The sequence below is a fragment of the Tubulanus polymorphus genome, chromosome 3 (genome assembly GCF_964204645.1).
Source record: "Tubulanus polymorphus chromosome 3, tnTubPoly1.2, whole genome shotgun sequence".
NCBI lineage: Eukaryota > Metazoa > Nemertea > Palaeonemertea > Tubulaniformes > Tubulanidae > Tubulanus > Tubulanus polymorphus.
In genome coordinates, this window is record NC_134027.1 from 3,494,632 (window position 1) to 3,633,800 (window position 139,169).

The 139,169-nt window shown below is 37.2% G+C and overlaps 18 protein-coding genes and 1 long non-coding RNA gene across 41 annotated transcripts in view; 9 read left to right on the forward strand and 10 right to left on the reverse strand.

Moving 5' to 3' along the window:
* Positions 1–3,220: 3,220 nt before the first annotated feature.
* On the reverse strand, positions 3,221–18,350 carry LOC141901179 (proton myo-inositol cotransporter-like). The gene is made up of 9 exons (XM_074788286.1): positions 17,906–18,350; positions 15,209–15,368; positions 9,630–9,841; positions 7,645–7,759; positions 5,891–6,054; positions 5,472–5,583; positions 4,279–4,520; positions 4,047–4,199; positions 3,221–3,868 (listed from the first exon to the last, which is right to left on the reverse strand). The coding sequence occupies exons 1-9, from the start codon at positions 18,348–18,350 to the stop codon at positions 3,636–3,638; spliced, it is 1,836 nt and encodes a 611-aa protein (XP_074644387.1). The 3' UTR covers positions 3,221–3,635.
* Positions 18,351–19,224: 874 nt separating this feature from the next.
* On the forward strand, positions 19,225–22,178 carry LOC141901646 (uncharacterized). The gene is made up of 12 exons (XM_074789025.1): positions 19,225–19,310; positions 19,493–19,628; positions 19,735–19,956; positions 20,152–20,222; positions 20,299–20,443; positions 20,529–20,594; positions 20,679–20,821; positions 20,909–21,005; positions 21,078–21,211; positions 21,299–21,417; positions 21,513–21,611; positions 21,688–22,178. Exons 2-12 carry the CDS (start codon positions 19,493–19,495, stop codon positions 21,770–21,772), a joined length of 1,317 nt encoding a protein of 438 aa, XP_074645126.1. The 5' UTR covers positions 19,225–19,310; the 3' UTR covers positions 21,773–22,178.
* Positions 22,179–22,345: 167 nt separating this feature from the next.
* On the reverse strand, positions 22,346–24,056 carry LOC141901677 (cilia- and flagella-associated protein 276-like). 3 transcript variants are annotated; one of them, XM_074789092.1, is made up of 5 exons: positions 23,905–24,056; positions 23,499–23,731; positions 23,303–23,421; positions 23,118–23,207; positions 22,346–22,583 (listed from the first exon to the last, which is right to left on the reverse strand). In XM_074789092.1, exons 1-4 carry the CDS (start codon positions 23,983–23,985, stop codon positions 23,137–23,139), a joined length of 504 nt encoding a protein of 167 aa, XP_074645193.1. In that variant the 5' UTR covers positions 23,986–24,056; the 3' UTR covers positions 22,346–22,583; positions 23,118–23,136. The 3 variants fall into 3 exon arrangements, with proteins under 3 accessions (XP_074645193.1, XP_074645194.1, XP_074645192.1); XM_074789093.1 differs by lacking the exon at positions 23,118–23,207; XM_074789091.1 differs by having other exon boundaries at positions 22,346–23,207.
* A 163-nt stretch (positions 24,057–24,219) lies between these two features.
* LOC141901622 (uncharacterized) lies at positions 24,220–27,265 on the forward strand. The gene is made up of 4 exons (XM_074788978.1): positions 24,220–24,230; positions 24,492–26,263; positions 26,342–26,666; positions 26,746–27,265. Exons 2-4 carry the CDS (start codon positions 24,519–24,521, stop codon positions 27,202–27,204), a joined length of 2,529 nt encoding a protein of 842 aa, XP_074645079.1. The 5' UTR covers positions 24,220–24,230; positions 24,492–24,518; the 3' UTR covers positions 27,205–27,265.
* A 235-nt stretch (positions 27,266–27,500) lies between these two features.
* LOC141901689 (uncharacterized) lies at positions 27,501–28,240 on the reverse strand. The gene is made up of 2 exons (XR_012618851.1): positions 28,158–28,240; positions 27,501–27,951 (listed from the first exon to the last, which is right to left on the reverse strand). It is a non-coding gene; the product is annotated as an uncharacterized LOC141901689 (long non-coding RNA).
* Positions 28,241–28,360: 120 nt separating this feature from the next.
* On the forward strand, positions 28,361–33,848 carry LOC141901629 (targeting protein for Xklp2 homolog). 2 transcript variants are annotated; one of them, XM_074788988.1, is made up of 13 exons: positions 28,361–28,581; positions 28,960–29,031; positions 29,124–29,193; positions 29,719–29,943; positions 30,145–30,436; positions 30,928–31,084; positions 31,169–31,313; positions 31,403–31,604; positions 31,691–31,792; positions 31,888–32,067; positions 32,139–32,285; positions 32,382–32,496; positions 33,134–33,848. In XM_074788988.1, the coding sequence occupies exons 1-13, from the start codon at positions 28,476–28,478 to the stop codon at positions 33,442–33,444; spliced, it is 2,124 nt and encodes a 707-aa protein (XP_074645089.1). In that variant the 5' UTR covers positions 28,361–28,475; the 3' UTR covers positions 33,445–33,848. The 2 variants fall into 2 exon arrangements, with proteins under 2 accessions (XP_074645089.1, XP_074645090.1); XM_074788989.1 differs by having other exon boundaries at positions 33,155–33,848.
* A 468-nt stretch (positions 33,849–34,316) lies between these two features.
* Positions 34,317–48,105, reverse strand: LOC141901615 (ubiquitin carboxyl-terminal hydrolase CYLD-like). Of its 3 annotated transcripts, XM_074788965.1 has the most exons (15): positions 47,270–48,105; positions 41,936–42,358; positions 41,555–41,705; positions 39,467–39,604; positions 38,532–38,945; positions 37,871–38,424; positions 37,634–37,787; positions 37,287–37,551; positions 36,991–37,082; positions 36,842–36,908; positions 36,643–36,763; positions 36,444–36,552; positions 36,253–36,359; positions 35,930–36,176; positions 34,317–35,816 (listed from the first exon to the last, which is right to left on the reverse strand). In XM_074788965.1, the coding sequence occupies exons 1-15, from the start codon at positions 47,741–47,743 to the stop codon at positions 35,626–35,628; spliced, it is 3,507 nt and encodes a 1,168-aa protein (XP_074645066.1). In that variant the 5' UTR covers positions 47,744–48,105; the 3' UTR covers positions 34,317–35,625. The 3 variants fall into 3 exon arrangements, with proteins under 3 accessions (XP_074645066.1, XP_074645067.1, XP_074645065.1); XM_074788966.1 differs by lacking the exons at positions 41,555–41,705; positions 41,936–42,358; positions 47,270–48,105 and adding an exon at positions 40,263–41,307; XM_074788964.1 differs by lacking the exons at positions 41,555–41,705; positions 41,936–42,358; positions 47,270–48,105 and adding an exon at positions 40,221–41,307.
* LOC141901663 (anamorsin homolog) lies at positions 41,464–51,921 on the forward strand. 11 transcript variants are annotated; one of them, XM_074789063.1, is made up of 12 exons: positions 42,341–43,722; positions 43,798–43,875; positions 43,964–44,072; positions 44,224–44,350; positions 45,088–45,168; positions 46,551–46,669; positions 49,911–50,100; positions 50,190–50,413; positions 50,594–50,747; positions 50,830–50,964; positions 51,036–51,163; positions 51,241–51,921. In XM_074789063.1, exons 7-12 carry the CDS (start codon positions 49,938–49,940, stop codon positions 51,352–51,354), a joined length of 918 nt encoding a protein of 305 aa, XP_074645164.1. In that variant the 5' UTR covers positions 42,341–43,722; positions 43,798–43,875; positions 43,964–44,072; positions 44,224–44,350; positions 45,088–45,168; positions 46,551–46,669; positions 49,911–49,937; the 3' UTR covers positions 51,355–51,921. The 11 variants fall into 11 exon arrangements, with proteins under 11 accessions (XP_074645168.1, XP_074645167.1, XP_074645166.1 ...); XM_074789062.1 differs by having other exon boundaries at positions 42,341–43,717; XM_074789061.1 differs by having other exon boundaries at positions 43,798–44,072.
* Positions 48,416–49,522, reverse strand: LOC141901684 (NADH dehydrogenase [ubiquinone] iron-sulfur protein 6, mitochondrial-like). The gene is made up of 4 exons (XM_074789100.1): positions 49,339–49,522; positions 49,054–49,110; positions 48,792–48,914; positions 48,416–48,697 (listed from the first exon to the last, which is right to left on the reverse strand). Exons 1-4 carry the CDS (start codon positions 49,471–49,473, stop codon positions 48,626–48,628), a joined length of 387 nt encoding a protein of 128 aa, XP_074645201.1. The 5' UTR covers positions 49,474–49,522; the 3' UTR covers positions 48,416–48,625.
* Positions 51,922–52,130: 209 nt separating the features above from the next.
* Positions 52,131–56,871, reverse strand: LOC141901614 (uncharacterized). Of its 2 annotated transcripts, XM_074788963.1 has the most exons (4): positions 56,815–56,871; positions 56,044–56,616; positions 55,633–55,699; positions 52,131–55,326 (listed from the first exon to the last, which is right to left on the reverse strand). In XM_074788963.1, the coding sequence occupies exons 2-4, from the start codon at positions 56,606–56,608 to the stop codon at positions 52,335–52,337; spliced, it is 3,624 nt and encodes a 1,207-aa protein (XP_074645064.1). In that variant the 5' UTR covers positions 56,609–56,616; positions 56,815–56,871; the 3' UTR covers positions 52,131–52,334. The 2 variants fall into 2 exon arrangements, with proteins under 2 accessions (XP_074645064.1, XP_074645063.1); XM_074788962.1 differs by lacking the exon at positions 56,815–56,871 and having other exon boundaries at positions 56,044–56,804.
* A 409-nt stretch (positions 56,872–57,280) lies between these two features.
* Positions 57,281–86,896, forward strand: LOC141902728 (uncharacterized). 3 transcript variants are annotated; one of them, XR_012618930.1, is made up of 3 exons: positions 57,281–57,342; positions 81,517–86,749; positions 86,780–86,892. XR_012618930.1 is itself a non-coding variant. In XM_074790578.1 (2 exons), the coding sequence occupies exons 1-2, from the start codon at positions 57,303–57,305 to the stop codon at positions 85,377–85,379; spliced, it is 3,903 nt and encodes a 1,300-aa protein (XP_074646679.1). In that variant the 5' UTR covers positions 57,281–57,302; the 3' UTR covers positions 85,380–86,896. The 3 variants fall into 3 exon arrangements, 2 of the variants coding, with proteins under 2 accessions (XP_074646679.1, XP_074646681.1); XM_074790578.1 differs by having other exon boundaries at positions 81,517–86,896; XM_074790580.1 differs by lacking the exon at positions 57,281–57,342 and adding an exon at positions 79,643–79,688 and having other exon boundaries at positions 81,517–86,896.
* Positions 86,897–100,144: 13,248 nt separating this feature from the next.
* Positions 100,145–104,649, reverse strand: LOC141901796 (U3 small nucleolar RNA-associated protein 4 homolog). Its single transcript, XM_074789272.1, has 18 exons — positions 104,571–104,649; positions 104,073–104,280; positions 103,881–104,000; positions 103,693–103,761; positions 103,516–103,600; positions 103,266–103,434; positions 103,083–103,158; positions 102,940–102,987; positions 102,672–102,849; positions 102,514–102,593; positions 102,336–102,432; positions 102,095–102,255; positions 101,520–101,718; positions 101,335–101,441; positions 100,910–101,005; positions 100,648–100,830; positions 100,483–100,572; positions 100,145–100,297 (listed from the first exon to the last, which is right to left on the reverse strand). The coding sequence occupies exons 2-18, from the start codon at positions 104,229–104,231 to the stop codon at positions 100,181–100,183; spliced, it is 2,034 nt and encodes a 677-aa protein (XP_074645373.1). The 5' UTR covers positions 104,232–104,280; positions 104,571–104,649; the 3' UTR covers positions 100,145–100,180.
* A 156-nt stretch (positions 104,650–104,805) lies between these two features.
* LOC141901480 (chromosome transmission fidelity protein 8 homolog) lies at positions 104,806–105,863 on the forward strand. Its single transcript, XM_074788743.1, has 3 exons — positions 104,806–104,982; positions 105,097–105,220; positions 105,299–105,863. The coding sequence occupies exons 1-3, from the start codon at positions 104,963–104,965 to the stop codon at positions 105,530–105,532; spliced, it is 378 nt and encodes a 125-aa protein (XP_074644844.1). The 5' UTR covers positions 104,806–104,962; the 3' UTR covers positions 105,533–105,863.
* A 758-nt stretch (positions 105,864–106,621) lies between these two features.
* LOC141901478 (putative phosphatidylglycerol/phosphatidylinositol transfer protein 2) lies at positions 106,622–110,806 on the forward strand. The gene is made up of 4 exons (XM_074788741.1): positions 106,622–107,281; positions 107,959–108,054; positions 108,528–108,712; positions 108,804–110,806. Exons 1-4 carry the CDS (start codon positions 107,014–107,016, stop codon positions 108,882–108,884), a joined length of 630 nt encoding a protein of 209 aa, XP_074644842.1. The 5' UTR covers positions 106,622–107,013; the 3' UTR covers positions 108,885–110,806.
* A 1,815-nt stretch (positions 110,807–112,621) lies between these two features.
* On the reverse strand, positions 112,622–113,567 carry LOC141901479 (uncharacterized). Its single transcript, XM_074788742.1, has 2 exons — positions 113,231–113,567; positions 112,622–113,137 (listed from the first exon to the last, which is right to left on the reverse strand). The coding sequence occupies exons 1-2, from the start codon at positions 113,498–113,500 to the stop codon at positions 112,931–112,933; spliced, it is 477 nt and encodes a 158-aa protein (XP_074644843.1). The 5' UTR covers positions 113,501–113,567; the 3' UTR covers positions 112,622–112,930.
* Positions 113,568–114,516: 949 nt separating this feature from the next.
* Positions 114,517–115,691, forward strand: LOC141902039 (WAP four-disulfide core domain protein 8-like). Its single transcript, XM_074789677.1, has 3 exons — positions 114,517–114,739; positions 114,833–114,871; positions 114,980–115,691. Exons 1-3 carry the CDS (start codon positions 114,725–114,727, stop codon positions 115,619–115,621), a joined length of 696 nt encoding a protein of 231 aa, XP_074645778.1. The 5' UTR covers positions 114,517–114,724; the 3' UTR covers positions 115,622–115,691.
* A 1,293-nt stretch (positions 115,692–116,984) lies between these two features.
* LOC141902697 (uncharacterized) lies at positions 116,985–128,839 on the reverse strand. Of its 4 annotated transcripts, none has more exons than XM_074790534.1 (22): positions 128,575–128,839; positions 125,198–126,159; positions 124,989–125,099; positions 124,731–124,826; positions 124,585–124,652; positions 124,322–124,481; positions 124,020–124,181; positions 123,739–123,866; positions 120,594–120,681; positions 120,322–120,505; positions 120,201–120,212; positions 119,667–119,730; positions 119,483–119,558; positions 119,319–119,414; positions 119,095–119,238; positions 118,858–119,001; positions 118,609–118,730; positions 118,439–118,538; positions 117,742–118,351; positions 117,548–117,652; positions 117,294–117,400; positions 116,985–117,180 (listed from the first exon to the last, which is right to left on the reverse strand). In XM_074790534.1, the coding sequence occupies exons 2-22, from the start codon at positions 126,122–126,124 to the stop codon at positions 117,103–117,105; spliced, it is 3,582 nt and encodes a 1,193-aa protein (XP_074646635.1). In that variant the 5' UTR covers positions 126,125–126,159; positions 128,575–128,839; the 3' UTR covers positions 116,985–117,102. The 4 variants fall into 4 exon arrangements, with proteins under 4 accessions (XP_074646635.1, XP_074646634.1, XP_074646636.1 ...); XM_074790533.1 differs by lacking the exon at positions 128,575–128,839 and adding an exon at positions 127,928–128,059; XM_074790535.1 differs by lacking the exon at positions 128,575–128,839 and adding an exon at positions 126,574–126,975.
* Positions 128,840–129,861: 1,022 nt separating this feature from the next.
* On the reverse strand, positions 129,862–135,026 carry LOC141902803 (protein DD3-3-like). 2 transcript variants are annotated; one of them, XM_074790698.1, is made up of 15 exons: positions 134,976–135,026; positions 134,035–134,121; positions 133,616–133,669; positions 133,427–133,513; positions 133,212–133,307; positions 132,996–133,134; positions 132,806–132,919; positions 132,564–132,722; positions 132,263–132,468; positions 131,910–132,152; positions 131,655–131,825; positions 131,346–131,575; positions 131,043–131,259; positions 130,824–130,938; positions 129,862–130,715 (listed from the first exon to the last, which is right to left on the reverse strand). In XM_074790698.1, exons 2-15 carry the CDS (start codon positions 134,097–134,099, stop codon positions 130,323–130,325), a joined length of 2,289 nt encoding a protein of 762 aa, XP_074646799.1. In that variant the 5' UTR covers positions 134,100–134,121; positions 134,976–135,026; the 3' UTR covers positions 129,862–130,322. The 2 variants fall into 2 exon arrangements, with proteins under 2 accessions (XP_074646799.1, XP_074646800.1); XM_074790699.1 differs by lacking the exon at positions 134,976–135,026 and adding an exon at positions 133,743–133,847 and having other exon boundaries at positions 129,863–130,715; positions 134,035–134,256.
* LOC141902804 (protein DD3-3-like) overlaps positions 134,280–139,169 on the forward strand; it is a 5,230-nt gene continuing 340 nt past the window's right edge. Inside the window, exons 1-13 of the mRNA XM_074790700.1 lie at positions 134,280–134,450; positions 135,598–135,757; positions 135,851–135,928; positions 136,021–136,165; positions 136,249–136,428; positions 136,512–136,698; positions 136,839–137,005; positions 137,090–137,237; positions 137,320–137,424; positions 137,523–137,585; positions 137,671–137,972; positions 138,152–138,223; positions 138,310–139,169. The exon at positions 138,310–139,169 is cut by the window's right edge and continues 340 nt beyond it. Coding sequence (XP_074646801.1) covers positions 134,446–134,450; positions 135,598–135,757; positions 135,851–135,928; positions 136,021–136,165; positions 136,249–136,428; positions 136,512–136,698; positions 136,839–137,005; positions 137,090–137,237; positions 137,320–137,424; positions 137,523–137,585; positions 137,671–137,972; positions 138,152–138,223; positions 138,310–138,677 — 1,980 coding nt within the window. The 5' untranslated portion in view covers positions 134,280–134,445 and the 3' untranslated portion in view covers positions 138,678–139,169. The remainder of the gene's footprint in view (positions 134,451–135,597; positions 135,758–135,850; positions 135,929–136,020; positions 136,166–136,248; positions 136,429–136,511; positions 136,699–136,838; positions 137,006–137,089; positions 137,238–137,319; positions 137,425–137,522; positions 137,586–137,670; positions 137,973–138,151; positions 138,224–138,309) is intronic.

The following is a 139,169-nucleotide window of genomic DNA, read 5'->3' on the forward strand; positions in this document are numbered from 1 at the left end:
ACGGAAAGGGGACAAAATACAGTTTGAGAAGCGCTAAAAGAAAATAGATAATTACCGAATGTTATGTTAGACGCAGTTCCGAATTCCATTGTTTATTGTTAGTTACTTTATCGGTGGTTTTTTTTAAGGATCTGCTGAAGAGTTATCCATGAAACAATTGTATGGTTGTTTTTACTCAATTATATCCTGTACCACATAGATAATTCATATTTTAGATATTTCTAAGCGAAGCAGTAGATAATTTGATTTATTTAGTATCTCTTGTCAACTGTAGGTCTGAGGTCCGCTCTGCGTTTTTCCAATGACAGACAACATGCATTCATCAATTAGTATTCCACCATTCATTCATTATCCAGGAAACAGTTAATTTACGAGTTTCGTTTGTGCTCTGAATACTGATACTAAGCTTATTCTCCGTCAATATTATCTAAAATGCGCTTTCACAGTGATATTCGTTTTTCTCTGTTCTGAATTATATGTTTTGTATTGATCGTTAGAAAGATTCTCTTGTAATTTTCCTTTCTGTCTCAGTAGTGGGAGTCATGTTGGTTTTTTGCTTCAGCGAGGTTCCTTCACAGATTACGGTGATATGGGTGAACGTTTTTCGTGCCACGGAGTAATGCACAGTTCACCGAGATGGTTGTTTCAGTGAAGAATTTATAGGATGAAAAGTTTTGCCAAAACGAAAATATTTGAAGAGGGTTTTCTCTTTAATTCAGAGGATATCACGAGTCGATTTGTCCAGTAAAGTTCGATGAGGTTCAATCAAGGTTTCATTACTCGCAATCATTCGGAAAGATGATCAACATCCTTACAAAATACAAAATGAAAAAGACTACCAGCTTTATTCACGAACGACGAAATAGGAAATAACAAAAATGAGAACCACTGCGTATGGATTGTTTCATTGCACACATTTATTTGTCAACTTAAGAGACAGAGTTTTGATTGTATATGAGCTGACAAGAACATTATACATGTATTATTTATCATATATTAGACTTTATAAGGATAATCACCAGTCAAAATAAAATTCGACAGGGAAAATAGGAACAACTCGCAACATTCTAAAAAGAGCAACAATACGATATTAACATAAATACTGCTAGATCAAATGTACGTATAACAATCTGAATTTTCTTCGAAAACTCTTCATTTGGAATGAACAATGGTTGAGTGGATACGATGATTTACTTTAACAGATTTTTACATAATTTACTATTTTCTCGAGATCCAACTATTATAATACACAAACTACCAGAACCGAGTAGAATCAGAGAAAGAGAGAGAAAGAAAGAGATAGAGTTCTTCCTCTTTATACCCAGTGAACATAATAATATCAGCAGCAGAAACAGAGATAATTTTACACAGAATGTAAATTATTTGGGAATCGAATCTCGCAGCATCTACAAAGATCAAAATACACAATAGTCTAAAGGAATAAAACGAGTTCCCTTACAATCATCTACATATCATACACGAATTCTTTAGAAACATGATATATTCAATTAAACCTGCACCAGAGTTGTTACACCCAAACCTCGTGGCAAATAATGCATATTGATCCTAACGGCACATTTTCATAGGAGCAACGCAATTGTTTCCCAGGCATGAATAAACAAATCGAAGAAAAATTCTTCGTACAAAGTCGGTGGGTCTGAATACGTATCTGGTGTTCGGAAATCTCTCGGGGAATATATGTGTTGGGCACAAGACAACATTCTATGTCTTAATGGAATTATAGATATCGGGCATTGAGTAATCTATTTATAAACCTAATCGGCAGCGAACGCACTCATGGTCATCACATGCCTTCTATTGTGGATTTCTCTATAGCCTAAGCGTGTTTCGAGAATCTTAACAAATCATGTCTTATTTTTGGCCTATAAAGACTGATAATTTCATGAACACGTAAATCTAGTCTATTTTCTATTCTAATCAATATGAAAATATTGTATATATTTTGGAAGAATATTTGAGATAAAAGGCAGCACAAAGAAAGATATTATCATGTTCATATCATATATATATATAAATTTCTTTCCTAGCCTATTGACCTTATTCACCGACATTACGCGTACTGTTCACGCGTGTCATGATTGCCGTCAAAAAACAGGGACTTCAAGTCAAAAGTAACAAGACAACTAACTTGAAAGGTTATTGACGTTTTGGTTGCTTAATATTGTCGACAATAATAATATGATATAAATTATATAACATTCAGCATCAATAAATTTATTTTGGATTTAAACATATCGATGATTGAATTGACCGGCAACCAGTCTAGTCCCGATATATCAATAACGGAGTGCACAGTATCGTCTCATAAATTATTATTAAGATTTATCAAAAATAAGATAAGAGTTACCGGTGTGAAATATATCTAATTACAAAATAAACGCCAAAACTCCCAATTGTAGCATGTTTTAAAACGCCAATATTGATGACGTAGTACACATTGACTCACACGCATGTATAAAAGAATAATTGTTGTAACCGTTTTTACGGCGTCAAAAAAGACTTTTTTACTTCAGTTAGCAGCTTGCGCTTGACGGACATCATGACGCATTGTGACGTCACGCGAATAAGGTCTATAAGAGTCTACCACATTATTACCACTTTAAATACATTTTATAAAAAAATATTCCCACCAAGTTTTCATAAGACTTGGAATATACACTTATTATTAAGTTAGTACAGTTGATATGTATATACGGTTTATATGCCTATCACTAAACTACAAGGCCAGCTAAAATGAGTGGATTATTATAGATGATTGTTTATTCACACGTTAACTCTACCCCTAAAAAGCTATATATAATCTAAATCACTGTTGATTGCCAGTAATTCCGTCTCCGATTGAGTCGAACATTCAAAGTAGAGGTACGGTAAACTTCAAACTGGGTTTACCTCCATGACACATCAAGGTGTTTCTCAAAAATAGTGACAATTCTTTTCGTAAGCAGACCAATCATTAGTTACCAGCAGGATCATGACTAGATGATATATTCTATGGTTAATGAGATATGATAGCGTCCTCTCTCTATAGTTATCTGCTCATTCAGTCAAATGTTTTGCTTTCACACTGAAAACATCTTATTCAACCATGAAAGGTCTAAATAAATCTATACATATCACCATTCGTGTTTGCCATAATCGCAAAAATAAATTTTATTTCTTTTTTCAGATCATGTTTTCCTTAATATCACAAATTTCACAATGATAATGATAATCATTGGAGTTTTGAATTTGAAATAAAATAATTTTCATTCCTCATCACATATAATTGTGGCACACAAGTTCTCAAGGCAAATCTTGTAACTATCACAGATCTATCCGTTAGCCAGGCGATGGAATATTACCGGCATTTTTTCTTAAACCCATATATAAGAGATGGTTCTGAACAAATCACACCACCCGATTATACTGAAGGTCATTGATTGATTTTGTTTAAACAAAAGTCTCTTCCTCATCAATACACGTTAGGCCTACTTCGCCCATGGACACCGAGTCTATTATGTCAATGATAGTTGAAAGAAGGTTGACGAATGATGTAGTTGTTTCACATATTTCCGGAATTGTCTGTAATTGTGCTAAATTTGTTTGAATATTCATACGCTTATATATGAATATATCTATTCGGGAGAGTCGAGTTCTGAATCTCTTCCATCGCGGTTTAAGCCGCGGATATGTACGTATTGAATACTTTTTTCTGCATAAGACGTAAGCTTTGAAGAACCTTTTCCGAACCACGGTCGAGCGAAGAGGCCTTCGACCTCTTCCAGGGTCTTTCCTTTTGTTTCGGGCAACAGGAAGAAGAGAACTGAAAAGCCAACCATGGCCAGACAGGCATACAACCAGAATGTACCTGAAAAATAAACGATGATTTTTATACATCTGCTATCGCTATGTAAGGTAGGATATAGTCTCTTCTCTGTGATGAAATGTAGTTCATTTTCAAATTGAATCAGTTATCACTAAATCTACCACTTTAGTTAATGATACAAGTTTCTCAGGCAAGATGCCACTTATAGAGGGATTTTTACCATGTCGAGTTAAGGCTTCTGTGGATGTGAGGAATGTCATTGAGACTATCAGATTAAACAACCAGTTAGTGAATGTAGATACAGCATTACCAGTACTCCTAGCCCATAGTGGATAGATCTCTGAGTTGATAGTCCATGGCATAGGACCCATACCTGAAATATACATGTCATTATTGTTATGCGATTCCTTCACGAAAAAAGGCCCTACCTTTTCAACAAATTCTATAATTACCTGGGGCAAAGAAGACTAGATAAAGTACCAGGCCAACCATAGCCATCCATGAGTATGCGGTAGGACAATACTCGTATGCCCATGTGAGATCCCCAGGTAAATATGTGCTGTTACAACGTCCACTAGTAGCTTTCAGGGGATCGTCATAAGTTGTGGGCAGACATGAAGCATTCACAGGACCGCGATTCTCATCCATGTAACAATACCCACAATATAGGTCCCTCATACAGTCATCACAGGTACTGAAATTCAAAATTCATTATGGTACTAGCAATATGCAGATAAATTGTGAGCTCCTGATTACAATTAAAGACAAGAACGTAACAGCTCAACCATCTGTGGCCTCAACTTGACGACCGATATGACGATTTCGACAGCCAACTAATAGAATTTATTCAACCACTTCAACTGCAATGGCTTGATCAACATCCATACGTTCATGTATATACATTAGTAGCAGTCATCTAATTCAGTAGTGATGCGCACAAGCTTTCGTAATTGTCACAACTGAATGTGATAAACCATTAGACTAACTTGTGTGCGAAGAAACTGGCAGTGATGGATAAGGACCGTGTAACCTACATTCTAATGCAAATCTTAATCGATCACCAGGAAATTTCAATCTCAGAGCACACGAATCATTTATCACGGTGTAAAATTGAAAAATACTCATATTGTATCCGCAGTATCGTGTAATAATGATTCCACAAAATGTGGATTAGAACACCTCGGAATAAATAAGGGTATCACAGCTTTTTGTTTATCCGAAATTTCATGAAGCCCGGTGTTCGATCAGACACTAGCTAGCTGACGAAAGTTCATCTATATTCTAATTATGCGTAGACGCATTGTTTGCTTTTCTCATGAGAAATTCTTTTCCCTCAGATCACAGTTAACTACAAAAACTAATCAAGCCTTCCAGATTAAAGAAAAAGTACCGATGATGAAGCAGTTACCATAGATAGAATACGTAGCTCGACAAAATATCGCTAATCAAGCTTGAAAGAGATGTGATCTGAATTCATGAAAATGACGGTTCCCTCGGAGAATAAACATTGCCTTTATTACCCTTTTTTCTATATATTTCTATTAGGATGACTGAGACTGAATGGGAAAACCATTACGACTAATACAAGCTTAAGTAGAATGTACCTTCTTAAGCACTAAGCAGACCTTTTTAGAATTTAACATACCTGTACGCACCGCACTGGCTTCCCTCTATATTTTCCCACGAGTTGATTCTAGGTGAATTAAAGGCGGCTAGTTGGAATCCTACGGCTAACCATATCAAACTTATAATGGCTCCTGAGAAAGACAAATTCGATTAGAGATGATCACATAGGTATAGGTTGAACAAACCCCGTTGAAAGCCGGTATTTCGTTCCGATTGAAGGCGATGTAGAGAAAATCTTGAAAAGATCCGACAACATCGATGCAAACTAAGAAAAATACGAGGCAATGTATTTGGCTACCATTAGACATATATCACCCACAATGACCATATGCATAACAATAGCCCACTGATTCCGTGTGGTATCAGATAAATCGTCATCGGTCAGATATACGTCGATGGCACCCATAACGTATCCCATCTAAAGTGAAGATTACTAACCCATTAAACTGCCTAATGTCAGAAGTCTACGGCCAATCTTTTCAACCAAGTAAAGCCCAACAAATGTAAACATGAAATTGACAGCGGCAGTCACTGCTGATAACCAAATTGCTGTCATTTCACTTTTAACACCAGACATCTTGATAATTGTAGCGCTATAATACCTACAAATATATATACAACAAATGGATACATTACAATTGGGATGGATGGAATAAAGACACAATTCAGAGTTGAGATATAGAACCCGGAATTAATGATAACAACGCGTAAAATATTACCCATTAAAACACAAATTAGAACTGTCACGTATAATATGATTCATATAGTTTCCATGAATATGGAGGCGCCATTTGATGGGCATATTTTCATTAACATTGCCGAAAGACTTGTCGAAGTTCGAATTGTATTTTAAAAGCTAAATTTTGCATATGATGCAAAATTTCATTCTTATAAAATTCTTATTAAATAGAAATGCTACGACGAAAATATACAGTGCATATGCATCAAGAAATGATGAAGTAATTCGCCGGAATAGTTGACTATGCAGTACGGGGCTGATTGAAGGCACACGACGAGAGCAGTGTAAATATACCAGTAGTCATTCAACCGTTGAGAAGATGAGAGTGTCATTTACCCTCAGTCTGGAAAAAGAGGTTCCCACTTTTACACAGTAGTAACTATTGCATACGCATATCAGCCGTTATCAATCGTTAGAATTGGAGAAAGGTTACCTCAGCAAAGATGAAATTGACATAAACTATAGGATCGCGTGAAACCATTTCTGAATTCTAGATATTTCCAATTTTTTACTGTATTGGTATATTCTTGATTATCAGACAAACCACACCCAGTCTGATTTAGTAAAAATCGTTTTGTGGCAAGACATTGTCAACATATAATTGGATTCTCTGATGAATCTGGACAAAAAGCTTATTGACTGCAAATATGAACCATCACTTTCCTACACCAAGCTGAGGCCCTTAAGCTAAAATACCGCAACCAAATTATAATAATTGAAAGTACTACTATATGTTTATTGATCTTGCCTTCAGAGTCTAGTAGATGTGGCTCAGTAACTTCACCATCATCAGTTTTCATATTGAAATAAAAAGTACAAAACCAGCCATGATTATTTAAGCAGTACGGTACATTTCCAGGAAATGATACTATTTAATTTGATGATAGTAAATTGTCGCATGAATTTCAGGTGGCTTTAGGCTAAAAGTGTCAAGTTTCTCTTTGCCAAGCGATGACGCTGTCTACATGTACATTGACAGTCCTACGGCAAATGTCTGAATACTCGTTTCAATTTCCTTAAACAGAAAATCAAATTGTAAAATGGAAACCAAGCGGATCACGAATTACAGATAAGGCTGCTTCATTTCAGGGGAAAATAGTTTACAGGCCCGCAGTTACAACACGTATTCGTGTTCCTTGCAGAAAGGATCGAGGCTAAAATAAATGTCAGAAGATGAAACAATTGACAAATTCAAATTTTTCATTCCCGAAGAAAAATCAATAATGGGTAGGTGCTCCAATGATGAGCATTTCAATTGCAGATTCAATAATGAAAATATCCAAGTTCAATATAACAGCGTGTACATGGTACCACTTTAACAGCCTAGAGCATTCATTCCAACTAACATTCACTCGCTCATCAATCTTAAATTTGACACCTTGAAATTGATTTTCTCAAATACATTTCATAATAAACATTTAATATTAGATAATAGGTTGTGTGAAATACTCACATGACAGTGTTGATACCGGCTAATTGTTGAAACATTTGTAAACTACATCCTATCACTAGAGATCGACGTATTGATGGGGTCAATATCATCTGTACTATAATAGGTGACTTCATACCTTAAAATAACAGTGAATCATTTATAGCGAAGCTGAAATGAGAAGCAGTTTTGAATGATATGGTTTTATTTCCCAAATCAACTGTCTTCGTCCTGTACAACAGTTTGGTCACAGTTCTTTGAAATCTTCTCATGACGCATTGTTGCAAATTAGAAAAGTAAACTCACAAAATGGCGGCTAGCAATGGTGTATTCTAGAACCTATGTTGGTTTCAGTGACGTAAGAGTGTTATAGAAAATAACTGTCATTAGATCAAATGCCTTTTTCAAAACAGAATCAGATGGTTTTGTGTAAATGTTGATTAATAACATCGACACCCCATATATCAGTAACATCTGTATAAAAGCCTATTCATTGTCACCAGAAGCAAGAAATGGGTGACATTTCTGTTTGTCAAGAAGCAAAGCGATCGAAGCCCGATGCCTGGCTAGTTAGATCAGCTGTTACCAGTCATATCTCCTGAGTAATTGCTTGCCACTGTCTTTAATAATTTCCTGTCCGCGCCAGTAAAATCAGCCAAAGCAGACGCATGGTAGAAATATGGTACAAAATCGAAATTTTCCCGTTGAATAATTTATGTTATTGATGGCTTATTCTGAAGTAATGCACGAGACGTACTGCGCTAATATGTAAATAAAGTCTTTAGTGATATTAATGTTAGCAATATTCGTACTTGCGATACTAAATCAATAGTCGAATTTTGTCGCTGCGAAAATGATTATGAATGAGCATGGAACATTTCTTCTTATGGCTAAATCATACCAAACACCACGAAAATCATACATGGTTAACATCAGACCGGGCTGTACCGGAAGATTTCACATCTCACAAAACATTGTTTCCTGTAGCATTTAACATAGTTATAGGTGTCAATTGAATTCACCCTTTGTTGTATTATTGGATTAGTGTATCAGTTCTCAGTAACACAGAGCCTAATTGACAACGCTATTTTTTAGATGAACTTCGGATGCACGGACATAACTGCATCAACAATTGAATCGGCTTTGAATTGAAACGAGTGAGGCCTCAGGATCGTTGGATCAGGCGACGGAATTATTTTGGGTCATATCATGTCGTGTTAAATGATGTTGCGAAATATGTCAAACTCAATAGATCGCAACAGTAACCAAAAGATAAACTGATAAAAATGTGATATCAACTGGCTGCAATCACTGTGCATGGTACACTTGACCAATTTCATTTAGAACCATTACCGATTTATTGCTATGCAAAGCGACTAAAAGCAGTCGGATGCCAGGATTAATCGGTCAGCGGGGAGACATTTCATCAATGCATTAATTGATTAACATGCAATGACATTAAACCTACGTAAGTACACTATCATCCACATGCATGAAAATGTGCTAAAGTAAAGCTTAATTAGGTAAATGTTAAAGGTTTTTGAAAATTCGTATGGTTTGACAGTAATCGCTATGAAATACAGTACGGGGTACATCTCCCAAATATCGCCCTGCAGCTTTTGAGCAACTTTTGTGATTATTTGTTTATTTGGCAACGATCATGCCTGTATTTCACTAGTGATATCATTCTGGCTGCTGTAAGAGAAGCGTGTATCACAGTAATGATTTATGAGCTAATCCCAAGAGCTCTTTCTTGTGAGCTTTTTAAGTACATGCATAGCCAGATTATTGTTAGAAACGTCGAGATTGGAACTGCATTGGTCTAGGGACCCGGCACGCGACACAATCACGTTTAAACAGACGAACAATACAAATAATTTTTGTCTTGGATCAGGGGGAATCGGTCAGTGAATTTCAAGTCCATAACACTATTATAAAATATATCTCTTCAAAACTGGAGTGGACCTCAAATGGTACCAACGATTTAACCGGCTATTTATCATACATACTTCGTTCTCGCCTTTCTCTTTCTGCCTCCAGACAATTGTTTTTAATACTCTCAAATTCTTCCTCGATGTCTTCTTCTCCGCGAATTTCGTGCAGTACTCGACGCGCCTTATCTTCTTTATCCTGAATTATCAACCATCGTGGACTCTCGGGCAAAAACAGGAACCCAATGAACTGAGCTGCAGATGGTAACGCCGCTAGACCCAACATGTACCTATATGAAATAAACATCACATTTTACTTGACAATTTCGCAATGACGATAATTACCCTCAAAAAGTGAAAGAGGTTCTAGAAAAGTGAAAGAAAACAAATTTCCTTGAGTTATTTTATTTAACTAAGTATCCCTGAAAATTATATATAAAAGTCTTTTTTCGTTTGTATTTTGGGATTTTATCTTATATGATTATCGTTACAACACGGTGTAGGTGTTTCATCAAGATCATGTTCACTCCCGCAGACGTTACCGACGTCTGATGATGATATAGGATAACTGTGCGAGGTTGGAATATGAATCCGCGTGGTTTAAAACGACAAACGGCAGAAGGAATCACAATATTTCATTATCATCAGTAACAAATATTGCTTCAAGGAAACAAACAGCGGATAATTCACAAATTGCGAGTCTCAATTTGTCCTGGTGCTAATTAACACCCAGGGGATTGTGAATTACTTCTGAATTACTTCATTACTGATGTTACTATCCAATCTAGATGCATCTCAACTATGCAACAAACATGGAATAATGCTGCAATCGGTTTGTCGATCAAAGGAACTTTTACGGCTAAGATAGATTTCCAGTAGTCGTGGTATGCTGGAAAGCCAAACGCAAACATCTAAACAATGTTTCTCGTTTCTCTTCACACGTCACAGACAGGGAAACGCTCGCAAACATGTTTCCGTCTCCTGTTTCCGCATTTCCCTGCATCGTGTTCAATTCGTATTAATTTAAAATTTTGAGTTATATGCTTCAAGTTTCCACGCATAATTCAATGCTGGTCATATTTTAACTATAGGCTGCCATGGTGACCATGCAGAGTCCTCAGTTATTATTTCTATGATCAAAGTAATATCGACCACATGGAACAAAAATGCTGTGGAAACTGTACAATTCCTGCCATTCATCCATCTCACTACTGAGAGAATCAATCTAGTAGGAAGCAGCTAGTTGGTCAATACCAGTGCTGGACAATGCCTGGTAAAGCTAAAAAATTCTCGTAGATCTGGATTCAAGTTCACTTCATTTATCAATAACGCCAACAATATTGCTTCCATCTCGGCTTATATTTGCGTCAAGTAGCTCAGTGACTACTGCTTTAATTTCATTCCCAGAACTTGAGCCATTGACAGGAAATCTATAAATCCGTCATATCCTAGTCTGACCTCAATCAATTTCATTCTATTATGAGATTAACCGCGAATAAAATCAGTTCAGCTCTTCAGTTTTTTTTGGCAGAACCATCCAGGGGACGGAATCTATGGGCCCGGCATTGTATATTAGAACGATCAAGTTGCACGTATAAGTTACACATTTCTGATCAGTGATTCTTATCATTTGTTTTCTGAAGAAAAATGCCACTTCTATATGGCTCATTGACTCTGAGGGAAAGGTGACTTAATGATGCAGCTACAATGATTAGATTTTCTAATCTGATAAATGGCCGTCTAGACTGGAATCGCTGCAGACGATTCACGCAGTAGAAGGCGACTGGACCAGTTGAGATGAATTCCCTCCATGTTCCCAATATATACATGTATTCATTGATTTTCTGAAATGAAAGCGGTTGAAGTAATATCTGCATCTCAAGTAGCGATAATAACGTTACAAAAATGGTAACATCGTATCCTCGTAGAATCAACTTCAATACAACTAATCATTTCTGGCCCTTAAATACTTAATGCTTATATTGTTGTCCTTTTGTCGAAACATCTATAAATATTTCATATGCTTTCACGCCGGAGCAATCCTTTCATTCATAATTATTAGTCTCATTGGTGAATTGAATAATTCAAGGTGTTTCAGAAATGTACTGAAAAGTTCAATAGGTGGATTTGAAATTTGAATAATGAAAGAGACACGTTCTCTTTCAATGTCTTCCAATGTCTTCCTCGGTCGTTTATCGGATATAAAGCAAGAGGAAATCGATAGCCCCCAGTGTCAAATATTTTTTCTGCATAGAACCAGCCTCGGAGTAGACCAAAGACGTAAGTACCGTACGCCTACAAACCTAATACTCAAATAAACCATAGGCTCAACAGAACGGATCTTTTTATAGTGGCCAGCCAACATGCAAATCATTACTGAAATGACATGTCCGTCCAGTGTTGTAAATGCCATCCAGGTTACAACAGCAGAACAACACTAATCCATTATTCTAGCTTTATGGCAATATTGTTTTTCATCCCACATAACCGCTTGAGGTATTCCACTTAGCGAGAGAATGCCCCTAAATCAGATTTTTTCAGGAAAAAGGAAAGCTGAGCTGAATTGGAGATCGATCGCGCAATATTCATCAAAAACGATGAAGACACCGATCTCATCTCCGAAAAATCTGAGTTAATCTAAGTTAAAGATAACTCTTTACTAAAGATAACTGAGTCTGTATGCCTTATATGCATGTCTAATTATTCCAATTCAAATATCTCATTAATCAAAATGAAAACATGATTACCCTTAATCAAGTTTCAGTTTATCAGAAATTAAGAATTACACTTGAATCATAAAAAAACGTTAACTCCGCGCTCGCAATGAAAGATGCTTTTAATAGAATGCGAGGGATACGTGTAATGAACTCATTTTATTGATTTGAATTCGAACCTCGGAAAACATGGAATTTTCGATTCCCATTAGAAATCAGCTAAAACTTTAAGAATTACGAGTGTTACTCTTCTTCCCTTCAGCGATAACGTGAACCACTTCAACGATCCATACGTCACCGCACACAGATTAAACCTGGTAATTTCACACGATCTAGTACAGAAAATAATTGCGTCAGGAGACGATAATTTTCTTATTTGAAATGGCCGCCGCGCTGCGACATCATTGTTTATGACGAACAGTTTTACGAGGCGTTATTGCTTCAGTTGTAAATGAGATATTCGAGATGGAAGTCATCAAAATGTGATACACACACACAGGTCAAACTCCTGACAATACAGGCTGTCTTTTAATGTCAGTAATCTCAGAATTGCAAACAGTGTATACACTAGAATGTTCGACTTTTGATTTTGGTGAGAAACTAAGAATTCTGAATATAAGATCAGAACAAATTCCGATAACACTTAATGCAGGTTAAGACACGGCTAATAATCATAAGCAACAGTATCGGATCGACAAGGCTTTAGATGATGAATTAAGGCGGAATACGAATCATCGACAAGACAAGAGATGCGTGGGAGGAAGACGAGAAGCAATTACTGCAAACAATGAAATTCACATATCTGAGCGTCTCACAAATTGATCTCAACTTCAGCGACCGATAAAACATTCAAACTCTCTGAGATTCGGAATCACGTCTTTGATCCCAAATCATTCAGCGACACAAAGTTTGCCGAGAAGGAGTGGTTCCTGTCTAGATTTTCTGTGAGCTCAACTACTGTATGTTTGCTTGGTTTACTAATCAAGAGAACAATTACAATCGAAATTTCATAAATTGATAATTGTTAAAGTAAATACCGCACCTCTATTCGCACATGTGCAAGTACCATTGACATTTCTGTAATTGATTAAACTAGTTCTGTGTAAAACCATGCAGTCCGACCAGAAACCACCGGAGTTTTCATTACAATTCAAAACATTTCTTCAATTAATGACAAAGAAATGATGAAATCCACATATACCGGCTATATCTTTAGGCATCGGTAGAATTAATAAGCATGTCAATTCGTCAATTCGTCAATTGCCCGATGACCCGTCTGGAATATGGTGAGAAATACTTGTAATGAAATTTACTCTAATTGAGGGGAACATGCGTCAGAAATGATCTCGGTATAAAATCAATCAACAGGACTGGCGGTAATCATGGGTACAGTTGATTCATGCCTCCATGATTAACCAACATGTGTGTGTATATACAGTCACCTAACAGTTATCTTTCTAATTCATACGACAAAATTCTGTGTCATTCTACAGAATGTGCGCACGACTGCAACTCTGATGCTTCTGGGGGAAGTTAGTCGCATGAAAATACTTCCTGCGATTCTCAATATGATTCAGCCACTTGTGTAAGCTTACGATAGAGTGGTTCTACATCTATCTTCTGGCTAAAAGGATGTGATCATTCTACTAGAGAGCAACGGTAAAGATAGTCCGTGGGATGGCATTGCGAATATTTATCTTAGGTTCTCCATTGGGAAACTATATAGTCAAATAAATCAATACCAGAATAACCCATTGATTGGGTATTTGTTTACAGAATACCTGTAATAATTTCTAGTCAGAGCACGCAATGCCAAGCAATATATAAAACACTGAAGAAACATAAAGCATGATGTCGATTTCTTGTTGCTTGGCAATAATGCCCCGGGTGTCCCGACCAGGCGCCGATGATGATATTTTTCCCAAAATGAAAAATTACCCCAAGAATTTGTGTAGATATTGTGCTCTATGAATTAAGTGAGTCAATGAACTTGATACAAAGGCCTATATCACGCGAGTGCCGTACAATGATTTGCGACGAAACACATAAACCTCAAATTATTTTTCATGTAAGGAAATAATTGCATCAGTATTTCATAATTACTGCAAAATCAATACAGAGCAGGTCGCATTTTAGATGCCGGTACCACTCCTTTTAGTATTTTATCATTGGTTCTGCATGGTTTCATTTGCATTCGTAAATCGATGTTCTAGTACTACATAGTCAATGCTCCGTATCAAATGCTAATAAACCCAGTCAGCTTTCATTGGTTGCATTTTCCTGTCAACTAAATAACGACGATAATGTGAAATAGTTTGAAGCTGCAGTGAGGAAACGCTCTGTCCGTGCTGTGACGATTAAAAACTCCACACCCTGAACATGACTAGTCGAAACGTTGAATAAACTATACTAGCTCAAGGAAACACTTCGAACTTTCTAAGTGTGGGATTTCTATTTGCTATTCGCGAGACCTACGAAACACTTAACAGCAACAAATAATTTTTTAACAATCCAAGATTTGGTGATTGTGCCAACGTTGGTGATTGGCACTTTAAACGAACGCGTAATTCTAAAATAACAAAATGTCCATTAATATGTCAAATAGATACTTGTTCACTATAGATTTCCTGATTTAACAACTGACGATCTCATAGCTCAGGAGATCTTTTTCTTCAAGCCCCTAAAGGGCCCCGAAAAGTATAATACGGAAGCACAATAACGACATGATCATCGATTACGGTAACAAAGGCTGGGAGGTTTTCGGGAGGAGACTCTGCTAACTGGTACCTACAGATTCGTGATTTATGTAAAAAACATCACAAAGTAGTCAACATTTTTATCATAATGTAAAGGCACAACTGAATTCAACTGAATTTGGCACAGTGTTCTCCCAAACAGAAAACTGATCAGGTAATATGAGATGAGAATATACGGTTTTCATACCTCCATCCAGTTTCTTTGTTGAAACTGAAAATACCATCAATGACATTGGCAACAAACTGACCACAAGCAATCATAGCTACATTACAGGACACCAGCCGACCTCTGATCTGCGGGGGTGCTGATTCTGCTATATAAATTGGCACAGTCATCGATGACAAACCTATAAAAAAACAAACAAATACACATGTCACTATTACAATTTTACACCAACTCTCAATAGTCTCTACCACTAGCTGAGAATATTAACCCGAGTCGCGTCTGGCAAACAACATCTCCATCCAACACAACGCTGCATCTAAATTAAATGTCAGTCTGCATTAATAATATTGATTTGGGAAGATCAGGGCGATTTCAGAAATTTCCAGCTATTATAGGATGAGATCGAAAAGACTGGCGTAATTTGCCGAAGATTTATGACCCGAATGCGATGAAAAGTCGAGATAATTGAGATGAACATTATATTCGAGGAGTATTACTGTCTGGACAATTAATAAAGCACCACGAGGCGGATGCCACGGAAAATGGCAAGGATTAATACGTATAACATCACACAAGTCAGATTTAACGACTCTTGGAATGTGTTGGAATCTATGAAACCTCTAAACCTTCAAGAGCCAAATCAGAACGAGACCTCAAGGGACCATACAGCCTACATCCAATTCCATGGAACATGTTCAGAAATACCGATGAAAAATTGTAGATTCAGCGCATGCCCGGTAGTCTAGATTCTCGTGAAGGTGTCTTGGGTAACATGATGTATGATCTTTCTATCTGAATGACACCAATAGCATGCTTACCGGCATCCTAGCAAACTAGATATGATGATAAATGAACTAACATGGAATCAAGTGAAATGCACCGCCCGTGGTTAATAAATGTAAAACACTTCGAGAAGACTAGAGAACTGAAAGCTGAAAAAACATCCGATCGATTGGAATATCATCAGTCTTTGTTTAGACGGGTATCAAGATGATATTAGTAGCACAGATTTTATATTTCAGGTTCTTGAAGTATCTGGCTATATATGATGGATAGGGAACGTGGATAGGGATAAGTCTGTGGACAGACTGGCAGTCAAAATACATGCCGAAGGTAAATGATATGTATATATACATACATAGAACAAAGTAATTTGATTAATTAGTCCCCTCGGATATTTTATTATATCAGTAAACGCAGAGCATGCATGATAACCTTCTCGAAGAAAACAGTTGAATAAGCTCTTTACTGCAGGGTATATATGATAGGAAAACTAATCCGCTCAATTCAATTTGACATTTTGAATAGAGACATTAGATATTGTCACTGACTTGAAGATCGTTTGCTGAGATTTGTGGTAATACGTCGCGAGAAAAAATTGGCTCGCATCGGATACGATCGTTACGGATTTAATGTTCACGAATGCATGAGAATTTCTCCACATGGATGGATCCGGATTGCCCGATCTCCCCTCAAACACGCGCAAAACCGATATAAGTACCATCGTAACAAATAGCACTGCAGTAGATATCGAATGCGAAATATTCAGCCACAATTACTGCACTGTATGACCACCAGTGTAAATGTCTCATACGACCATCTCTCTACAGATTGGACAATATTTCATTATGGTACTTTGCTATATTTGTAAAATTGTTATTTTGTAAAAGAATAAAAAAGTGGGCTAATCGTGAAATCAAATGATATATGGTCGCTTATTCATTTTCATCGGGCTGGTGATATTTCTCCAAGTTTTGAGACAGAGAGGGAAAGCGGACAAAATAATCAGATAGATCACATTTCCACCTGCTCTGCGGTATTCACCTTTCACAACATGGACGTCAGCCTCCAAGAATCATTGATGAAACCACCTACTCAAAAAGCTACGTGAAAATAATTAGTTTTTTTTTTGCAGAATTACTAATATGCAAAGCCTAGGCCTAATCGGTACAAGTTCGTCGGCGAGAGCTCAACTGAAAGAGGATATTTCTGTGAATGAAGTGGACGCGTAATCCAGACTAATCTAATGGCCGGTTTACGCTTTGGTTTCATGGATTTACAGTCGAACTCATATCGATTGGGAATCTGATTAAATGCGCATTGATTTATTCACACAGAATGACGATTTGTCTAGCTAGAAGAGCGCAAACGTCTGGATTGTCTAAGACATCTGCCACAGCAATTTGGGAATGATCCCACTAGAGAAGTTGACTGACTGGAATCCAATAAGAATATCGCTGTCACTCGAACCTCGTTCAATTGTCATTTTATACCTCGAGAAAGCAACTAGCTATTTCCATGCAAATTGGCTAGATATATCTTGGATAATAAGCAGGCAAGCAGAATCTATGTTTACTGATCAACTTGACAAAAAATGACACATAGACCTAGACTCAAGATAGGCCTGAAAGCAATAACACCCGCACCGAGAAAGTATTATTTCAATTTATCAATGCATTTCGATCATGATGAAATGAAATAAAACATACGTGGAAGACATAAAAGGCTAAAAAGAATTAGAATTCATTGATTACCGGTAAAAAATCCTACAAAAATGTAAGAAAGTGGAAAACACGCTCAACACGGCCTAATGATGATTAAAAATGTTTACAATGATGAGGGTTAACAGACTCAAAATTAACTAAATATGTGATAATTCGAATTTCTGAATATATGGGTTAACAAAATAAAAGACCCATTTCTATATCAATAACATACCAATAGCTGCTCCAATAATAATCCGACCAGCTAGAAGCAAATATCTATCCTTAGAAATTGACAAGCAAATCGCGCCGGCTGTGAATATTATGCTTGCCATCAAAATAACAGGTTTCCGGCCAATGCGATCGTTTAATAATCCTCCTAAAATAGCGAATACAGCGGCGGCTCCGATTGTCATACTGACTATCATTTCTTGCCAAACCGAATTTAAAACAAATTCATCCCTCAACAAGATAATAGCTCCTGATATAACGCCAGTATCGTAGCCGAAAAGAAATCCCCCGAGTCCAGAGAGGACTGTTAAAACGTAAACAAATGTTGGAGTTTTCGGATAGCGTTTTATTTGATCCATCTTGAATTGATAATCCTCGTCGTATTGTTGAGTGTGTTCATTATTAGCAGTCACAGGTGTGACAGGTTTTGTTTCGGAATTGGGCTGCATGGTTTCGGATATGATAATGTTCTTATGATGTATAGTGAAAAGTGTGTGATAGAAGCCTCGAAGCTTGTGGCCGAATGAACACGCACACGTGCTCGCCGGCGAATCGCGCCAAAATATTGTGATACTCCTGAGCCAATCAGAGACGATTAAATATCTACGTCATCAAGATTCATGATGAACCATATTAAATTCAATGCATTTTAACTTCATTCACCATCATCGTCATAAAATTAACAATATTCAGTTAGGGCCTACAACAGATAACTTTAAAGATAGGAAATAAAGTGTATAGTTAATGTACAGCAAAAAAGATAGAATAGAAATGACAAGATAGAACCTTATTAAACATAGATGGCGCCACCAGACGCATTATGTATTGAATTGAATGAGTATCTCGGCAAAAAATATATAAAAAGTGTCTTAATTCCATATTCATGGATCATTTATAGTATGTATATATGTAGTCGTCTCTCCTCTTACTAAATTACAATTTCCGAATGAATGCAGACAGTTATTTATATATGAATTGATTTAAAAAGGGAAAGGAAGAAAGACTGATGATGAAAATTTGTTATCAATTCAATCAAACCAAATCCCATTTAACCTGTAACCCACTTGACTTCGTTTCAGATGCCGAATCGCAAAGAAATACTGAGTTTTGTGCTCGGAGCGTCAATTGATTCATGATGAACCATATTAAATTCAATGCATTTTAACTTCATTCACCATCATCGTCATAAAATTAACAATATTCAGTTAGGGCCTACAACAGATAACTTTAAAGATAGGAAATAAAGTGTATAGTTAATGTACAGCAAAAAAGATAGAATAGAAATGACAAGATAGAACCTTATTAAACATAGATGGCGCCACCAGACGCATTATGTATTGAATTGAATGAGTATCTCGGCAAAAAATATATAAAAAGTGTCTTAATTCCATATTCATGGATCATTTATAGTATGTATATATGTAGTCGTCTCTCCTCTTACTAAATTACAATTTCCGAATGAATGCAGACAGTTATTTATATATGAATTGATTTAAAAAGGGAAAGGAAGAAAGACTGATGATGAAAATTTGTTATCAATTCAATCAAACCAAATCCCATTTAACCTGTAACCCACTTGACTTCGTTTCAGATGCCGAATCGCAAAGAAATACTGAGTTTTGTGCTCGGAGCGTCAATTGGGGCTGCTACTACATTCCTTGTTTACAAAGCTTTAAAGATCAGGAGCAAACAAAATAAAACTGATCATAAGCAGCATAATTCACCAGGTAAATTAGACATCATTTAGTGGATGATGTGGCTGCAGTGTAGTCAAGCCAGCAGTGATTGCTCAGTTATATGTAATGTAATAGATTTAACAAAAATTCATTTCAGAAAACACAGCATCACCTCGAATTCAAGTAGCAATACCTGATTTAGCATTGCGTCGCTCGCAATCTCGTGAAGATCCTCCACGACGTTTCCATAGATTAGTGTCATCCGGTAACAGTGGATATATTGATACCTCCAGTATTATAGTCGACGATGGCAAGAATATCGACACTCAGAGTATGATGAATTTGTTGTTTTGTATCGCAGAAAATCAAGCTAAGAGAAGTAAGCATCAGTGAATGAGTCCTCCACTAAATCTAACCACGGTGTAGGGGACCGTAATAACGTCTGGTATTCAGACTAAAGCCATACTCCTGAGTGGGGTGATGCGCAAGATCATCTGATATTCAGACTAAAGTCTTCCTCAAGATTGCCTCATTAGTATCTGTGTAGTAATTTGCTAATTGATAAATTTTTCAGTGGGACTAATGCATCGTGGAATTACTTGCAATATTTGCCATCAAACACCTCTCTGTGGAATCAGATACAAGGTAAATGTATGGATAATGAATATCCATGTTACACCTGAAGAATGTTTGAATATTTCTGTCGGATGTTTGTTTTCAGTGTGCTAACTGCTCAGATTATGACGTATGCGATAAATGTGAACCTAAAGATGAGCACAACAGTACACATGTATTCTTAAAGATTAATACTCCTCTTCCACCACTCGCTAGTCCACGTATTGGTTTGTCTAAAACTTTATATCCAGGTACGGTAATAGGCCTCTCGAGTAACAAATTCTTAAGCTGTATATGTGCCATGTTTAATTAGATGTCTATTTGATTCGTTTATAGGTAAAATAGACAACCATATTTCCTTATCTATTGATGATACGCTTCGATTGATAAAGGAAACTAATTGTAAGTTTCAGTTTTAACCTTTAAAAGGAATTTGTAGATAAGTCATTTCTGCAAATATTAACGCATGTCTCTGATCTTTTACAGATGATCAGTTTGAATTAGAGGCTTTACATCAGGAATATCGGTCCTTAACACAAAATTCCCGCGGTATTTCTCGCGAAGTATTCAATTACTGTTTAGGACCTCTTGCATTAGAAAGTAATCTTCTGTTAGAACAGTTATTTAAGGTATAGTGATAATAATTTCTCGGATTAATTTAAACATTTCTTTAATAGGGTGGGAGAAATAATGTTTTATTTCATGTATCGTTTCAGTTTTATGACAGAAACAATGACAGATTTATCGATTTTGAGGAAATGGTAAAAGGACTGTCAATCTTATGTAAAGGAACGATACAAGACAAACTATCTTGTAAGTTTAGGAGTGAGCCTAGTAATCTTAAACCTGTGGCCTATTCTTACATAAAACTTTTTCTATTTTTAGATGCATTTGCAGCCTATGATATTGAAAACAAAAAGTCCATAAGTCGTGACAACATGCAACGTATGTTTAGGGCTTACTATGATATCACTATTGAATTAGTACGTGATGTAGTGACAGCCTGTGAGGAAGAAATGGTACATGATTTACTAAGAAAATCATATCAACCAAATATCAATTTAACTTGCATAATATCAGCTTATGTTTGACATGTATTTTTTAAGATGGCAAACTTCGATGACAGTTCTGGTCGACCAGTCTCTTCCATATTTAGCGCTCCTATACCTCAAGATAATTTCAACCCTGCCATAAAAGTGACTGTTCCAGATAATCCCGGAGGGAGGTAAGAAAATATCAAAATCCTATCTGCGTTCAGCCACGGACTGAATTTTGAATTAGGGTTTTCCAAAACTAAAGTTGTTACGTATTATGTTGAAGGGAGAACACTTTGCCTGTTTTGGAAGCCATGTCACAAGATGCTATCAAAGAAATGGTGGACCATACATTCAGTATTGCTCAGTTGAAAGACCATGATAGGTACCATATATAAACATTGTCTCAATGGCTGTAGACTTAAAAACAATAACTGATTGTCGGGTTTTATATATTTCAGAATGTCTTATGAGAAATTCGTTGAAGTGACTACAATTGATAACTCTCTGGTTGTATGGTTTGATGCTCTAGGTTCAGTATTCTAATTGAGGAGGAAATGTTTTATATATGGTGCTACTGCGTTTTAAACAATGATGAGGTATTTTTACACCGCTGGGCTGAAATAACTGTCTGAAAATAAGTCATATTATACAATCAAACTTGTCTACCAGTAGTAGATTACTTACTACAAAAATTGTGTGCTAATATAGATTGTCTTCTAAAAAACCGTTGTTTATTTTCTGTGAAAATTGTAGTAAATAGAATGATGATTTATTCGTAATCTTTGAACTGTTGAGTAAATTGCTTCATGGAAGTGACTTGCAATAGAGGTTCTCTAAGTATTGGAATATGAGAAAATGATGACAAGACGATCGATGTAAAGTGTACACATTAATGAATTTTACATTCATTTATTGACATAAATTAAGATAAAACAATACATGCCGATACATTAAATATACTGTATATAACATTCAATTTACCCCTGATGTGTATCATTATTTATTAACAACATTTACAGTAGTTTAAAACATACAAAATCATATACTGTCATATTTATGTTTATATTTTCAATACATCTTTGGTGGACAGCAGTAACGTATTGGAAGATATATTTCATCACAATTAAGTAGGGCAAGCGTACTGATTCAGTGTACATGAAATGTATAAATTAAGTAATTTTAAAAGTATAATATATAACGTATATATTTTCATAAAATCGAGTTATATTTATCAGTTCACTTTATCGTTACATTCTGCGGAAATATTGCTCATTCACATTCTTTTATGGGCTGAAGAATCCTCCGTCTAGTTTGCGCGAATATCCACCATTTGTTGCAGCACTGTGGTGGCTCGCTGTGAAAAGTTAGCATAAATAAATATATAAGCATAGAAAGATGAGCTATTGTAGGTGTGGGTAAAAAAACGACAGTCAATGCCAATGTTATAATGCCATCCTTTAAAATGCCACTGCTAAAACGTTTTTCAGAGAAATTTGCCAAATCTACGGTAACTAATTCAACGGAAATACCATTCTTCATGACTGACAAAACTCCAGGTTTCATATTAGTCCCAACAGTGGCATTATAAAGAATTATTTACTGTACATGCATCCCCTCATCTTCGTATTAAACTCAGTGATTTTTTATGGCCCCATGCATGGAGACTATTATGTTTCTAGGCTATGTTCGAACTTCTGTCCTGTTCGAGTATTATTAAGGAATTTAGTATGGTCAAATGTTCGAAATTAATCTAGAATCAAAGATTTCTTCTGGTTATGTACACTAGAAGTAGAAGATCGTTGAAAGCATGATAGGAAAATCAATTTAAAAAGGCAGTAGAAGGTATAGGGCATAGAGGGGGATAGCAAGGGAATATCAGTATAATTACAAGTGAAAATGCTGCCATGCTAAGCAGTGAATAAACCACCATCTGGCTTTCGCGAGTATCCTTTGTTCGTAATTTGTGAATGGTGGCCCTCTAGAAAAGAATGCCAACACTTCTTAATGAAATATGTAAGATGAAGATGATTGAATTACTAAAACTCTAACGATGGGTGAAAAAAGTGAACTTACGAATAGCATTGTGAATGTTATCGATGCTCTCTTTCTTCGGTGATATATAAACTCTTTCAGGACTCTCGGCCTGTGAAGGAGCTTCTACTTGTACGCCTATTCTGTTCTTGAGAATTCGTCTTGAAAAGAAATACGGCATAGATTTGAGTAAATACTTGCCACATAAATGAACAGTGTGATAATGTTTCTCGCTTACCCGTGTTGTAATCCTAGCGTCTCCGGTTGAAGTAGCGTTTCATTTGATGCTTTTAGAAATTCACGATGATGATCATACTGAGCTTTCAATACAAAGTCTAGACTGTCATTTGGAGCCTGAGGGTCGTAATAACAGACTTCTCTTCTCGCGCTGGAAAGAGTACAGCGACTATTCAGTCTATACCATGGATCCTGCTTCTGAGCTATATGCACCGGCGTTGAATAAGCCTCATGCTGAAAGAACATTTTCAAATGACAATCAGTAGATAAATACAATAACCCCAATAACATTCACGTCAAGTTTCTTTCATGTAGTAGGCCTTTTCAATTGTTTCTATAAGGTTAAATGTAGTGTTGAAAATTTCCAATTGCCAAGGCAAATGTTCAATCGAATGTTCGAGACTGACCTTCTGAGATATCATTCCTGTAAAGTCACTATCATTTTGAAGCTGAGGAAAAGGATATGGATCTCTCGTCGACACGTCCATGTTTCTGAATTGTTTCGAACGAAAATGATGACAATCAAATCCCTCCGAGATTGAAGTGTTGTTGTGTCAAACAAACACTTCCGGGTTTAGTAACATTGTTTAGGATATCCATGGAAACGATGCACCCTTGGTGTTCGAACTTCAGACCTGGTGATATTCACGGAGCCATCCTTTGTATGGCAGTTCAAGTTCAGGGTAGTAGTGACTAGATCGTAATCTGTGGAACCATTTAAATATTCAATAAAGTAAATTATGTTTCAAATAGATTTTGTAAATAATAAGTGACTACTTTATGAATTTCGGCAGTTATGTTGCTCTAATATGTGAATCATTATTTCATTTTTGTCGTAAGTGAACCGAATGACCTGTAGTTCTTTAACGTAGTTGTTTAAGACATATTTAAACCAGTAATGATTTTTAACAAAGATCAATTTCAATTCAAAGATATTCCGACTATTATATTATATTTATTCAGAAAGATTGTGATAATTGAGTTTTTTTTACAGAGTTCTATCGGCGTTAATGACAACAAAATGAATGTTGATGAAGATCTCAACTTGGATGATTTCACAGATGTCGTCACGTTATTCAAGTGCAAATTCTGTCAATATACCGATAGCTCGAAGAGAGGTATAGCAACGCATATAAAGAGCACTCATCTAGCTGATAGAACTGCGGTTCAAACCGGAAAATCAGAGGTGGCTGTTACCGGTATACAGGTAGATGTCGACCAGTCAACTGAAAATAGTAGGGAACATTCATCTAGTATCAATGGTGAAAAGGTTTCTTCTGACCTCGTAATTCAAACCGCCGCTCAAGATGTACAGCCAGATGTGAATAATGATCCTGCCAGTGCTGTTTGTGTTGTAAATAGTGATCCCGATCTTATTGAGTTGAATAATTCCACCAGTGCGGTTAATACTTCATGGGATACAGTCGAACAGGCAGCAGTAGCGGCTTTAGAAGGATATCTGAATGCTACTCATTCAAACACTACAGATAATGGTCTGATCTCTCCCGATGATAAAGGCTCGAGCGTCAACTCGAATGTTAGCGATCTCGAGCGACGGCGAATTCAAAATACGAGTGAATCAATTTCTTCAGAGCATGCAGTCGTTACCGAAGAACTGACTTTTCAGAATTTAGAAGTAAGTCATCCTCAACATATCGTAATAAGTGATAGTCTCGCCGATCCGACGAATAATCAGGTTACGAATACTGATAGTAGTTTAGACGGTAGTGCTGCTGCTACGAAAGAACTTTATTTGTGTGGTCAGTGTAATGATGTATTCTCGTCTATAGACGAATGTAAACAGCACATGATTGACGATCATGAGCTCGTATTAAGCGATGATGTTTGTCTAACTCCGAAAGTAAACGCCACTGGTAAAATGATGGTTGACGCTTCCATTCAGACGCAAACGAAAAAAGCGGGGCGTAAACGCAAAACGGCGGTGGTCGAATGTGCTGAAACGGAAGAGACTCAGTTCCTCGATAGCGATAACGAGTTTAATGACGACAAGATGGCCAACGACGAGCCACCGGAGGGCAGCGTCGCTCGTAAGAAACGTAAAATCAAAACTCCGCACGCGCTGAAAGCAGATTATCAATTCAGTCGAAGCATGTTACGAATCGCGAGACGAACGAATACCGAACGATTTCGAAAAAATCGCGAAGTTTTATCAAAATATACAATTGCGTGTAACATCGGCAAATGCAGCGCTAAATTTTTCCTCGACGAAAGCCTGAAAACGCACAGAGCTTGTCACATCGAGGCGTCCAATGATTTTCGGTGCCATGTTTGCGATGACGAGACGTTTAAAACGTGGAAAACCTGTCAAATTCATCTGTATCGAAAACACAACATCGACACCGATCTGTTTACGTGTACCGAGTGCGAATATAAGTGTAATACATTGTCGAAACTACTAACGCATATAGAAATACATGGAGAGGCTCGAAATTATCAGTGCCACGTTTGCGGTTATCAGTTTAAACAATTAGCCGGATTACGAGTGCATCATTCCAAAGAGCATTCGCTGAATGATGTCGATGTCGCTGACATTCCGGTAGTCTCCACCGATGCAAAATCACCCGCGGCGAAACAGTGCTCTATTTGTCAACGAACTTTCGTCAACCGTCAATGTTTGAGTAAACACATGCAAGAGGTGCATAAAACGAACAAACTGTTTTCGTGTGAATTATGTGATTACACGTGTAGCCGCAAACCGATGCTTAGACTCCACATGCGTACACATACCGGTGAAAAACCACACAAGTTAGTATCTAAAATTTAAGAATGTAATCTTCTTTCTTTATTGAAGGTAGTAATGAATTGTATTGTTTTGTCTTATAGGTGTGATCAGTGTACATTCGCATCGGCCGATCATAACTCATTACGTCGACATAAAATGCGTCACTCGGGAAAGCGTCCTTATGTTTGTCCGCACTGTCCGTATAGCTGCATACAGAGCGTATCGTTCAAAGGTCACATGTTAAGCAAACATCCCGGGCGCGAGGGTTTGTACGCTTGTCACCTGTGCAGTTTTCAGTCCGTGAAGAAAGAATCTCTCGATAATCATTTGAACGATCACAGCAACGGAATCGTTAAACAAGTTTCTCGGAAGACAACTCAGAAACGACAAGAAGAGAAACAGCAATCTATAATACATTTTCAGCAGGTTAGTTTTCATCTGTCGAGCGAAATGTTCTCAAGATTCACGTGTCTTATATTGTAAAACTGATTGTTTCTATTTCCAGGGTCAGAACCCACCTTCGATCCCGGGATTATCAGATGCAGATGCAGCTCAATTGATTTATTCTGCTTTAAATGTCATACAGGAAAAGGCAGCTCAAGGTGATGACACTGCGCAAAGTTTTACGTTACAAATTCCCTGTTCTGGAGGCGGCAACAGTCAGGAACAAACTGTTTATTTTGCTGTACATCCTACAGATGGGACAGATATAGCGACTGAGGACAATAATACTCGGATAATAAATGAGAACAATGCTGTAGAAACGGCTTCAAACAAGAATAACGATTCGAGTGCCACAGCACTTCAACAATCTGAAAATATTTATGTGCAAAATGTTGAATCGTTATCTGAAGTGATAGCGGAAAGTGGTAAAAATGGAACTGTTCTAATAAAGGTAGAAGGGACGGGAAATAATCGGCAGCAGTTTCATATGATTGAATTACAAGAAGGGTCATCTGCCTAGTCATCCATCATTCATTCCTGAAATTATTGTATAGGATCACAGTTGTTTGTGAAAAAATAAATGCATTGATTGAATTAAAAGCTTGTTCCAATTTTTTCATCGTTTGCAATAAAGTTGTTGACCATCAAATATTAGATTGTTTTTCCTCATTACTATACATAAAGGATCAAAGGTACTTCATTCCTCATCAGCATCCTTTTCTTCCTCCTGAAGTTCTCAATCACCGCAGAACCTAGTTCCTTTGAATTTCAGGCTTCATCAGAATGAAAATCAACAATTTGAGAGGAAGAATTACATAAAAACAACTGATATTTCTATTTTTCGAAAGACTAACTAAATCCGTGCAAAAATTGATGACTAAGACAATCAATCTTCACGATAAAGTTTACTCTTATCGATTTTTTCCATTTGTTTGTGCCTTCGTTTATCTCTGCATTCCACGTACAATCGACCTTTCCTTCGCACAAAGTAACACGAGTCGCATCTTTTTCGTAGAATTGTTTTTACTTTATACGACGCCACTTGGGATAAGTTTGAGTTCAATGGCTGTAAGAAACGTGCTGGTTGTGGAGTTTCTGTGTTTCGTGGAGCCACAGCAACCTGGCGAAGAAAGCTGGAACACGATGGAGTAAAAAGTCTTCGAATATTTGTGGTCCATGTACCACTGACATTTCTCTGAGCAAGCTGAATAAACCCACGCAATAGCATCTCCTCCTCAGTTTGGATTTTCTGCAATGTCAATGAAACCTAAAAGAAAAAAATACAGTTTTCAATGTATCGTTGACTAAGTCTGTTCAATATACTCAAATTTGAATTTGTTACGACAATTTTGGGCCGACGTTAGTAGGCTGTTTAAATTAGTATAATTCACTGAATCGTTCAAAAATTTCATCAAAGTTGAGTTTATCATTATTTTCTTTCATATAAAAGTCATTTCGATAAAGCTTAAATACCTAGAAATGAGAATTATCGATGATATCAAATGTTTTTAATTCCTTTTCCCATATATTCGTTTTCAGCTAGTGCCACCTGGCGGTGCTTATTTTACTTCCGGGTTTTAGACCAATCAGAGGTGACGATACAATCAAAACCTGAAAGGAATGATTTGATTGGTTAAACTCTAGGCGGTCTAACTCGAATGAAGAAATCTGATAAACTTGAAACGGAGGAAGTCTTCATCTAAATTGTGGGTATTCAGCCCGAAAATAAGACGAATATCTGTATTTTATTGAACTGAAGGAGAGTAGAGTAGGCATAGTTATTAATTCAAGATGACTGCAGCTACCGTCAACACAGATTGGGAATTCCACGCTCCGCAATTTTTCGATTTTGCCAACCCGGAAGAATACGAAAATGACGAGGCCGATGCTTGGTTTGGTACGTTGATATACATTTTCAATCATAGGTCCTTACTCTTCCATGGAAGACACACTGGTGGTACTAACCTTGGTTTGGTATTTCTAGTTTTTAAGTTACCTTTGCCAGTTGTTTAATAATTGTTACCCATTTCTGCTGTAAAAAATCATTATTAGGCCCTACATTCTGCACACTTTTTATACACTGCGCAGTTCAACCAAGCATATTTCTTCATTCATTACGTTAAGAAATATATAGGTCTGAATTATCTGTAATCTATAGTAATAATAATACGTCGCAGTATCAGATATCGGCATTAATACGACGGGTAGGGGGTCTGCATTATACGATTTCATCCTGCATTTTTTTCAAAATAATGTTCTGTGTTTCTTCTTTCAGATGTACAAGAAACTACTGGTAACATTGATGATGAGTCTGGCTTTTGCGATGAAAGTCATCGAGAAGGACAAGGTAAACTGATAAAAACTGAACCTATGCAGAGGGAAGTGGACTATGATTTACGGGGCGCAAGACCAATTATCTAGGGCCTATTTTATTTCTAGAAAATCAATCGAAGAGGGGAGAAAAACGTCAAAGAACAACTGAATCAGTGTCGTCTATTCCTGAAGAGAGGTATTTCACAGTTTTTGACAATTAACCATTTGACTTACATATTTTTTTTGTTGCACACCAAGATAATTTGCTACAAGCAACATTAATGACATTAAATGTGATGCACGGACATAAACATCTTCACCCGTCAAGGGATTCGAACCCACTCTGCTAAAGCCGTTCCACGAACCCCTTGACCTCACGAGTCGTTACTATACGACCAGAATCAGGTCAGGCCAATCACAGCGCTTGTTACAAACGACATTAGGCATCTATGGAATTTCCTGGTAAATAGACCAATCAGCGAACACGTAGCGAATGCGGAAGTATTGTCGTGTGTTGATATATGACGTCATGCGCAAAAGCGCCAGTAATGAAATCGCGCGTCGTGAGGCCAGGGGGCTGGTGGAAGCGAGTTCGGGAGCGATACCGGACCCCTGGCAAGCAAGGATGGGACGTAGAAATAAGATAGAAATAAGACCTAGGCCAAAGAGTTATTGTTTAAACATATTTGTCATTTATATCCCATGCCTTTTGTCATTAAAGCCCCAGTGCTAAACGGAGGCGAGGCACTCCGCATACACGCAGCACCTCTGTGAAGAAGGCCGTCAGGCGGGCGGTTCCATCGACAGGAAAACGTGCTACTCCAGTGGTACGAAGACCTCTGCGACCGAACAATCTGCCGACTGGTAAACCACCGATGACAATTAATAAATCAGCTGCTTCTCGCGTTAAAGTTCCAACCATTCCGGTTACACCAGCGTTTATGAGGTAGGGTCTAATATTATTGTTATTGTTCTAAAGGATCTGTGAGAGGCTCATAAGAGTCTGTGGTTATCCTCTGAGTAGATGAGTTCATATAAACATTGACTAATTTGATACTCTTCGTTTAGACAAATTGATGAAGCAAATTATTGATTTTGATGAATTGAGTCTTACAATTATGTGTCCCGTTTGATATGTTTTCAACAGGCGGAAACAAATGAAGACGACAACTGCAAAAACTACGGAACAGATTGAAATGGAGAAGATCGAAGAAAGTCGTCGTCAGGCTGAACAACAAAGAATTCTTGCGAAAAAATCATACGAACAATTGAACTCGGCTAAAGGTCATATGCCTGCGTATTCGGCTAAACCGTTAACAAAACCTGATGAGTTTAACTTTCACACCGACACGCGTGTAAAAAGCCACGCGATGGAAACACGAAATGACATCAAGTCACAAGACTTCACGAGTATGCTTCGAAAACCAGACGTAGCAACAGTAAGTATTTGACTACTGTTAATCGTTATGTTATTGATACAGGAACTAAAGTGAACTGTGTTTATAGGTCTCATGTCATTATCATTATAAACGTGTTTATTTTTGTTATGAATTTCAACTATTGAATAGATACAATAAACAGTTAAATCTTTTAGAAATAGAAAAAAACTTGTACCAAGTATTTGTGCATTAATTATTTATTAATGCAATTAATATAATTCAGAGCGAGAGAACTTTTATAAACTCTTTAAATTGATAGTCACCAAACGAGCTGGATACCAATAGACGTCTGCCAGGCCTCCATCCATCTGATATTGAAGATGATGATGAGTTAGTCGAAACCGGCATCACGATGATTTCCAGATCTCTCCACGACTGAGATATCTCTGTTAAACCACTTACGGATAATACAAAATCTGTTAAATTATGGTTCCACTGTATAAAAGATTTATATTGCATTATTTGAACTTCAAAACAATCTCCATTTTTAGACATATCAAACGAAGGGTCCTACGGTGCCTAAGCCATTCTCTCTGCATGACAACAGACCTGCAGAACAGGGATACAAATTTGTGTCCGATGCTCAAAAATTGATAGCGTTTCAAAAGAATACTCCAGATAGATTCCATACGCGAGCTAGAAATAAAGGTAATTATTATTTCACTTTCTAATATATGCGTCGAGCCATTTTCTTATATTCCTTGAGATGCATTTTCTCTCCTGTGTTAACAGCGGCGACACCTCGTAGACACAGTCCTCGTTTGAATAAACTCACCGTAGCACGAACACCGAATTTAGAGACAAGATGTCGAAAAAGAAATATTCACATTGTTAGTCAAGCCGAAATGGAAGAAAAGGAAGTCGATGATATTAAACGGTAAATACCGCTCGCTATAGTGATATGATAGTACGTTATTCCATTTGTGATAAAATTTTGAATTACTTGATTTGCTTCGAATGAATTAGGTTTAAATTCCGTGCGAAACCTGTCAATAAGAAGGTATTAGATCAACCAGAAACATTGCCGGAAGTGACGGTGAAAGAGCCGACTGTACCACAACCTTTTAATCTTCACGCCGAACGTAGTCATGAACAAAAGTCTGTTGATGAGGAAAAATACGAATTTCATGCTCAGCCCGTTCCAAAAAATATCCTAGGAGGAGTCGTAGTAAGTAATGGATTTAGTTCTGCTAATTCCTTCAATCAAAATGTAATGGATTTACTGGTATAGGCTCTGTTTGAATATGTTTTTAGGGTGTCAAACCGGCTAAAGAAATCCAATGTACAGTTCCTGAATCGCCAGCATTCGCTCTGAAAAACAGGGTGCGATCCATAATGGATAAAACTAAAGTTCAGGTCGGTAAATTGCTTATAGCGTCCATCAAAATTGCTGTTAAATCCATGAGTTTATCTGTACCAAAACATGATTAATTTGTCTACTTTCACTATAGGAGGAGCCTGACCAGATAACAGTTAAAGCTAACCCTGTTCCCCACTACGGTTTAGCATTCCAACCAAAATTGAATCATCGAAAAACTGTTCCGCAACCGTTTAGTTTTGAAGTTCGAGATAAAGATAAAATCCACGCGAAAGAAGAGAAAATAAAGCATGTTCTTGAAGAGGAGAAAAAGGTAAATGTTTGATGAATTCATATTGAAATCAAAAGTTACGGTAGATAATTGACTATTGATTTGATTTCAAGATGCATGTATTCCACGCAAACCCTCTGCCTAGTTCATCACCAGATGATTTACCTGAGAAGAAAGTTAAGCCTAACACAAATCCGAAACCTTTCAATCTAGAAAGCGAAGTACGCGGCGCTTATAAAACTGGGGAGTGGACAAGAAAGGTTTGTATACAAAAGATTCATGAATCAGCTAAATTTCAAATGATGTAAATTATTCATCATTCCTATATACCGGGTATGTCTTAATTTTTTATATAGATGGAAGATGAAATAAAACATCAGCGTCATCAAGCATCCAGTTTTAAAGCTAGACCCAACCGTGTCACTTGTATGAAACCTTTCGAACCAAAGAAAAGTGAGAGATCAGCTTTGGGTGAGTAGTTAATTCGAGGTCTGACGATCAATTGGTGGTCATGCGATATACCATTCTTCCTGTTAGTTAACCCATTTGGCTGTAGGTTTTTGATGCCTAAATAAACGTTTAAGCTAATGGCACAATCCAAAATCACTAACTGATCTAATTGATTTTAACATTGAAGTCTTATAATGTGTTTGTGTTACACGCGGTCTTCAACTTCAGTTAATCTGTCCCCTTTAAATTTCTATGTCTGTTTTGTATTTTCACTGTATTGTTCTGTCGAGCAAACATGGTCCCATTGTCCAAATTTCCATGTAAAACCTTATGTGTTATCATCCCCATCTCCTGTCGGGGACATACATTTGTAGTGAAAATAAATGCTGTTTAGATAGAACAGTATAAGAATTAAAATCATACTGGCTATTATATGGGATCTGCACGTAATGCGTAGTTCAATTCACAATACAGTTCATAGAACTACGGATTATCTATTATCCACCTACACCATTTTAATGTACCAAAAAGCTTGGTCCCGACTGATACGGATTAACCGAGGTTGACTATATTCTTAACTGCCACTTAGTGTTTAAGGTGAATGTGTTTCATATTTATATTTATGGATTTAACGTTAACAACTTTCCGTCATTCTCAGGGAAGGATGAATCTATTTCAGAGGTGTGCGAGATTGAATTGAACACGGATCGTCGCGCGGCAGAACGCAGAGATTTCGAACGTCGCAAACGAGAGAAAAAGCAGGAACTCGACGCCGTACTGGACGAGGTGCGTAAACGCAAGGACACCGAAGAACAAGAAGAAATCGCGAGACTTCGCGCCGAAGCTGTTCATAAGTCGAAACCGATTCGACATTATAAACCAGTCGTTATTCATGGTAGTGAGAAGACATTAACTACACCTATGTCGCCTAGATTCTCCGAACGTTTAGCTTTCAATAAGAAACAGTGATGCGCAGTGTAGCTATTAATTTTCACAGTAGCGGGGTAGATAATTCATTGTTATGGAAATAATTTAGGTCTTTGCGTGAAAAACTGTGTGTGATATATCGAAGACATTGTGTAGAATGTATTTGAATCTATTTCTAACTTACGTATTACTGTTGATTTCGTTTTAAGGGGTATATTCCATTTCGAATCTCTATTTATCTCTAATCAGCTCCTGAAGGGCGCGTAGGATATCGCTTGAATTTACTGTGACTAGTTTTATCGGGGACTTCTGTCATGAAAAATTTACCAGACATTGAGCATAACAAGTCTTACATTATTTCTCTTGGGATTAAGATTTTTCATGGTTAAAAACCACGTTGCCAATATTGCTTCCTAATTGTATCTTGTGAGCAGTTCTTTTATTATTTGTTGCAATTGTATGATATATCGTATGTTTTATCATTAATAAATTGAGTATGTGTAAATATGTAAATTGTCGTTTTAATTTTGATTTACTGAATCTCGGATCTGTTGAAGTTAGTAAGCATTTTATAAGGAGTCAATTAGCGAGTTGAGTGCGAACAGTGAGGAACAGTCGCATGTTTGCAGCAGAAGACGAAGTACTACTTTCTTTTGCTGCCACCATATTTGCTTTCGAAATACACAGGTGTAATTGAAAAATTCATCCAGCATTCGAGATTTTCCAGATAATAGGGCAAGCATGGCATCTTCAGTATTCTCTCTCGTCGTATAAGGCTAATGATATATCAGATTATGAAGACTAATATAAATGAATCTTTTTCAACTATTTTGCTGGGATCTGATGCATTTTATTTGGAAAAATTTAACAGTCCACTGTGTTTATACAATACATATTAACGGAAAAACAGGATCTCGTGGCATAATTGAATTTATTGATTGATATCTACATATCTGTTAAAATCAAACAAAATGAACGAGAATACGAAAGTCAAATGAAATTTTACTAAATGCCATGTTTAAGTCTGTATTTACAATGAGGCTATGACAACGGCATAATTGAAAACCTTACCAGAACATTGCTATATACTTACTGCATCATCTTAGCAATTCATACTAAATTTGAACAATATGTCTTCAATGAAAAACCTTCATTTCGAGGAAAAATGTCAATGTAAATGTCTATGCTAGTTCAATTTTCAAACTAACACAAAGAATGAGTTCTTGCCAACTAAAATGATTTAACGATCTTTCATAATCATATTTTGTTAATTTAACAATTTCATGACCAAGCATTAAGAGCTTTTGTTTGCCTACATTATGAAACCGATTGATACTAATTGCAGTCTATTATCTATAAATGTCTATAGCGATGAATAACTACTTTTCAATTATATATCATTCATAGTAAAATGATTTGCATCACATCATTAGCAGTTTGTACAGAAAAAGTGATTTCGAGTACTCGTAGTTTTAACAAATAGAAATTTGTAAAACTCAACAATTTTGGGACAACAATATACAAAAAAATTATTACGAATCACGGTTAGAATTTTTGAAACATCCCTCACTTTCAAATTCTCATTTATGTACATGTACTAAGATTTGCGCTCAACTAAGTATCATTATATAGCATACGGTAGAATACCTAGGTAGGTGAAGCTGTGACTACAAAAATGATGACTGATTCTTTTTTTTAACAACAGAATCCATCCTTATCAAATGTCTAGCATGAAAATTGCCTAATGTTGCTAATTGAACAAACATATATCCATGTTAAATTGACTAAGCACATACGGTACATTTTGTACACATATATTTAACACAGATTTTCTGTGGACTTAATGATGTGATTCGGATACGTAGCTACAATAGTCACACACAAATAAATAGTAAATAGATCGTATCACAAATTTTAGTACTAGAAGATAAAACGGTCTTCAAATTAAACTCATCAATATTCAAGGAAAGATTAGTCAGTAATATAAGTAAAATACATATCATTGGGATCGAATAAAATATGATTTCTTCACTGAACTATTTCGGGTTAACTTTCCCCTTATATCCATGGTAAGGATTATCAGTACTTCTGAATTTAGTCTATCAATCCAAGAGCACAAGCTCACTTTCCTATTGACCCTTCAGCAAGCTGAAGATCAGCCACATCTTAGGTCACGAAAAATCAATTCCGGGTAAACCCATTTCGAAGTAGTTCCATCTACTTTCATTTATACATCATGACTTCTGTACTCTGATACATACACAAGTATGCATCACACAAAACCCGACGTGCATACGAAGGCAGCTGGCGATCTTCTTTCAGAGACAATATTCGCTCATGGTTATCATCAGCCAACCATTCCGGAAGCTCTTGACAAGGTTGAACTTCGGGAATATTATAGCCATGTTCTTGCCCTATAAGAACAAATGAGACACTTTATATGCATGTTACAATCTTTATTTGTATCGTCATATGCTCAGTTATTTCTAGCCAGTCTTAGTTAATTTTTTCTTAACGCGGTATTTACCCATGCGATCAGCCATGCTGTCAAAGAAAACCCACGGTGCTTTTCTTCCTGGTCCACATTTAACAAACGCTACGTAGTGACTAGTCTCAATACAAACAACGGCAAAGAGCTCCATCATTTCATGGTCAATCTGTACATTACCATCCCCTAACAGTTCCTTCTGCTGGTTGAGAAAATCTTTGTAAGTTTCCGGTACTATTATTGGCCGAGAAATGTGTTTAGTACGTTCTGCATGCCGGCTGTGGGTCTGGAAAAAATAGCACAAGTCTAATAATTGAAATCTGAAAGAGAGTTCAATTATCCTGGTACATGAAAATTCTTACCAGATTGAAACATTTTCCACAAAAAGATGTCTTCCCTGAAAAGTGATTGTAACACTGCTTGCATTCACATTCAGCCAGACATCCACAGACTGCACACTCTCTAGGAGCTAGAATGAATGATAGATGACTTTATTACTTAGAATGCCTATTCCATATGTCATAATACTAGAAACCAGTATCATGAAACTCACCATTCATCAGTATATCGGTGATATCCAAATACAAACTGGGGACAATACGCTGATACATTTTGTAATCCTTGCCAAATCTAGGCATCTGCAGTATCAAACAAGATGGTATCTGAAATATGAAAGTCATAATTTCTTAACTAAGCAAATTCGATGAATCACCTTTCATTGTAGAGCATTGCATAAAAACCTCTCATCATACCTCAGCTAATTTGATATCAGATTGCAGAAAAGACAAATTCAGAAGTTGCTGTGTTGTAGGCAGGACAATTTTCTCATCTTTTTCAATGAATAACTGGTAGAAATACGATTCCTGTCCAGAGCTGGAAATAATCACTAAAATCAGATACACACAAAGAAGAATGGCACATGTATCACCTTATTAAGTTATTCATCAGTACCTCAGTTTTATCAAAGGATCTGCTTTCAATGTCTGTTGCAATAGTGAATTGAGAAATTCTTCTGGATCTGCATGAGAGACACATACATACAAAACATGTTTCCTTAATTCATTAATTGAACGATATATTAAATTTGTCTGACTGCTCACCTTTTTCCTCACCCATCATGCCATTGACTGAACTGAGTTTGTCAAGAAATGTCCTCAGTTTTAACAATTTGTCGGCTCTTACATAGAAAAACCTATAATACGTAATGTAACGGTGTAAAGAGAGAGACTAAGCTGGTGAGGTCACCTGTTGATCAGAAAATGAACTATTAGTACACTCCCATTAGTAATGGGGAATGAATAATGGTGTGGATTTCATCTGTTCCACTCAGTGAAGACATCAATTTTCCGTATCAAGCGAAATATTGGCAACTGAATCTATCGGTGTAAAAACTCACTTTCTTAAAGGATTCACAATCGACTCTCGGAGAACCTTTTGTATTTCTTCATACTCGTCTAAATCAGTAGCCTTCTTTGGTCGATGAAGAATTGTATCAAATACTTGCGTAAATGCAAACATACTAAACAATGTTGCATCCAAGTAACACGAGTTATGGTGACCCTGTAGACCTTTATTCTTCCCACAAATATTTGGCAGGTTTTTTTCAACTGTTGGTGGTGAAACATTACCCGGTATGTCTGGACTTTCTTCACTACCAAAGGCTGTAATAAATTTTATATTCTCAATTTTACACATAGCAGTAAATGACACCTGAGACAGCAAACAGAAGGCGTAATTCCTTACTTGGTTCTCCAGTTCCATTCAGGTTTTTTGTTTCCTGGAAGCGTGGGTCCTTGCGCACTTTATTTAGATAAACAAAAAATCCTTTCTTCGAAGGACAGCTAAAAATACGTCGGCCATTGAATGTTCCATCTAAACATGCAGCGCATTCTTCTTCCTATCAAAGACATTCAATTCAGTTCACTAATCCTAATACATATATAAGTCATGTAAATAGCGACATTATCAAACACAACTCACCATTTCTAGTCCAGCCACTAGTTTATTACGATCCTTCGCCTCTGGTAAACAACCGATCCATCGAATAACCCCGTAACGCGGAGGATTCTCTAAAACCTCGACCACTGATCCAATCTCTAAGTCCGCAGTATTCGAATTCAGTGATGTATTTTTTGGGGCCGATGAATCTGAATTTTTACGCGATCGCTCTGATCTACCGTTATAAACGCTGTTACCATTATTTGTGACGTAGCTGCCCGCTACAGAATGTTCAGAACGGTTTCTATTAGTCGACGTATTATTACCATTCGACTTTTTATCTGTACTTTCACTGCTACAACTACTACTGCTACTACAAGAAGGTTCTACAATTTGCGGTACGTCTTTTAACAGCTTCGGTTTGTAATGTTCTGAATTTGGGGGATAAACCGGACTTGTATTCTCGGGACTGGAAGAATCTGTGAGATCACTCAAATTGCTAATTCCACTAATATTACTAATGTTACTTGGACTTTGCGATATTCCTGAAAGTCTACACATTCCATTTTCATGTTCCAACGTGTCGCTGCAGGTGTCTGAAAAATATACACATAAACATAAGTAAATGTAAATATAATTTTTCACTGTAATGATGAGCCCAATACAAACAAGACGCGAGAAATATCTTTTTACTGGTACTTACCATGGTTCATATCTATGTATGAAGGTCTAACTGGTTCAATATCAGCTGTCACAGTGTGAACATTTTTGGAATTGGAATTTTTCAGAACTGACGGTCGAGTGGCATTGGGCGATAATGGAGAACGTAGCATCGGTTCATTTGTCTCTGGTAATCCGTCATTACTAAACGAAATCGCCTTTTTCTTTTCAGTTTTGATATGTCCACTTCGTGTAGGTGGCAAACCTTTACTGTTACTGCTGCTGCTGCTGGAAGACTGAGCAGAACTAGTTTTACTATGAGAATCAAGTGAACTAGCGCGTGTTTGTTGCAATGACCTTTTCTGATCTCGCAGCACATCAGTTTCCTCTTTGCCCGTCTGTTTGCTAGCCATTTTAACAGCTAACGTAGGACTCATAGCATTAGTGTCATTATGATCTGAAAATGGATACCATTTAGAAGTAGTCTTGTAAAAATTAATAACTAAATTGCATAGACTTCATTTTTAGAAAAAAACACCCAAAATCGGAAGAACAGGTAGCATATATGTTTCTAAAGTTTCTGATTTATATAAATCGGGGGTGGGTCTAAAAAATTGGAAAGCAGGTCCAAAAGAAGTGGGAGAGCATTCCTTGGATGAAGCAGCCATGCCGATAGATCCCCTTGGTGCTAGTAAAGAAATATACACCTGAAAAGATGCAATTTCTTAAACGATAAGTGTCATATTTACAGGTTATCATGATCTTTGTCTTGACAAAAAGGGCAACTTAATGGGAAGGTAGAGAACCAGACCTCCGAACGTACTCAGAAGTATTATGCCTGAAACATCAGAACGATATGCTAGCTGAACCAATGTGCTTCTTCTGTCCAATTGTGGATATTTAATTCTGCTACCAGCTTAAGATTGGTATTGGTCTAATTACAATCTCAGCCTTTGACTATCAAATACGTATATTTACAGGTTTTTTCAGATTTTTGCCGTCTGTCATTCGGCTTGTGTACAGAAGAATAAGTATTAAATCCACTGGTGCCCGAATCAGAACTAGAGCTTTTGTCATCACGTTTCAGTTTTGGACGCGTTCGAGGTCTCTCAAAATCTGAATGAAAAAAATATCATAAATATCTTCTGTTAAGAATAAATACATGTATTAGAAACACCTCAGTAAAATGGAAGACTTTTTCCACTAAGTTTTCTTTTTAATGCTCAGAGGCTTGTGTGAAGCTCATATTACACGTACAATGAATGATTATCAACAGGTTTAACTCAGTAAATTGTCACCAGGTATAACTATAATTTTTCCATACCACAGAAAGAAATACTGTAGTCCATGAAGGAAATAAACAATGCGAACCTACTAGTGATCTGAATAAGGCTCTGTGGGTTGAGGGACATACATAGGAAGTTGTAGAGTAAGACTACTCAACTTTCTATATATGTTCCTCAACCCACAGAGCCCTATTCAGATCATTGGTAGGTTCACAGTGTTTATTTCCCTCATGCAGGAGGGAAGTCAGAGCACTCTACCACCACTAACATTGGAACGCGTTGATGAGAACAGTGACATGACTTCAAACCCATATGCCGTGACACTTCAATGAAAGTGAAAGTATATTTTTTAAATTTTATGAGCATTTTGAAAATCTATAGCACAAAACTATGTATAATGTACGTCACTCGGGGTGGACTTTGAGCGCTATATTTGACATTCAAACCTGATAAAGGCTCGTCAGTCAACTGTTGATCCTTCATATTACCAGTTTCTTCCTCTCCAATAACAACATAATCATCAATGCTTTGTGGTCCTATAGCGTAGGTACTGGTGCTTGTATCGAAAGTCTTGTCTTCAAAATGTGTCGAGGTAAAAGAATCAGGAGACCTATAGCTTCTAGATAGATAATTCGTGATCTTTCTATTATTCATATCTTCATCTTGGTGTCTGCTTCTATGTTTCATATCTTCATCTTGGTGTTTGTTTCCATGTTTCATATCTTCATCTTGGTGTTTGTTTCTATATTTCATATCTTCATCTTGGTGTTTGTTTCTATGTTTCATATCTTCATCTTGGTGTTTGTTTCTATGTTTCATATCTTCATCTTGGTGTTTGTTTCTATGTTTCATATCTTCATCTTGGTGTTTGTTTCTATGTTTCATATCTTCATCTTGGTGTTTGTTTCTATGTTTCATATCTTCATCTTGGTGTTTGTTTCTATGTTTCATATCTTCATCTTGGTGTTTGTTTCTATGTTTCATATCTTCATCTTGGTGTTTGTTTCTATATTTCATATCTTCATCTCGGTGTCCATCAGCTTTTCCATCCAAATGATCCTGACTTCCATTGTATTCTGAATGTCCATCCATCTTGTTTTTACTGCCTGATGAATTGCTGGATCTTTTAGTCAAATGAATGCTAGGCGAAATGTCTTCAGATCTTCTACTCTGATGTTTGTCACCGAAGTGATCATGTTGAAATCTAAGATCCGATTTGTCACTGTCACAATTCGAGTCATACTGATTTCCTATTCCATTTTGTTTCAAATCCATGGTTAGAAATTTCACAACTTTTTCAAAGGAGTTACTCATAAACATAAACACAAATCCGATATAGATAATGAATTTCAGGTATAAATAGAGAATATTCCAAACAGTAAGTACGAGAAATGAATTCCAGTTCCAAAAGATTTTGATAATCCCAGCTACAATATTACAAAGTAATATGTAGACACGCCAGAAAGGACTTATAAAGAAGTAGTCCACAATTAACATAGCCAGCACTGAGTGTTTCACCACTGACGACTGAATAACTGTCATGTGAATATTCGCCGTATTCCTAGTGTACAGGCAAATAATGCAAGTGAAAATCAATACGGGGTAAAACCCAAGGTTATTTATGTTCAAAGGCTGCATTATCTAAGTATTCACAATGAATATTATTAAACGCAGTCATTCAGGATTATTATGTGGGTTGAACAAGACCCATTTCATGAACTGATACTTTTCATCAACCACGGTAAGCTAATAACACATAGAATCAAGATATATACGTTACCGATGAGAGGCATTTTCACATGAGTGGGTGGATTTAAAAATTCCTCTTCTTTCATTAATCCCATGATTGGTACGAGCGATGCATGATCAGACTTAGTTTTAAACAGTTGTTGATCTTTGTATTTTCCGGTTCCCGACCCGACCGGGTTGTCCTAAAATATCGAAATGATAAATACCCAAGTCTTATTCATTTCCATAAATTACATGATATACATTTATTCAGATATAACAGATATATGGAACAGATAGAACAGATATATATTAAAAAAATATTTAAAAAACATTCATTTGGAAAAACCTTCTATTTCCCTGATTCTCAACTCGGTGAAATAATTTCAGTCCTAACAGATTGGGTTTACTGTATGAAAACTTGTATACTTACAAATTCGACACCGACTGTGACTTCATCGGGTACATCAGGCAGGTATCCGATCCAGCGGACTGTACCGTATTCCGGGCCTCTATCGCTCAGCCAAACAACGCGTTCATTTTCAACTAACTGATGCTGTCCAGTTGACCGCATTGCCATCGCCATAATTGGTGATGTAGCCGATGGTGGAGTTGCTATTGATGTAGTTGAACTGATACTAGAATACTGAGGAGTAGAAGGTGATGGTGTATACACAGGAGGAGGTACCGATGGCACAGCTGTATGATGATGATGATGGTGACTGTGCTGGTTTTGTCCGGGTCCACGGAAACGCCGGATTTTTGAGATATTCACGAATATTCCACTGTCCGGTTCACACATGAAATAACGTTGACTCGACAATGTTCCATCAGTCGTTCCTCTACCTTTATTTTCCTGAAATGAGAAATTCAAAATTACTGTGTAACTCAAGGGTTTTTTTCATAGATAGGGGATGACCCATTCCGCGGTATCGCTGCCTTAGCTTTGAAAGATAGAAAACCACTCGCAATTATTCAATCTATTAAATGTTGTTTATTCAATGTCTTACTGGAAATGATATTATTGCAGAGAGAATGAATACACGCTGAGTATCTGCGTTATGCTACTGATAATAATTCAGGCAGGAATTGATTAATCAATGAAACACTACTGGATCATCGAAATAACAAGAATAGATTGAAACATCCAATAGTCCGTTCCCTGACAAAAATGTTATCACTCCAGTTGGGGGCTGGGCATTAATTGATAAGTTTTGTTTGCAGAAATATTGGCAGCCACAATAATCCAACCTCCATCTTAATTGATAAATGTATCGACTGTTGACTTTCTTGCCTGGCATTTTCCTATCGTTTTTGCCCGTTCGCCACATTTTAGTAGCCATAGTGAACGTTATAAGTATTACACTCCTTTAACTGATCAGGTGATAAAACCCAGATCAGAGCATTTGCCAGTTGTATTAGGCGAGGCAATTAATTACCAGAAAACAAATGTGTTAGAAACAGCAGTAAGAATTTTACGAAATACTCAATCACTGTAATTACGAAGATTATTGAAGGGAATGAACATACCGCTACGCGAATACCATTGCACCAAACTATCACCCTGCTGGATTCTAATCTAAACTGTAGAATGGCATCAACAAAAATGTCATGTCAGACTTTGATGAAATCGTGTTTCTATCCCAGATTCATGTTTACATTTATGCTCCTAAGAAAGGTTAACCATTTCCAATACAGCAAAATCATCAAAAGAAGGCTGATAATACAGTACCAGCTGTCAGTATGGATGAGAGTTGAAATTTAACCTTGATGGGAATAAATGCCTATAAACTCTTCTTCAGTTAAGTTTCCTGGATACAATAAAAAAAGAATATATCACCATTATCCGAATATCCGAATAAGACGTGGATTTCGTTCCATTGCGACGCTAAGACTTTATAACGTTACCATAAAGAATCTACCAAAGATGACAAGAAAAGTTTTTTCAAAGAAAATAATTGTTTTGATGAGTGTATGCGAGTACTCTACAGAATAAATGAATCTATTCAACTCTACGAGATATGACGAGGTAGAAATTTGGATAAGAAGAGCTGAATGAAGCTAGAATCGACATTCCACAGATAAAGCTGCAGCTGTGCCAGAATAATTCCAACAAACAGTTCGTTCTCATCAGTGTGAGAAATATGGAAAAATACAACAAAGATTAAATGTTACAAAGACTCTGACATGACTGTCACAACCCAGTCACAACCCAGTACGGTACAGCATTTTCTCCTACAACAACAAAGGTGTTATAATGAATAACCTATTCAATCAAAGATCATATTTTGGAAGGTACTTGGAAGGTCTGATGAAGAATTTTGGGATGGAGAAATCTCAATCAGAGTGTACAAATACCAAAAATACCACAAGGTATGGCATAAGGGGGTTTGAATTTGTGCTGCAACTCGGTAGAATACTGTCATCTGATATTAATCAGCTGCCGGAAAAACATCTTCAGTGCGTATTCTTCCGCCTGGATTTCGTAACAGAATGAAAACAAGCTAAAGCAAACAACAAGCACGCTGCGCAACAGAACATCCTACATTATACTCTCCGCTCCTACTTAGGTAGGTACTTCAACCTTTCCTTTACTCATGAATTCATATCCTTTGACCTCAGCGCGAGGATGTAATAAATAAAACATTATGACCTCTCTACCTCGCTTTTCACTCTACCTTGAAGGTAAATACAGTCTGTTTATATGGACATATATTAAAGGTTGCCCGTGCTGATGTTGGAATGATACTTCCAGCTGGTGGAAATGCTGAGAAATCATACCGCAATGGATTCCACCGACGCAAACTTTTTGACGTCAGATGCAAGGTGCATTTCAGAATTCTATTGGGTGAGAATGATTCAACCTTAGTGAATTCTGCCAGATGTTCATTTTAATACTGTGTGGCCTACCGTAAAGCACATAGCTAGCCTTTATAGGAAGATGGCAATACGTCTAATAAAGTATCTATGACATTATGTATGTTACTGAGCCTTCACCTCAAATATTATTCCAGAAAATATATATTTATATATATATACAACAGATATAGATTTTAAAAACTTATTAGTTTATAGCTCATCCTACATTTTCCATAAAATCCTTCCTGATATAAACTCTGATCATGTACGGAATCCCACAGCTCTGCTGTGAATAGGGACTACTCAGTGGGTTGATGAGATATCATGTAGCCGAGACATTTCAAATAAAAGGTCGACGAAAGATTTCTAAATAGACTTTAAGACATTTAAGCGAATGTGACAGTTAATTTGGTGAGAGTATCCGGTATGCCTGGTCAGCTCAACGGTGGCTTATCACCGCATTAGTTCTGTCAACAAACCCTCGTCAGGACTTTCTCTTAATGGAATTTGCGATGGTTGAGACAGCATTCATACAGCATTTGATTTTGCACTTCAAAGAGAAGGCAAAACTAGCAATTAATCATTAATCATCATTGGCATATTCCTTTGAGCACTCCAGTCAATGTGCTACCTTAACTAATATCAATATTTCTAGCTAACTGCGGTTTGTCATTCTTGTAAAAAATTGAAAATATTGATGCCACTATTGATGCTATTGTGTTATAGAGGATCCCGATGATGAAATCGAACAAAACCTTCATAAACCACAAACATTATCAGCAAACTGAGTCAGAGAAAACCACAAAGGTATGGTAAGGATCAGACCCAGACATCATTAGTAATATATGATATATTTTTAACCTGGGCCAGATTTGGCCCGTGCCCAATTAGGCCGCGACCGTCCGTTCACAGTGGTGCCAAATGGGGCCGTGTGTGTTTGATAGACTAAATTATGCCCGACAAAACCGTCGGACCAGGCCTGTGCCACATTTATTGGTAGAATTATTCTGTGTGTATGCAACTTGGTTCTGGAAGTGACTTTTCCGCGCTTCTAATTACATCTATTTGATAGCATTTATGAGTTGAGTGATTTATAGGTGAACGCATTCTCTTATTACGCATGGGTCAAATTTGACTCGGGCCTGGTGCAGGCCAGTTTGACCCGGGCCAAATAGTTTCCGTGTGATCGTGATAGCATACATTCATTAGCACGTAAGCAAGATAATTAACACGCCAATCAGGTCTCGTAAGTAATTATCGAAGAACCATAGGGATTGAAGAAATAATTAAAAACAAATTATCTTATCAAACTGTCTTGGTTTGATATGAAAGCTAGGGACCTTTTAATCTAAGAGAAATCATCTTTGACTTACGCTTAATCAATAACGAGTTCAGAAATGTTCAGCAAGTACTAGTCATTACATTTCCTAACTGGAAGCATTATATAATGAACATCATCTGTAGGAATATTCCTAATTATAAACTGTACAAAGATTCAATTAGTAAAGTAAGAAGCGCATCTGATACCCAGATGATTCCTACCAATCTAAAGCTGTAATTCTACCATCCTTTACTGAGCCTGGCCATAATCCACAGCCACTCATATATTGAATATATGACAACTGGAAATTTGCCATAGTTCGATGTTTTTAGCAGAAACAGAATCAAGTCATTGCCTGAACCGCTGTAGTTAACGCCTACACACAGACAGGCCTACATCTTTACATATCAATGACACGATAATTTTTAAACCGGTTGTCGTATCATGGAAACCATGCCATAATTCGAAATTGGTGATCGGCATTAAACAAACAATATGGCTGTTTGATGAAAACAGATGATTTTGAGATGTACGTAATTTGTATGCAGAGGAGATAGATTACGCTTTAATGACTGCAAATCAAATCTCATTGCATCCGTAATGATAAATAGCCACATGAATATTTGAACACAACCAGCAGAGGAGACTCTTAAAATAGAGGCTTATGGCAAAAATCATGATATATGTCTAAATCAGAAAACTTTGATTCTTATGATAAAAGTTGTTTTAGGTGGAGTGCTCGGTGCTAAAAGCAATTATTTTCAGCTGCTTGGGGAAAAACTAATGATAGACTTAAACTCAAAATAAATTGGGGAATAGTGAAAATTTATCGTTAAATTCATTATAAATCAGTTTAATAATTTCTTAGGTGTAATCCACACTAGCGAATGTTGCTTCCATGCTGGTTTTACAATGAAGCGATGAACAAGAATTCTGTACAACAAAACGCCAGCAGTAAACTATGTTATCCTTGGCACACACAGATCTGTAAGTTATATACAGCCTATACCTAAGTAACGAATGTTCAGCACCGAAGCTTATACCTTCCTCGTATTTATATATACCTGACGTACTGCTGTATAGGAACGGTACATAAAGGTATTTGAGAAATTGTGTTACTGAATAAAATGTATGATGCACATAGCATATTTGCATGTACAACATATGTAACTAAAAATACAATCAAACTCTGAATTAAATCATGCACTTAGCCAAGGTTATACCCAGCAATATCAAATTATGTATTGGCTTTTGAATATCTTATTTTCATCGGTAAGATCTTCCGAAATAGCATAATCAGGGGTAACCCCGAGAACTTAAACTCATCACAATCTACTTCTGAATTTGATGTCAGACTTTCAATATTTTTTGATATGGTACCACACTAGCCATAAAACTATTAGCAAAGCAAAAACTGTTCCCGTTATCATAAACCATCGCTTAAACTGTTGATGAAATGATAGATGGTACAGGATTCAAAAACAATTCAAGCATCATGCAGCATGGAAATCATAAGCTATAGGCTACAGCCATATAATTAAGAAATAATGTTTTTGAAACAGAAAGGTTCTACACCTTAAAACTCACCAATAGTTCAACACCAAACCATAAACCCCTTATTCCTGTCAAACATCCTTTGTATCGAATGATGCCCGAAGCGCGATCTGGTAGGTTTGGGTAATGTAATATTGAAACAAAATCCGAAACCAGTAAATTCAGTCCTTCGTCGAGCCATTGCTGGTCATCAAACACTTTCACTCTATCTGCACATGTACTGATAGATGCCAATAATAAATACTGTTCAAATGTTATCTTCGACACATCGTTTGGTGGACAACTTAATATAAGATTATCAAAATCTAATGACGCGAAGTATGAAAATCCGATCTTCTCGTGTTTCTTGGTTTGTTTATCCTCGTAATCTTTCCATAACGTTCCCGGTAGTACGGTTATTTCATCGCCGGCTTTTTGTCGTGATAAAAATCCAGTTTTTTCCTTCTTGTTCGCGATGTGTTCTTTTTTAAGAATATAACGAGGTCTCTGTTGTGTGTCTGATGCCATTTTGAGGGTAAACTATGAACAGCCATAAGATTAATATCCTGATTAAAGTAAAGCGGTGTACTAATAGTGAGTGTGGGAGTGAGTTCGGCTATCAGACTGAGTGCTTTATCAGAGTTCTACATCTGAATGAAGTGCAAGACGTGTGTCGTAGACAATCCTCTGCCTGGTTCGTGTGTAGCTCCTTACTTTTTTATAGTTAATTAACACCGGTCTAATTACTCCTGACACTAATCAATTATTTGTAAGCAGTAAGTGAAAATAATATATCTAAACACGATAGTACACACCTTTACACCACTGCATCAACGTGAGCACTCATCCGTAGACAACATCAACATCATCAGCTGCTGCCGGGGTATCCCGATCGGGGATTCCCTTCAGCCTTGGTATCATTTATCACCTACAGAGGCAGCACCTGACGGTGTCTATGAATACAGTTTAATAATCTATTTCGATGTTTAAAAACCTGTATTTTGTAATTTTTGTGTTGTCCCTCTTACCTGCTTACTTACGCAGAGGGTTGCTCGTGGAGTAATCATTTGAAATGATTACTCCAAGGTTCAAATGATTACTCTAAGGTTTAATGTAGATAAAAGAAAACCAATCACACCAACCATTTGGTAATGATTACCTGCAGCTTTCCCACACTAAGAACATTTCACAATTTTTCCAACAAAACTATTTATTACATATCATGTATATATAATAAGTTCATAAATCATATTACAATAATTTCAAATCTAGTTTCATACAATATCTTTGACCGTTTATATCCAAATATCTAATCAAGATTTTGATGTAATCTGAATCTTTGAAGAATTTGTTAAACTACATTTCAAGCGAGCACAACTACGTATGTACAAGATCACAGAGCGATGAAAACTAATGTCCATGGCTTCCATCTAGATAGAACCTCAAACCACAGTATCCACAAGTATGATTACCAGGTTGATCCTGAAAACAGTAATATACCATATGAAGCAATACTCAACGCTTATTATATAATTTCAGTGGATTTCAATAATCATTCAGTGGTCTTATAACATACCAGGTTGATAAAAACTTTAGGATGACCAAGTGGGCCGCCACCACCATCGCAATGCACTACTCTCTCTGTGCATGCCTTTGGAGGAACCTCAGCAATTAAATCTATAGCAAAATTCTTATTGACCTAATGATTATGAAAAAAAAGAAGAAAAATGAACAATATATCTAAAATAAAAATTTAACAAACAAAAGTATTGCAGCAGTTTGTTGTCGGTCTAAGATGTTCAATCAGCTCAACTTAAAAAGGCATCCTTTTAACTTACCACTTTGCTCTTTCCATCATTGAATCTTGCTAGTCTCCAATCATTCTGCTCAAATTTCTAAAACAGATTACTTATTGTCTTTATACATTGCATAAACAAATTGTCACTAAATCAAGAAAGGCCCCGAGAATTTTCACTTTTCCTCCACTCCAGACAGACGTAAAAGTCCAACAACCAGAGCAGGACAAAACTGTCGGTCAAGAGAGACAGGAAGAAAACTCCACCACCAGATCCCATTCCCCAAAACTATTTGATAGATTAATCTCATTTCATGTATTTTATTACCTGTCCAGTGTGTATTTGGAAATCTTCCCCTGACTGTGACTGTGTAGAGTATAGTAATTTGGACCCTCTGTTGATCATAGGCCCGAATCTAGAAAAATATCGAGATTTTGTAACGATGTTGCCTAAGGTCGCCATTTTAGGAATCGCTAATTGTAGGAGCCGGACAACTGGAGTCTCCGAATAGCGGAGGGCTCCGACTATTCCCACATCCACTACTGCCAACTTCCGCTCCCTTCCAAGGTCACGTGGACATCGAGAATCGTTTTCTCGAATTTCTAAGCTTTTTTCGGCTTAAAATCATTATTGAAAATAGATAGGTAAATTAAATTTATCAAATAAATACAACCATCCTAGACGTGGTCGTTACGGTAGTGAAACCACTCAGAGAGAATGACTCTATAGATATATATATATATATATATATATATATATATATATATATATATATATATATATATATATATATATATATATATATATGTTGGTTAGAATAAATACATTTTACTACACTAAGTATCGACATAAACCGTTCTAAATTATGTTCGCGATCCGCTGATTGTTTTGTTTTCCAGAATATTTGATTTCTTGAATCATCTAAGATGGTAGCGTCAGTTGATATAAAGAGTGGGCAGACTGTCTTGCTGTTGTGGGGTGGAAAGGAATCTCCGCCAGAATCGATTAATTCAGTTGTGTCTGAGCTAAACAAGAAGGTTGCCGCAACTGGTAAAGTACAAGTCGAGCATGTCGAACGGTTACACCTTTGTAAGTTTAAAGCACAGACTAGTTTTCATATAAATGAACTGTTGAATGAAGGAGTCATTGATTTATAAAATAATGTTTGAATATTTTAGCCGCTCATAAAGACTCATCATTTGACGTCGCCCTGTCCGGCTTTTTACACCCTGCATCTGTGATACATGATTCGGATGTTCTTGTTGAAGTTGCACGTATTCTCAAACCTAGCGGATGTTTTTATTTGAGGGAACCTACCACTGATACGGATGGTGACAAATTGAGATCTGCTGAAAAGTTAGCTTCTTCGTTAAAGCTAGCCGGCTTTGTCAATGTATCCAATGTAAGTGAACAGGCATTCAATCATATATATATATTAACAGTAAGAAGTGTCTTGTAGATATGCATTTATGACATCCAATTTTATAGTTGTATTGGTTTAGAAATATTTGGGTATGCTTAAGGTAAAGAATCTATTAATAATTTAGTTAAGTCTTAAGAATCTATTTATAATTTACTTAAGGCCAGCCGCTTATCACTTACACCAGCAGAACTGAAGGATATTCAACAGGCTTTAGCATTAACATTAGATGTATGTTTAACTCAAATAAGTGGTCAAAAGCCCGCGTATGAGGTTGGAGCGCAGACTCGGTTGAAATTGTCGTTTGGTGCCAAAAGTAAGTTCATCATCATTGAGAGATACACATTGGTTTACTTAACTACATCATTCAACTTACTAATTGATACATGTTTTTGTAGAACCTAAAGATGTTGTAAAGACTGCCGCAGTTTGGTCACTTTCCGCTAATGATGTCCTTGATGATGATATTATTGATTCTGATGCACTATTGGACGAGGAAGATCTTAAGAAGCCTGACCCAAAATCTCTAAAAGGTTCGGAATAATTTCCAAAGACCTAACCGTGACTTTTTGTACCATATATTGTATTATCGTCTTAATCACAGCTGAATGCGGTCCAAATTCTGGTCGTAAGAAAGCATGCAAGAACTGTAACTGTGGTTTGGCTGATGAATTAGATGCAGGAGGAACGCCTACACAAAAAACACCTCAACAAGCATCTGCTTGCGGAAGTGTAAGTTCATGTTCCAATATGTGATGATCTGACTGATATTTCATTTTGATAACACAAATCTTTAAATTTTGTTTCAGTGCTATCTCGGTGATGCATTCCGTTGCGCGAGTTGTCCTTATCTTGGGATGCCGGCTTTTAAACCTGGAGATAAGGTTACACTCAGTGAAAGGCAACTGAAAGCTGACACATGAACAAAACCATATTGGTTCATTTACGATGTAATTTGAATAGCCTTAATAACTGTGATCCATAGAACTGATGATTTTAATGTATGAATTACGCTTTGATGTGTCGAATAAAATTATTATACACAGACTCCTACTTTAACTGTACACGGTACTTGTCACTTGTTAAACTGCTCAAATCGATGAATTTTACTATAATTCATTCGGAAAAACCATAGAAATTTCATGTTTCTCAACACGAATATTCTGTTCATCTCAGTGAAATATTTGCAGTCCCAATAAAGCAGTCTACTGTTATAAACGGCATTTCTTATGCCAAGAAAAATGACAATATTCGCGTATTACCTGGTTATGCTGGTACTCATTACTGTATGAACGTACATCTAGTCATATTTGATCCTTGAATTTTCAAATTCAGAAATTGAACTGTTTAATTATTGAATACAAAGTACTTTTTTGTACTAGTATGGAAAAGTTTCCGTAAAATTATAATAATAAATGATCCTTCATTTATCATGACTGACCAATTTGTGTTTAGTAGAGATTTTGTAAATCCTTTGCACGTGGATAATAAATTTAGTACATGTGTCAAATTAATTACTTGTCATTACTCGGTTTTTTTCATAAAAGATGCTAGATTTGATCAAGTTTTCCTCTCACTGATGATCCCAATATCAAAGCATTAAAAGCGGCCATTTCTTTCAATCCTCTGAGCAGATCTGTTCTGGAGTCCCTTCAAGGTTAGCCATAGAGATAAAACGAGAAGTATTCAAATAGGTGGGAATTGAAAACATTTAATACAATAAATTTTAGATGAACTGTTATAGCTGATTATAATTCTAATAAATTGAAAAGCACAATACGATATAAACTTAGTTAGATACGGAATAATAAAAGGTGATATAAGCCTACTGATATGGACATTAAATTAAATTAAATAGCTCGAGGAGCTTTTTAGGTGAAATCCAAGATAGAAGTAATTAGGTTTACTCATTAATACCATACTGTCCAGCAGAAAGCTGAGTCAAAAGTTCGATAGCCATGCTTTCTTGACGTGACATGTCACCGAGTTGTAACGATTCAGTTATCTGCTGCAGCGTGTCACCACGCCCTGACAGACCTGAATTCTGAATATTTGATACTTGGCCTATTTGCTGCTGCGAGTTTGTAAATTGTTTTAGATGGGCTTGACCGTTCGCTGAGACGTAGATCTCTAAAACATCAGCAGGAGCAATTGGCGGTGATGAAGACACCGTTATATCATTAACCGGTACTGGAATACATGCTTCGCTATTTACATTATCTTGAAATTCCAAATTTGATTTTTGTGCTTCCAAAACTGGTGTTGGGATGGCACTTGAAAATTGAATAGGGTATCCATGTATAGATTGCATGGAGATACTTGGCTGATTCAGTATATCGCCGCTTGAAGTTAGTATACTCGATTGATCCCGAAAGCTAACTATTCCAGTCTTATCATCACTAGTTGATTGTTCAGTTGTTAGAATGTACTGACTCGTACTGTGATCGACATCAGTATATTCAACAGTCATTTGTTCGTAAACAGTTTCTGGAATAGGAGTTGTACATGTGGTCGCATCTACTTTCATTTTTCGTGTCTTCGGATCGATTGAAAGTATAACTAATTCTGATGGACTTTCTTCAGGAAACATCTGATTAATGTGTGTCTCTACAACATGATCTATACGTCCGGTGTCCTGTACGCTTTCATTAAAGTTATTCCGATTGCATTTCTTTTTTGAACTTTTCACATCCGATTCACCGCTGGCTTTTCGCTTTTCTTTTATGGGAATAATACGAGCTCCTTCGGGTGGGCTTTTCAAGTCGGAATCACGTTCATACAAACCGGCAAACACCGACATGGCGTTCAAATCCTTATTCTTCACATCATTACTGTGTTCGCTCAGCAAATGCTTTTTGAGTTCTTTAGCATCATTAGTACCGTAGCTACAATCCTTTATCTGACACGGATATATTTTCATTCCGGCATGTTTACGGGTGTTCAATATGTGTTTTCGCAGATTTTCATGCGTGTTGCAGGCGAATGTGCAGTAAGGACATTTAAACGGTTTACTGCCGATGTGTATACGCATGTGACGCTGTAGATGTGTACTATTTTGTGCTTTGTACGGACAAAACTGGCAACTATACTTCCTTTCACCTGTATGAGTACGCATATGTCGAGTCAACTGATTTTGACTTTTACCCGCGTAGCAGCATTGATCGCACAAAAATGGACGCTCATTGGTATGAACGCGTTGATGAATAGTCAAATCGCTGACGGCTCGAAAACGCAGTTCACAACCTTCGTAAGGGCATTCGAGCTCCTTCATACTGTGTATTTTCATATGATGATTCAGTTGCCAGACATGGATGAATTTAGCGTCGCATTTTGTGCACTGTTTCGTACGCGGTACTTTCTTATGTACGAGATCCTGATGACATTTCAGAGTCCACGCTTTAGAGAATGTCTTTCCGCAGTCTTCGCAGATCAGGTGCGTCAAACCGAGATGTATTTCAAGATGGCGTCGTAATGACGCGGCCGAGGAAAACGTTTTCGCGCAGAACAGACAACTGAATGGCTTGCGTTTTTCATGGCTACGTAGATGTGGAATTATGTTAACCTTTGCCATCGTTTTTCCACACTCGGGACACGTACATTTTGTAGCCGATCCTTTCGGTAGATTAGCTATGAATTCCTCGTATTTACTTCCAGTATCAATAGTCGCCGTTTCGTAAATTTGACTTTCATGCGATAAATTATGCATCATATATTGTTGTTTACTGCCAAGTTTTTTCCCACACGTTTCGCAAACGTACAATTTTCCATTCCTCTGAATGCATTCTAGTAAGTGTTTATGTCCTCTAGAGTTGGAGTGGGCGTCGATTTCCTTTTTCCCGAACAAGAGGATGTCGCAAACATCGCACTTTTCGCTAATATCCACATGACTAGTCAGTAAATGCGGACGAAGGTTTGAATATTTAGGAGTAATAAAATTACAATACGGACATTTATGCTTGGTAAGTGTGTTAGGTCTCGTGCTCGTATCTGCTTCTACTTGTTCTTCATTATCTTCAGCCTCGACCGGTTCGTTCTCGTCACCTCGATAAAGCTTACGCAAAGACAACACGGCCGCTGTTTTTGAAATATGCTTCTTCGTTTTCTCGTGAATTTTCAACGTGAATTTATCGCAGTACGATTTCTTGCAGTAAATACATTTATACGGACGTTCTTTCGTGTGGCGACGCCTCATGTGAATCGCCAGCGACGATCGCGAACTGAACTTTTTTCCGCCGCACGGAATACAAACGTTCTGACGTTGCGCGTTCAACAGCATCATCCGAACGTGCGAGTGTTTCGAAAGCAGGTGTCGTTTTAATTGCGTCACCGAATGAAGTTTCAAACGACACATCGAACACGCGACATCCTTACGTCGCTCGCGAATTATGACGCATCGTTTCTTCGAAGTGACCGCGTTGATGTGCGCGTCGGTTTGAACGTGCGCCAACATTTCGTCGTTATTTTTCGTCTGGAATTGACAAACCGTGCACATCTGCGGTCCGATCAGTTTCGACGCGTTATCCACGTGTTGTTTACTTTGTAAATGCGTCGTGAATTCGATCGAATGATTCGAAAACGATGTACAAATCATACAACGAAACGGCTTCGTCACTTGAATGAGATAATCATACGTTTGAAATAGCTTTTCGTTTTCCTGCTTTTTCATGACGGCTCGATTCGTATGATATTGACTGACTAAATGAGCGCCCATTGACCTCTCGCTGCACATCGTACGATTACAAACGCTACAGAAAAATTGACGCGCTTTCTTTTTAACGGTCTCTGATTGTCGTTTCGTCGCACTTTCTTCTGCGTCATAAGTTTGTGCAACTTCTTCTAACACAACCTCATCATCTCCCTCATCATCATCATCAACATTATCATCTTCATCAGTTCTGAAATCATAACCGTACAATAAATAAGAATTGATAACAGAGGTTAGATCCACGACTACCTTGGATTTAATGTAACGTAATAGTCATTTCGAACCTAGAATTTCATTCCAAATCGGACAATCTATTAAAGTCATGCAAACAAACATATTTTTGGTCACCTGAAGTTCATTGGTGGAAGGTTCCACAGTCCGAATTTAAAAATTGGATGTTACTAATTCAGTAATTTTAGAGGAAACTTTCAATCAATTATGAAAAGTTGGTGAATACAATGAACAAGAGTTCTTTCTAATATAAATTAAAACTCACTCCGCTGGTATTTTTCCACTCGATGCTCTCAGGCTCATTCCTGGCTTCCATTTTCCACCAGTATGTGCTACAGAGAAAGACAAAATGTTCATAGCAAGAGATGTTAAGTGTATAAATCACAGGGTGGTGGCCACTTCTGTTTAACTTGATTTTTTGCTGACATGTTGTTTTCCCTGACTTGATCTGCTAAGAATCCAATCAAATTACACAGTCAAATACGTAAGACATAGATGGCAACTGCTTTTACACAGGATCTAGCAATCTCTTCATATTTCCCTGATTTTTAGCTTTTTTACCAAATTTTTTATAGAAAAGAAAATAATATCCCGACTTTTCCCACATTTCCAGGTGGTGAAGTGGCCACCCAGAATCATCGGTTCAAAATCAAGACAAGACATATTGAAAACTCACCTCTAGGAGGATGAGAACCAGGTTTCCATTTGCCACCGGTATAAGTATGAGGTGGATAATTGCTATTACCGACATCATCATCATCAAAATCATCTTCACCTTCGGACGAAAACTCGAATTCTGATAAATTCTCCAATTCCGAATCGCTATCAAACGCTAAATTCGTTAGCAAATTCGTAATCGGCAAATTAGTATCCGACGTAATACTAGACAAGCACACGGCCAAACTCTTAGAAAAGTCCGTTTCTTTTTTAGTCGATGTCTTTGTCGTATCTTCTTTAATGGATGACTTATGCTGCAAATCTAGTGACATCAAGAAGTCGGTGAAAGTTCCCTCTTCCTCGGCGGGAAGACAAGCATCTGATGATCCTTCATCGAGGTTATCGCACAGAACTACCGGTATATCCGATTGGACATCGACCGGTTTTTTATCGTCGTTCTTTTTACGATCATTTTTCGCCGCGGAATCCTTGACGCAGCCGACCTTCTTGTGCGATATGTAATTATCTAAACCAATGATGGTTGCGTGACATGTCAAACACATATGGGTGTCCTGATCCTCCATTTCGATTTCTGAAAATTTAATGAACATGGAAAATGTATGAATGATGGAAGTGAACCCACCCAGTTCCAACCAACCAGTTCAGTTCAGTTGTATTTTTTTGGTCTTCCAATTTTTTCTCCCTTATGTCTTTCAGCCTAAAAAGGTCAATAAACCTCAAAGACGAAAGACTGGACGATGACGGTGCTGGTTATATCATCATTGCATACCTTATAAACGGGAATAAAACGTTTCGCTGAATTTCCTTTCGTTTATTCTGAAAAAAGTTTCTCTGACATTGACATTGTATAAAGTTGTTATTCACGAGCTGTAATTATTTTCTAAGAATTTAACTTCGATACAATAAATATTTATTGAATTGGATTAAACTGTTATAGATAGCATACAGTAGTGATGGCAAATTATTTGATTTCATAATCTTTTAGTTATTAAATCAATGAGAATAAATCGGTCTGAAATTGATCCTTTTATCATCGAGGAAACATTAACGGAAACCTCCGGAAATTGCCGAGTAGCATGTCGCGAAAATGTCCCGAAGATCAGTTCGCGTCGCGAGCACCTGCGAGCACCTGCTACTACTAGCGTCTAGCATCCGCACGCTCGATTCGCGGGCGCTTGTTTCAAGCGGGATATTTTACCGGCGCGCTCAAATACTACGCACTCTGACGTTATCTACTGGTCGAATATATTGAAAGTAATGCCCAGACTGAAGCAGATTCGACCAAAACGTATGAATTGTAAGTAAAATATTAGTTTTAATAAAATATGACTTTGCGCGTCGTAATGTTTACATGTTCTCACCGCACGAGAGGAAAGCACATGTACCTCTGTTTACATTCGGGTTGACGTTTCCAGCTAATTTTTGTCTTTTCTGTCCGTGTTCACCGGTTACTTCAATTTTCCTCGGGTTTACTTATGTTTTTGCTATGTCAAATAATGGTTTTACGGCATAGATGTCAAACAGTTGTCAATCTTTAGTTTGTAGGCTATATGTATGTTCCCTGTCATCAATCATTTGGTTTCCCTGTTGATTCACACTATATAGTAACTTTGTATTCATGTTGTATTAGGATAATACATTTCATCCGGGCTATGCTGCAGTACTAGGCTCGGAGAGAGAGTAAGGTTTATGAGCATTTGTCACTGAAAAATGACATCTGTTCTATAGATGATCCCGCAATAAGTATGGAAATTCCCACTAATATTAAAAAATACAGACGATTAGCTATCCAGGGGCTTGATTTGCACATTTTATTTATTGTTAATGATGGTGCCTACTAATGGCCATCTTTGAATAGCCTACTCATTTGTCAGTGGATCTGACAAAGAAAGCCGCCTTCTAATTCTTACAAAGCATGCATTGGTAATTTTGATACTTGATTGATTGCCAGTGTTATCAGTCATTGCTTCATAAATAAGGCCATTTATTTTCGGACCTGTCACTTTCTAGTCATATGAATCATTTTAAATGGGACCAGAACTCCTGTCGAGAAGCAAGTGTGGAATTTGGGTATTTTTCTCATGCTCTCATTTCACAAAGCAAGTTCCCTTGAGCCCATAAATCAGTCCCCACTTTGATCAATAGAAGAAGGCTGTATTTCGTAATGAATGATGAGGCTATATATTATTTAATGCATAAACTCCTGGTGTTTGGACGTTAAAATGCAATAAACCAACTGAGTTGTCTGCATTTATAATCAGATGTTCATAAAAACCAGACTGGTTCAACGCTTTGATGAATGATAAAATGTAGGGTGAGAGATTCTGTAAAGGGGGTCAGTACCAGTAAAAAGAATTTCACCCATTATTCCCTTTTCTTCTAGATACATCTATCTTTCTAAATCTTGCTGTTGAGACCTTTTTTCTTCTCAAATCAACAGAGTATTCTATTAAACTGTGAAAAGCTGTAGATGATTGAATTCACATTTTCTGTCACACCGTTGTAAAATATATTCAGTTGATTTATTGCAACGTTTTGTCAGTTCATTGAAAACCTCCGCAGTGGGAATAATTTTGAAATCTAACCTTTTGAAAGGGATATATTGATGGGAAACACAGATGTTTCTCAGCGTACCCGCTTGTCCATCCATCAACCGAATAGAACAGTTATAGGTTGTTGTCACTGCTGAAATTAATTGCATTTTCAGGCTGAGCTCATCACATCAACTATGACAGCTGTTTTAATATGACAAGTATCGAAAAAAGCTTTTTTACCTATTCGCTATCTGTAAAGCATTTTTATAAGACCAATATATAAGGCTGACAGCATTCATTCTCTTATATTCATCAGTCGAAACCCTATTTCGTGATTGATGAAAAATCTCGTTTGTATAGCCGCGGAACATATGGATGGAAACTATGAAAAAAATATTCGTACTTTGATGTGTAGTTGAGGACAATCAGTAGACGACTACTTTGCTAGCCTTTGATCCGTATGCGACACAAAGCAAGCACTTGTCAATCAACTAAACATCACAGAGCAGGGATTGACAGTTTCGGGAAAAATCAATTTTGCGATAAATGTTTCCGTGCTTGACATAGCGTGTTTTTCAGCATCGATTGCTCTTTCGGCGTGTTATAAGCATCGGCAGCGAGTAGATGCTGCCGCGGTCGTTGCTGCCACAGGATATAATTTCGAATACGTAATTAGACCCGTTACGTTTCATGCGTATTTTGCCCGATTTCGGTTGATTATCACAATCAGAGTAAACCTCTGTGTTCCCCCTTCAGTATTCGCGCATTTCTATTTATCACGTGCCGGTCGCCACTCTTCATCCGGGTTTAAGGGATGATGAGTCGAGTGTTTTGTCTGATTGTGATTTTCGTTGTATTAAGCGATGTTTATTGAAATCAACAGGAAGATATTTGATATCCTCGTTTTATTTTTTCGTCCAGTTTATACGTAGAATTTTCTTTTCGTGGAAGCGTCCTCGTCAACCTTAGTATCAAACTGACAAGTATGGCCGCGCACTTTAATAGCTTCCTCCAAATCCAATATGTCCACATTAATGAAACCAGTGACAAGTCTGGCTGACAGGTAATGTTGTTTAGTTTCCCTGTCAGGCATGACCTTACAGCTCCTGCCAGTTTGCCTTTGGCTACCTTTTTAAAGCGTTGAAAGTCGTTCTAGTTATCAGTGCGGAGCATTACGTCTCATCTTTGTCAAAACACACGCGAACATTGTAATTTGTTCTGATGGCTTGTCATTGAAGTTTTGAATCATTTGTCTCGATAACTTTATACGCGGCGGCGGATGCATGAAATTTTCAGTTGGTTATGCTATACTCCCTAAGTGCTGTAATGTCTGATTCGATGAATGCGGCTGGGCTATTTTTCTTCTGACAAAATGTCCCTGTGTGATGAAAAATGTGAAGTTTTCACTTTCACCAAATGAGCGCCGAAGAAACCGAAGAGGAGGTTGACAACCTTTTGGAATGATGTATTTTTTAGAAATGAGAAAATATTTAAAAAAAAACATCGATCTGAAATGAACGAATCAAACAGCTTGATCAAACAGCTTGACAGGTGATGGAGCGATAATCATTTTGAATAAATGCTGTAAGGTTGGAAGAACCCTCTCTTTCACAACCGCATTTTATGCATCGGTGAAGTGCCATATTTTCTATGATACCAACGTAAACTAAACGTTTTAGGTTTTCTGGTCAGGTCCGAATCACGGTAACAATGTGACAGGTAAATCAACTGAAGCAAGTGTTTATGAGCATCCAGACCCGTGCTGGCAGTTTGCGTTGGACGTATGTCATGTAGGATTGATTGCTTGCATGATCCGAATGAAAATCACTCTCTTGAGCTCTCTTGGAATATCGGACAAACTTCATATATGTGATTGCTTAGTCATAGATTATGAAAACTAACCGTCTTCAAAACTTTGAACTAAAAAATTATGTTCGAACGATTTATTGAATTATTCGAGCATTGATCAAAGATATTTATCAACTACGTTTTACTACTTTCCTAATTTAGATATGTTTGTGAGATAATTCAGCTTTTATCTCTATCAGTTTTCACGAAGCATTCGTTTGGAGAACATATGTTGGAATAGAGAATGCTCGCTTATGGCAGATAGAAAAAGAGTAGTGACTTGGTCGTCTTTTAGGATAGGTTGATTTTCTGATATGGTCGGGACCAGGGTCTTTGAGTTTCTAGTGAATAAAAGGATATATATAAGTACATTATTAAAAGGGAAACTCGTGACTGAAAAATGATATTGTTTTGTGATGCGTTCTTGTTGCCAGCTGAACCTGAATTTATTCATTGTAACAATATTCATCTATGATTAACGGCAAGCGTTTATTTTTGTAAGCTCCGGACGTTCGTAAAATGACTTCCTTAAAAGCCTTTCACAATTTGTCTTACGGATTTGTAATTGGTGGCGATTATATTGTGGTTAGTTGATATTTATGGTAAGCCAGTGACAAGGGTGTCGCTGATGACAATAAACCTTCACGTTTCACTTAAATGGGCTGAAGCCATTTAGCCAGAGTATTCTTAATCGACGAACTGACCGTTAATTAATTGAAAAAATATAGGCGACAGTGATATACGCATCGTGGTAGCTTGTAAACGATACGAGACCTCAGTTTTGGGATAAATTAGTCATTAGTAATCGTATAAGTAGCCGTTAAGCGTCCATTTGACGATTTCCTTCCCTGTATGGTGGGAATATAAATGATTCGCCACTGAGAAATTTATGAGCGACCGAACCTTCATTGATTTTGTCAGGTATATGGACACAGTTAATAATCCGCAGTCGTCGCGTACACTTAGTTCTGTTTCAACACAGAATTACGCGCAACAAATCTAATAATAAGATACATGTATTACAATTAACACGCCTAGCGTCGTCAATTTTACCTTGAATAATGACACGGAGCCAAACTGAACGGCAACAACTGATGGCCTCAAACTAATCGAATATTTTCTCGAAATTCTGCAGCCTTGCTGTTGCCGTTGACCGGGACAGGTGATATTAGTGATGGGGAAAATAAGGCTTTTGTTAACTTATACACCCAGCTGGTTTATCGTTTTTGTAGAATCGTAATTGGCATAAAATGGACATTAATAATGATCAATGTAGCTACATGTATATAAATCAATGTATTCTATGAGAATTATGATCCATATATTAAATGTATTCATGGATTTTAGAGGCATGATAAATTTACATGTTATTTATGTTTATGTAAATGATGTAAATGTAACCACGTACAAGAGTTGTTTTTTTTTCTCAACGTAGAAATTGCACACGTGCGCAAAGGAATCCATCATTCATTTTAAAGTATTTTTCAGTTTAAATCTCTCCCAGTCCAAATCTGCATAGTCACATGCCTGCAATACCATATATATATATATATATATATATATATATATATATATATATATATATATATATATATATATATATATATATATATATATATATATATATATATATATATATATATATATATATATATATATATATTCACATCTTACTGTTTTACAAGGTGAGACATTATGTGTGATAGTGTGGAAATTCATCAAGGTGAGGCCTAACTTATATAATCCACCTGTGAATCGAATGTTTTGAAACGCTATGTTTCACTGATGGGCAGCTGTTTGTCATCTTTACGGTGACAGAGAGCACTTCACCTAATTCACATTGCGTGAAAAAACTCCTTTTCCATGTGCATATACATATTATATTTGGTGCTTGCTTACAAATATTTGACCAATATTGATAGAGTATGGAAACTACCGATGAGATCAACTGAACTGATAAGTTACATCAGTATATTGGTGTCTTTGATGGTAATATTATGCCTATGAACTAGGGTTTGTGACGCCGCAAAAACCGCTACAATATTTTTTTTACTCCGCGTCATTCAAAGAATTCCGTGTGGGTCGATCGATGTGCACTACGTCATCAATTATAGCGTTTGAAAAAATAATCACAATTGTAAATTTTGGCGTTATTTTGAAATTAGATTCATTTCATATCTCTTATCTTATTTTTGATAATTTTCAATAAGTATTTTTGAGAGGATACGTGCTGCACTACGTCATCGGGGATGGACTGGTTGCCGGCCAATTCGATTCAATCATCGATATATTCAAATCCAAAATAACATAATTGATCCTAAATAACAAATGATCTATATTATTATATTAACTATTCAATAAATGTGTTATTTTTCAAAGCGTCAAGTTCGTTGTTCATATGTTCAATCAGCCAAAGGCGATGAAATGTATCCTGTTTGTTTATAACGTTTTCTATATTAATTAGTTTCGTGTTGACGCGATAATAAATTTCGATATTTTATGACGCTGATATAAACTATGTTCGATTGAATATGCGTGACGCTGTCTTCTTGCCGCCGGATTTGGGCGGAAAAATTGACTTAAAGCTGAACGCGCGAATCGTAGAGCAGTATGTTATTGACAGCGTGACACATTGATATCAAAATCCTGTGTAATTATTACACGGCAAATGATGGAATAGTTGATTACTCACAGGTGTAGTTGACATCACTCAATATTCGCGGCTAACTTTTTACATTAAAACGGGATAGTTAGCAGTTACACTGTTGTGTTTATATAAGCCATCGTCGGATACTTTGAACTTACAATGATCGATGTCCTTTATGATGTATTATACGACTGATTGCAGTTGTTACATATACAATAAGGCGCTCGATTGGATTAATGAAGTTTAATTTTTCTTTATGGCCTAATATAATTGGTCACCTCGGCTTTTATTGCCAGGGGTTATCAGACAGAATGTGCCCAAAACGATTAGTTACTTCTGAACTTCATACGCGAATCTCTGAATATATTCATGGCCATCATTATAACACGAAGATAGACTGTGTTGATTTCAGGGTTGCGCGAGTGATTCACGGTGAAGAATTAATTCTCATCAATGATTTGTGGGTTATGTATTTGTTTTTGAGTGTTGACTTCCGGCAAAGCGGCTTCCGTCTGATGTGTACTATAAAAGGAATGATTCATATTTTAGTTGCATCACATCTCTATTATCTTTACTCATATATTTCATTGTAGCTATCGCTTTATATGTCTGACTGTTTGCCTTGCCTGTAATAAATTTCACTACGGGAGGTCACTTAATGCGACCATAAAAATTCTTTCCTATCAAGACGCAGATCCACACATTTCATATTGCACTAAACCAGTTCGTATGGTCACTCCGGGCTATTCTACATGAAAATAATGTATACACAAACAAAAGACGATGATAGCTATTGAGTGGATCCGAGTATTGATGTGACGCCTTCGTCAAATCAAACGTCATTGTAATGACAACGAATTGTTCTGATATAGTTTTTTCGCCAATACTTTGACTGTGACTGGCATCGTGCATAGTTAGGCTTCCTAATTAGAGGTTTGCCTTTCATATGATTAACAGTTTATTTAAGTAATCTGTTGATGACACATATTGATTATCTTGTAATTCTAATAAAGACACTCAGCTCAGTCTATTACGGCGTCATAGCACCGCGTCAAATTTGAAGAAATCGAGCAATTTACCAGCCATCAAAACATCGATAAATCTACGGACGAATCTTGAAAATATAAAAATCTTTTTGATTCCCAGGTAAAGCTTCTGATCTATGTATTTTCCTAGAAACACCGTCGCTGGCTTATCGTATGGTATCATTTTCAGTATATTAGCATTCGAGCTATTTATCCGCTGCAGGAACTTGAGTGCAGCGTGGACGTTTGTGACAACAAAGCTTTGTCAATCCGCTGTCATCGGAATGAGAATGCTAGAAATTTTATACCGTCTTCCTGCCGTCTTGATGTGCAAAACATGGCTGCTGATGAGAACACAGGCATCAACTCTACATTGTGACGACCTGAATTGATGACACTGCTGAGTCAAAAGTCTATCAACGTCAACTTGACATGAAATGGGCAGTATTCCGTGTTAGAAAATGAAGTTCACCGACTGTATGACTGCTTCAGGGTTGTTGACATTTTTCCGTGTAGTTGGTATCATATTCTGTTCAATGCGCTGCAGCTGATGCATAATTTTCTTTTCCTGTCACGCATTTGAATCGTATCAGTCACCAGTGTCATTATAGACGTATAATACATATGGAATCCCAGGAACGATCTTTTGATTTAGATTATTAGTAATTCAGGGCCGTAAGCCAAAAGCATTTTTTCTTATTTCTTAAGATTAACTTTACCCTGGTGAAAAATTGTCTCTTTGGAACCAGAGAACTGCCCTGTCACCAAGCTTGAATGGTCACCACAACACTGACTAGCCATCACAGCTACGCAACTGGTCACCACATTGACCACTGACCTCATACAAAAAACACTTCATGATATCATCTTTGAACATTCAGTATAACGGTTTGTACGCTAGGCCCTCGGTTCGAACCCTGCACTCAGTTCCACAGTTTTAAGCTAAGATTTGACTGGTAATTAATTCAAATGAACTTATTTCAACACCGAGTTAACTTACATATGTGGAAGTGGATCGTAGATGAGCTAGGGTTGGGCACGAAGGCTGCATTGGTACTTTACTAATAAGAACATATTTTTCTGAGTTAGAAAACGTATTTAAATGTTCTAGTTTTGCCTAAAAGCTTTTTTTGTGGAAAAAGGTGACATTTTTTAGATAGAAAATGCGCTTACAAATTCCAGGCTAATACAGACCTGATTTGAGGCTTAATTGATACTAATACTATACTAATTAATAACGTTGCATGTTAATTCAATTAGGGGCTTAGTAATATATCGATCTTTTTATTTCAATACGTTTAGTGAACATTTCCATTCTTTACCTAGATAGTCACCACCACATACCACGAGTTCATTATCAGTTGCTTCATTAATTTGATGATCACTTCAACAGATGTACTGCACCATCATTATTTCAATGGTTGACACCTGTCTTGCATTGTGTTGCTGCTGCTCCTTGCAACCATCTGTTAGATTCCTCTTATGTATATGTATATACGTAACGTATAGATTGGGAAATCATAGAAAATGCTCCTGCTAATGTGTATAGGATAATTCAGCGCCACTTTAGATTTCAGTGCAGTCGGTGGTTTATATTCGAATTTCCAGTAACACGTCGCAATCGTTTTCTATAGTGCATTTATTAATGGATGAGACCTGTCTTTTTCTGGGATATTTCACTTACTAATTGTATACATACCTCGTGTAGGTCTTAACGGAATGCCAAAAATCGCGGACAACAACTGTTTTATACCAGTTCTGTACCGATAAGAAGGATTGCTAGAGTCCCTTTGAATCAAGTTAAATAAGGGAGAAAAGCCTCCATTTTGTGAATTTCTTGAATCTGGACATTGTTAGCATTGCATATGAGAAATCAAGATTGTCACGTGCACAATAGTTCATACATATCATATAAGGAATTTCAATGAAATGCTGAAGGAAGTACAGGGTCAGCTTCATAGTTTGTACGAAGTTGTATTTTTGAGGCGTCGCCCCGTTTATGCCGGCTGTGTACTGGCAGCCATTTGTTCTCCGTTTGATGGATGTAGTAATCAAGCCCTAAATGATGATGAATTAACAAATTAGTGAATAGATGATTAATAACCTTATACCAAACATGTTTGAACAAATTGTTGTGCAGAAAAATACCTCCACAAGAGAGCCGGGTATTATAGGGGATCCGGCAAATTTTGCCCATTATGTTGTTCTTTAGACAATAAATCAAATACACGTGGTTACAGAATAACAGAATATGGAGCCCTCAATGATACACGTAGAGCAAAACATTTATATTGAATTTCGAAAAAAAATTCAAAGTCACCATCTGTAAATCGAAATCTCATATGATATGGTGTTGTGTAGGGTAATCGTGTTTATCTTTTTTCCTGCTTGAATTATATACGTGTGTGATTCAGATATTAAACCGATCATTTTTCACGCCAAGATCAAATTTGAACGATCATGTGCCACGACATACAAAAAATCCATTGGCTGAAAACTGATTGTTGTTGATGATTCAACAACGTTTTTGATTCAGTAGTTCAAACACGATTACATGTTAACGCTCGTTTTGCCGGTAATTCACAAGATAGATAGACTTCGGTAATATAATACCGAAAACTAGTTATAAAACAGGGAACGTTTGGTGTCGCGTCACTTTATTCGCATTTATTGTTTGGCAGATGGCACTAATGACTGTGTCATTCATCATATGATGGACATGAACTGTCATAGCAGGTCATTAGATCTACTTCAGTATTTTTGAAAAATCAATTTGAAAATGGCTGCGACGTGTTTGTATAGCGTGGGGTTGAAATTTGTATATTGTCATGGGACGAGTGATTTGTTGTCTATAGGGACGAGGGATCACGTAGCCTGCGTACTGTCAAATGCCTTCAAACACAACGACTCATCAGTCACTGCTCGGCTTTCATCATCAAAATTAGCTTCGAAAAAGTCGGTGCCTCTAATATCTCATTTTTCACGACCTTGACATATATTGAATTTGATTGATTATAGTGTAATGGTATAATTTGTGGTGTTGTTTGTTTGAATCGTCGTTATAAATCATGCGAGATTTACAAAAGAACCAGGAGATGTCCACGAGGGTTCGATACTTTTTGAAATAATTTATCTATATGATAGTGTTTACACATATATACACGATGATCGAATGGCGGCCATTTTGAATCTTCATTTCACTAAGGCATTTTTCTAGAAACTGTTAATTGTCAGAAACTTCAATTTTGAATTGAATCGGAAACTCTTATTCCAACAACAAAAATGTTCCATATTACAAACAGTTTTAGAGTCGATAAGATACACGACAATATCCGCGTAAGATGAATACGAGAGAAATCCCAATTCAGCCAAACATGTAAAGTTCTTGAGTTCCTTTAAAGCAGCACTCAGGTCGCCCTACGACGCGACGCAACTGAAGACCACGACCACGACCTTTACTCACGAACTTTACATCTTTGGCTGAATTATTGCGGGATTTCTCTCGTACAGAAAGTTTTACTAGTTGTAACGATCAAGGAGAGACAGTGAATGCGATCACCGGGAATCGGACCCGAGTTTCGCACATAGAACGCAGGCGTGCTATATAGTGCGTATATGTGTAACGCTATATCCTGCACCATAAATAACATTTTTTATTTTTCATCGATGGATCGAGCCGGTGAAAATTTCCAGAATTGTCAGATTCTGAGTCTGCTCACACACGCACCAGAGGCAATTATATGTTATTAATCGAAAGAAATTGATGTTTCAGTCGGTGGAGTTAATTTATCAGTGTCCTATAAAGATCACATTTTGATGAATTATTACATACTAGAAGTCAATCAGCTAATTTTCTACTTCATCATGTTTTAATAGCGATACGACGAAGCATTAGTGGCAACTAAAATGCGACAATCAGTTCAGAAGGAAATCCATTGACTATAATTTTTCGAATTTGAGAATTGTGGCCATCATTTACGGGACGTGCCGTGAAAAAATATGCTCATTTATAACAATCTTTGTATAATTGTCCTGTCAGTAGAATTCATTTATCATCTTTGATCTAGTATTATGTAACGATGTTTGAGTTTGAAAAACTTCGATTTTGATGATGTTGATGATGATTCATGCTGTTTAGGAATGAATCGTCGGCAGAAAAATGGACTGTAATTACGAGTATTTTATATCAGAACACTCGCACTATTCACATTCAACCTGTCAAATATCTCCCGGTGCCAATCACTTTCAATACTGTATCAAATTGCTGAATTTATTTTCTAAATCGAAGTTAAGGAATTCTCTCAGAAGTTAACTGGAAAAATGAATAAAAGATTTGGGAAAAGTAAAGCTTATAAAAAGAAGTTTGTCGTGAGCGTGTTGAGTTGATGGATTTTAAGGCAGCCACTGGGAAAATTCGATCTCGTAGCCGTCTGAGGCGATCGCCCTAACCATTCGGCCACGCTGACCGGTATACCTTCAGAGGTTTCTCCACCTGACGTCACAGCACGTCAGCCATAAACCATGTGACGTCAGCGAAGATGCATAAAACGTCATACCGGCCGTTCGTGTGTGACTTTTTACTTCAGATAGCGGCCTGCACTCGGCTTAAATGATACATCAGTTTTTTTATCTTGATCATTTTATTTTTACGCTGTATATTTTGCTTTCCACCAGTTTAACTTTAAGTGACAGTAGTTTGGCATCATTTCCCTTGCTCATCACATTCGAGTAGCATTACTGATGGCGCCAAGTGGACCGATTGCAAATCGACACTGATAGCCAAGTCAAATGCAATTAGCACGATTGTTAATTACCGTCATTCCCGATGATGTCACGTGGCCGCAATCCACGTCATTTCTGGTGACAAGGTATTTTCTGGCCGGTAAACATCGTTTCTATATTTGATGTCTGAAATGTCAAAGCAAGTCTGAAAGTGCCTTGGGAAAATGGTGTATGCCTGTCGAGATCTATTTGGGAGTTTGACTACGAATAGAATGTAGTTGTCTGAGTTCATCCAGTCTGTATCTCACATCTCATGTAGTATGATTAACGATTTTTCTCTACACAATCAACATTATTTAGGAAATTAGCAAGTCTTAGGGAAATGTTGAATTATCTTAAAGTCATTTTGTATGCATCCTCTGTGTGGTGGCTCATCAAACTTCAGAACTGTGTCAAAGTGATTCCGTTTCGCTCCGATGAACTTAAGTTGATACCTTTTTATGTACCATCGACGAGTATGAACAAAATCATTTTCATTTGTGTGTGCTGTCGATCGCAGTTTGACTTTCTGTTGGAAGTCATGTTTCCTCGTGAAAGATCTGTCTTCATTACTACGCTACAGGGAATCATCTGTAATGATTATAAGAGCTTTCTTAATTATACCCCTGGGTCTTATCTGGAGGTTGGTATCAGCCTACAGAATAAATAGAAGCCGCTGTCATCACCAGCAACAAGACTTTGTGATAAACTGAAATTTGAGTTTATTCGTAATGAATTATTGCTAAATACCAAAAATAAACCTCGTGTATAATTACCCCAGTCAAATGTGTATGGATGGTGTATTTTGTATTTGTTTAGTTGGGAATGTTAAATGTATGCCGCAAAGCACTCGAGACGAGTTGTGAAATTCGCATCCCACTCACAAAACTGATAATTATATATACTGTATGATATGACAGTAAGAGTTCTTCACACGTCATATGTGTTTGACATGGAGTTGGTGCCAATTTATTGTCGGGGATTATTCACGTCAACTTGACATGAAATGTACATCAGCGCGTGATGCAAAATTGACGTGGAATAGACGTTAAGATTTTTCTCCACGTCAGATTTCGAAATACTTCAGCAAAAATTGACGTACTGTTTGATTGGATGTACAATAGTTTCTGCCACTTGCCGGCCGTATGCAACGGCTCATTTCGGGCCCTTCGTCAAACTAGCGCGCGGCTGTAATACGCTATTTGGCAGACAAATTTTCAGAAGTCATCCACACGCACGATGGAGTACCTTTTGAAAGTCAGCAATGACTGTGCCTGTCAGAACCGTGTACTAGGCTTGGCTCCGGAGATTCTGCATCGTTGCTGATGATAGTGCTCAAACACTTCAACCGAGTGTTCCAGTACGGCTACAGTGGACACACGGAAAGAGCAACATATGACTAAACTGAAAACTTTTTTGTCTTCGATGCTTCTTAGAAGTAAAGATGGCGATCGACTGACCTAAAGTTTTTGCCCCATTTGATTTTTGATCACGGTTCGTAATTCTTGCGCGAGAGCTTTTGGAATGCCTTCGAAGCAATGTCCATGTCATTCGTGCCGAAAATATATGTCTTTTCTGAAATATTGAAATATGCAAAATGCCTTATAAACAATTTTGCAATTGATATATAGATTAGAGCATGCCAAAAACAGTTAAACAGCTGGTGAGGTATTTTTATTCAACTGCAATTTATTCATCTACTTGTTCTAGATTTTTGAAAAGAAATTTATTACGGCAACACCATTGAAAATTCTCCGTCTGCATTGTGCGGCTTGAAAGAATGTAAATATAGATGGATTTATGTAATTCGAACTGACCATGTCCATAACATTGGATGCATTGTAGATGTCTGACTCCGTTACCGATTAAGAAAATGGTATCGGGTTCAAACTAATGAACATTTCCTTGTTGATATCTATGTAGGGATGATACACGCCTATCACAAAAAAAAGATTGCTATTTGATATGGATGTGTGCCTTATGCCATACAATCTAGTTAATAAAAATTTTGCCCACAGATATAAAGCTAAGATTAATGACGAACTGATGATTGATGGTTGTACATCAGAAGGAGTCCCTGCTGAATGGATCTGGCTTATGTTGCTCGTATGTATCAAATCATAAATATGCAAGCTTACATTTATATTTCTATGGCTGTAGGATTGTCATATGATCGGTATAAAAGGCAAAAAAAAACGCTTGAATATTAATGTTTGTTTGTAGAAATATGAAACTTTATCTTGAGCGATCCATCAATGGTTCTGTGAATAACTAAAATAACGTGTACTACTGTTTCAGTCCTTTACAAAAGTACCAACAGTGCCGGTAACTCTCCGCTCGAACTGAATTCATATGTTGGATGCAGAAATATCTTTTCACCTTTACTCTGAGGTGGACCAGAATTGGATTGAATCAATTTCACTGGTTTCTATAATGACAACAAATGTCCGCGGTCTCTGTGTATAAAAAAACGCGCCCCAGTTGAGTACATATTGACATATGTGGAGTGTTGATTGACTGGGTATGCCATCAGAATTTTAATTAAATTTACAATAGTGAGTGATTTATATTTCGTAGCTGCCGTTAGAACAAAGAGCTAAGTTATACATTGTATGATTTATGGTGCGATTCTACCGACAAATATCTACCGATGACTGGTCTGATGAATGGTTGTGTTTGATATTGCGCGCGGATCACGCGTCGATTATGATCAACTTCTCACAAAAATCGTTAAAACTTCGCCAACTTTTTTTCTACGTCGAAATTTTGATAAATGATTTTTTGTTGTTGATCGAAACTTGACTGAAAAAGGTGCGACAGATTTTCAAATCAATACCTTTAGTTAATTCAATAAGGGGTATTTTCAGGCGAGTTGTTCAATGTCGGAGTAAGTTGAAATTTATGGAGCTATAACTCTCCCTTAGCTGCTATTTCTGTTTTGCTAGGAAGCAATAATTCACTTTAATTCGGATAGAAAACACAAACTCAAATGGCTTGTAGCCACATTAACAACCTCTATACCCGAAAACAGTCATTATTTCATCGCGGATTGAATAAATGTCCTTTCATGAAGAATTCATAAAAACATATTCAAAAATTGAACCGATTGTAATTGAGTTCTGATAATGAAAAGGACAAGATGCAGAGACCATGTATTATTTTGTCGTTTTTCCTCTTCGATATAGAAGCTGATACGTACCGAGGGTCATGATGCCCTTGCACCTGGTGCACCTGTCTGTTTTTCGCATATATAGCTGATAGATCAATACTTGTCATATACATATATAATAAAATTTGTTTTATTTTGTGCGAAAATGTCATAGTTAAATGCTGATGAAAATTTGCATCGATTTTTGAGATGGTAGCCACTCATTTCCCACGTCAGTTGTCGAATTGTTTATCACGATTCTATTTTAATCACGTTAACTAAATGCGACTTTTCTGTACTTAACATCACACATGAGATGGTTACTAATTATGTGTAGTATGGAAATATTATAGCCTTCCAATATATTCGTCATAGCTTGGAGGGAAAATGTGTCAAGATGGCTGCCGTGACAATATCGACACTTATTTTGCTGTCAATCATTCAGAAACAAACACTTACGTATAATACTTGTGATTGAGAAGTATTTCAGCCTTCAATTCGGTTACATTTGGTATAATGAGTAGGACAAAAAAAACCCCAAGAGCGCCACCACTCCATTACTATGCAAATGCATCGAAATGACATAAATTTCAATCATTCATCAATATATATGCCATGACGCGTTTATTGCATTCAGACATTGATCCAACACTAAAACTAGCGGTAAATAAAACTATTGCAAAAATATGAAAATGTATTTCATCGAATAAGCCTATAAAAAAAAACGCTTACTTACTTGCACTTCAAACAATGACAATTCAAATGGAGAAATAGAAAGAAAATTGTTATAAACACTGTTATCACCTTACCGTAAAAATACATCTTTTCATTTGTCTTCTAAAGATATGAAAGGTCGTTATGAAATAAGCTATTTTCAAGATCATCGATTATGTGCTGTAGTTGTATCTCAGCAGTTCACTGTTTAGGGGCCTTTTATGAGAGAAAGATTGGACGTGTCGTACACAGTAACTGTTCCTCTAATTGTCAGTGTTAGGCGTCAACATGGATTAGCATTGACTTAAATATATCGTTTTAGTGCTGACATCGTTGTTAGATCAAAGTCGTAATTGCTTTGACCAAAGTCGTTATTTTGTCTTAGTAATCATGCATACCGTCACTAGTGATGACCTGCCTAAACTGTTTAACCCTTGCTCGATGTTTAGATGAGGTTGGACCTAGGGATTCTTATCGGATGGAAAATGATTACTGTATTATAGCAGACCTCTCATGTTCGCTACTAACCGAGCTATTTGTGGTGGTAAATGTCTGTTTACACGCGTTCGAACACAACGACTGTGCCCGATGTATTTGCAATAACCATGGACGTATAAACTAGAATTTACGTCCATGGAATATCTTATAGATTCCCGGCTTTTGAAGATAACATTTAGATGGTTTCTCAATCGCGATCCCATTGTGACGGCCTTGCTGAGTGTCTTAGTACAGAGGCTTTAAATAACAGGTTATATCGATTGAACGATATACACATCACTCGTTTCCTCCGTGACAAATCGCGACATACAGTTGTAGACGATAAACAGCACTTCAGGGGCTGTAAATAGATTTCAGTTGGATGGTCCCACGTTATTACATGTCATCATTTTGTTGGTTTGCCGGTTGACGATTTTAGATAGCATGTATACTGTTCTCGGGTTATCACTCGTCACGAACGGTCTTACCAACAGACAGTTCCGGTCTGAATGAACATTTGCGAGGTCATTCCTATTATTTCCATGTAAGGAAATTAATCTCGGTGAATTGGTGTTGGTTTTTTTTCAGTGCGTTGAGTTAGTTATCGGTGACTGTTCCGTTCACTGCCGCCACGGGTGACGTCTGTGGTTAGTGTGTAATCCTAAGAGGTGCGCTATAATAACATCGTTATAAATCTGTTGTCAGCTACCTGACAGCTTGTCAGTTTCATCCATCGCGGTCTGATCCCCATATGTATACGGTTCGTATTCTCTTACCTTCCTCTTGGCGAAATGCGCATTAACTCTGTTCATTTAGTGACTAATTGGCAGTGCATTTCAATTTCATTTTATCATTCTGAAATGAATTGTATTAGTTTCATCAATTCGAAGTTGACAGTTGAAACTAAAACCAGCTTCAATATAAATTCATCAGCTAAGTAGATCTTGGTCAGTTGGCAATAGTCGGTTTCTGAATCGAGGTGATTTTCCCCTATACCTATTAAACTGGCACAATCCAGTCTGATTTACCAGGTTCCTTTTCTAATAACGAATTGGTTCTCTTCATGTATTTTTGGTAATATTTTTATCAATGTCTTACCATAACAAACAAGGAATCGTGTTATTCATATAGCTGTTGTTAGCTGATTGTTTCTAGTGTTATGACTCTCATCACCAGAATCTTTCCGTAACTTGTTCATCAAATATGAATGAATGATTGATATTCTGTGTGTGCTGTAGCTCATATATATTTCTGTTTGTCTATCATTGCCTGAAAAATTCACTCCTTACTAAAGTTACTCGTTCTTACATCAGCAAACCATTTGATGTATTTATGAATACGTGTTACCATTCAAAGGGGATTTTGTCGTCTTCATTTTGAAACTCGAAAATCCCTAGATGGAAGGCGTGGATTTGTGTCTTTTTGGACGTGTTCGCGATGATCTCTGGGTTTCTAGTACGTCTATCAGAATAACTTACAAGATTCTGACAGAAGTTGACATCTGAGCTGGCATTAACATCCGCCATATTGATTTTTGACTGAATCTGTCAGGGATTGTACTAACCCGAGCTGACAGACAAAGTGACGGCTGGATTAGGCTGCCGAGCAACTAGGCAACAGCAAAACTTACAAGTGCATACATCGCGCGCTGGTGGTGCTACAATCTCAATCTTTGCCTCCTGTGATTCTTCGCTGGCAATGCTCGTATACCTGAAGGTGTTTGCCGCTGATTCAACATTGATGAGCAACGATCATTCATTGTTTTTCCTCTGTCTCTCGTAGCGAGTGGTTGTGCGATCTTCATCAGAAACGCTGCCAGTTTCCGTCTGTATTGGTTTTCTCGTGAGCTGTCTGTCTGTCTGTCTGTCTCTCGCTCAGTGTCTCTCCGTTACAGGTAACGTGACTATCTGAACTCTAGCTAATAATAAATCACTTACTTATGCTACTTACTCGGCTATCAGTAAGCCAGAACAAGCTTTCAGTCAAAAGATTAATTTCAAGTCGACATTGAATGATACGATTTTCATAGTATATTAACGATTATGTATAACTGATATTTCTCGTGTATTTGAATGTCTTATGTGTTTGTTCCAACAATCACTCTACAGGTCGAATAGGTTAAACGTTTTGAAGGAATGATTTCCCAGGTTCTAAACTATACTGCAGTTTATGAAAGTCATATAGATGTAGCAAATGAAAATAGAAAAATATAGTTTTACGAGTATGACCAAAAGCAAATATGGCAACAGGAAGCTGTAGCCGTTTAAAATGATGTTGAAACGCGTATTGATATTTTTGTGTAAATTAAAGATATTTATCAATGCTGGGAACATGTGCGAAAAACGGGTACGGTAATTTATGTGCGCGGTCATAGAGGTTGTTTAATTCACAATACTGCAGCTGGTCTAGAATCATTGTTTGTCATTGAAACAGCCAGAGCGTGTTCAACCGCCATATTTTACACTATTTCAAAAACAAAAATTGACACGTAGATTGTCGAGAAACGTGAATCGATTTCAATGAAATAACCGCGTAGATATTAGTTATTTATTTGAAGGAGCCGCGATAACCTGGTGTTGAATCAGTAAACGTGAAGATTGATAGTTCTTTGAAGGACTTTGAAGGTTAATTTCATTTTGTTAAAAGTATCAGCCTTCGAAAGTAGTAGTGTTGGTCTTTTGCTTATAAGAGTTTGTTGAAACATACAGATAGAATAGAAATCATGGTTAGAGCGGTTTTCTCGTGGAACACACTATAATGACAGCAGCTGAGAGATGATACATGCTGTGATGACAGATGATAAGATCTGCTGGTGTCTCCTAGAATTTCCAGGGCTGTAGTTCATGTGTCCAGATATGTCCAGATTATGTCATTGATAGAATTGTAGTTCATTAAACATATGTGGAAGATGGCGAGCATCAATTTCATCTAGATCGGTTCCGTCGTCGAGCTAATCTTCAAGAACACGCCAATTTTGGGTGTTTCCTGCATTTTCTGATGTTTGAGTTTCATTTTCAATGGAAAGGAATTAATTGCTCATTTGAAATATATATATATATGCATACATATATATGTATTCAAAATCTTAATTAAAAATGTAGTAAACATATATAGATCATTATCATCTGAGGTAGACGGTATCACGATGCTTTTAGGGCATTAATTTTTAACAGCCAGTAGGGTAAATAATGATAAACTGTCTGAAATGGATCCACAATAACAATCAATCACCATGTATTGGATTTTGTACATACATATCCATTATTTTTACCCATCTGGGATTAAAACCCAATAAAATCCCTCATCTATCTTTCGTCTTAATTGCCACATAACTGCCATAATCAACTACTTAAAAATGAGATGTATAGCTTTTCGTGGGCTTAACTCTGATAATGTGTGATGTGTTAGGTACTAGTGCGGCATATAAAGTACCCTATTTGGACGTTTCTGACATGAAGATAAATGGTATGAATAGAACAAATTTGCAGCCTTCGTAGCTCAATCAAATACTTATCTATCTAGTAGTTATTTCAGACAGAATGATAATTTGTGGCAGAAAGTTGGTAGCTTTTGTTACTTCATCGCCCACGATGGGTAAGGGTTTCAACTTGGATATATCGAATGTCAAGTACAAGGACTACGCTGATCCTGTTACGTCAAACGCTATTTATGTCGGCTCAAACAATTTTCTAGTCACAGTTTTCCAGTCTATTATCGTTTCTTTGTTTTGATTCATCGAGTTGAATTTGACGAATATGTTGACCATGACAATTATGAAAAAGATCGATTTGGAATTTTGCTAAATGAGTCATTAATTCATAAATCGACGGGACTAATGATTGAAATTCATCAATGTCAGTCTGCTATTGTCATTTTGACGTGCACCTTTTGTGTTGCCTGGGAAATTAACGATGTGAGTGATATATGGGACGTGTTTGTCTATCTGTATATATATATTATACGTATATGCAGTACTGCTCGAATGAGTGCGGTGAACTCCCTGAATCAAAATTCATACGTACTTCAATGTTGTGAGCTATTCAAGTTTAAGCAGATGATTTATTCGCATGGCTTTGATGCCTGACAAACTATAGTCTTTACCAAACTTTAGGGCTTGTCACAGAGTTGCTGATTTTCATGTGTATATATGCAGGTCAGCATTGCTGCATGACAAATGGAGGATATTTCATCCATAAATAATGCCAGTGTAATAACCACGAGGAACAAAGCTGACGTGTCGTTTGTCATCCAAATCTATCATGGCTTTCGTGACTGATGGATAACCCTAATGAGCCCGGATAGGTTCACACCCCTACAGCCAACGCACATCAGGTGCCCCGTACGAGAATTTATACACCATCAGCGAATGTTTTATAGCTCATGTTATAACCCGCCCAGCTTATAGTAAGAATGACAGCTTAATCACTCAAAGTTTATTACTGAAGTTTTTAAATATTTGCAGGTGTGTCCCAACAATCTGTCAAAAATCTAAATATTCAAATAGAGCTTTCATGAACAAGAATTTATTTGATGAATGCTGTCAGGTGGATATACGTATATGGGCTTTCGATTTCTTTACGGCTTATGTTGTAATATATACTTGTATACTTGTAATATGCTATATTTATTTTTTATAAAAAAAATCCGTATGATATTAGTCACAGAAGAGGTGTGATCTGTAAAACATGTCTGACTACCAACTTTGAACTGACTTTGTCATTGAGTCCATCCACGGAATATCCGTTACAATTCTTCCCTCCTGAAAAAAGAGGCCACTTAGGCAGAGATTATGATTAAACATAGGGTAGTTAATCATTTATTCTTGACGTGATAATTTTATCCGTGCTTTATATCCAATCGTTATCTCGCTGAATATAATGAAGGGGTATGATATATAAGAATGATTTAAAACCCTTAATGTTAGAATGTTAAAAGTCAGAAATTAATTTCAAATTTTGTCTCCGGCAATTAGTCATGCCCTGTCAACATCCTCCCCAGGATGCGGATCAGCTGCTTCAGCCAAAAACGAAGATTGATAATTGCTTGAAACTTGTTTTGTGCAGGTATCGCGGAATTTATCTTCGCGAGCACGGAAACACATCAATTTTGAGATGGGATTTGACTGAGACCATTTGTAATATATTGGGTGGACACCCTCAGGGATCGTGGTGATTGATGGGGTAAAGAGAAAGTTTGATAAATTTCATTAATAAACAGATGATGCGGTAAGTTTATACTGCATAGCTGTTTTTATACTGATTGCAACACGGTTCATGTACTCGAATAAATTCGTAGTAACGTATTAAACTTCTAGAATCTAAACACAAATATCAATCATTAGATAGCATTTTCTCGAGGGATTTTCAGCTTTCTGAGTCCGATGTGGATATCTGAGTAGTTCATGTTTATATGTGAGTTCTGGGTTCAAATTTAAAGTCTAACGAATAATGTTAAAGCTGATGTACGCACAAAGAAAGCTATACAGATAGGAAGAAAGGGAGATATGGCTGTTCAGATCAGCAGGAAATAAATTAGGCAAATCTTATCGTCCTAACAGATCATATAAATACTGGGCTGATCATCCAATACTTCGATATCCGAATTCAGAATCAAACCCCTGTTTTGTTCACGGCAGGTGTCGTGGGTTTGTAAGGGACACTCCAAAAATGTGCATAATATCAACTCAATCAACCAGATAAAATAGATGGACATTTCACTGTTTACAAAAATTGACGCAAAAGGTGCTTCACACAGAATGGTTCTTCATTTTCTGAAAAATGGAATGTCATATAATGAATTTTTGCTATATGTATTTCATATTATATAATGATTCTTCCATAAATGCGCAATAGAATTTCTGATAAGTCGTGAATTTTTTTTTGGGATTGGGAAATCTAGGTCAAAGCCACGGTATTAGGATTTAATGAATAAGCAGCCGATGAATTGCCACACAGCGCGGTCTGTGAAAACGTTCATGTCCATAAACATTTTAAGACCAATCTGGCCTGGTTTTTTTGAGCATGTTGTTCGGAAAAATGGGAGCTACTATCCTTTGAGAAGCCGCCAGGTGAAGTGGATGATGTATGATGTAGGTGGGCTGTCAATTGGCCGCTTTTATCGTTATGAGTTATGGTCTCGGCCACGCGATAATAGACAAAATCTTGAATATTGATGGATACTTTATGTCATTGATACTATGATTTACTGCTTTTACAATCAGACACAATGTAATTTGGCTTCTGTTATCAACAATTTAGCAATATTTTGTTCAACTTAATATACCCGGAATATTGTCATTATCAGTGCAGTGTTTGAACTGTTTTTAAAGGATCAATTCGACCGGATTCGCATAAACTGCAAACTACAGATGAGAGATAAAATTCTGACTTTTTTAGTCATAAGTTTTCAAATCAGGATTTATTCTCGCCGAGCTTTTGTATAGGCTTACTTGTGAGATCAAACCTAAGATGGCGAACTTCGTTGATGAAGGTTTGTAAATACATTTTTTTTGACAAGTGATTCGAATCTTTAAAATGAATTGAATTTACTATGTTTGTTGATGAATTGTTTTCAGTATTGTTTCTGTGCCAAACAAATGGCGGTTACGCTCTCAAAAACTAATTTATTAAATAGCCATTAGCTGTTAATGATTAATTGTAATGATTTGTGGTAATAAGGAAAAGAATATAAATGATCGCTAATATTTCAAAGAATTAAAGCCGTGCCGTCACAAAAACTAATAATGCAATTTGTACGACTGTCTTCAATGTTAATGACTTGTCATCATTTTGCATCTGGTTGCTATCTGTAAGTCTCTGTAAGTCTCTTTGATGTCTCCTCGGACGCCGTTATGATGATTTGTGACGGCCTTTTGTTGTCAGTCGTTTTTCCTGAAATAATCGATGCCGATCAATCTAACAGCTGATTATTTGAAAACAACCATTTTGTTTCCAGTCATGGTACTTATTCTGTGAAGCAAAATGAAACATGCGTTTCTTTCTTTGTGTGCGCGTTCGTTCTATTATTCGATCGATCAGATTGTTGCCGCGCCCGACGCCACCACATTTGTTTGATCTCTTCGAGAAACATTGATGCGATAGTACTAGCTAACCGGTACAGCTTAAATTCAGGGCTTAGTATTTAGGGTCAAATTCAAATGATGGTCAACCAATCAACATAAAAATAAACCACGAACTACATGTAGTTTTATCATGATGCCATTTGATGTCTAAATTATAGCTTTCAAGCCACTTCAGTATTGTAATTTGTATATTAGGCAAAAGACTTATTTGCACATCACGATGGTGAAGAATACATTTGACATGTATTCGGTTACGGGACGATTAATCAAAATTGATCTGTACCGAATGCCCCATGTAATAAAAAAGCTTTCATGTTGGCCTTTGAGGCCATAAAACCTTATGCTGACTGATGTATGTCTACATGTGTTGGGGGCACTTTCTTTGATACTATGTAAATGTGATAAAAAGAAGGTCATTATAGTAAATTCCGTGATAAAATTTTGATGATTACTTGACTCACATATGATTTTATTATTTTCAAGTTTGTCCTATTTTTCATCAAAGCGGCAATAGGTCTTCAATATATGATGAATGCTGATCTAGAGAATACTTCCATTGTCAAATGTGCTTCCCAGTTTCTAAAATAGAAGCCTTTGATGTTAGGGGCAATGCACCCATACGCAGTCTTATTATTCATAATTTATCAGTAATGTTCGGACAAGATTCCTTAAATTTCATGGTCATTTGTAGAGCTATACATTAATTCTTTTGCGAACTCGGATTATCAGTAATCCTATTGGATTTATTTGATTGAATATGTTTTCTTGAACTGTTAAGATTCTGGTTACGTATCATTGATCTGTGAAATGTATTAGCTAGGTTTGATCATTAGTCTTATCCTGAATTTGATGATTATTCTTATTCACAGTCGGCATTCGCTGTTACCATATTCATCATCAAATCTCTAATACGTCTTTGAATAATCTAGGTGTTGACTTTGTCTTTGAAGTATGATGTGGGAGGCGATGCTTGATAAATTGATAAAAATGTTTTAATAAGAACTGCTGGAAATCTTTCAAATAAGTTTGGAGATTATTCGATCTCCTAGTGATGTGCAACTTTGCCGAATTCATCAATTTCTCATCCAGACACATTACTAGAAATTGAAGTGTCTCATTAATTTGCGACGGAGCTTTTAGTCTAAATGAATGTTTCTGAACTTAGATAAAATTCATTCCGACAAAAGATGTTCCTGTCTTCGTCGTCTCATGATTTCGTTTTTTATGTAATTTCAGATGATGGTAAATCAACAACTGAGGGCAGTGAAAGTTGTGATGTAATAATGGACACCCCGCAAGATGGTGCTGTCGTAGAGACAGCGATCGACGGCACCAGTGACGTAAAAACTAGTACAGATAAAAACGACGTTGATGTTGAAAATAAGGAGGATGACGATGAGGAGGATATCAACGTCACAGATAATATTGACGTACTGGATATAGATGATAAACGTGGTTTGAGTCCAGAGCCCACGGTTAATGGAGAACTATTAGAAGCCAATAAAAAACAAACCGAAGAATTCTCTTCTATTGCATTACCAGCCTGCTCAGATGACCAAGTAAGGTCACCAGAGCTTGGTCCAGAGGATTCAGCATCATCGAAATGTCCGGTGGAAAAATCACCAACACCTCCACCAACACCAGCCGCAAGCAAAACCTTGGTTGAAACTGTGACAATACCAGCAAATGTGAATCATCCATCCTCTCATACCGATATGGATACTTGCTTGAACCTGTGTAAACGTGACATTGGACTTCCGATGGATTTGTCTACTGATCAAAAGAGCCAACTTACTTCGCAGAAAAGAGTGAATTCTGTTGGAATTAGCGTTTCTAGAAATGAACCATTAGACTTATCTCACAAATCATCGCGTAAGCATGTACCTGCTAAAGCAGTTAAGCATACTGTTCCAAAAACGAAAAAAGATACCAATACAATGTCGCCAGCATTGGTGAGCTTGCAACAGAAGTTCGGCGGTAATGCGAAGTACTTACAAGCTAATGGAATCAATCAAAGAAACAATAGCAATTTTGCGAGTAATCACTTTAAAGTTCCACAATATCAGTTTGCAAATTATAATAAGCATGTGATCGATGCGTGGTACAAAAAACCATCATCCAATCAAATGAGTTGTTCATCGAATAGTACCGTCAAAGCGACTGTGGCAACACTACCAACCAGTTTGCCAAATCCTTCCATTTCATCCTCATCATCACCAAGAAGCGTATCACCAGCCGTTAAGTCCATGACCACAAAGGTCTCGACATCTTCTACGTCAAAAATATCAAACTTTACCTCAATAATGGATTCGAAGCTTGTTCCCGATTCTGTTGGACGATCGACAATTGATTTTGGCTGTGACTGCAATCGAACCTTCAGTTCTTTGTATGAGTTGAGCGTGCACATGCAGGAAACTGGTCACATGCCAAAATACAGTAAAACCGGACCTTCTGGTGATTATCCAAAACTAGTGCGCGGTCAGGACATGTGGTTGAACAATGGCTCCGAGCAGACCAAAGAGATTCTGCGATGCATGCAGTGTGGGGAATCATTTAAAACGTTACCGGAATTAACTGTTCACATGATGAAAACGCAACATTATGCGGATATATTCAGTTCTGCGCATCGTAAACTACATAAGTGCACAACATTTTTCGAAAAAGAAAGTGATACAAAATCAGTTTTTAAGTGCCGTGTTTGCGAAATGCAGTATGATAGTTTAGATGCCCTGGCTAATCATATGGTGGAATCGAAGCACCACAAAAGACAAAATTGGCGATATCCAGAATCGGATTCTTCTGTCAGCCAACGCGTGAAGTCTGTGCAGAATCTTAATAAGTCTGTGCATCTTTCATCTACTCAAAAGTGTTCTAGTCCCTCGTCAGCTGAATATGAAACGGCACCTACTCCGCCGCACGTCAATGCTAACAATGATACCGATGATGCTCAGCTTGAAAAGAGAAGTCGTCTTACAGTGGCGTCACTGTTAGAGCATAGAGATCATGTTACTAAGTTACCCGAGAATGACTTCAATCATAATAGTGTTTCATCCGAGGAAGCAGAAGACAACGTGAACAACGAGCTTGAAAAGGAAAATAGAAGTCCTAAACCAGTGAAAGAGGCCACTGCTAGATCCCCTTCCAGTTTAGGATGTCAAACTCCACTTGAACGGCCAGACTCTGTATCACCTAAAACTATCGATAACACGGACACTCTTCCGCCAAAGAAAGCAGTTGTGAATGACATGTGTAAAATACAATGCGAAAACTGCTTTGCCCGAATAAATACCGATCTGTTTGTTGAGCACGTGCGAAATTGTATAAATAAAAAGACATCTGATGAAGTGATAAATAAACTAAAAGCCACGCTTACTGCGCGAACTCAGTGTAGTACTAGTGAAGAAGACGATGATGACCTCGAAAGCATGATATCCGAGCAGAGTGCGAGTGAAAAAGTTTCACAGACAATAACTTCGAAAAAAGAAAACAATTCTGAGGCAGTAACTAAAGTTGATCAGGTTGATGGTGATTGTTCACCAAGTCCACCCAAGAAAAGAAGGCACGCTAATGCTGATGTTTCTGATAATAACAGAATAAGCCCGAGAAATGATGCAAATGTTACTAATAAGGAGTCTGGATCAGCACTGCAAGCTATGGAGCATTTCATTGCTAACTTTAATGAAAAAACCTTTTCAAAATCACGAAACCGACATCGATATAAATCCTCGCTTCTGTATAATCCTCATATGTACGGTGCTAATCCTTTCATGCAGTATCAAAATATGTTGTCGCAACGGAAAAATGTTGAAAATGAACACGAACATAAAAATGCATCTATTCATCTTGAATCAAATGGTATAAACACGAGTGATAAACCACCTTTAAGCATTAAAGATTCAGAAAATGATAATGCCGAAAGGAATGTTACAAAGAATGAATACCATTCACCGATAAAGAATCTCATTTACTCGCCAAACGATTTCGTAACTCCCGAGAAAGATTCCGGTTCAAGTGCTTTACAGAGTCTATTCAAGTTCGCAACAATGGACCCTCGTAACGTTGGCTCAAATAGCCATTCGCCACACTGGAAAAAGGCAGCATTAGATAAATCGAGACTAGAGGATAGCTTATATTGCACTCCTCGTCAGAATAGTAGTTTACCTGGGAAAATGTGTGCGAATGATAGCGATGAACGCTGTAGTTCAGCATCTAGTTCAACCAGTGAGACAGTTGAGAATTCGACTCGAGCAGCATTTAGTCATTTAAAAAGTCCACATCGCAAATCTAGTCCTCCATCCCCGTGTTTGGAAAAGCATATGTCAGGAGGGAATGCGTTAAAACGAGAACGTAAAAACACAGATGATGGAGCTGCGTCTGAAAAAATCAAACGAGTGAAACATAATCCTTCGAATGTTGTTAGTGATCTATCTCGAACTAAGTATCTTACCTCGGACGATGCACAAGTGGAACTGAATAAAAAGTCGGCTTCATCGTCCTGGTCTGCTCTTTCGTCATTGAAAAATTTGGTTACTAAACAGGCCGAGCCTAATCTGGGTAACAAATCGGTTGAACATCCGTTGGATAGTTTACAAAAACTTATCAATCAGACGGACGCTTCAAGCAAATCAACCAATCCGTCGCTGCAAGTTAAACTAGGTAGTGTTGCTAATGCACCGTACTGGTTTGCCTACTCGTATCTAAATCCTCTTCAGTCTGGACTGACTAATCAAAATGTTCCGCCAAAGTCGCCAGATGTAGCAACCTCTCGACAAGCATTTAGTCCGAGTAGTGATGGCGGTCACAGCAATGGCGTGCTCGATCTGAGCAGTCATAAAACTGATAGAAATGGTGGCCATCCAGATTCGGACGATGACACGAAGCCTAGTGATCTAAAATGCGATATGTGTGGGAAGGTATTTTCGAGTAAAGGTGGTTGCCGTTACCATAGGAGTAAGTGCTTACACAATATTCCTCGTGGAATGGGTGTCAAAGAGGCTCGTATCGTGAGGACACCTTATACGTACATGCCTCTAGAGCATACTAACAAGTTTTCAAAGTATTATGAAATGGCAAAGGAATTAGCGAATAAAGGAAAATGACATCAGATGGAAGCTTCGGTTGTTTTAGCCTGAAGAATGTTACATATTTCTTAATATCTCGAATGATTATCTTATGTATGTCATCAGTTAAATTGCTTTAATTGCTAGTTTATGTCTCAAGTTGATACATAGTTTGATATAGTTAGTGGTTAGTTCAGTATGATTGAATACAGTTTATATAACGTACTCAAAGTTTATTCAGTATTTTTATATGAATTGTCAATGACAGTATTAATACATGTATGCGGCATTATTTTTCACACGAGATATAGCCAATTCTAGTATTTAGAGGGTCAGAGGTAAAAAATTGGATTTAGGAGGCCTCGTCGAGTGCATGTATTTACCTAAAGCACACCATTGACCTGACGTAGAATATCTTTCAGTACGAGCTGTTGATCTTATGAATCTCATTCGGAGCCGTTTTAACTTCATGCATGCAGGCAGCTAGTGGAGGTAAAATGTATTTGGATTTGTACCGATTGTATGTTTTCGATATGTAACAATATTGGTTACCTATTCAGCTGCTTTTTTGAATTTCATCATTTAGAATAGAAGAAACTTGGAAAAATTGTATTCCAATTACGATTTACCAGTTTTATATTTTCTAAAACTCGAAGCATACTATACTACGAACTGGCTTTATAAAATCCTTCCAATTACTCGATTACATAGTTTGTCACATTAATCTGCTCTCCTTTCTTATATGCCACAGCTCTAGTCCTTCGTGCATAATTTCATGTATTGACACCTCTTCAATATTGTTATCTTTGCTTGCCATAATAACGTTATGATTATACATACTATCACTGGTCTTACGAAAAAAGTCATTGCTATTTTTGTCAATATTTTTATATATTTCCATTTTCTTGTACATTCCACAAAATGTCAGACGTATGTTACTTAGAATTCTACAGCTTCATTCAGTCAGTGAATTCAATAAACGTTGATGTTGAAATTTGGCAATTTCTTGTCTTACTGATATTGCCAATTGCTTGCCAAAAATCATAATCTTTCCAATTATCGATAATTGATGTATAAAAAACAACAATCGTCGAATGCTAGCAATGGTTATGGATATGTTTGGCGAAATCGTTGACGGATATAAATGACAGTTTGTGAAGAGAATGATAATGTTTATGTTTACCACTTCGTAAATAATGCCAGGGGTTTTGATAGAAATATCAATGAGGCAAGGAAAAATTCATAAAAGTTATGTTCACTTTTTTGTGTGTACAGTAATTTCGGCTATCTTCTGTTTGAATTCATACAAGCCTTCGTCGTACTATAAGTTGTTTATTATTGTGTGAAAGTTTTATATCTTCTTGTCCGGAAAATGTCCGTGCTATAACTTTTCGCTCTATTCAAAAAATGTATATGAAATTGCAGTATATTCAAAAAAGTGTATAAAAGACGGATACGTATATGATGTGATGTGGTGGAATGCTGTATATAGTTAAAGAGTGCGAGGACGTACATTTATCATTATAGATCTATAAGTTATTTCACATTCTGTATTGACCATTCCATGAAAAGAATAACAATTAAAGTTAGTAATTAATATGATTTCTATATATATTCACCGTCTTTACGTTTGTTATTGTTTCTTTTCATCACTTCCGGTGGATTTCCTCTGGCCGATGACTAGTTCAGATCCATCATAGGAATGTTACGTACACAATTATCTTGATCAGGATGACGAATTTGATACAACATAATGCATTTTCGTGTTCATGCCTTATCCGCTATCTTATCCCTAAGTAGTCATCATATGTTTTCGTTGAAAGATATGCATACGTTGTACATGAAGTGTACACTGTCTTATGAATACTGTGACGTTGTACTTATCAAGTTGATCATCGTTCGTCTGCTTCCTAGATACAAAAGCGTTAAATGCGCTTATACTTAAAATATCACATGGTGGTATTTTTGATAAATTTGCATTTTCCGGTGGAAGTGCCTCTCGTTGTTGACGTGACAATGATAAAATTTCGGATGAAATTACATTTTTGATAAATTGTCGTTTGTAGGGATGATTTCAGACACGCCCGCGCCCCGGTTTACCTGCCTAACTTCTCATATTTCACTGTCAAACCTGTCCAGGGTGAAGACTGCGCACCGATTAATCGTGGGCTAGATACTTATAAAATATCATCGGCAGGCCATTAATTACGGTCACAATGGGATTTCCCGGCTCAGCAGCCAGCAAACATCGACTTGACTGATACGGTGAGCCAGATTAATCGTGTGCACATTCATCACTACACGTATACGGCAAAATGTCAGCTTTGTGCAGTCGCATGGATTTTATTAATTGACGACCTGAGTGGATAAAACAAGCACAAAACAATCCCAAACCACTTTGCTCAATCAAGTTTGTAAAAGATGGATGGTACCTAGCTCATTTAGTGTCAGCTGGTCTTCATTGATGATCGGTTGGTTTTTATATACGTATGGTAATTTTGATGCGTCTCTACAGGGGTGTGGTCAGTTTATAGTTCCTCTCTCGAATACCTAGCTGCGTACATATCATACATGCATGCGCTGGAATTACAACATGCCTCACACGCAAAAAGAACAGGAAGCTATGAACATAGTTTCATTGTGGGTCTTGAATTTGCTTAGTACGATTCCCTTATTCCATCGGAAATATGTCGTTAACATTTTCGCTATGGTTACATAGGACATGATTTATCGGCAAAAAACAGACCCTGGATAACAGTGAAATTAAACATTGTTTTTTTACGATTTACGAGTGAAACCAAATAGAGATTTTCTGCATCGCTCAGGAGACATTTCATTCAAAATAAGCATTCATTCTAGGCACTTAAAATAAAACGTTTTAGGTGATTGGAAAGTTGCAGGACCTTCGGGGACGGTGTGCTCGAGTTTTTTGCTTTTGTTTTCAAAAAATCCATTTACCAAAATTTGAAAATTAGAATGCATAGGCTGAACGCCATAAAACAAATAGCAGTCAATTAAAAATCGATGATTACACTCATTAGCAACCGGTAAGAAAGAGAAATGATTGATAGGTTTTCAGAATCGGTGATTGAACGTGACTTTAAATGAACCCATATATACGTTTCGATATACATTTACTGCTCATAGTAACAGGTTATAAACGAACTAAAATTTCATAATAAACGCCCATATTTTATTTGAACGACAGGTTTTCTGACAGATCTTTTCAATATTCGGAGATTTATGGGACCGCGTCAGTCGGTCCTTTGTCCGCGTGTGGTTTATATGCATGACATCACGACGTGGTTCCAGCGTCAACGGCGGTGCGGTGCGCCATTCTCTTCTTTTTTTTATATAAATGCGGGCTTATATACAGCCGACTTTGTTGATCGGCAGAGAAAATCATGATTTATAGTTTTTGTAAATAGGTGTAGTTTGATTTGCATATCTGACACTTCTGATTGCTGTCGTTTATCATTCGAGGTCGGTCACTCGTCTCATCAATACTGGGCTTTGACATTCTGCCTTTAAAGCGCGCACCCGATACACATTAATTGTACTATTAATCACAGCAATTCTGATGTCAATTCATAGAAAGCTTTTCATCTAATTGCAATTTGGAAAATGTTTATTGTCCATTCCTGTCATTCTTTTGTTGTTTTACTGGTGATTACATCAGCCCCAAAACAGCGGTTGCAAGATTCGCATTTTCCCTACAAAACAATATTAAACTTCTTTTGAAACACACTCGTCAAGTAAACCGTTATATGTGTGCAGGAAGAATGTTTTTAAGTGATGATGGCTGCACGGGACGACAGGAGGAAATGATGATTGATTGTAAAGAGCAAGAAAGCTCCATTCCGCTATTCCCTGTTGAAGGCCGACATGCTTGCTTGTAGTTTGGGTTGGGTTGCAGCATGTCCACCAGGACCAGTTCAGTACGAGCGCTGCGTGCCTAGTCCTTTAAAAGTTTAATTAGGGGAGCACTGCTAGCAGGCTTCTTGAGAGTTATTTGACATGTCGGGCCTGTATGCATCAATTATGACTCCTATAAATCACTCTGAACACTAATGTTTATATGCTGCAGTGGTGATTGATGGTGTCAGCCCAGCTATGAATAAAATTCTTGACAATGCACATTACCAAATAAGGTTACATCTGTAGTTTTTCAATTTCAGCGAATCGTTTGAAACACCCCTGCTGATTCGGAAAGGCCTTTTGAAGAAAAATGCAGAAGGAGGGGTAACGAAACTTAATGAAGAGCCTGAAACAAAATAATTTCCGTATATGGTTCATGAAAGCTGCCATTATCTCTCTCAGTTTCAGTTACATATACATGTATACCTATATAAGTCTCCAAAAATTGTTGCTAAATGAAAATGGCTAGTCCGGAAAGGACATCTCAAAGGCACGTTTGCTTGAATTTACGACACAGATGGTGCCCAAACAAGAACCGGTGTTTATTAATTGCAGTAGCAACACATTATATTCGTGTCAACGCATTTGACAAATGAAGAAACAACATACTTGGCCGCTCTTAGAGGATATTAAAAAGCGATAAGTTAAGATACACGTAGCAAAACGAGTGACACAGCAGCTTGAGAGTCATTGATCACAAATGAAACGGTGTATTTCAAAATGTATAGATATACAGTTGAAAGGGAAAACGACGTATTTACTGCAATCCGACACTTTCATGCATTGACCTTTTATTACTTTCTAATCTCTTCTTTCATATTCAAACATATATTTCCTTAAGAACTGAAACACGTTTCGAACACGTGAATAACGATTATCCACTAATCGTTATTTCATCAAATAGATGTTCCAGATGACGCGTTGAGCGTTGGCGACCATACACAACTGCGGCATCACTCAAATAGCTACGCGTGGCTTCATCTTCATCCTACCTAATGCATTTAAACTCTTCAAAACAATTTTTCGAGCTTGATGTTCCTTCAGAAGCTACGAAATAACTTTGAAACTACACTTTTAAAACTCATTTATGCAGATGCAGACTAAACAATTCGAGTTTTGTATAGGCATACTAATTTTTTAAATTTCCATCCATGGCATTAAGATATATGTGTTGTAATATTTGTGGGTGTTATGGAAGCGGCAACGCCTGCGAAGGAACCCAGTGATACATTGCCTTAGCTGCTTTAAAAATTGATGTTTTGCCCGTTAAGGCAATATGTGCGGACTATGATGTATTTGTCAAACTGACAGTTGCCAATCTTGGACAGCTGGTGCGTGACGCGATTTCAGTCCAACTCGTCTCCTGTTGACAGTATCTACAATACACGTGGTTCATGCAGGAAGTCAATGACTGATTGGACCGGGCAGCACAGATGGCGACCCCGATGTAAGAGAATACGGGGCCGTAATCGGGTTTGTGGAAAATGTTTCAACACTGCGCGTCCATATCGGATTGATCGATGACCGATACGTCCTTTTTGAATGTGTAAACTTATGAAAAATTCAATTATTTAAACATCTGGCTTTAAAAGAAATACGCGGTACGATAGACAGGATTATTGTGAAGACATTCTCACTTACTGTATATCCCTATTATTGGCGATATAAATGGTAAATTAATGCCGCAGGTTTCACATCAATTAAGATATTTGAGAATAAAATCGAAGTGCATTTTATGTCCAACAGGTGTGTTTTTATGTTTCGCATGATCCCTTTATGACAAAGGACGATTGATTACCGTTGTTGATTTTGGCCATAATATTTCGGATTTGTGTCAAATTACATATCATGCACGTGTTCCCACGAAAACAATGGCATCCACGGGACATTTACCATCCAGGTTTGTCTTCTTACTCGATCGAGTAAATTTGGCGTATTGATCAAGTTGATCGGAAATTTATCTAAGGCTTCAATGAGTTGATGTGATGGGTAGTAATTTACCGTATTATCATTAATTTGGACGCACAATTAATTGCGTGTCTCCTAAAAACAGACAGAAAACACAGAAACTTAAACACAAACTCACATTTCAATAGATAGGGTCTATTGTTTTATGGTTATGTGACAGAGATGATAAATGGACTAGCTCCCTGTCCATAGTTTCATTGGGTAGTGTTGTTGTTCCTGGTTTTTCATTACAGTTAGCAGAGGTTTCCGTCATTTCCGTTTACAGCCGAGACTATTCGAGCTTCTGAACCATAAAAACGTGTGTTCATCGAAATGTCGTCAGATAACCTACTCCTAGATGATTCGTCCATCACGGGAGACATTTTTGCTCATCATTTCTGACACGACACGGCGGAATCTATACAACGGGACTAATACACGTCCGGTATCGTTAGCTCGCTTCACCTCCCCACGGGCGGATTCGGTAGCAGTTGCCCGAAGAACCCCAAACACCTTGTGACAGTCCGATTAATACTGAGTGACAGCAAGTAAGCTTACTGCATATTGATCACTTTGCAGAGATGGAATAATTGACAAATAGCGCTGTTTGATCCCCGTTGTATTTTTCATCTGTTGCTAATGTGTTGGCGAGAATTGTAACACGTGACTTGCATCCGGAATAAACAAACTCCCATCATTTTGATGAAAATATATGGGACGTCAAACGTGGCATGGGACCAACAAATATCAGACAAGTTGGTCTACCTGTCTTGCTACGTCACGCCCATGTGGTTTCTTTATAAGATACATGTACTCGTGGGAGCTTAGCGAACTACCGATGATTACGAAACACGAAACAAAAGAAATTATCGAATTCGTGCGGATTTCGTTAGGTTACGAAAATCATCGGTCTACACGATATTGAGATCAAGGAGTCTGACTGATATCGTATCCATTGAGCTGGTAAAACTGGCCTTGCGCCTAGTCACTGTAAGTGTCGCTCGTGACCGGGAAACTTTTGCCACACCCCCATATCACACATAACACAGAAAAACGATGGGATGAAGTATTGCTAAGAGGGACATGTTTCATTTCAGTCAATTTGTCAACAAATGGGCTACAGTATACAAGGTCCAAAGGCAATCTATAATTGCCAAGTTAAAATTAATGGCTGGAACTTTGTGACAGTGCACCATCATCAGTTATCAAGTCATTAAACCCTGAGTGGCAGGAATAGTAAACACATCATGGACGATATATCATAGAAACTTGACAGACAGTATATTTGCTAAGGTTAACATGAAAAGCAAACCATCCTGCGCCATCGACTCCTCCGACACCAACACCACCCGCTCACTGGAAAATGTGTCACAGTCGACGGTGAAGGTCACTAGTAGGCGTACTGACCAACAATCTACATTGGTTGAGAGCCATGGCCTCTAAACTCATCCGTTTTTTCGTAAAGCCCATGGCTTGGCACATCGACTATAGTTCATGAACGACGAATTATTGTCATAAAGAGAACTTCGTGTGAAAGATTTGCCCATTTAAGGGCGTCGTGCGATGGCGGTGTCAAAACTTATTTTCAACCGACCAACATCAAGTGACAATGAATACGGTCGTCTATCATCGTCAATGAATATGACTTGTATCTTAATCTTTAACAGTAGCTATATACGCTTATACATTCAAATAGTTTAACTTAAAAATGAGTGTGAAGTTCAAAATGAAGTATCTATAACCATAATGTTATGCATAAGCGTTGGGCTTGGCTTGTCAGTTATTCTGTCCATGTTTGGTACTTGTATAGCGTCAAGTCGTTAATGTGCTGTTAACGTGATTTATATCTGACAGGTCTTGACGAATGCCCCTCATGATCATCAGTTGCTCTGGCGACGATTTAATGACCGCCATGCCGGCAAAACAAGGCTTTTTATCTCGGCTAACCGGGCAATCAGCTGCCAGAACACAGGGGCATCTTAATTAAACAATTTTTGCGCGTATATATACACAGCTAAATTGATCGGGTCGACATTGAGGATTATGAACCAACATGTATAATGGCAAATAAGATTGTGTCGTATCCACGAAAACCAAATCACAGGCTCAAGAAGCGCAGGAAGTTAATCGCTAACTTAGCCGAACTGGTAACAGCGCCTAAGTGGAAACTCACTCGATCCCTTGAAATTACACTCATCTATACCTAACTGATATAACTCTATTTTTCTTGTTTGTTTTCCTGGTATTCACTGCGAAGAAACTTATAGTTAAAACCTGGCACGTTTTTTAAGTCATTTATCATGCCACTTTATTGTATTCAATAAGTGTTCTTTGACTGACAGGTTGACTAGCAAGACGAATCGTTTGTTTTCTCTGTTTGTATAATCTTGCCGGAGTAATCATTCTGACGGGAGCTGCGCGCAAAATGCGTGCCTAGCTCTTCTACTGCGGGTCTTCCGCCGAAAATCAGTTGCAGATTATTGCATCCGGTATCATTTGTGAAAAAAGTAACGCTGATATAACTAACGGCTTGTTGTTCCATGGGGTGAGCATTTTATGATGAATTTCATTAATGATTCATTGCATTTTCCTTGAGTATAAGATATGTTGTCACATCTTTCGCTACATTTAAAATATCGTCACTGGGATTTCTTGAGAACTTTTTGTCTACAGAATACATAAAGCTTCATTAGATTACCATCAGAGGCGAGAAATTATTTCAATTCTACATTCTTTAGCAGGATATATAACAATCATGCGGATAATTACGTATTTATGGGTCGATCGACTGCATCAACTGCAATTTTTCCTTGTCCATTTTTGGCGCCATCAAAGTGTCCCGCGGCCAAGCATATGTTCACAACCACAGACATTATCTCGACTGTTTCGTGTGATTGATGTGTAGTGAAAATCATTATCGCGAACAACGGACATAAATCAAGCTCCAAGAGCCAAACCTGGGTAACAAACATAAAGGAAGCCACTATTCTGCATTCGCAATAGCGCAAAAATTATTTCCTCGGTTTTATTTGACGCGAAGTTAAATATCATACGATGCAGGCCCTAGAATTGAGAATTTCAAGATGGCCGCTATAATGCCCAGATACTGGCTGTTAGTACAATCATGGTACAATCTACGGATTAGTAATAACGTTTGTAGAGTTTCAAATAAATGATCCTAGGTACATAACTAACACATCTTTGCAACAAGAACCACCATTGCGCGATAGAGGTACTCGTATTTAGTTACAGATCAATGGCTAAACTGAAAAAAATCGTTTCTTCAGTCTGTACTGGGTTAGCTGTTCTAATACAGGGTGAAGTTTTGTGAAGTTACAGTAAGTACAAACTGAAGCAAAAACTTTCTGATTACAACACATTCTGAAAGTGACATAAAAGGGATGAAATTTTTATGACGTGACATCCATGTCTGTAACCTGCTTTGCGAGATTTTCTCGCTTGTTTGGTTACTGTCAAGTTACATTAGGGCGCCGCGACGAGGCTTGTTGCGCTAGTTAGGTGTCTTTCAACCCCACCACGACGCGACTCCGTGCTGAGTACGTCGATGATGAGATTCGTCGCGACAGCACATGATAAACTGTCAAATAAATAAAACCTTTAAAGATGAATATATGAAAACTATGAACTACTGTCACAATGGATCGTAATTAGACGCGAGTTGTCTGTCAAACGAGCTGACAGGGGGAAAGCGCTGAATCAATCACAATGCTCATTTACATTCACGATGATGCCATATTTTCCGATAGTCTGACCGAATCAACGAGACCATCCGAAAATGAGGATTTCAGAGGAAATCACCTGGGATTCTATAAGCCGTTATTGCGATAAGCAAAAAAACGAAAAATCATCGTATCACTCCAAATTTCCATACCGGTACAGTATACTGCTATTACCAAAAACCATAAACCCAATCTACAATAAATTTCTATCTACATATTATAGTCTTCGAAAGATCGGCCTCACTGCATCATCAATGCGTACAAGACAGTTTGGTTGTGAGGCGATGCGAGGAGCGATCATTAATTTAAAGTTCATAACACACACTTGACATGATTGTCACATTTGAAGATGATAAATGATCGGCTGTCATAAAGCGTCAGTCATCGCAGTCGCGAGGTCTACGTAAATCCCTCCGTGAAATCGTGCTGTCGCGCCAGAGATTGTTTGCAGTATTATCACTGTGTAGAGGGAAATTGAAAATTAAACACCGGCAAAAGAATTCGTAGGAAAAATGAAACATGGCCATTGCAATTGGCATACGTAGTTTTCTTTTATGTCACCAAGCCATGATTCCTGACGCTATATTTGTTGGTTCGTACTCATTATTCGGCCGCATTGGGTTAGGTGAAACCGGCGAGAGATTTATATTCTTTGTAAAAAGCTTTGCCTGTCGTTAGGCAATTAATAAGACCGCATAAGACTGACCAGTGACAGTTTTAAGGCTATTCTTGAGCAGAAAACTGATCCCTTCATCAATCAAGTGCTGTCAGAAAAATTGGACGTTTGATGAATGTTCTGGATATATTGGCCTACAGGCAAATGATATATAGATGGAATTCTGGCAGAGTGGTATGTCATAAATTTTGTTTTCCAAATGATATTGGCTGATGTAATGGCTCAGGACGTGACAGTACTCTGTACAAGCTCTTACATCAAGCTCAAACAGAATGGATAGCCATACCACTGACGCCATGAAAGTCCAAGTTTCTGACACTTGGATGATTTGTGGTCCCCAGTCCTCTTTTTTTCAAAGCGTTGTGAACGAAATTGTTCATTATGGAGTAATACGTCATCTATATAGTGACGGCTTACTTTGACAGTTAGGTATAAACTGTACACTTGCCTGTACCAACAAAGACCCTTCAATAAGCCCGGTTGCGGGCCGATATACCGTAGATGTAAATATTTAGGGTGTTTGAAACTGGCTAACCTACCATATCCACAAGACAGCTTGAGCGCATTTTGCAAACGGCGGTCAATCACTGACCTTTGTGCCTACATGTATTACTATTCGATGATATGCTTATTTATCTTTGGAACTCTCAATTACACGAGAACTTTGTTCGTATCTTAAGATTAATGTTCGGGATCCTATGAATGAATGAAAAATAAAAGATTTAGATTTTCATGTTGACAAAAAACGCAACATGAAACTATAACCCGGAGTGTGAAATTTTATGCAAATACTGTTGAGTTGATCAACCTTAGGTAATTGGTGATCAATATCATCCCTGTCGAAATAAATCTCAATCGCTGACATTGCCTCGAATTTCCACTTGTAGAACTATAAATCATGGCGGTGATGTATGCTGAAATTAAGAGGCTTCGAAAACGTTGGTCGATCATGCAAGGTTCGCATGTCCAGTCACCAACGTCGCAATAAAGTAAATTTATGATACCAATATCGCAAAACGTATTGGCCACTTACATGACACATTTCTGATTGACACAAATAACAGTAAATTGTCGCAAATCAGAGGGAAATCGGTTGTGTCACGTATCCTTGGCATGAACAAACGATTCAGCGGGGAAAAGAGCGATTTCTTGACCACACGACTTTTAACTAAAAACTTAAAAAACATCATCAGACATTAAAATAACAAACGTGTTTATGACCTCATAAGTATATATATATGTATATAATATGTACCCTTTTTATCAATAGTCAAAGTAAAAAAAAAGGAAGAGAAATGGATATTTTGCAAATGTACATATATTTAGTACAATCATTCTCGCCACGTTGTTGAGCTGTAATTTGGTTGAATAAACTAAACATAGTGACGCAAGTTTATACGGGAGCTGACTTGACGGATACCCATTATTGGTGATTAATGCTGTAATATATCAATTCGTTTAAGCTCCTTTATGAGCCTGATCCACGAGACGAAAATGTGTAATCTTTTCAACTACATTTTGCATAGTTCATACATTGAGGGCGGGTTACCATCATCAAAATCTTGATCACGTGATGCGAACCACGTGGTTGTATTCGCACATGTCCTTGACACTGCCTTTCGATCTTGAGAGTTAGGGTTGAGTACTTTTCTGTGCACTCGCACGAAAAAGTAGGCTACATTTCTCTAGCAGTCAATCCGCTACCCGTTTTAATTCCGTTCGTATTAAAACAAACGAGATGTTTGAAGTAAAATTGATGTGTAGCTCGTTCATCTTGTGAATAGTCAATGACTCTTGTGTCGTTGGTAAGCTTCGTGAAAAAAGACGAGAAGATTTCGCATTTAAATGGACTATCCAATTAGCGTTTTGTTTCACCGGCTTCTCGTCACATTTATCATTTTTCAAACTTGACAAGTTTTAGTTAGTATTATTGATTAATGCGTATGATTTATTATCATATATTTGTAGGACGTCGTCGTCAACATTAGAATAGGGGACCGCGACTGAAAAATATTGAATCGAGTGCCAATCATGTGGTTCGAATCCCTAAACTACGACAATACGCTCAGAATTTTGTTGTTATGATTTGCAATTGTTCAAGAAATCATGTTAATGTCTATTAGATATATAAACTACATTCTAAAATACATTTCTTCGTGTCAATAGTGGGTAGTTGTCCGCATCCATAGGGTGAGGAGATTTAGGAAGCCGACTGACAGAAAACTACATTTTAAATTTCCCTCGCTTGATAACTTTTCGAGCCGATGCGCACCATGCAGCGCCGGGGAATGTTTACTTTTATTATAGAAGACGTTGATTGATGATAATGATGATGACGGATTGATTTATAGAGTTCGGGTTTGCCTTGCGTCACGAAATGGTAACAAATCATTCAGCGGAAGATATACCCCGCCTGGGCGTCGAATAAATCAAACTACAACCATGCATAAGTCTCCGGTCCAATCTAGATTCAAGGACGAGCCTAACGGCTTCCTCCCGAGAAATATGTCATGTATTGAATTCGATAATTACAGAGGAAAAGTCGTCCATCATTATATTATATGGCGATTAAGGCTCGTATGATGCATTTTAATATGTAACGAAGCTGATACGTACATACACATCTTTCCCTCTCGACACCGTCCATTGGAGCCCGACTTCATGAATTGGCTTCAAATGTTCCTCAGTCTAAAATGAATCCAAAGATAGGGCCTATTCCACCCACCATACATACATATATTGCAAACTTGATTATTCAGCATCCAGGAGGTCTACTGTATTTCGGAAATGCTGATCATTGATGTTGCGGTGCCTGAAATTAAATGGTTCAAATTGGAATCGGTAAATCGCGCTCGTACGTCAACGACCGTTTTTTCAGGATCTTTCAATCCCACGGCACATTCCTGACTAGCAGACGACTTGATGGAAACAGAGTGGCTTCTGTGATAACAAAAGCTTTCCTTGACAGAGATTGATAGCGCCATACATCAATGCCAAACTTGATCACCTAATCGTTTGCTTGCGCTTGTTTGATCATGCCGACTGCAAACACGAAATACATCATCTTTGATGTGCGTAATGTGGAAAGGGTGGGTGGGGTTTATATATATTTTGTTGTATATTTTCTACCATGTCACAGCGCTATAGTAACATGGTCATCGGTGACATTAGTTTAGAACTAAAGAAAATTTCTTGTAAAACTAATTAATCGTGCAGATAGATTGACAGAAATATAATAAAACTACGTTCATAATGAATTTGAATTTAAGTGAGATTGGCATATTCATTTCCAGTTCCGATAGTATATTGTGGACATATAACTGTGTTGGTATAATATACGATGAACTGTTTCCAATCATGCTCGACTTAACCAGTTTTCAATTAAATGTTGATCAAGTATGATTGATTAAGATTAACGCGGGTCTAAGTTTTTGATTTACGGATCAATGATCGACGCGTAGACTCCTCAGATGACATATCAAATACTACCACGTCTCTCCTCATAGTGAACCACCTTAAACTGATGCCACGTAGTTTCGCGAAGAATCTGGTTCGGTCATCTTATCAAACTATGATTTCTTTTTTAAAGGAGAGGGATTGTTTTGTATTTTGTAGTCAAGTAAATATTTCGATATTCCTCGCAAAACATTCACCAAGAAGAACTAAGTGTTGCGCCCCTACGTACATGGAAAAAATGCCTACATCAGACGACTTATCTGATTATCATCCCGAACTGGAATCCCTGAGTAGATGGACCCAATTATCAATTCAATGCCTAGATATTCGTTCAAAAATGATCCATGGTCAACGTGTTTTATATACGCAGCTACTGGACAGGTCTCGAGGTGTGCGGATATCGTGTTAAAAAGTTTTCGCGTTTCTTCATTCATTACTTATTATTCAAGGAAGGTGGTCGTAACTGTTTTCATCACGTGTATGTATCATGTAGATAAGTCACAAGCAGCCATCCATCTCACCTGTCAGTAACAGTGCTTAACTATCTCCATTAATGGCACTAAATGACGGTCGTATATCATGCACTTTATTGCACATAGCTGAAGGAGAGGAGAGACGGCAATTCCATGTCACAGCAAATTTTCAAATAAATCATCAGCTCGCGCTGAAGTTGCCAATCTGACAGAGATCCGTTCGAAAACTGCAGAGACAGACGGATTACCCAATGTCGAGTCGTTTTATTAATACTAGATGTCGCTACAGCTATCACGACTTGGCGGCAATTTCAATTTGCTATTCTCGAAGCAAGCGGAAGAGCTATGATTCAACAAACAGTTCATGCATTTATACGCTGGAAGGGGTCCTTTTGTATGTGATGCATCCATTCGAGGAAGGCGAGTAAAATATTCTAAGAAAACTTCACATACGTAATCAATGGCCGATCCCTGTGAAATGCCTCCACCATTCCGTAATACTGAGGCAGGAAAAGCTTGACCTCTTACAGCAGGATTGATTCATCCAAGATAAAGGATTAATTGACACATTCATATACAATACATAAATCCTTGTATTCGTTATAAAATTGTACACAGATCTGAATTGATTCATGTCCCGAATTTCTTCTGTCTTAATGTTGGTGGCAGTGAATCGAGAAGGGCCATCGGTGTCACCTCAGTTACGACTAATGAGCCATCACGTAGACTTCCAACATGAACCAAATACTGAAAGAGACATACACCATATAATAGTTACACTAACATTTGAGATAATATTCAGGGACCCAGTTCCACAGTTGTGAGTTAGAGTTAACTCTGAGTTAAAGTTAGTTCATTTTTAATGAGTTAACTCAGAGTCAAATCAGAACTCAGAACTGTGGAACTGGACCCTGGAAGTACATTGCATTTACCTTGTATTTGTTGCAGATGTGTATCGCTCTGTTGACTTTCGATTGCTTCGTTTTAGTCTTTGGGGAACTTTTGGTTTTGCTCAAAAACGGCTGAAAACAAAAAAGTTCAAGTTATGAGCAAGAACTATTTACATTCCAGTAATGCACCTTCGCACATTCTCTCACCTTTGACTTATCGAGTATGGCCAACTGCTGATCATCGTGCACAATGAACTGATCTTGATTGGAGTGATTATTGAAGAGGTTTAGTAGTTTATTTTGCCGATGAATCCAATCATGAGGAAACTGAGCTATGTGTTCCTTGCACCAGTCCGTGTATTGTCTCTTCTCATAGTCATATTCGAGCACCTAATCAATAGATTGACGCGACGTTTATTTTACTCTCTACATGGAAATCATCGATTCATATCGGATGTACACAACTTACCTTTCTATCGCAGTAAGCCACAGTTAATATAGTTGTGTCTGGTAGGAAACTTAAAGCTGTTGGCTGCACGTGATAGTTTGGTAATTTACATAAATACTGCAATGTTAATTCATCAGTTATCAGATGCAATGATAGTGTTACCAGTTTTAAATGAAATGTAAACCTGCGAAAAATTTCAATATCTTTTTCTAGGGTTCTTACAGACCAGGGAATCCAAAATTTCCCCAATTTTCCCCTAGCCAACCATAAAATCCCTGATTGAATTATAAGATATCCTCAATGAGGGCTGTTGTCTGTTCCTTGTGCCACCCATCACCAGCAAGAACAAAAAATTCAAATTCCCTGATTTTCCAGAAGAGTCAGAATTCCCCGATTTTTCTGATACGTAAGAACCCTGTTTTTCTTATTCATACCACGATAACTACCTTTTTAGCATCTAGATCATAAACGTAGACATTCCGCTGATGATCTGCAGCCGCGACACGAGTGCCATCATTATTGATAGCGAGTAGATGAATACATTCATTTGGTTCTGAAAATTCAAACAAGATCAAAACATATGAACAAATGTCAAACAAATGACTTAAGTCAGGCATAAATTACGCTATACCTGATTCTGTAGATGGCTGCATCGTACAAATAAGACTAGGTTGTATTTTATCGACTGAGATGACCTGCACGGTTCCATTGTTGGCTGCTGATATAAGTTTGGTCGAATCGTTGTTGAATACGAGTCTATGAGCTGGTAACACGTCTGGATGTTGATACCGCACTCGATGTAAACTGACGTTAATCGTATCCGATTCTTCCTGTAATTAATGAATGACATTTTCCTGTCTCAAGAGCTGGCACAATGAAGTAACCCGGCGTTCATACTATCCGCTAGTTAATCCGCTCTAATTTATATCTGGAACTGACCAAGTTAGAACCACTGTATCAATGACATCTTCAAATTAGCTGTTTTATCTCTGGTCCAGCAAGATGCAATAGAGAGATTGACAGCAAAGTATGCATAGTCATGGTCTGTTCTTAAATCTAGAACGGACCTGGATTAGTCTTTTTGGACAGTGTTAATTGGTCTGTTCTAAAATGGAGCGACTAGTTCATCTCGGACTTTTCCCAGTTTCGATGTTCATCTGTCCATTCAAAATAACGTACGCTGCTATAATTTCTGTTTTGACTTACCAATGTTACGTGATAGAGACGAACCGAGTACAGATCGGAATAAGCGATCCATTTACCGCATGTACTTAATGCCGAACAAACTATAGTTTCCGCATCTCTCGATTTGAGCTGTAGCAGTTTGATCGGGTTCGTCGAAAGAGGAAGAATATCTCCATTTCTATCTGTGAATAGAAACGAATGTTACTTTACAGTGAAACAGACATACGGTAAACTAATCAGAAAATTCATTCCAGTTTCTCACTCGATGTCTTATTAGTCGAGCCTAACTTCCATAATTCGAGGTAATTTGAATATTGTAACAAAACCGACGCATCAGCTGCCGCTATATGAACGACATTCTGAAAAATATATATAGATTGAGTAAATAAGATTAATCAGTCACAGATTCATCCTCGTTTGCTGTGTGTTTATTCACTAACCTGAGGTATCGCCGGTACTTTCTTATACTTTCCGTCAATCTTCCCTTTAAAGGGTAAATATATGAGATTACAATCGACACCTGAAAAGAACGAAGATTTTGAATAAATGACTTTTGTCTTTCATTACATTTCATTATTGGAGGTATTTTTGTACAAACCTCCAGAAACGAGGAATTCGCCGGTATGTACTAATGCTCTGACGTCATGTGTATGTGGATTCTGAAGGCGCATTTTCGAGTTCACCCAAGTTTTCCAATCGCTGTCGTCCTTCGTTTTGATGTATTCAAACTGCACTAAAGATGAATCTATTCCGCTGCAGAATACCGAGTCCCCGTCCTGAAATTATCGAATGCAAAATGAAAATATGTCACGTAGAATCATTAAATAAACATTCTACATTTGCGTCATACATATATCTAAACTCGCCTTATTTATACAAAGAGTTAGTACATCGGCTTGGTGGCTTTGGAAACTCTGTGAAAAAAAAAGAAATTGCTTTTGATAGCAACACATTTACAATTATCTATTAAACATAATTAACCAAAACAATGAACTGAAGATATTTTCACCTTGATTTTAGTACCCATCTTTCCATTCCAAAATGATGTTTTCCCCCTCGAATCACCACTTATGATTGTCATGTCTCTGAAAAATAACAACAAGACTCAGGGTCAACTCACATCTTTTTAAGAAATAAAACCGAAGTTTCATCAGAAATAAAATGAATTTAGGCAACACGGAATAAAACGTACTTCGTAACCGCCACGCACCAAATTATGGTTTCTTTACGAGGATCAATTCGACCAACAGTTAATCTTTGAATGGCATGCCCCGATTCGACGCTCCAAACCCGGATATTCTCCATACCCCCGGTCACTATTCGATCTTCCGTGTCGTTCCAAGCAATGCATAAAATTCGACCTGAATTAAGAAAGGAATTAAAGAAAATATTGCACAACAGAGGCGCGACAATTTTGGAAGTGTCGTAGATTGACAACTTACTATCAATACGATCAAAGGATTTACTGTACTGCAAACTATCAGATATAATATCAAACAACGCTACACATCCATCTTCAGTTCCTGCCTGTAAGAGATAATCCATATCTTAAATGATAAAACCTTTCTGGTTTAGATAGAGCTGAGTATATTAATCACTGTAAATGTGATGAAACTTACAGCAAGAAGAGTGCCAGATGTATTGACTGTAAGACACCAGACAGCACCAGAATAGGATGGAACGGATTGCTGAAAAAAAGATCGATAAGATCCATTAAATCCTTCAATCCTTCCTTAAGATCCGTTAATCCTTTTCATGAATCTGACATGCGCGACTGATAAAAAGATTTCTAAATGTATAGGCCTACCTTAGGGCATAATTTCATCAAGTCATATTCAATGATTTCTCCTTGTAAACCGGTGGAGAAGAGACGCCCAGCCGACCAAACTAGCGCTTCAACCGACCGGCCTTCGCAGCTAGGAATTACCTAAATTAATATAAACAAAAATTCAAACACTGTTTAAACTCCTCAAAGGAGAGGCAATGAGAGAATTCTTACCTTTTCAAGAAACCAGTTATCGGGAATGCTCCATATTTCAATGGATCCATTTGATCGCGACAGAGCAATTCTTTTCTTATTCTCATCATATGCTAAGCAGTGAATGGCATGAGGGGTATATTCGAAGAAGCGAACCTGGTGAACCTTAAATTCAGCCATCACACTTCAAGGAGGAAGGGCAGACACCCAGTGCCGGTATGAAAGAAATCTGAAGAAAATGAAGGCGACTGTGTACATATAGGTGTGACAAACATAACAATAATATGATCAACAAAATTGAAGGCGTTACGGATCCATGTCAATGGTGCATTTGTTTCAACTTAATTTGGATAAAAGGGATGAATAAAGGAACCGAGTTTGAATTGAATTGCCTATTTTGGTTTCACCTAATCTATTGTTTCAGTTGTTACTGACTGACAACTGATTTTTCCACGCTCTTTCATGAATCTGAATGATTAACTTTAAACTGACTTGTATATCTGAAATAGGACTACCTACAAAGATCGAAATAATGCTTTATTTAAGGTTATAATCGTGGCAAACACGTTGAGTGCAGTGTTGGTTATTCAGCGGTGTATTAGGCACTGATTCAAGATGGAAGCTATGTAGAGGGCGCTGTAAAATGTTATAGAATGGCATCTCAATCATAGCATCCAGCTGGTACCGCTATGAGCATGATTGTGGTTCGAATCCCAATGTAAACTATCGTCATTCATCAATCTGACAGTAGATGGCAGTGCTAACCAGGAAGTCGACGCGCGGATAATTTAACACTAATCATACAAATTTGCCCTTAAGTTTAGCCAAAACTCTATCTGCAGTTTAATGTCCATATAATTTATTATGCAAATTATTGTTTCACATCATAAGTTGATGTCACAATAATTATAATGCAGATTGTTATCCAAATGTAAGAAAGACAAAACAATTGAATGAAGTCATACTAATTACCAAAAATAACCGACTGATCCTTTTTATTTTCCGATATTCTTTTTTTATAATATTGATAATCGTATGTTCATAGACCGAGTGATGATGGTTCTCAAGAATGGACGATGGTGGAACTTCAGGGTGATTTAGAAAACAGACACGGAGGAAGTCCTAATCTTTCCGGTAAATTCATCGGTGATTTACACTTCACGAAAAAGGTATCGAACTTGAGTGAAAAAGCAATCCCTGAATATTTGATCGATGTAGACAATAAAAAGTTTGAAAATCTATTTCAGGGAGTACCAATACTCATAATTGGACATCATATACTGTATGGGAAGGTGACGAATCTCGACAAGCCGTTCGCCGTTGTTAGAAAGGAGAGAAATATCATTCCACTTCAAGAAGCAATTGAAGCTGATTTGACAGCAGAAGGGAACAGTTACATCGTAAAAGCTATCATTACAAAAAAACTTGTCTTCAAAACTCGTCCGAAGCCGATTATAGCTCATGTACCTAAGAAAATATGAAGATTCATGGATTATAAAAAAAAGCTGGATGCTACTTATATTGAGAATGGAAGATTAGTTTCTGTTGTATTTCTGTCCATCAGTGAATTAAACTGTGATTAATAGTATGCCTCTGAATGCTTACCATATTCATGCATTTACGTTTGGCACTTAACGGTTTAATCTGCAGTTGTACATGTAATTCTAAAAAAGTAAATAAGCTGTATCTGTAATGACTTCATACGGAAAAATGTCTGGCCAAAATATATGAATTTCATTACATCCGATATGCACATTGTATCATACACAGATCTTGCCAAACTCAACTATTATATCAACATTTGATAATAAACACGATGTTTACAGAAGATATGAATTAATCTTGATTATTCGATAAGAGTCTTATTTATGTATTTATCTATTGTCTTTAAATGATATCGAGTTATCGTACTAAACGTACATAGGTTTATCAGTTTTGAATTCTCGAGGAAAATCGGGTTATTCCGTCATTATCGATATGACCTCGGTCCATGCTGATTTATTTGGCCACTCTGTCCGCGAAAACTTGTGATCGTTACACTCGGACACCAATCACACGGGAAAACTGATGCGGATGTTTATCAAGATAAGAAATGGACTACACGTACGCATTAGATGTATATAAGCCTACATTGAATATTTCATTTTCTTTCGCTTATCGACGAAGACCATTAAGTTATTATCGTAATTGCCAAAATTAATGATTTGCGTTCGGGTGCCAAATTAGACAATAATTCAGTCTGAAGTAAGTTTCGCGTACCAGCATTTGGTGCAATCATGGACTGTGAAACGAACTAGAGTTTTACGGTGCAATACATAAAACTTGTTACAGCGATAGTACTCTAGTACTTATTGCTGCACTGATTCCCGTTCTATTGCACTCACACGCTTCAAACACTTAAGATATTTATCTAGCACTTAAAAACTGTTATAATATTTTGTAATCTGAAAATGATGATTAAGCCATTATTTTAGACTCCTTGTCATTATCAGATAATGAATAACCCAAATAACGCCTGCTTATGAATATAAGAAAATTACTCAGTCGAGCCAGTGTTCGATGATAATTAATGAATCAACGATGGTTTCGTTTGCTTTTTTCGCTCATATGACCAAATTTCAAAATCGTCTGCGTCTGGATCGATCGATATGACGTACGCTCGATATTGACTTTTAATCACCTACTGGAAGATAGCGGACAAATAAAAGAAGATAAAACTTTCTAAACCAACCGCAGCTTATCAGTCACATGACTTTCCAGTACGTATATAACCTGGATATAGCAAGTGCCAGCGCTGGTCTCTCATTGCAGCCCTTTCCAGGAAACGCAACAGCTGATTAGCGATCTGATTTTCATCTCCACATCAATGTATAAATATAACGAAGTCAACACAATCTACGTTTAATTAGTAACAAGAATTCAATCGATCAAAATTGCGGGCTGCTTGAGAACTTTGCGAAAAATGAGTTACATCAAAGTCGGCGTCATTTCTGCATTGTTGGCCGTGGTCGTGGTCAGCGTGTACTTGGTATACTTCCGACACCCGCCGCCGGACGATATTTTAGCAGCCAACCGAAAAAAGACAGCTTCATCGAGACTGGCGCGTCAGGCTTTACGGGATGATTACGATTACGACGACGATGATCCAGTTGCTGCCTCGAAGAGAATGTGGGAATCTTGGATTGAAGAAAATGGCCACGTGTCTATTGGTGAACTATACGATAAATGCGGTGAGTATGACTTATGTAAGATTAATTATCTAGCCGAAATTGAACAGTTACGTGATTGAAATTCGACTCTTCACCAAATTTACTTATAATAAGATTATCTAAGTCAAATAGCACTTTTCCAGTTGTATAGGCTATACTACATACATCTTGAAACATTTGTACATTTCTTTAGTTCACGAGTAAGAGTTTAGCGATACGTTTAATCTTTTCATGAAATAGAACTTCTGTAATAAAAAGAAAAAAAAAACAATCAATTTAAACAATCCCAGATTGTGAATTCATTCTTTAAAACTAAGTTTACTATGATTCATTATAAAACAATGACAGCTATGCAGATCGTTTTGATCGTTGAATCCTGGTACTGCTGCAAAATGTATTACATACATACACAGTTAACGGGTTGAATTTGGGTATTTTTATCACACCGCGGATAATCGAGATCACGGGATACAATTTCCTCTTAAAAATGTTCATACTACGGTTAAAAACTGTGTCAGTACATCAGTACTATAGTACTGAATAATGTTATGATAATTGATACTGCGTGTGTGTCACATTTCGCGTAATCCAATTAGCAGTTACGTAGAATCCTTCTTTCACGGCTAACCACAGGGCCAGAGCCAGAATTTCGGAAAAGGTTTACTTTTTAATTCATCATGAACAATTTTCGATTGCAGAAGGTGACGATAGAATAATGGTTGGAAAGACGATCTTGGTACCTGACAAGAAATTGGGAGGAGTGACGTCATTTACCTATGTCAATGTTACCTGGGGTGAGTTAACAAAATTATGAACACTGGGTTAAAGGGAAGCCATGGGGGGTACCGTGCACATAGATATCGATAGAATCATTTATAATGTAGTCTACTTGACCTGTCACTATCAGTCACTTTGTGACTAGACGTGATAAAAATCGCGATTGTCTTTGAATTATGAATTTGTTGATGGTAGGCCTAACCGCGAAGCTGTATTCCTATCTTGAAGATCAAAGTTGACGATATGTCAATTCGGCAATGATTGTATCGAATATATTGCATTTTCTTTTCATATACATATTTTTTTGATATAGGCCTATCTCTTTTGATTAACCGATGACGAAAAGTTCGTTTCTGGTCGCCTATTTATTCGACCAGCCTTATATTTCTATAGCCTTATATTACTCTGTAGAAAAATATCGCTTATTATACTATCAATTCATAAAGGGTTGATAAAGACATGAGTAAATAAAGACATGATTTGATTACAGAAAACTTGATCGATGATGGCGAATTGTTTATCGAGGTGAAATACAACGGTAAAGACTTGTACAGCAATCATTGGGAACTATGTACTGTAGATGAAGGCGAGGAAGATCAGATCATATTCTGCCCCATAAAACCAGGACAAAAGAATTATAGAAAACAACTAAAGATACCAAATTATATACCTAAGGTGAGGACATCCACGAAAAAGAATCACTTCAATTAACAAAATTTGCGCAGGTTTTTCAGCTGTGAAATACGATGTTTTATGTTCATTTTAGGGTCGATATGTAACGAAGGCGTGGGCCACAGATCAAGATGGAAATGAAATAGGTTGCGCCTATTCTGATTTCGTGTTATAGAACGAACAAAATGCGCAGAAACGGGTCTCGGTGCAATAGAAGAGAGGAATATGGTCCAACAGGACTCCAGTCCTCCTCGATAAGTTGATGGCTAATACGAAGAGATGAAAGATAGTTTTAAACCTGTAGAACTGTAAGCTTGTGTGACGAGTGAATTCATTTCCCGGTGACTCTTTCCATCTTCCCGGCGGTTTTATCGCCAGCCAGCTGCCTCTTCGTTCCAGAATATCCTCTATATTCCAAGTCAAGTATTTCACTATAACGTGCATAGGTTGTAGATGTTACTGAAAGATCTGTCTATATTTACTGTGATTAACTTATTCGTGTATACATTTATTATTGAACTAACAATCCGCGTTGGTATCACAAAGCCCAAGTACTTCAAAAAATGGTCAACTGTTTGATATTCAATTTCTTACGATATTCATTTGGTTGATAATCTTCGAAATTTGATCCATTAACGTTTCTTATAGCTCGGTAGCGTTGAAACTGAAGTCGACCCTCTACACGTCACTACATTGACAGTGTGGTTGGACCTTGGTGTAAAGATACCTTCAATGCGGTGCGATCTTGTAAAACCTGGTGTATTGGTGCTATTTTCATTTTTACCGATGTCCACTGAACCGGTGTTACCGTCATTGTGATGTGCGTATCATTTTGCAAAGAATTAACACCGGTCCTCAGCGTTATGGTCATCCGTTTAATACTTATATTATATTTTCATGTAATGATATATGTTCATTATATAGGTTTATTATTGATTGAAGAATATACTGTAATCATGTGTATGGCATAAACATGCGGTCAAACTGTTCTCAAAGTTCGAGTATTTCAGTTAGATAAACTGCTCGATCTAAAACTCGATCTCGATAAACGCCAGTTTATGATTATCAAGAAAAGCGATAATGCATTGTTAATCATACCAGTTCAAGGCACGCTTTAAGTAGCTGTTCTAATGTTAACTAAGATATTGCCAAAAATCACGTACTTCGTATGAAATCGATAGAAACAGATCTTTGGTTCACGACGAAACGATCATTGATTTTGTATTTTTCGTTTTATTCTAATAAAAAAGTTATGATTTTATTTATATATCTAAAACCTATATCCGAATAAAGAAGCACTTTGATTAGTTCTCGATCAATATACACTTACTATTCCAATAACATAATGTTCATCTCAAATCTAAAAATTACTGAAAGCATGCATAATTTCCACTGCTATATGTACTGAGTGGACTTTTTTTTGGAAATAACTATGACATGATATTGTGAAGCATAATATTTTTGCGCGCGTTAGAGCCTGATGTGATATGTATAGAATGGAGTAGAAATACGTCGAGTTCCATTGTTGTGAGTTTAATTCGAATTTAGAATCAAGCTCGTAAACAACTAATAGAACTGTGGAACAATTTCTGAGGTTAGTTTTAGATTCGTGTGAAAAGATGATACCACGATGAATGACGAAGATTCATATTGAATCGCAAAATACTGGACCTATCCCTTTGTGTACGGATCAACACGGGGATTTAGGCACGAAAAACACTTAAAGAAATAAAAAAGGCATAAATAAGGCTGCAGAAAAGATCGTACTGTATGATAAACATGTAACATTCATATATAGTTGCAGTCTTACATATGAAACCATTCAATTCTCAAAATGTAAGAGAAAAGCGGTAATAATCATTACTATAATTGTATTTTTGTATTATTTTTGTTAATAATTCAATGAAAAAAATGATAAAGTTTAATTACTAACGAAGTTGATTGCAATCTTGTATTGAATATTCAATCCTATGTTCGACCCGATAAAAGTAATTGAGAAATGGAAATAATGTAATTCTATGGATTTGATTCACATTCCGATATGATTTCACAAAATTCATAAGACAAATAAAATAATCATACGTAGATGAAATCAAATGATGTTTCTTGTAACTTGTTTTCACGGTAATACGTGGTTTACCGGATAGGAATGGGGTTTTTCATACTCACGTTATCCTTCGGTAAACGTAAACCATTCCTGAAATAAGCTTTCCGGATTTAGAAGCTGGAACATACGAGAAAGAAAAATTGAAATCGAATGTTCTGCAATTCTCCCTGGGGAAAAAGGATTCCGTATCATCTACCGATTTCGAGGAATTGCAATCAACTCAAATGACGGAACTCGCAGTTATGATTATCTATTACTATTGTGCGTAAAATGAATATCCATTTCAGTAATATGTATAGGCCTACGCTGCATAGAATTTGAATTTTTGATGAATACACCAGAATAACCAAACGTGAATTGAATAGTGTCCTTTTGTTTCAAATATAACTTTGAACATTCTGATCTTCCTGGTTCAGTCCCTCTCGTTTTTGCTTTAATAATAATTAGTTCCGTAGGTTTTTGCACTTTCACACGGTGGCTGGTGTGTATATGATATCGACTCATTAGGGATCGAAGGTGATAAGTGTGGAAGTGTTGATGGCCCAATTATCGATTCTTGCAATTCGGTTGTGGATAAAGGCGTGTTCGTCAATATTCGTGCTATAAGTTCCGAATCCTTGCGGAAAATCATCTAAACTCTTCGTAACTGATGGACAGAATATCGGTTTCAGGAACAAAACGCTGTTGACTTGCTTTGAATGTGACTGTTTTGGAAACTGTGACGATTTTACGAGCGATGAATTAGTTATTGGACAACAACTTTGAGCAAGGCTTAACAATCCGTATACATCGTGTAGGTTCTCACGGGATTGTAGCTGACTTTTCTCGCAAGGTCATCACGGTTTCATCACCTTTATTCAGAATGTACAACAACACGACAATCGTTATAAATACTGTTAATCACTCTAAAACTGTTGAAGAGGTTATTGTACCGGGTCTGGTGTATACTGTTATATTTTCGATTTTACGTCTTGTTATTTTGTCTATGGGTGTATTCGGTAATGGATTACTGATTATTTCGTACATAGTATGCGGTAAGCTTCGCACGAGCACAAATGCATTCATACTGATGGTCGCTATCTCAGATTTGATGCTCGCGTTACTCTTGATAGCCGAGAAGCTGATTACATTCTTCGGGTGGCATCATCTGTTGGACCAGCGGACACATATACCCACGATTTTCATCCTCATTACCTTTATAACGTATGCCGTGTCGGTTTTTGGTCAAGTGGCGATCTCTGCAAATCGATATGTGAAAATATGTCGTCCGAAATATTATGATTCGTTGTATACGAATCGTATGATTGTTCTCTACACGGTTATTTTGTTCTCGAGCGCCATTCTGATTCAATCCTGCATAACTTTCGTCGGAAAATGTCGAATGTATTTCGATGGATTTATGATACGACTAGCCACTAGGAATCAGGATCACTGTCTCTACGCGTTTATGGGCGAACTTTCGTCTCCGACTATAATCATTTTCGTTCTGTACTTTGAAATATTTCGTACGATCTACAAAAGCGGACGACGAACGAAAAGATCGTCATCAGCCAAGAAACAGTTGCGCGTTACGATCGGACTGTGCGCCGCATTCGTTACCCTGGTCGTGGCCTTTACGCCATGGTCGGTAGTGGCCATATTAGATAGCTTTTTGCAAACTAACGCAACTTTTCAGGCAATCAGACTTGCTTGCGAATGGACTATGCTGACAACGATTTCAAACCCGATTATTTACGGTTTAATGAACACGAATTTCAAACGCGGATATCTAATCGTCATTCGTAAATGTATCCCGGGATGCGGAAGAACATTCCTCAATTTTGAACGAAACCGAAACCACAGCAGCGCAAACACGAATACGACCTCATCTTCTGTTTAATTAATCATATATAAACCTCAAAACGAATTTCCATATATATTCTAGAATGCACCAGTCTTGTTCACGTACACATTCCTTTGTAAATCAAATACTTATACGATATAAGTGAATAAAGCAAAGATATTCTAAAGGTATGAATATATAAGCATTTTGTTGTTGTCATTAAGCCGTTGTAAAGAAGTAGGCGAACTTGTTGATATAAGATAGTATAGGACATGCTCCATTACATATATCACTAATCGTCCCAGGTAACATACGAGAAATCATCTGTTTCATGGTCTTCTCCGCCGTATGGATAGGTGCATTTATCACTGTTGGCGCTGATTTTGCCTGGAATTGTACCGTAAGGTGTATTGGCAACTACTGAAAAGTAAACGCCAGTACCGTCTAACATGAATCCCGTAGCTAACGGTTTCTTCGGGGTGTGCTTATCATCGGCTTTCTGTAAACGAATTCCAAACAAGATATATACAACTTTATATGTATGTAATGAATAGATATGTATATAATGTTTTTTTCAACCAATATCAGTTACCTTTAATTCCATCTCAGCTGTGGCGCACACCCACCAGAAATTTGTTGTGCAATGTTCCTTGCCCTCTACACCGTACCAGCAGTAATATACCCCGTCCATTTTTGCGGCCTTGCCCGGAACCCGTCCATGTTCACAGTCGGCGACTGCAAGGTACACATCCAAATCTCCGACTTGTTCGGCCAGACAAACTGCATTCGCTTCAACATCTCCTGAATTTTTGTTAATCCACACTGTTCTTAATCCAGGAACGATTAATTCGTCTTTTCCCATGTCACTTTAATGTTCAGTATTTGCAGAAATAAGCAGATCGTGTCAGTGCGTACGTATATGAATTGTGTAAACCTTTTAACTGAAGTAATTCCTTTTGAAGCAATTTTTTACTCTTTTCAATGTTCACGACTTGACATACATTTATAAGACGTAACCAGATATTTCTATTGGTAGATTTGAATAGATATGTGGTAGACGTACCGGCATGGCATAAACCGAAAGTCAAACCTAACATTCATTAACTAAGGAATCTGTCCGCAAGGTTTTTGGAGTGCGCGCACTTCGACCGAATCCAATGTTCCAAGGATGGAGATTGTCGGAGTTTGAAAAGTTGGAAGTGGCCTCATTGTTTGATTCAAGTATTCAATGTTAAGCCAATGCTAGTCGAAGCATGGCTGATGTCCCTGATTCAATCACACATTGATGGACGAACTTTTATTTCCGACCCTAATCATTTTCGTTCTGTACTTCAAAAATATATATTTCGTGAGATCTACAATAGCGCAGGACGAAAGGAAACGCGCCCATTAGACATTTCCTGTAAACTTTTTCATTATTAAGAATGATTATGATACACAGTATAGATAATCAAAGGATATATTTTGAGTGCATACTTGAGATGCGAGCGTTTGTCTCATGGATACACGAGAAAAGCACTCAAGGGGTACTCCTCTATTTCAGCCAAAGCAGGAAAATCGAACAACAAAATAGCGCTGATATACACGTGAACAAGGATGTTACACTTAATGGAATCTAAATGATCCTCTGATCAGGTGGATAATTAGTTTTGGAAATCGATTCATTATCTATTTTATGAAATTCGACGAACGATTACAAAAATACATGAAGAGGATATAAACTTAATACGCTACGTAATAACGAGAATCCCACAATGATAATAAAAGACGACGTCCGAAAATAATTTCGTATTTCATTATCATTGGGGAGTCTCGTTATTTTATCGTCACAACACGGATGTAGTGTTTTATCAATGTTGATTAGTTTCTAGCCTTAGAAATTTTGCCCTTCGCAGATGTTTGACATAATTTGCACACAAATGTATATTAATGGACACACAATCAATACATAAACCCGGAACCGGAATCAAAACACGTCTGGTTTGTAAAGTGTGACTAAAGGTACGGATCTATACAGTGTAGCAGACACTAACATTCACAGTCGTTAATACTCTTTGTTGTTAGGAATATATGCGAAGGTTTTAAGATGGCGAATATTCAGGTATTCATATATAACATTTTCCAGTTTAACATGGTTAAGCTCTATTTATTCGTCTATCTGATGTTTTTATTTGTTGATGTTGATTTTCTAAAGGTTCTGACGTTTGCGATGTTCTTGGTCGCGTCGTGTATCGTAAGTTGAAGAAGATTTTATACTCATTTCCATCTTGTACAAAACATGCATAAATATCTGTCGGGATGTACATTCGTAGTTCAGTTATTTCTATCTAATTCAATATAGAATGTCGGTTCAGCGATGGTCAAACCTCCCGTTTATCCGGGTTCAAAACCAGGGACGTGTCCGGGTGGTATGTCACATTGTGCAATTGAACCGAACCAATGTTTCAAGGATGAAGATTGTCCTGGAGTCAGGAAATGTTGCATGTGGCCCTGCGGTGGATTCAACTATTGCGTCAAGCCGAGGCGAAGCTCCGTTTATCCGGGTTCAAAACCGGGGATGTGTCCGCGAGTTGTCGTTGGAGTCTGTGAAATGCGACAGGACCAATGTTTCAACGATGAAGATTGTCCTGCAGTCAGGAAATGTTGCAGGCGGTACTGCGGTGGATTTAACTACTGTGCCGAGCTGAACCAAAGCTCCGTCGCTTATCTGGGTGCAAAACGAGGGATGTGTCCGCTCGTTGATGTTGGAGTCTGTGAAATGCGACCCAACCAATGTTTCAATGATGAAGATTGTCCTGCAGTCAGGAAATGTTGCAGGTGGCCCAGCGCTGGATTCAACTATTGTGCCGAGCCGAGTCGAAGCTCCGTCGTTTACTCAGGGCATAATAAAGCCTTTTCTACTCGCATATCATTTTGCCTTAAATCTTATCATTGTATCTTAATTATAACTATCTGTGCAATTGCTTGTTTAGTAATTAATTGATCCTTGCTCTGACAGATGTCAGGCACATACCAATGCATCTGGAATAAAATCATCGTCAACTGAAAAATCGGTCTTCTTCTTCATCTCTATCGAATGAGCTAGTTCCCGAAACAGCGCATCAACTCGGGGACAGAAATTAGCATTGCTATACAGAAAAAAGTGTTGTTGAATAATCTAACAAAATGGGAAAATGAATTAATTACTAAATTTTCTGACGAGTTATATCTCATCAAAAATACCTGAATCTTTTTTCTTAATTCATAAATGAGAAAAAAAGCTTTTTTCTCATGTCCCCATGACACTTAGGGGGAGGCGCACATCCACATTTCCTGTAAATTCTAGATAGTCTCTCAGAAATAAAATGTGCGGAAATTTAGATTTCTGAATTCGTCAACTTTAATGCTGTGAGATCAGGTGCGTGGTTCCGATGTGTTCACTATGAACAATCATCGCTGGAGTCAATCTAAGTGACAACCGCATCTGTGCCCGCCAATGAAATATTGGTAAAACAATTTGATAACCCACCCCCTTAACACGTTTATTGTAACGTTTTAACATGATGGGTTTTTCGATTATATATCGGCGCGACCTACGAGCGAGTTGAGATGATTGCTCGTAGGTGCGACATATGTCGCACCGGTCCTGCAACACCCCTGCAATGTATGATTTTTTTGGAATGTATGTATTTAAGGATGCATACACATCAAAAGACATAAACTCGAAACTGGAAACAAAAACACGTCACACTTTGTTGTTAGGCTTACAGTAAAGGTTTATTGTAAAGATGGTGAATATTCAGGTATTTACGTATACAATTTTCCATTATGACATGGTTAAGCTATGTTTATTTGTCTATTTGATATTTCTATTTGACGTCGATGTAAATTTTCTAAAGGTTCTGACGTTTGCGATGGTCTTGATGATGTCGTGTATCGTAAGTTGAAGGAGATTTTATACTATCAGTCATCTTAAACAAAACTTGCATAAATAACTGTCGGGATGTACATTCGTAGTTCAGTTATTTCTTTCTAATTCAATATAGAATGCCGGTTCAGCGATGGTCAAACATCCCGTTTACCCGGGTTCAAAACCAGGGACGTGTCCGGGTGGTATGTCACATTGTGCAATTTTACCGAACCAATGCTTCAAGGATGAAGATTGTCCTGGAGTCAGGATATGTTGCAGGTGGCCGTGCGGTGGATTCAACTATTGTGCTGAGCCGAGCCAAAGCACGGATGATCTCCAAAATTCATTGAAATGATTTTCAAATCAAAAAATCAAGTTAATAGATTTTGCTAATATACTTGTACCTATTAATAACAAACAAGATAATTATATGAAAAATAAACAATTTTAATCTGTGGACAAATCTAAAAAATTTTATCCATCTTAATGTGGAGATTTATAAACTTTTTCCATGGCACGAAATCATCGGCTATGTTGAAGTTTCACTTCAAGACACATTTCACAGACGAAACCATTCATCTATTTTTGAATGACTGTTGTTTTGCTCGAAGATATTCTATAGTACTTTCATCTATGGTTTTATATCTCCCCGCCTGAAAATATTCATCATCATAAATTTTTCCATGGTAAATATAATAGGACAGCAAGTAAACATAAGGAGTTTGATGTACGATTCACAGAGTAACATTCACGAAATATAGCATACCCTGGGATTCAATACTGAGACGATCTTTGTTGCTTTTACAAATTTTCCATGTCTTAGTGGAACTGTAAAATACCTTTTCCCCTTATAAACACCATCCGTATCACCAACTGAAACAAGCAGATGACCATAATGTATTTGTTGAAGGTGCGTCTAAACAAGAGCCACATAGAAATGAGTAATGGTCTTTTGTATTCTACATATATCGAGGATTTTTGCCTTCGTACAAAGGCTTCGCGATAAGCCCCATCAAATACCTGGTTCGTCAAGCTTCAAGCCGATGAGTGGTCTAAAACTTGCGTATTCCCTATCAACGCTACCGACAAACTTTACAATTCCCGAATAATACGGACTGCTCCGTTCTGAAAATATAAAAAATTTTAAAGATATTCGATGCGGAGAAAATACGCGTGTTATCGGATAGATTCGTCGATACATTCTTATCATTCACCTTTACAAGGACCTAGATTCACCTGAACCCTATCACCAACGTGTATTAGTTCTAGCATTAGCTGGTCCTTTTCGTATTTAGTCAGTTTTGGTAACGGTGGTTGCGCGCTGCTCGAGGTTGACGTAGAACTCGGCGGTCTCGTAGTCGACCGTGAACTAACCGATGATACAGTTACAATCTCAAAGCCGTTCTCTTTCTGTTGCTCGGGTATTTGCGGTGTTTCTAATCTAATATCAGCCACATTGTGATGTTCGACAGAACGGAAGTTTTGAAAGGAGTCGTTAGGTAGATATATGGAATATGCGCTCTTTAGTCTATCGAACAGTTTGTCCCCGGGAGATGTATTTAGATTTTGACTTGTTCGTCCATCCGTAGAACTACTATTCCGCACATTTAATAAGGCTTTGTTTTGTCTATTTTGTCCAACACTTGTTTTGTTTGTTTCCCTATTGCTTCTCGGAGTCAAGTGTTCGTCGGCTATATATTCCAGAAAACCAATATTCTGTTTGCATTCTGCTTGTTTCTCTATAAGATTCAAACTGCTGGTCGTGATGTTACACGGTGGAGTGTTTATGTCCAAACACACTTTCTTCGGTTTACTCCTTGGAAACTGTAAGTTAACGAAATAACATACGTGCACCATCATATCTTCGATGATACAAGTGACGAACGATAACAGATTATTGTCATAGCTTACCCTCATAGGAGAGGTTGCGCGGGCCGAATTAAGCTGTTCAGTCAGTTCATCATATAACATTTGATGGTCGTGTTCGATACAAGTGTTCAGTCCATTTTCACTAGAAAAACAAAGATCTTATCATGAAAAAGAAAATGATACCGACATGACTTCATCAATGTTATCCTCACATGGCTTCGTCTTCCTGTGATTTGATTCCTTGAGGAAATGTCGCTTGGACTGTCGCCTTTTTACCAGCCTTCTTTACCATGTGAAGAAACTGATCGTTGTTTTGGATTTCTAGCAGAACTTCCTGAAAGAGAATATCCACTAATTAGCGATCGAGAGACTTCAACGAATATATTTTTTCACGGGAAAGAATCAGTGAATGAATGATTGTGTAGGACGGACAAAATAGATCGTAGAATATGAACTACAACCTTTGCGAGTTCAAGCGCTTGAGACTTTTGTATAACGAGCTTGTCCTTGCCGAGCAGTAGTTTCTTCAGGGTGAGCGTTTCGCATCGCGATATCTGTAAATCTTTTTCTAGGTCATCCATTGCAGAGACAGTATTTTCCAATTCCTAATATAGAATAATATAGAATGATAGAAAAAAAACGTTTAAGACCGATGTCATGTGGAAGTGCTGGGGGTGATTAGAATTCGGATCCACAACCTTGATCCGGTCTTTGTAATCCTTCGCCGTTTTTCTCGCCAGCTGAAGCAGTAATAATCGCTCGTCTAATTGATTCTGGATGTTAGATATTTCCTCGTTTTTATCCACGATCTGTTGCTTGAGTTCTGCTATACAGTTCAAATCCTACAACGTCGTAAATTCAACGCCCTTTTTATTCACGATTTAGAAACTAGAAAATAACTGATTTCTCACAATTTCCTTACTCGATCCATTTGCTCATTCCGCCGAATTTCATCCATGACTTGACTTTTCAAATCTTCTACGCTCGATTGCAACTCTTCGATCGTTTGTTCAGCATTCTGTCAAAAACAGATATATAGAAATAACAAAAAGTGACACCATGTACACGTAGAACAAATGTACATACCTGTAGATTTTTAGTTTTCAACTCTAGGTAGGATTTGATCGTAGTGAGTTCAGTTTCTTTTTCAATTCGTATCGATCTAGAGTAAACCATTTAATTTATTCGAAAACATGTCAATATCGTGATATAAAACTTTCCCTATTTTCTAACTCATTATTGACACTCTGATAAAAACTGTGATTTATACCTAGCATTATCCAATGATTTCTTCATCGTCTCAACTGTCAATTCAGCTTTTTCAACGTCCATAACTGGAAAACACATCGATCATCATTATCAATGCTAACCCGTCGGTATATCTCACGCTAACGCATAAAAGCAAAATCCTCCCCAATTTCGAACACTTAAAAATTGTTACATTCAACATTACCAATTAATCATCAAACGAAAAATCATGACTTTCCATAGAAGTTGATGCAGATCGAAAAGCGCTATGAATATCTTAAACCGAATCCATCGCGCTTTCAAAATGAGAAATGCCAATGTTCTATGGATAGCAAGTTAGTAGATACCATCCCAAGTTGCAATAATAACTACTTAAAACCCCTTTCATCCATTACTGCCTATTAGTTTGATATATAATAAATGTAGCATATCTTTTCGCGTTTAAGATGTTAGATCAAAAGTAAAGAATCTTTTTTTCCGCTTCTCGTCAATGTGTTTACAATGTTAGTCATTAAACTCAGAGTTAGCTTAGCTTTATGGAATTACATAAACTTACGCAAAATCTTCTCTAAAATAAAAAAAAAGAATTTATCCGAGATGAATCCATACTTTAGATTTCTAATGGATTTTTGGAAAAAAGAAAATAATTTCTATACAGTTTTGCCTGTTTGACCGACCTTTACTTTCGAGACTTTTGATTCGTTCTTCAGCTTGAGTCAGACTAGTCTCGGAGGTAGTGAGTTTCTGTAGGGCTGCCTGTAAGTCTGATTTTGAAGTTTCAAACTCTTCCGTTGTGTTTGCAAGTTTCTCCTTCGTGTCTTTAAGTTCTTCAATAAGTTTTGAGCACTGGTCTTCAAAATTCTGAAAAATGAAAATGTCCGTAATTCGAGTAGCCTAGGTATTGAAATTTATCATCAATTTCATTACAGTTTAAATTATCATGCAGTACCTCTCGTTGGGACTTTTCGCGTGCATATTTTTCTTTGTATTCATTGAGTTCATCTACTGTTTGCTTGAGAAAAGCTTTTTCTCGTTCTCTGAAATGAGTTAGACAATACAGAACTGTAAACGCGCTGTATGTACCTTTAACCATAATGTCTCGTGTAAATCCAAATCTTCGCCTAGTATTAGTGACATCCTGACAACTGATTAGAACAGTCTTATTTCCTTAAAACTGATTTTCATGAAGTGAAATTATGGACGCCGTTGTTACGTGTTGGCACCTTGTGCACACTTCTATTCCTGGCTAGTGCCAACTGTTGTTCACAAGCATCATATTGAACAACGTGGGCTTTTTAATTCAGTAAGCGGCTTGCGCTTGACGTCCACCATGACGCGCTGTGATGTCAGGTGCAGTACCTCTATTGAACATAATAGAATGGAAAACATGCGTAACTATGAATTCAGTATAATATCGTAAATTTCCTTTATCGTTCATCGGTACATTATAATAATTGTTTTGGTACATTATCAGCGCGGAGTTAAACAGTGGATATCATATGAAATATTGATGATAATCTTCCTTGTACGCAATAATCATTCCACCCGTATTTCATCATCATAATTCGTGTTCAACTCATCATCGGATCTAAGATTGAAATGCCTATTTTGGGTTATCAGTGAGGCACAATAGAGAAACTATATGTACAAAAGGACATAACAATAAATGCACAATGATACATAATAACATATCTCTTAACATTTACAGGAGAGAATTTCAAGAAATAAACCAACGTATATGGTACGTTTGAAAGAAAAAAGATGTTGATATCGAACGCACTCACTCGTTAACATGTTTCTGTTTACGTATTAAAGCCGCTGTTGTTCCGCGAAGGCTTAGTCTACGTCCGGAAACCGGTAATTTTGGACTGTTAGTCGTCGAGCCTGGAACACTTTGCGATTTGACCGCTTGCACCGGCGGCGGTGGTACGGTCTTTGCAGATCCCGGTTTAACTGCTCTTTGCCAGTTTGCTTTCGCTTTCGCGTCCATTTTTGTTCCGCAGTTTTGCTCTTTTAGAGATCATTAACCTTATCGATTACGATATGACATCATAGAGAGAAATTCCTTGTTTAATCCTCAGTTTTTAGCGCGTAGAACTGAACGCATACATTTCCAGATTGGAATTATCCCTTTTCACTATGTAAAACGATATGAAAAGTAGATATTTACGAGCCATTGGGTCGTATAATCCGTTCGCGAGTCTTGTTGCTAAAGAAACAGGAAATATTGGCGTGGTGAGAGGAGAGTGTAAACTTGGTATTACGACTGAACTGTGCTGCTGATATATTGATCGCGACGATTACGATGACAATAGAGACAAACTGTTTCCCGACGCTTGTGACGTCAGATTTACCCACAATATCATGTTTTGAGATACGATGAACATCGTTTATTCGTAATTCTCAAGTGAGAACTGTTTAATTCAAAAGTGAATTTTAGAGAGCTTCCTGGAGGAATCAATTTAACGTAGAAGGTTACGTGGATGATTATCTATTTGATAAACAAGGTTGTAGATACGTGTGATAAATGCCCGACCCAGACTGATTTTTTCTTGACGATTTCTATGTTTTGAACAAGTATATATTCTCTTTTCGTAAACAAGTTATTCGCATGTTATAAGCAGTTTATATAGGCATTATACAAGGCAGTATTTTATCGTTTTCATGCGTCGGTTTTGACAGCGTAATGGCCGATCACAAGCACGGTTAACGATGACGTTGCTATGGAATTTAATACCACGTAAAACATACACGCTACCGTTGGACTAACAGTCGAGATCACATTACCGGCCATGTTTACTTCCGTTACGAAAGGAAACGCAATTTTGACGTGTCGTCGAACTGCCGTTGTGTTGACCAGAGTTTGCTCGACAGATAAACATCGATTCACGCGATCATATTTTTTTCCGATTGGTCGAAATTATCACAGATATCCCAATGGAATTTTGAAATTGTTGTTAATTTCAGATATTGAAGCTTAGCGTTATAACATTTCACCACGGTTCAGCTACACAGATTGGTCTTGTTTGCTATAGATGGTCTTTTTGGCAGGTCGGCCTATTCTTCAAGCACCTTCGTTTCAACCAGAATACGCTCTATACATATTTCGGAATAGCATAATTCATAAACCTGGTAGAAGCGGCCAATAGGAGCTTGCAATCCGGAATACATTCAATCAAGACCTAAATATAGGTCCCGACTGTGCTACTGGTCCCAAGAATTTGAATCATCTATGTATCAAACGAGCAATCTGAATGTGGGTGACCATAATCATTCCGTCAGAACTCCGTGCATTTCTGTATCGTTTATTCAAATGCATTCCGAATCAGGCCAGTCACGTGATAAAACGATATATTATTGTCTTTGTCGCAATACAAATCTATAAAAAGAATCCGAACTAAAAATAGCGGGAAAATCAGATTGATTATATTCAAAACCACGCAACTATAGATGCCAGACAGAATCCAATTACCGCTAGACAGCATCTGACATTACTCTTGATTAACCTAGCATTTACATTTCATCAACTTCTCAAATTAAAATCGATCGCCACCAATCAGTTCTCTCAACATTCATTGATGTATTACGATGTTATGTACATTATACGAGGCCCCCGAACTGTTGAATAGTATCCCTGATTGAAATGACAGTGCATTTAGTCATTCCATACAAGATAATTCATTTCATTCAATTTCACTTGCTTTCGAATCTGCGATTATAGTGGTGGAATCTGCTCGATATTGAAATCAAATCTCTGTTCGCTGCTGATGATTTGTCTTACAGACGTTTCGGATTTATTGGCAGGTCCTTCATCAAAGAAAGGGGTTTAACTCGAATAGACCCTGATCACTGATTTCAATGATCTTTTACGTTATTTCAAGTAATTCCTGAGATTTATTCTGCAATAGCATGCGAGGATGATTTTTAAAGATAACAGATTTAGATAATTTCAAATGAAATGTAAAATCATTAAATGTATATCTGTTTCCCTTATCTAGCTATTGAATTGCATACGATCGTAAGTGTTAGCCCTCATTGAAACAATACCAGATATTTACTGCTTGGAAGACTACTCGGAAGTTTGTATTAATTACCTTTCCATCAATTCTTGTTGCTGAGCTCTGATGACTGAATGCGGAGGAAAACGTCGAATTTCACCGTTTCTTTTGTGGAACCAGTATGCATTCCCTGTTTTAGGACTTACCAACATACACCAGTCGTGCTAGAAAATATCAGTTACATATACAATAAAACTACTGAAATAAGAATGAATCTAAAGCGTACCCTAACTCAATCCTGATAAGTGGCAATGAATTTGAAATATTCAATCCAAAGCCATCGCTATCTTTATTTGGAGCCTATTCAGATCTCTTACCGGTGATGGATGTCGCGCTTCGTAGACTAACAGCACCAGTCGTTTAGCTATCGGTATAAATTCCCCGTGAGTAAATGATGATTTATCATTCTTGAATAGTTTCCTAATTTGCCTTTGATCTTCTGACGAGAGAAGAAGACAGAAACTGATTGAAGAAAGCATCTGAAATAAGACACGCACGCCAAGAATAAACTCCTAATGCTTTTCTTATCAATATAGCCTGCTCCATACAAATAATTTTTTTTTTGGTGGAAATTATCTCTTTATGAACTTAACGTAAATTCCAAGTAGAACAGACTTACCTCTTCAAAATCACGACGTCGAAGTTCGCCTCTGATTTTTGGATTTTTATTTTTACTATCCTTCTCATGATTTGCCTCCTGTTTCTCTAATAGATCTAAGATCACGTCTTCGAACACGTCTTCTTTTATCACTGTGTAATATTCCTCGGGTATATCATACCTAAAACAAACATTAAATGATCGGAGTGACCGGATTTCTTTCACGCAGTTGCGAATGACTCTTGTCGAGGCGGAGATCACAAAGTTGTGGAAAATCGTTTTACCTCATTTCACCAGTTATCTTATTGAAGTAGATTAAACTATCGGGTCCATCTAATTCAACCCAAGTTCCCTGAAATAGTAATACTCTAAACTAAGCATATCTTAGTATCATTTGATGTTACATATAAGATAATAGGGTTACACGTACTGTGCATTCTGTCGATTTTCCGTAAATATACTTCAGAATTTCTGTGAGTAGATTCTCGAATTCGGGTAAATGGAGACCAGTCTTCGGTTTACGTGACTGAAAGATTAGCACGTGTTCATATTCATACATTGTCATGGATACTGCATATTTTACACAAATAGTTCGACACGGATGTCACTGTCTCCGCTTTTATGATTTATACGACAAGGGAAACGTATGCCAACAGTTAATATGAAAGGCGATATTTCTTGAGCAAACCTTTTTACGTTTCTTTGTTGTATTTTCCGACTTGTGTTTTGAGTCTTCATTCATTTTTATGATATCGGCACTTGTGATGGAAATATCGACTAAACTCTTCGACTGGAAAAACTGAAAATTCAAACAGCCTCATTTTTTGGCCTAACAAAGTTTTGTCGGTTTCATGTCGGGCGTCTGTTGTTTCAATACGATGCCAAAAAAACGCTTACCTTATCTAATTCCACTTTGCTTAGCAAATTATCCTCATCTTGGTCGACCATTTTGAATATCTTCTTAGCTAAAGCCGCAAACGGATCTTTGATTTTATGTTTCGTAGGTTTATGAACATTTGGAATAATACTTAACGGATCGGCGGAAGGGTCGAGTATTTCACAGCCGGTTCGAGCTGTTGGATAGTCCTCGTCGTTACCTGAGTAATATTCACTACTGTTTTCAATCGATTCATTGTCGTTTTCAATGTTCGAATCCTCGTCAATTTTAGCACCGTTTTGATTTGATTCAGTTAATAATGGCATAGATTGAGCATCGTGCTGATGATGATAACTCTGTTCACCTATATCAGATGTTTCTTCACATGTCGTTTCGCGAGTTTCAGTTTTCATTCCGTTCATTGATTCTCCATTTGGTTTATTTTCGACTGCGGGAACACTTTTATCGATCGCGTGTGTCGACGAATGAACTTCGAATCCGCATTTATCATTCGAAGTTTCAATTTCTCCGCTTTGACCCGGAATAGTAGTTAAATCACTGTTTTTATATTCCCTATGATTGGCTACTGTATCCGGCTGTTCCAAAGTCTCCTTCCACGACTGATCAGTTTCCATATATCCAGCGGTCAGTTGTATATACTGCTCCAAAAATCTTTCTTCGTCGGAATCCGGATGTAACGATATATCACTGTCATGTTCGTAAGCGTCGTAATCACTCCGTTTCGTCATGTTTGCGTGTTTCACGGAGTTGATGTCGTCGTTCTGGCGAGGAACGGGGAACATGAAGTAATCGTCACTGTTACCGTCACGTATCGGAGACGGAGGTGTCACTTGAAATTCCGGTAGAGATGCACGTAGTCTAGTACTGACATCGTCGAGTTGTAAAGGCATGCTTCGTGGCGTGGCAAGTTTAGTAGGCCCATTCATTTTATTCCCAGCAGGAACGCTACATTTCTCTCACGCTAAAAATGAACAATTAATTGATAATTTCTAATCGAATTACGTACAGAATGGTGGCAGGATTATTGCATTACGAAACCTGCCAGTCAGGTCACCTAAAAATGATTATTAGATTGAATATATTTAGTCAATACAAGTATCTATGCATTGTGGCGAATGTCAGAACTAACACTACGAAAAGATGGATGTCCATTGAAAATAACCGTCTCATAAATTATGCAATTAATATTGAGAATCTAATCGGCAACATGTTTTACTTTTTTTGCTACTACGAACAACTAAACGGTTTGTAGAAAGCTAATTATAGGTTGAAAAATTTATGTTATAGAGATATGGATTTATGAATGATTTTAATTTGATGTTGACCTACTTCAGAAATTAGACGACTATATCTAAATCTAGATAAACGTACGTACAGCAAATCTGAAAACCTTGTAAACTGGTCTTTATTCTTACGTGTCTTCATAGTTCGGTAAACTGGTTTATAGAAAACAGATCAGTTGCATGGGAATCAAAGTATAGTTTTACTGATGAAATATCGGTTTTAATGGATAATCCATGTAATCGTTTTCACACGCCGGATATCACCAGTTATGCCAGTCACGCTATCATTGCAAACGCAAAATATTTTCTAATTCTAGAAAGTTGTTCTTCTTTTTCCATGGGATTTCGAAATAAAGTGAATATTAGATACATATTGTGTAATTCTAATCAAATGAGATTGATATTAGTAGAATACTGACAACCGGTTCTCAATAAACTCTTCCAGCCCCGAGGTTACCTCACATTAAGAAATATTTTTATCACCTTAATTGTCGCTGGTTTGTGGTAACACCAACGCCTAAGCTATAAATCCACATTACGGTAATTTGCTATTCTCGTACCGTTGCTGTTTTTGGCTATTTTAAGTTTGTTTATTTTGTATTATACGTATCATAATGTTCCAAATTCAATATAAAAAATGACGTAGGGAAAAAAGCGCATTTGTCTAAGTGTGACCAGTTTCATGATAGATAATCATATATAAACAGAATTATAATTTGTAAAACTGTTATAGTGATGCACATGGCTGATCCAATTAATTATTGTCACACAGTTGGATATTTCGTATCTTGACGTGCGACGTACATTCATTGGAATCACTGCCCACACGCTACAGGGGTTTGACCGAAAATGGTGACCATTCCTACCGTTAACTATTACAATTAATAACCTTTAGTCTTTTTATAATTGGAGATTTAGACGACCTTTTTCCAATCTCCAGAAAGGTAGATGTTATCAGATAATAATTGGTTCCCTCCGTCTTATACTTCAATGGGACGTAGGTAATTACAGTCAGACAATCTAGTGTTTTCCCGTGTTCCTATGGTGACCGTTCATAAGATTTATGAGGCCTTCGGGTGTTATACAAATATCAACATTTGTGACACTGTCGTGATTGCAGCTGAATGAAGTCAGAAGAAAAATAGTCCCGAGGTTGATGATAGGCATAATAATCTGACTACTGAATTGTAAACACTGGTTGAGACTCGACGATAACTGTATAAAATCCTTATAAAATTGCTAAAATGGCGATTAATTACAGCTTAAAGCATTGGAAAGTAATTATCATACAGATAAAAGCAGTGCGCATTAAACTGATTTCAGTGACGTGTTAGTTACAAAGCTTATGTTATTAACTAATACCAGTTGTTAAGTCAGCCATGCGGCCTCGCTAAGAACACTTATTGCTTGTAACTGACAGCGATTATGTTGTAAATTATTACCAACCGATTTTTCCTTCTGAAATCACTCGTCTCGTGAGGTCCACCGAGTTACTTATCCTACCCACTCGAATAACTAACACATTTTCTAATTTCGACCAAACAAGTTTATTTCGGGGACTCTTAAAAATATAATTTTCTCTTCCCTATCTAAACTAAATTCCTCTTTCACTTTTGGCAATTTATTCGTGTTGGTACATCGGAATGTCGTCTGGCGACAGAAAAGCTATACTTAATGGGTCTTATAAAATGCAGTAGACCTCTTGCACGATACATTTTCAAAATGAATTTTCAAATAGAAAGAACTTCACTGGTTTGATTCGACCAACGTTTATTGTCAGGCCATGTATGAACTATTTCATGAAGATTGGCGCGACTGTTGCGAAGATGAACTACAGTCCGTTAGAATCGTTTTTAATGCCATTGCTCACATAACGCCAACATTTTTCAGAGTACAAAATTTGCTCAATCTAACTAAAATTCAATGGAAATACCATTCTTTACGACGCCAAATTTGTAATAAGGCCATGTTTCGTATTGGTCACAACCGTGGCATTGGAAAGGACTGAACGGTATATATGACTGTACATTATTTTTCATAATGTTGTAGTAACCTAACGATATATTAGAGACCGTTTTTCACGTTTAACTTACCTAAGGTTTATCCACATTCCGAGGTTTTCCACAATTTAAGGTACGTTCATCGTATAGATATATTTCGTGAGGTCTTATTCATTCGCCGAACCGGCGACGTTCATAAAAATGATATCTTACGGCTTAATATCAATTACGTACTAAATATTTTCCACAGCACAAAAAGAGTAATCCCACGGACAAACAAAGCCTAGACATTGTAAATCACGGTGTATTCCCACCATTATACAATTATACCTATCAACATAAGATTTTGCCTACACGACACTGTGTCTCCTAATTTATGTATAAACTTGGAAACACTAAAAACTGACACGAATTAAATAGAATTCCAACGCCGCATGACAACTGACGTTCCTATGTATGTCTAATCCAACCACGCATGGCCCGGTCAAAGATATAACGGTACGGCAAAAATCAACTTATTGTGTTATAGCACGATAAGTGTCATTGGCCATTTGTAAAATAACTTTTCAAGTCCGGTGAAATTAACGCAATTTATCGATTGGAATTCCCCGCAAAGAACTATCGAGTTCGTACTGGGACAGATACTGGAATAGTGTCCGTTTCGTCATCGGTGATATTAAACCCAGAGAACTCCAACCACGGCTGAAGTTTGCTGTAATTATCGTAATTATAGAATAGTCCATTACTCGGCGATCAATCAATATCAGCGGTTTATACCGTCTCAATAAACTTCCGTTATTACACACAATGTGAATCTGCTGCCAAGTGAACTAATTTATTTTATTTCCCAACCAAATATTCAAACGTCACCGCCTAAAATGCCAAGATAACAAAATGTAGAGAAATTCTAACCGCACGCGACACGCGAAGTTGGCCTTTTCGTAGTCCTTTACTTCAGTTCTTCTTTCCAAATATCCCAGCTTCTTTTATAACATGACTTGATGTTCACGTACTCTGTCTTATGGTATGAATGTGATCGACTGGGCTTTTAATGTCATAAGTTCTTATCTTTTTAACTTCACCAGTAATAATAATAATGTTTTATTCGCGATTCAAATTACAATATGAAGTAGCAGGAATAGATACAAAATAATGTAATACAAGACGCTGGACGACTGGTAAAGTTAAAATAAACTTATTACCCGAAGGGCCCAGTCACCCCTCACATTCATACCTACACGTTACATGACAAAACATTTATCATTGAAAAGATAATAGTTCCATGACATTTGGTACATTAAGCTGTCCAATATTTCCATTAGTATTACACAATCAAATCCTCTATCCTTCCTCGCGTAAAACAAAAAAGAACTCAAACGAACCCGTCTTTTATCGATAATGCGCAGGAAAATATCCGTAGTTTATTTGCAAACAACTAGAATAGATTTGTCTCTATTTGAAATCACGGTTAGGATATAATCATTATGTATAAAAGTATTTTCTCTCCAACAATCTTTTCTTTCAACAATCATGATATCGACTCTGCATCTTTTTGAGGTAGATGAATATGTTGCTCAGTCCAACTATGATTATATAAAAAACTCTCTTGTATTTGGTTAACAACATGGAATGAATTATTTTTGGAATAAACTACGACACAACTTTTCTTACTCCGATAATCATTAATAACTTGTATATACAAAATAATATCATCAGGTAAAATAAGTATTTCTCTGCCAGCAGAGTTTTGTAATCATCAAATATATTCTAATCTGATGGATGTACATCATCCACAAGTTAATAAGCACCATTTTGACAATTCTGACCAGACGTTCGGACAGTTAAATTCGAGTTTGAAATGAACGTTGGAACGAAGAGGCGCGACTCTTAATAGCTACCCATTTAGCGGGATATCTACGCAAATAGCAAGTAGTACCAACAACAATGAGCAAAACAACTAGCAATGAAACAACAATGCCTACGATCAACCCGACTGGAGACTGCAATCGAGCTATGTAAACCCCTCCTTCACTAACTGCAAAGTTGGCTTCTTGGTTCTGTATTTGCGCGTCGATTCTCGTCCAAGTTGCAAAATTGTCGGCGTTTGTTCGGTAGATAGCGACGTTGTTTTCCGATCCTGTTAATTTCATCTTCACATTGAAAGTTTTACCGCTAGCTGTCAGTTTCGTTTGCGGGTGAATAACAATGAAGTTGCTTGCGTAATCGTTACCGTACTGAAATGACAACACAGTCAGCAATAAAACCATTCATATTCTACTACTTTGATACCGGGTATGGTATTTCATAAGAATTGTTGCATGTCTGCATTCCTTTAGACTTACTGGCTTTTGTCTCCCCATTTCAGCTATTTTCTTCTCACCAACAGCGGGAGTCCATTCTTCTAAATGCATTTTCTGCAGAAACACGAACGCACCTCGAGGAACTTGAATATAAGCCCTAAAAGATTACAACAACCAAACACGTAATGAAAATAAACATGACATTTTTGAATATTTTTCTTAACTTCATATAGAATTAACATTCGAGATGTGCCTACGAACCTATCACCGATAGTCATTGTTCCACCATTCCACCCAATACTGCTGTATTCTGACACAAATGGCACGGAAATGATTTTTCCTTTTTGGCTGCGATTTGAAAAATTGTTATTGCGCGTACACATGAAATAAGACGTTCCTGTCGATGTAACCTTTTTGGGCCCGAGGTCGAAATATGTTCCAGCATCATCCAGTTCAGAGAGTTCACCACCAAACTGATCTGTTATGAAAAATTCAAACATTTTATTCATTCGTTCATCTAAACAGCAACAAATGTTCTAAGAAGTAAATAAACTCATGACTTACGATCTTTTAGAAATGCAAGTTTAGTTTGTTCTTTTCTAGTCATATCAAGGAAAGTAGCATTGTCAAGATGAGCCGGATAGCTGCGACCCCAGTGCCCGAAAGTGTTAGCTTTGCGTCCTGCATCTCCTTCGGGATAAGCTTGAACTCTTTGCAGTACAACATTAGAACGATCAGTACCAGCCAGTCCTTGTCCGTCATTGTTATTAGGGTTGGTGTTTGAACCGGTCCATCTATAAAACGAATCGAGCATTTTGTCAAATAAACAATACATGAAATAACTGGCTACACAGTATTTACAATAAAACCTACTGAAAATGCACGTATTCCCCGGCAGCAATCTCCAGTGTATTCGGCACATAATCATATTCTACAGCCGGATAAACTTGCACGATGTTTCCACGTTTTCCGCGAACATTCACATTACGAATTGTCTTCCCTTCTAAATCATCCGGTCGTTTCTTTATCGCAAACGCGTGACTCCTGCGCGCAAATAAAAAACAGTTATTAATTCGGAGTTTCATGTATTCCATATCTAGATTCTGGCCATGTCCTAAAACCACTCACCTATCCTGAAATGTTCGGCCATACTGCGCAGTGTTGATTGCCAACTGCAATGGAGCGATACCAGCAAATATTTGAACTGATGGGTTATTTTTGAAAAGGTAGCCCCGTTTTTCAGCATCCGTCTTCTGCAATCCGTAACGTTCTGATAAATCTAGTTGAGACGCTACACCTCTCTTGGCCTTGTTCAGAGTTGAGTTCGTGCTGCCGTCCCAACCATCAAATTCAGCCGTTGATATATTGTATCTGTACATTGAAAACATAAACAATGAAAATATTCTGCATCAGATATACGCAAGTCGTAGATACATGAATTCCATGCACTCATCATTTTTGAAAAGATGATGTAATAATACCTGATTCTTAGAACACAATGTTTACTTTCTATATTCGGAACAGTCCAGTTATAAGTTGACGGATTTCCACCGATTGTGTTGCCAAGATGATTATCTCTGGTAAATTCAGTTTCCCTACATTCAGGTGCAGGGATTCCATGAGATGGAGCAAGCTTCCAAACTCCCCTCACACCGTTAGTCCGGTCATTTTCTGGCCATCTAAATTTCTATTCGATAGACAAGAGCTTCATAGTTACACATTCATTATATACTAGACATGGGTAGAAACCAACGGATCAAATATTGAGGTTTGCACTTTTACCTTGCAATCGTCCTCATTGTTTGGAATCGATAAGCCCTTATACATATTTTGCCGAAGCACTGTCTCAGGTATGAAACAATAGTATCTTCCCTTGACATTCTCACTTTCGGTTTCATAATACGGACATCGGCGAGCATCATTAGTGAGTACTGCAACATCCTATAACATAGTTACAGATATAACTGTAACTGATATAAGGAATAATAAATTCAAGAAGTGATGAATTTCATTTATATACTTACTCTCCAGGGTGAAGGATGCCAGTATGGATAGTAATCTCGCTCTTCAGGACATTCATATCCTCTTCTTCTGCCATTTGGATTCTGACGAGTATTCTTCGCTTTAGGGCCTACTTTCTACGAACAAATAATGGAACTCTTCTTAATTTCTTTACAACACAAACACGAATTCGATCTTATGAAATTATATTACCTGATCAGCAGTAAAGAGACCACCATTACGATTGCGTAAACGGCATTTCAAGTAATGTTCAAAGTTTTCATTCATACCATATTTAAGATCATTATTACAATCATATCTGGCACATTGGCTCGGATTTTCTGGTATGGTGCTAAAGCAAAATAAAAAAATTGTTATTAAGAAGAAAAACAATCGTTTTGCTGGCGGGATTTGACTTGAAAAACCTACCTAACAGTAGACCCATCACGAACATTTTCACCACACATGTACTGAATGATATGCTCACAATGATTGTTTGGGTTATTGCATGAGTGTTGATTTGTCCTAAAATAGCAAGAACTTATTGAACACAAACATTTCATAAAATACTCGAATCAAAGAAAAAAATTAGAAAGAACCGACTAAGATTTACAATAACAACGTAATTCAAATAAAAATCTCACCACTCAATTGATAATTTTGACCCTTGATAAAAGTACATATTTCCAACATTATAGCCCCCTCGATCGTTATTCTGTGAGTCGAACATTCTGAAAATACATCAAGCAAAAAGATAGTTTTACCATATTAAACGTTTTTATTTCATTTTGATAATGACAATAAAAACAACTTTCATTAATTTTAATAGTTACCTATTAGCGTTATCTCTTGCTCGTCCTTTTTCATCCAGCCTATTATTACTGCCTCTGAAATAAAATATGAAAATTAGAACTCAATAGGCGTATGAAGAAGTCCGACAGTAATAGTAGTAACACTGACAAATTGTTTTTTTCTGGTCATACAACCAATATACCATATACAAGTATCTTATGATGTTTTTTTCCTCAGATTTAAAGGACTATATTAATAGGCTAGCATCTGAAACTAAATCAAACAGTAACTTTAATCGGTTAGGTACGAGAATTCATACTCGATGAAATATCATTTCATTTCTCAAGCTACGCTATCTCAATACAATATATAGCCAAAGTGGGCAATCGAATTCAACCTCGGAGAATCGGTCTCCGTTTTATTACTTATAAATGAAAACGAAAAACTTCCATGACTTTACCTCGGATTATGCATGTAGATATCAGCTGATACTATTCCTACCAATAACCAAATAAAATTCCACATTTTAACGTCTATTTCTCGAGATCTAATGAATTAATGAGATACACAATATGAACCAGGAAGTAAACATTGCTAATTGCCTAATCACACCGGTGTTTCCAGTTCATACGCGTATTACGCCCACAATATAGGACCCGTTTCATTTTCGAATGACACAAGTTTTGCAATCATACGATTAATCAAAAACACATGTTATGAGAACATACTACAAATGGTTATTTGTTTCATTCGGTTGTTAACATTTTAACGATATACAAATATAAAATCTAGGCTTATTAAAAAGTGACTAATGTTCTTAAATTAGAAATAGCTATTGATATTACTGACGTCATATGAAGCGCAAACTTCGATGCGGTAAGTTAAATTTTTTTCATATTGCAATAATTTTAAACTTTAACAGGGATTAGAAACTAAATAATTCAGTTGGAGTTTAACCAGCAGCAGAATTGTATCTATAGTAAGGGCAGATTCGTGTTGAAATGATTGTTAATGCGAGATAGACGCGTAGAGCCGTGTTTGTTTACTTTGCGGGGACTATTCTGTTTAACCCCTGGCTAGTTCCTAGTTCGCACCATTTTGTAACGCGATGAAACTTTGTCTGCAACATCAATTCTTTAGACCCAAACGTATATTTTAATGCATTCTATAGACCCCTACGCATATGTTTATGAAATTGATAATTAAACTGCTGGCCTAGAAAATCGTTTTGATCTACCCGTATATAATATGATTATAACTATACGGATATAGCTATAATGAAAGTTGCTATTTTTCTATCGAGAATTGATTGTCGGTTTTAATAGTAAATACATATTTTCTGTTTTCACACGTATTTGCCACTTTTTAAGAAAACTTCGGCAGAATACCAGACGATCTTACAGATGAGATCGGCCTAACGTCCTGTTCCAGGAAACACGGCTAGCTTCTAGACGAACATTAGTCGGGTATATTATTCATACTTGTCATTCGAAAATTAGTCACGTTTCCCTTTTGAATTAGAACGCGGAAATGTAGACAATGTACACAACCATATACGGTCCGGATATAAAATTGTGATATAAATAACCGTTTGTTTGGAACGAGGAAGATTTGTTTTTTGAACGTCATGTTCAATGGCACTCGAATATATAAGCCTTATATGGATTGGTACGTCAATGACGCATGCACTGTCATGCGGTATCCTCGCGCGGACAATATTAATAATTAAGCAGTTACAAACGTAATTAGTAACTAATGCCTATAACTATACTGATTTAGAATTGTATTGAGTACAACACGACTGGTGCCCGATCAGGACCGATGACCACTTTATCTCTTGTCTACCTACAATCATCTCTCGGTCGGCGATTAGATAAAACCTGACAAACTATTTGAATCGCACGTTTAATGACCCGGTATCTTACTTAACGGTAGATAATGGAGAACATGAATTTTATCTCAATACAAAGTATTAAATAATACCGTTTCAAGTATATATAATTGACTTGATGTTCTTCCTTAGTTTCAGATTTTTCACAATGAATAGAATCATCCAAATCGTGTTGTTTCTGATACCCCTGTGTTCAGGTGATATATACTTACACAATCCTCGGGGATCAAACAATCGCTTGAACGAAAGATCTGCGAACAGGAGAAATGCCAACAGAGTATTTGATTCGCAGGTATAGAATCAGCATCAAGATTTCTACTTAAAACGTTTTCGATGAAAACTCTTGCAATTAAAAAACATTTCATTTTTATATCTGTGTTCGTAGAACAACAATCGCGGTGGCTACAACGCGGGTGACAAATCTGATACACCAGCTACCACAGAGGCCGAACAGTATTATATGGTATGATAGAGGGAACGTTGTTAGGGCAATCGATATTTTTCTTTATTTTCATAAGATACGTTGAATTTGATAGATTTTGTAATTTCCTTTAGAAATATTTTCAAAGTGGATCTGCTGGGAAAACTTTGCTGAATATTGAATGGACTAATCAGCACGGTTGCGGTGGTAATGAAGACACAGATCCCCATAAACAAAACTGCAACATCATTTTACAATACATGTGTCAATCAGATGCAGGTATTGAAAGTTTATTTCGAAATAAAAGTGTTCGTCGTATGCCTCATAAATATCTGACTTATTCATGATTTCATTATAATCAGGTAAGTTGGATACATTGAGAAACGGACAAGTGACCACTTCACAAGAGTATACTCCGCCCCCGAAAACTGAGACCATGAAACAACGATCTGCTAGGAAGGAAAAGGACGTCGAGACCAATCGAGTCATTCAAGAATCATGGGATTGGTATGATAAATGCTACTCTAGAGAACGCAATAAAGGTGAATAGAAATCGGAAACATTGAAGGGAATCCAATACAAATACGGTGTATTACGCAAAGTCATCGTAGTCATTTGTTTTTAGGTTTATTCGTTGCCGATCAGATCTTGGCCTCTAGAAGAGGCTACAGTCGTGCCATTTCCACCAGGCAAAACCCGAATGGTAACCGTCGCGGTTATGAGTGCCCAGAAGAAAGGGATCATTACCCATATTGGCATCCAACTCCGTGGAAGGATATAGCTGTTTTAGCGGAGAATGCTTCTATGTGTAGGTACGTCAAAGTATATGGTACACGGACACGATGTGTCATTCATGAATAACTTCTACCACACTGTTGATAAGAATGCCCTGATTTTACTTTTTTTTGCGTATAAATTGGCTCTTTCACCTTATTCATTTATATCGATATAGCCATTACCAAAGCAATAGTTTCAACGTGAAACCATACGGCGAGTGCGTTGAATTCTACCCAGGTACAAACACCTGGAAAAGAGGAAGTCGCTGGAACAACTTTGCCGAATGTAAAGTCAATGGAGGAACATGGGTTGATTTTTACAATTACTTAGAAAAGAAACCAGGCGAGTTTGAAAAAGAATATCGCACTCTTTCTGTTTTGTAAAAAAGAAAAATGAACTGTAACTGGCAACGCTTTCTGTTTTCAGGTGTTAAGAATAAACAGACTTGCGAATCATTAAGCGCGGGTAAAGTAAAGTACATCTGGAAAGTCCCGTACGATGCAGTTGATCCGATGCAAGAAGAATGTTTAGTAGAGCTAAACCCTCCATCTTGTTCTGGCGCTGGTTGGACCAGGTACGTATAGACATGTATATTAGATATTAATGACAAAACGATTTAAACGAATGAAACTATGAAAATGTTCACTAATATACAGATCAAATCATCTTGGTAACGGACGAGAAGGATATCCATTAAACTACACATGGGCTCTTCCCTATTTCCCTTCTAACGCAGCGAAACAGTGCGTTTTAAGAATAAGGTAAGTCACTCATATTTTTTTATCGATATCGAATTTAACTGAATATAGATAACCGTTTGATAACGTATCTACAGTGAATGCTTATTTTTACGTTCCAGATACAATATTTCTACAGATGATTATGACCCGTATTTTACTGATTCATCTTACAATTACGACCGGTAGGGGCTACGCATCAATATTTCTATCCATATCTGGTCAGGTGTATGAATTTAAAATATGATAAAAATAAAAAAAACTTTTCAGACGTAAAGGGGTAATGTCACCAGTGAAGCAGAACCCATTGGTCGAAGTTGAAAGAGACCACAGTCTACTTAAACTTGCTATAAACACGGCGCAGTTTGGACGGACGTTTCAAGACCGAAGCCACGTGTTTGTGTTGAGACCACGGACAGGAAATGGAATTTCCGACCAGCAAACAATTCACAACCTTAACGTGAGAGGAAAACGTGGTAATATCGTACAGGTTTATCCCGCTGTTGAATACGACTTTCATCCTAACACATTGGAAATGGAAGGAAATGACGCAGTACATATTCAGTGGACAGGTAAGTCTTCACATTGGATTTGATTTGAATGAGTAATTCCTTTATTTACAAAGTATGTCTGTACTTTGAGCACACTTTATTCAATATTTAAATATTAATTTTGTAAAAAAAATTTTACAAAATCACATAATTTTGTAAAATCAAATCATATCGTATGATTGAATGTGTATCATATCTAGGTTCTAACTCACACAACAACCAGCAGCCTGCTGGGGATGGTCAGGCGGGAGATGCGGGAGAAGGCAAAACAGGTAAATCATTCGATTTCCACTCTCAGGAATTTCCTTCGAAAATGCTCCTTCGCTACATCGTGTTGTTTTCGTCTGCTGTTTTATAGGAACTGATCGTAACAACATAGTTCAGATTCGGGATCTCAACGATAACTACCCTCTTCCAATTGAAGCGAACACTATGTGGGAAGCTGCTGAAATCGTCTGGATTTACCACGGGAAAAAGGTTTCTGCGCAGAGTCTAGCGCTATCGATGGCAACGTCCGGATTTTATCGCTGTATGAAGAAGGCCGACTGCGGTAAAGGATTCACTCCGGACACAAAAACTGAAAAACTAAACAATCTCTTGAATAACGCGCCTGCTTCGTTCGAAGGAGCCATTCTCAAGTTAAAGAAAGGAAAATATCACTTCATGTGCTCGAGAAATAATAACTTCACCAATAGAAGCCAAAAAGGAACGATTATTGTTTTATAATAGTTAATGCCGTGTTATGTATCCCATCCCAATGGTGTCTAATACTGTATGCTGAAATACTTCACTAGTCCCTATAATCATTTCGAGGTAATAGGCGTATCGTATGTTTTCAAATGTAATTAGAAGCAGATTTTTTATTTTAGATAGTACATACTATGAATTTACTTAGCATAATCGAAAAAAGAAACAAAGATACAACGATACGGATTCATCGATCCTCTAAACATACATCTTACTGGTATATGATGCAGTTAGTAAAACTGTAGGCCTACTTGCTACAAGATATTGGATTATTCTGTATAGGGATAACTCGAAATACATTGGTATTGCGATCATGTTCTGTTCATAAACGCATTATTAATGGGCGCACCTGTTTGTGAATAACCTAACCATATCTTGTTCATAGTTCGTACATACGATAATTCTTATCTGTGATATATACGTATTCTCGCATATACTCATATTTTCATAGTTTGTAAATATATTTGCCGA

Coding starts and splice junctions, on each gene's coding strand:
- LOC141902728 (XM_074790578.1), top strand. CDS start 57,303: ATGCCCAGACTGAAGCAGATTCGACCAAAACGTATGAATT. Junction 57,343..81,516: donor TCGACCAAAACGTATGAATT/GTAAGTAAAATA, acceptor ATGTAATTTCAG/ATGATGGTAAATCAACAACT.
- LOC141901480 (XM_074788743.1), top strand. CDS start 104,963: ATGCAGATTGTTATCCAAAT. Junction 104,983..105,096: donor ATGCAGATTGTTATCCAAAT/GTAAGAAAGACA, acceptor GTATGTTCATAG/ACCGAGTGATGATGGTTCTC. Junction 105,221..105,298: donor ATTTACACTTCACGAAAAAG/GTATCGAACTTG, acceptor AATCTATTTCAG/GGAGTACCAATACTCATAAT.
- LOC141901622 (XM_074788978.1), top strand. CDS start 24,519: ATGAATGTTGATGAAGATCTCAACTTGGATGATTTCACAGATGTCGTC. Junction 26,264..26,341: donor ACCGGTGAAAAACCACACAA/GTTAGTATCTAA, acceptor TTTGTCTTATAG/GTGTGATCAGTGTACATTCG. Junction 26,667..26,745: donor CTATAATACATTTTCAGCAG/GTTAGTTTTCAT, acceptor TTCTATTTCCAG/GGTCAGAACCCACCTTCGAT.
- LOC141901677 (XM_074789093.1), bottom strand. CDS start 23,985: ATGGACGTGTCGACGAGAGATCCATATCCTTTTCCTCAGCTTCAAAAT. Junction 23,732..23,904: donor CAGGAATGATATCTCAGAAG/GTCAGTCTCGAA, acceptor ATGTTCTTTCAG/CATGAGGCTTATTCAACGCC. Junction 22,584..23,302: donor TAACATTCACAATGCTATTC/GTAAGTTCACTT, acceptor AACTTTTCACAG/CGAGCCACCACAGTGCTGCA.
- LOC141901663 (XM_074789067.1), top strand. CDS start 49,938: ATGGTAGCGTCAGTTGATATAAAGAGTGGGCAGACTGTCTTGCTGTTG. Junction 50,748..50,829: donor ATTGTCGTTTGGTGCCAAAA/GTAAGTTCATCA, acceptor ATGTTTTTGTAG/AACCTAAAGATGTTGTAAAG. Junction 51,164..51,240: donor AAGCATCTGCTTGCGGAAGT/GTAAGTTCATGT, acceptor ATTTTGTTTCAG/TGCTATCTCGGTGATGCATT.
- LOC141901478 (XM_074788741.1), top strand. CDS start 107,014: ATGAGTTACATCAAAGTCGGCGTCATTTCTGCATTGTTGGCCGTGGTC. Junction 107,282..107,958: donor TGAACTATACGATAAATGCG/GTGAGTATGACT, acceptor TTTCGATTGCAG/AAGGTGACGATAGAATAATG. Junction 108,713..108,803: donor TACCAAATTATATACCTAAG/GTGAGGACATCC, acceptor TGTTCATTTTAG/GGTCGATATGTAACGAAGGC.
- LOC141901646 (XM_074789025.1), top strand. CDS start 19,493: ATGCCGAATCGCAAAGAAATACTGAGTTTTGTGCTCGGAGCGTCAATT. Junction 20,444..20,528: donor GTCTAAAACTTTATATCCAG/GTACGGTAATAG, acceptor ATTCGTTTATAG/GTAAAATAGACAACCATATT. Junction 21,006..21,077: donor GATACAAGACAAACTATCTT/GTAAGTTTAGGA, acceptor TTCTATTTTTAG/ATGCATTTGCAGCCTATGAT.
- LOC141902697 (XM_074790534.1), bottom strand. CDS start 126,124: ATGAATGGGCCTACTAAACTTGCCACGCCACGAAGCATGCCTTTACAA. Junction 119,415..119,482: donor TGAAAACTAAAAATCTACAG/GTATGTACATTT, acceptor TGTTTTTGACAG/AATGCTGAACAAACGATCGA. Junction 118,539..118,608: donor TCACAGGAAGACGAAGCCAT/GTGAGGATAACA, acceptor TTGTTTTTCTAG/TGAAAATGGACTGAACACTT.
- LOC141901179 (XM_074788286.1), bottom strand. CDS start 18,350: ATGCAGCCCAATTCCGAAACAAAACCTGTCACACCTGTGACTGCTAAT. Junction 7,760..9,629: donor AAGAGAAAGGCGAGAACGAA/GTATGTATGATA, acceptor TGTTATTTTAAG/GTATGAAGTCACCTATTATA. Junction 4,521..5,471: donor AGCCAGTGCGGTGCGTACAG/GTATGTTAAATT, acceptor TTTGAATTTCAG/TACCTGTGATGACTGTATGA.
- LOC141901614 (XM_074788962.1), bottom strand. CDS start 56,635: ATGTTCATTAAATTTTCAGAAATCGAAATGGAGGATCAGGACACCCAT. Junction 55,700..56,043: donor TGGTTCTCATCCTCCTAGAG/GTGAGTTTTCAA, acceptor CTTTCTCTGTAG/CACATACTGGTGGAAAATGG. Junction 55,327..55,632: donor AGTGGAAAAATACCAGCGGA/GTGAGTTTTAAT, acceptor TTATGATTTCAG/AACTGATGAAGATGATAATG.
- LOC141902803 (XM_074790698.1), bottom strand. CDS start 134,099: ATGTGGAATTTTATTTGGTTATTGGTAGGAATAGTATCAGCTGATATC. Junction 132,723..132,805: donor GGCATCCTTCACCCTGGAGA/GTAAGTATATAA, acceptor ACTATGTTATAG/GATGTTGCAGTACTCACTAA. Junction 130,939..131,042: donor ACAATGACTATCGGTGATAG/GTTCGTAGGCAC, acceptor GTAATCTTTTAG/GGCTTATATTCAAGTTCCTC.
- LOC141901796 (XM_074789272.1), bottom strand. CDS start 104,231: ATGGCTGAATTTAAGGTTCACCAGGTTCGCTTCTTCGAATATACCCCT. Junction 102,988..103,082: donor AGATGGGTACTAAAATCAAG/GTGAAAATATCT, acceptor TTTTTTTCACAG/AGTTTCCAAAGCCACCAAGC. Junction 101,719..102,094: donor GTCTCTATCACGTAACATTG/GTAAGTCAAAAC, acceptor CATTAATTACAG/GAAGAATCGGATACGATTAA.
- LOC141901615 (XM_074788964.1), bottom strand. CDS start 41,271: ATGTTAATTGTGGACTACTTCTTTATAAGTCCTTTCTGGCGTGTCTAC. Junction 37,788..37,870: donor TAGTGGCTGGACTAGAAATG/GTGAGTTGTGTT, acceptor TGTCTTTGATAG/GAAGAAGAATGCGCTGCATG. Junction 36,360..36,443: donor CACCGATATACTGATGAATG/GTGAGTTTCATG, acceptor CATTCATTCTAG/CTCCTAGAGAGTGTGCAGTC.
- LOC141901684 (XM_074789100.1), bottom strand. CDS start 49,473: ATGGCGACCTTAGGCAACATCGTTACAAAATCTCGATATTTTTCTAGA. Junction 49,111..49,338: donor TCCAAATACACACTGGACAG/GTAATAAAATAC, acceptor AATCTGTTTTAG/AAATTTGAGCAGAATGATTG. Junction 48,915..49,053: donor ATGATGGAAAGAGCAAAGTG/GTAAGTTAAAAG, acceptor CATAATCATTAG/GTCAATAAGAATTTTGCTAT.
- LOC141901479 (XM_074788742.1), bottom strand. CDS start 113,500: ATGGGAAAAGACGAATTAATCGTTCCTGGATTAAGAACAGTGTGGATT. Junction 113,138..113,230: donor CAGCTGAGATGGAATTAAAG/GTAACTGATATT, acceptor ATTCGTTTACAG/AAAGCCGATGATAAGCACAC.
- LOC141902039 (XM_074789677.1), top strand. Junction 114,872..114,979: donor TCTTGGTCGCGTCGTGTATC/GTAAGTTGAAGA, acceptor AATTCAATATAG/AATGTCGGTTCAGCGATGGT.
- LOC141901629 (XM_074788988.1), top strand. CDS start 28,476: ATGACTGCAGCTACCGTCAACACAGATTGGGAATTCCACGCTCCGCAA. Junction 29,194..29,718: donor TCGTCTATTCCTGAAGAGAG/GTATTTCACAGT, acceptor TTGTCATTAAAG/CCCCAGTGCTAAACGGAGGC. Junction 31,793..31,887: donor TGGATAAAACTAAAGTTCAG/GTCGGTAAATTG, acceptor CTTTCACTATAG/GAGGAGCCTGACCAGATAAC.